At 33.8% G+C, this 144,179-nt stretch overlaps 9 protein-coding genes and 2 long non-coding RNA genes across 11 annotated transcripts; 3 read left to right on the top strand and 8 right to left on the bottom strand.

Moving 5' to 3' along the window:
* Positions 1-26,053: 26,053 nt before the first annotated feature.
* LOC106100683 (insulin-like growth factor-binding protein complex acid labile subunit) lies at positions 26,054-83,498 on the bottom strand. The gene is made up of 3 exons (XM_013279654.1): positions 83,214-83,498; positions 43,559-43,633; positions 26,054-28,747 (listed from the first exon to the last, which is right to left on the bottom strand). The coding sequence occupies exon 3, from the start codon at positions 28,717-28,719 to the stop codon at positions 26,989-26,991; it is 1,731 nt and encodes a 576-aa protein (XP_013135108.1). The 5' UTR covers positions 28,720-28,747; positions 43,559-43,633; positions 83,214-83,498; the 3' UTR covers positions 26,054-26,988.
* A 6,281-nt stretch (positions 83,499-89,779) lies between these two features.
* On the top strand, positions 89,780-99,878 carry LOC106100838 (adenylate cyclase type 7-like). The gene is made up of 20 exons (XM_013279896.1): positions 89,780-89,863; positions 91,178-91,360; positions 91,530-91,676; positions 92,378-92,543; positions 92,989-93,191; positions 93,293-93,442; positions 94,397-94,515; positions 94,904-95,048; positions 95,362-95,498; positions 95,585-95,734; positions 95,936-96,080; positions 96,194-96,271; positions 96,368-96,501; positions 97,035-97,205; positions 97,389-97,704; positions 97,777-98,140; positions 98,245-98,423; positions 98,574-98,841; positions 98,914-99,038; positions 99,116-99,878. The coding sequence occupies exons 1-20, from the start codon at positions 89,861-89,863 to the stop codon at positions 99,608-99,610; spliced, it is 3,678 nt and encodes a 1,225-aa protein (XP_013135350.1). The 5' UTR covers positions 89,780-89,860; the 3' UTR covers positions 99,611-99,878.
* A 1,216-nt stretch (positions 99,879-101,094) lies between these two features.
* Positions 101,095-101,678, bottom strand: LOC106100316. Its single transcript, XM_013279138.1, has 2 exons — positions 101,658-101,678; positions 101,095-101,544 (listed from the first exon to the last, which is right to left on the bottom strand). The coding sequence occupies exons 1-2, from the start codon at positions 101,676-101,678 to the stop codon at positions 101,161-101,163; spliced, it is 405 nt and encodes a 134-aa protein (XP_013134592.1). The 3' UTR covers positions 101,095-101,160.
* Positions 101,679-105,130: 3,452 nt separating this feature from the next.
* LOC106100530 lies at positions 105,131-106,537 on the bottom strand. The gene is made up of 2 exons (XR_001225439.1): positions 106,386-106,537; positions 105,131-105,459 (listed from the first exon to the last, which is right to left on the bottom strand). It is a non-coding gene; the product is annotated as an uncharacterized LOC106100530 (long non-coding RNA).
* A 1,036-nt stretch (positions 106,538-107,573) lies between these two features.
* LOC106100532 lies at positions 107,574-108,452 on the bottom strand. Its single transcript, XR_001225440.1, has 2 exons — positions 108,376-108,452; positions 107,574-107,615 (listed from the first exon to the last, which is right to left on the bottom strand). It is a non-coding gene; the product is annotated as an uncharacterized LOC106100532 (long non-coding RNA).
* Positions 108,453-117,175: 8,723 nt separating this feature from the next.
* Positions 117,176-119,480, bottom strand: LOC106100481. The gene is made up of 2 exons (XM_013279346.1): positions 119,418-119,480; positions 117,176-118,692 (listed from the first exon to the last, which is right to left on the bottom strand). The coding sequence occupies exons 1-2, from the start codon at positions 119,436-119,438 to the stop codon at positions 117,805-117,807; spliced, it is 909 nt and encodes a 302-aa protein (XP_013134800.1). The 5' UTR covers positions 119,439-119,480; the 3' UTR covers positions 117,176-117,804.
* Positions 119,481-133,348: 13,868 nt separating this feature from the next.
* On the bottom strand, positions 133,349-134,264 carry LOC106100549. The gene is made up of 2 exons (XM_013279419.1): positions 134,165-134,264; positions 133,349-133,765 (listed from the first exon to the last, which is right to left on the bottom strand). Exons 1-2 carry the CDS (start codon positions 134,222-134,224, stop codon positions 133,406-133,408), a joined length of 420 nt encoding a protein of 139 aa, XP_013134873.1. The 5' UTR covers positions 134,225-134,264; the 3' UTR covers positions 133,349-133,405.
* Positions 134,265-136,415: 2,151 nt separating this feature from the next.
* On the top strand, positions 136,416-136,983 carry LOC106100315. The gene is made up of 2 exons (XM_013279137.1): positions 136,416-136,475; positions 136,624-136,983. Exons 1-2 carry the CDS (start codon positions 136,416-136,418, stop codon positions 136,981-136,983), a joined length of 420 nt encoding a protein of 139 aa, XP_013134591.1.
* Positions 136,984-139,386: 2,403 nt separating this feature from the next.
* On the top strand, positions 139,387-140,569 carry LOC106100551. Its single transcript, XM_013279420.1, has 2 exons — positions 139,387-139,450; positions 140,210-140,569. The coding sequence occupies exons 1-2, from the start codon at positions 139,391-139,393 to the stop codon at positions 140,567-140,569; spliced, it is 420 nt and encodes a 139-aa protein (XP_013134874.1). The 5' UTR covers positions 139,387-139,390.
* A 575-nt stretch (positions 140,570-141,144) lies between these two features.
* LOC106100524 lies at positions 141,145-142,457 on the bottom strand. The gene is made up of 2 exons (XM_013279392.1): positions 142,037-142,457; positions 141,145-141,534 (listed from the first exon to the last, which is right to left on the bottom strand). Exons 1-2 carry the CDS (start codon positions 142,118-142,120, stop codon positions 141,160-141,162), a joined length of 459 nt encoding a protein of 152 aa, XP_013134846.1. The 5' UTR covers positions 142,121-142,457; the 3' UTR covers positions 141,145-141,159.
* Positions 142,458-142,613: 156 nt separating this feature from the next.
* LOC106100313 lies at positions 142,614-143,450 on the bottom strand. Its single transcript, XM_013279136.1, has 2 exons — positions 143,391-143,450; positions 142,614-142,988 (listed from the first exon to the last, which is right to left on the bottom strand). The coding sequence occupies exons 1-2, from the start codon at positions 143,448-143,450 to the stop codon at positions 142,614-142,616; spliced, it is 435 nt and encodes a 144-aa protein (XP_013134590.1).
* Between the last annotated feature and the right edge of the window lie 729 nt (positions 143,451-144,179).

Raw genomic sequence — 144,179 nt, 5'->3', positions numbered from 1 at the left:
CGAAATCAACCAAGAAACTTCATAGCAAGCGTAAGTAAAATGTCTCGTAAAAGCGCAGTACAAAATGGATATACATTTTATGCTGTTAACTTAAAGACATTGATATCAATAAAACGGAATATAAGGAGTGTTTAGCAACCTTTAAAACGACTATTCTAGTGAAACAGCTTACGCGAGTTTATCACAAAAAGGACTTTAACTTAATGTAAAACCTAGTCTTAATGTAAAATCTACAGTTTACTAGCTTTCGCCCGCGACTCCGTCCAGACTATCCTTTCTATCTATGCCAAATTTCACATTTATAATATTAGTATGATTATCACAGTCACCTAATGTAGTTTAGTTAGTAAAATCAAAACCAAATTAAATAAATTAATAAATAAATCCTTTATTATTTCACTTTAAAAATATACACATTTCATGAGAGCCTTGGCTCCTGCACTAGGTTCCTCTGTGCTGCAGGAGCCAATCCCTTTCCCCATTTGTGAAGAGCAATACATATTCATATGTGTCTAAACATAAAATACAAAGAAAAACATTAAATTTACTTATTATAAAAATGACGAATAAATACGAATAATAATAATTAAAGTAACGATTCTAAACATGGAATCTCTCGGACGATGTTGTAACCATTATCAATACAATATTAATAAATGTTTTATCATAGATATTTTAATGCAAATTAAACCTGTATCGCCATAGTAATAACTGTATATTAACAGTGTCAGCTCGCAGCAAGGTTAGTTAGTAATAACTATTATAATTTGAGCAATCTAACGTCTACGACTAACATCACTTTGATCCGTCACGCGTACCGCACAAATGTAATTAAGAACATCGATTGTGCTATAGTTGGGAGTTGGGAGGTCAAGATCATTTTCATATTCTAGTTCATACGTAACACATACATGTGCCTAATGGTAAGTATGTATCCATTGGTACTTATTTGGTGATATTACATTTTGAGGTTATAACAACTGAAGATATTTAATTTGTGTTGATGATGTAAAAGCTTAAAATATTTTTTTTTGCACAAAAATTACAATACATATATTTAAAGAATACTAATAGATTCGGGCAAGAGCGGCCTTATTTTTATCAGCAATCTCTTACATGTTACTCTAAAATGCCATATCTTGTCCAAAAGTATAGTTCCCGTTATGGGCGTTGTTAGCTGATTAGCTAGGTCTGGGGATATCTATTTACCTATTATATGATCTATTGTATGACTACCAATTTTATGATATTATTCGCAGTAGTTTTTATTTCTATTTTACAACTTTACAAAGGAGAAGCCCCCCTCTCGTGGTGACGCCCATAAGTTCCTCGAAATCTATACTCTGGATACTACTATCTTTTGTTACGGAATGTACCATTTACGTATGTTGAAAATTTAATAGAACAACAGGTTGTTACGACTTCCTGAAGTCGGAATAATTTACAAGATCATTGATAATCAGTTTTATGGTAGTAAATTAAGTAATTGCAAACCTCAATCAATTAGCGGTTGACAGCCCTGGATGTTGGTAACGCGTAAACACAAGTCGCTAACGAACCGAAGCAGCCCCTGCAAATTTGCAATTTCGATTGGCGCTGTTTGCGTGTGCCGCTTGCATTGTGCCTCTCCCCTTTATAATATTGTTACTGGTATGTAAAAATGGCGATAACTCAACTAACGCAATTAAATGCTGGTGTCTTTTTTGTGGAAAATAGAGTAATATTTACACGGATACGCAACTCAAAAACAGACGAAAAACTGTTTTTCATTGTTTATAGTTTTACGTTTTATATTTATTAATACAGAATGGAACTTTGGGAGACTTTTTTATTTTAAAAACAAGAATGTGGATAAACTTAAAAATGTTATTTTTTAACAATTTTGTTTTTTACATTTTGTCATGCCAGGTTTTTTTACTTTAAATATTTACCACAACAATTTACTAACAATAATTGGACTTAACACTAAAATTTTAAATTAAAACTAAAGCATAAATGTTTTTTTTAAATTTATGTTTGGTTTGTATAATAATAAAAAGATAAAAGTACACTTCACGAGTATAAGCTAAAATGTATACATACATATATAAGTACATTTACTAAAAAACATTTGAAAATCGTAAAAAATATAAAAAAAAAACATTTTATTTTTATTTGTGATTTATGAAATATGATATTATTCTACATATTCTATTAAATTGAAAAGTTTACGATCTTTCTTTCACTAGTAAAAAACTAGATAAAACTTTATACTAAAAGTCACTTTGAATCATCTTATAAGTTTCTTGAACCTTCAGAACCACAAATATTGAACTAAAACAATGCAGATAATATGTAAATTGTTTTGAATTTGTAAGACATTGACTAAATTGTTTCGTTGTAAAATTATACATACGAACAGCTGCGTTTGCAACAATTGTCGTCTCGACGCGTGATTTACAAACAACCCAGTGCAGACGTATTGACATTGGAATGCTTATTTGAAACACAAATAACACGCCTTTAATAGAAAATTGATTCTTGGAAAATTGCTTGGTTAAATTTACTTATTTATCAATCTAGAAAATTAATTGTGCTTCTGACAGAAGTGTAACTAAATTATTAGTTCCATAAATAAATAATAAAATAATTTCATCTAGAATTAACTAATTGATAAAATACATTTAATAGAAAGTTTATAAAATCATTTCGAATGGTATTATATAGTAGATTTACTTCTGTTTTTTTTAATTCCACAAGGACGGAATCGCTGGCGAAAGCTAGTTAAATATAAATGTCATCGTTACATTATCAAATCGTGATCACGAACGTGAATAGCTCACGATATTGGAAGTATTGCATACTTATTTCATCACTGTTATTCTAGTTACGCCTACAAAATGGTATCATAAATGTTTTTTTTTATTATCATTACTTTATTATAAAAAAATGTTTAACATATCCCACGCGAAATTGGTAAATAACGATCCATTTATGGCCTACATCTACATCTTTACAAGGTAAACATCGATAACAATAGCATATACAAAAGTAGATAGTAAAAAACCTACGACTATGTATGAATTAACTTATAAGCAGGTATAGTCAGCTGAATAAATATGTTAACAACTTTCAAATCTTTACATTTGTACATACGTAAGGAAACCTGCTGTAAATCGGGTAAAGTAGCTTGAAAAAAATACATTATCATTGTCAAAATTGTTCTAAAAAGCAATTTTCTATTAACACCAGCAACGAAAATTGGGTAAATTGAATTTTTTACGATGTTAAATTTTTATGTTCTAGCAACGTATAATTTCGCCATAAATTATTCACAATCACTTTTATGTGCATTTTATTCATAAACAACAGCTTTCGATGTACGCGGTGTGACAGAATCGTAAAATCATCTTTATGTAATCTGTGGAACGTCTCTGCTCCCAAAGGATTTTTGTCACAATGTTGTTTTACGAGCCAAATGTAAAATAGACTGCAGGTGCGCTCGGGTTATTTCCCCGCTTACCTATACGGCTATAACAACGGTGATTGAGATATTTTGATTTATGAGGTAGACAAGAGTTACTTAAATAGTCAAGTATGTGTGCATTGTTCTTGTAGCTTTAATAGTTTTAAGTTAGGTTTAATGTAATAATTTTTGAAAATAAATATGTAATAGATACATTTTTGCTTAATCTTTTTATGAAAGTAATCATTTTTTATAACGTTATAAAGGTATAGCGTTCTATGACGCTTAGTGACGTTTATGTCTAATCAAACTTAAAAGAGAAGCATCGATGATATTACAACTCTGTCTACACCAGGTCTATTTACGTCCAATTTAATTTGGAATAAAACAGTTTAAACGATACTCCAGTGTGCTATTGATTGCATTGAAAGATTGCAGGAAGATACAGTATATAAATGGTAGCTATAAAATTGGCAGTTTCGCTTTGCAGGATGCTAACCACTCAGTCGCTTTGCAAGTTTAACAATATTTCAGTCCGCCATCACACGAACAAACCCGTTTCGTTTTATAGCCGGTGCACGATGGACCCGAGTCGTTTTATTTCCCATAACGCCATTTCGAACGTTCGAACATTTTAAATAAAAGATTTTTGTTAAATCAGTAAAATATTCACGCGTCAGTTTCGAAAACATTTGCAATAGAGTGAACAAAAACACGCCGCAAACTGTAACAAAAGGCAACGATTACCACATAACAGTTTTGTTATACATAACTCGAAAATGCACCTTTATGTACTTTACACCTTATCATGTAATTTTAATTGGTTAGGATAACTTTCTCTTTCGGAATTGTATCCCTAGAGTATACGATCCGTCCGCTTATCTCATAAGAAATGCGGGCAAACTTTGTATATTTGAAACTTTAGATAGTTTGCTAGAAGTTAGTAAATAATTAACATATTAGTAAACAAAACGGATTAATTACTTTTATATTTATCGTTGTCATTTCGACATCAAATCAATTCAACATTTCAAAATGTATAATCGGAAGGTTTACTGTCACGGTAATTACATTTGGACTGCAATTAATTGTACCTAATTATTCATAAATTAATATCGAATGTTATAAACCAAACTAACCGCCAAACCGACGTCATCGGTGCGCAGTCCATCGATTAGTCGACGAAGCTCCTAGTGCGATACACTTAATTAAAATTCAATATTGTCTAACCAAAATTGATTACTAGGAACCACGCTCGCTCGTTGACGAGTTTAATCTGCCTTCACGGTACCAAAGACTTTAGAGGCACTTGTTTATTAAATTGTTATTTGTTGTTACATATTACATACCACTTAATCTTAACTTAACAATCTTTATAGTGTACAAGTTATAATTTTACTTGTACAATATTTTTTTTAAAGTCTGTTTAATTGGTTTTAAATTTAAATACTGGCTTTAATCGTTTGAAATAAACAAAACATTACATGTGTTACAGTCGCAGACTGAGGTATTTCAAATCAGTTTGATGTTCTGTTCTTGAAAAGGGACGCGTGCGTATTATGGAATGAGTTAAAAAAGAAACAATTTGGCTCTTGTATTTAATAAATGTAACACTAATGTTCAATACCTTACACAATTTAATTAAGTTGTATATCAATAAAACTTACTATTTCACTAGTTAACTTTATTACACAAAATATTTATGTCATAAACATGTTAAGTTCCATCAAAAATAATTAGAATTTACCCAGTAAGTGGTAAACCCGTTTGTTTATTTTCAAGCAATATACCCTTTTAATAACTCAATTATAACTCATAGAATGGTCACTTGGAGTCGGCATTTATAATGAATAATGATCAATAAAATCCAGTGAAATGCGAGCATTGCTACTAAGCCACGAGTAGGTTTAATAATAACGCTCGGCCGACATGACATGATTCCATTTCGCTTTCTTTGATAAATATTACTCGGCGTGAGTTATACGTGTGTTTGATCTCGGTTATTTAGTCCCCTTGACTTGAAATAATATTTAGCGAAATGGTCTCGCAGAGATGAGGGGACCGTAATTAATTAAATTAAGTTCGGAATACGTTAGAAACAAAGTTGGAGCGGCTAGTACGGATTTGTTAATAGTGTAGGGAGATGATCCCAGTATCGGCGGCCGTGTGTCCTGTTCCCTAGGGACAGTGCTACTCCTCCGACGTGCATGCTAATAACCAATCATATTCTGTTTACATTCCATCATGGAGTATGAATAATTTGTTATTGTGTGCAAACATGGCGCGGCCCTGTGTCACGGTCAGCATTGTCTCCCGGATTAATTTGCGTCCGGCGCGGGCACGCAATCGGCACAGATATTCAATAGCAGAGAAATCAAAGAACCGTTCCCGGGGCCCTCTGTTAGTAAAAGATTAATACAAAATGGGAAATTGAATTTCGTTATTATTTTCCGGTCTTTCATAATTTGAAAAGATTTTTTGTAACAACACAAAGGTATGTGAATTTAATTCAGTAACATTTTCTGCTCTTTTATTGTAAACCTTCTGTGCAAACAGAACTTCTGTGTAACAGAACCTCTTCTGTGTGCGTACATTTTCAACACAAATTAGCTACCTTTAGGCTAGAACTAAAGCACGAAGTATAAATAGTGTACTCAGAATAAAACAAAAGAAAAGAAATCTTGTAAGAGCTTTAATTAATTCCATAATGAATATTGATAAGCCTTATTCAAAAGTCAATTCGATGCATTTTAGTTCCTCTGCGTAATTTAGTTAATACAATTACGTTAACGAACCAATGTTGCACAAATTTGCAATTTTGATTACAGAACCATTAGCATTTATGTTAAAAATAGCAGCTTGTTTGTTAAAGAATAAACTAATTATCAACTAATGAATATTAAAATATATTTTAATGGTTTTACAAACACAAACAACTGGAATTTTATCTTGATTAGAGATTTGGATTTTTTTTACATTCGTTAAAATAACGTTTTAATCATGATGATCTTTGCTAATAAGATGAAGCTTTGGACCTGGTATCTTTTGGTCTTGAGACCTGATATATTGGAGCCTGTGGATTAGTCTTCCGTTGTTAATCATCCAAAAAATCATGGAGAAGGTTATCCGACAACTGAAGAGATGGACTTTACAAATAACTCTGGTAGCTGTAACAGAACCTCTTGGTGCTTTTTTACAGAATACTCATGACTTTTGCTTTTTCAAAATATTGCGAACTTCTATGTAAGCTTACGGGCGTAGCGGTCAAAAGGGTTTTGGGTCTTTGCTTCCAATACGTGATATCATCAACGTCCCCTGTTCTACGCCATCGACTGCCAGTTGATCGCTTCTAACAATGAGTCGTTCTGTCTTAACTAATTAACAGTTAGTTAAAAGTTATTGAAAATAATGGTATTGCTTTGTAACGAAATCATTTGCTTAACCAGGTCAATCGACACTGATCCATTGTGGTCTTTGTCTGTTCGATTTATTTTATTGCTCGTAAACAGGCCAGTAACTTCTGTCGCTCTCGTTCGACGCTTTATGGTAAATAAGATTTTACAGAAAGGTGAACACGCGAGTGTTTTATTATTTTTAAAATACTTAAATGTAAATTGTTAGATTCCTTACATCTGTCTTCTATTTCAATGTTTTTTTTATTTTTTTATTTATCAAAAACAACATGTACCTGTATGTTTATAATGAAGTAAATGTTTTGAATATTTTTCCTATATAAACGTCTTTCTATAAGATTTTCTTTACTTTTAGCGTTAGTTAAAAAACGTAATCCGTTATACGCGGGGGTTATAACAATTTTTTTAACTACGAACTTCAGATTTTTTAATAACCGTGTTAGCTTGATGTTCAAATTCTAATCGAGTTTTAAATTGCAGCTATTCTTGTCTACTACGCCCGCTCCTCTGGAGTCTGGATAAACTTTCATCTCTCGTCTATGGTCCCATTCCTCGTTAGTTTCTCCTTAAAACTTCGCCAGCGACTTCGATCAAAAAGTTTTTTTTAACTTGAGCACGGCTCGATTCTCGTGATTAATTAATTCGATTTTATGTAAAGTTATTTGCGGCCGCGATCGGTCGCCTTGCTGTCCATTATTCCATGATTTGGGTCGAGGGGCGCTTCTATATTAGGGGTCGTTTTTGCTCGGTCACTGCACGAAACGGTCTTGTTACATTCCAGCTTTTATAATAATTCTCGTTTTTTTTTTTATTTGTAACAGTTCAAAGGCGGTCTGCTTTTTATTGAGAAACTCAATTTGGACGGACTTTTTCTGGCGAAATATTATTTCTCTCATTTTCCTCGTTTGCGTGACAAATTTTAATCTGATAATCACTGCTTAAGAAGTTAAAAGCAAAGGGAATATTTTTTATCGTGGTAATATATCACTGTTAGCTTAATAAACGTCAACAGTCGTTGCTTATTATAAAAAATGATGGATAGAACTGTAGAAATATTTAAATGAGGCGAATTACATTGTATATAGTTACCAAGTTAGAAAATAAATATGTTTATGAAAAATGGAAGTGGAAATATCAATGTTTAAGTTAAATCTAAATTAAAAAAGCCCAGTTTCTATAAAGTAGGAAACTTTATAGCTTGTTCATATACAAAAAAAAATCTTATTACCACAAGAGTTTACTGCTAACAGCTAGTGTTAATTTCGGAAGACTTTTAACTATTTTGTACTTTAATTATGTCAGCAACAACCAACATCTGTCAAAAAAAATCCGGACTACAAATGATATAATTCTAGATTACGTCAAAATTAATAGATAACTATAAAACTCTATAACCATTATTCAGTATCAAAATATAATTAAAAACCTCAAACGATTATTTACTTAAACCAAAACATTAATCACTTAATCAATACACTTACACAAAGAACTTAGAAATATACACAATGTTGAATATTCATAATGTGTTTAACCGGCAATGGAACATAAGTACAGTAACACGGGCCTCAAACAACCTGCGGTTTTCGTAGCACGCGAACTAATTTAATTTAAGCGCGATATAAAACATCGTCGTAGGTGCTACGGTGGAGCTACGGCGCTAAGACGGCTTTAATTCACCGAGCTCTTGATGAACTTCGCGGGATCATTAATGGGAACATTATTCGGATAACGACGCGCGGTTTAATCATTGCGGCTTGACTCCGTCTTCATTTAACTGTTCTGTAATTATTTAAATTTTTTACACGAAGAGTGTGCTACTGAGAAATCAGTATTGTTTTGTTGTACACTGTATCACTGTAATGAAATTGTACGTGCCATTTGGTTCATATTTATGGTATTAGAAATGGTATATACGAATTATCAATTAGAATTTTTTTTAAACCTAGTATTTGTTATTTAACTTAAGGTAATTGAACTTCACTGAAGTTAAATCTAACATCAATAATTATTTTTACATAAAAATACGTAATACCTTCTCAAAAGAATTCGTAGTCTTACTAAGATTACAAATGCGAAAGTCCTGTTGGATGGTGGTTTGTTAGAGTTTGTAGCCAAAACTGTTTAACACATATCAATGAAATATAGTATAGATGTAAAGGATAGCCTGAAGGAACACGTAAGCTACTTACTTTTGTTTTAAATCCACTCGAATACAGGCGAACGCGAAAGCTAGTTTTATAATTAAAAAAAAAAAACATTAATTTGAGCATAGTCTACCAACAAGCGTGTTGGTATACTCTCTTTTCGCACAAGTCTTATAAAATAGAAAGGGTAGTTATTACAGTGTTATCGTAAGTGAAGAGTTTTAATTACACTCGAGCTTACACTGTACAATCATTTCTTACCTACGCTGTTAACCGATTTCTAATTCAAATTGTTCGCTGCGAAGTCGAGGATAAAATTCCTATCCACTCTTTCATTATACTCACTCAGACAAGCAGTGCTTAATGGACTCTTCAAAATATTTTTGTGAATACACATCCGTCAATAGCATTCATCTTTTTAAAAAAACGTTGCTGCACACCTGAGTTCTTTGGTATTTTATTGAATAGAGCCCTTTCGAAAACAACCCCTATCTTTTCTTGAAAAGCCTTATTTAAAATGGCATTTGAAAGAGAATTTATTACTTTGTGAAATGTTGATTAAATGAAACCAATTTACGTTGTTTCAATATATTAATAATGTTTTCAATGCATGTCCTTAATTCAAAATTGATAATTCATAATACAGGCGAATTATTATAGTACCATCTGTTCAATTTAACATAATATTATAACAAGTTTCCACAACTGGAAAACATACCACAAAGTTGAACAAGGTCTATAATGCCCTGTATTTAGAGTAAAAAGGCAGAGAATCCGAGAAGCAAGAATATGAGCCATAGAATTAATGCTGGCGTCAACTTCTTTTGTTTGTGTTTATTTTTTTAGTAACTAAAAGTCATATTTATTTTTATTACGGCCAATTAAACACGTAAAGTCATATCTAAACACTATTACAATAACTTTACAGAACGATGCTAACTTTAACAAAACAATTATCGTAAATATGATAATCTTATCGAATTATCTAGGACTGGAGAGTAAAAACCTTAGCTTTGAATACGCCTCTGGCGAGGACAGTCTGTTATGTCGTTGTATAATCATGTGTTATTATTCTGAACGCAATATCAATAAACATTTTTTGGATGTTAACGCAGTAAATATGTATTTATATTACGTTTGTTATATTTTAAATTAAAATAGAGAGAGAAAGTTATTGTAAAAACAGAATTGCAAATCGAAAACTGTATGGAATCAGATTATATTAATCTGTAAACATTTTCCAACAATCTACTTAATTAAATTATATTTTTATTATTGCAACAATGTTCCACTTTAGAATTCTAACGTCTATTAGACAGAAATGAACTTCAAAATTAATGATTGTTTTAAACAAGTTGACACATCGTGTATCTGTAACCATTACTTTGTCGCCTCTTCTCGCGTGAGGTGTCGCTTGGCACGTTGCCAGTACTACACCCAAATAGATATCTTTTATTCAGTAAACTCAAACTTTTCTCCGCATAAATCCACAACTATAGGGTTCCTTCATGAAAATGTAACGAGGAAGAAGTATTTATTGCTAATCCTTTGAAAATAAACTGCTCGCAGTGTCCGAGTTTCTACGCATGACTACAAGATTGTAAAGTAGTTGTGGCAAAAAGTGATCACGTTAGAAAGGGAAGGGTTAACAAACAATGTTACAAGTGCGAAAGAGATGGACTTGTTAAAATAGATAGACGAATGAGATATACGGTGTAGTAGAATTTTGAATTGCAAATGGGGAAATGAAACTGCCGCCGCCTTGGTCGGTTCCGCCCCAGCCCCGAACCTCTTCCGGCGTCATAATCATCCTTAATAATACGGGAGTGCTTTAATGAATTTATGTTGAGATCAAAGCAAGAAGCTTACTTGATGAAAGAAGAAATGTGTTCTTAGGCTTAAACGATTAAGCTTTTCGCTGTTTAATTAATTTTGATTTGAATTGACAAATGTAAAACGGTTTGCCCGATCATGTATAGTAACGGTAATAATTCCAACAAAGTCCATTTTGCATTTTGGATGCAATTTCAAATCCGAGAAGGTTCTCGAAGATTTCAGTCATATAACTATCATTGGTTTAACAATTTAAACACGAATATCCTTTCTTTAAGCCATTCTGTGCATAGGATACTAAGTTTTAAGTGTTTAAATGAAGGTTATATCTGTAGCAAATTTCTAGCTAGAAAATAGATTTAAAACTGCATCATTACTTCTTATAATGTCCTTTTTTATTTTTACGACGCCACAAACTATTTCATCGCTGGGGACTCAGTTGCGGCGTGCATTTAGATGGGCAAAACTTAATTCGAATATAGAGCATTCCGTTTCAGATTGCATTCCTTTGCGGGCTCAGCGTGAAGGGGCGCGGCCTCGAAAGCTCGGCGTTGATGGAAACTGAAGAGATCTAACTGAAATTTGCCGGAGCTTATCCAAACATGTGTTCACAATTTTTATTTTCATACCATCTGAAGCGATTTACTTTATAAATAAATGTAATTGGAAACTTTATTTATATTGAATAATTATTTTTGTGTTAAAAATATTTTTTCCCAAAGTTGGCGGGGAATGGGAGGCATAAGTAGGGGAAATATCGTTTTTCTGTGCATATCCTCCTTTGTTGATTAAAGGAAGGCAACACATCTGTAAATGTAGATATCTATGGGTAACAGTCGCATCGCTATTTTGGCGAATTTCTCATTTGTCACCTCTTTGGATAGAAGTAATGAAATACTTTAGACAGAATTAAAATTTTATGCCAAGAAATTAATATGTTATTAAAAAAATAAAATTTAACAAAAGAACTGGGGTGTTTCAATAAACAAAAGTCCGGGATAAAAGACAAAAAAATAACATTCGAAAATATTAAGATAGAAGTAATTTAAATGACAAAGCGACAACTATTTTAATGGAGTAAACATACGTATAAATAATGTTCTACGAATTTTGGATGAACGCCAACCGAACAGGTGAGGATTCCGTTATTTCACGGACGTGGCCCTTGTCTGCTTTCGAGTTCTACTACCTCAGCACTCGGCACATATGCTCTGCTCAAATTTTTATAGAATTTAATTTTAAAATAGACATTTGTAGAAGTTTAAACCGTTAGACCTATTTGATTGAATAAAATTGACAATAAAAGTAATGTAAACTAAAAAAAAACATGTACAGAAAATATTACAGAATCAAGGTCAAGAGCTAATTTATTTGTCAACTAGCTTTCGCCTGCGACTCCATCCACATCTAATAAAAAAGCAATAGCAAGAAAGCTATGTGTTCTTTTAGACCATCAATTACACCTAAGCCAAATTTTATCGGGATCTGTTCAGCAAACTTTAACATCCAGCCATCTATCTTAACTTTCACATTTATAATATTAGTAAGATTAGTAAGATGATGACGGATGATAGAGTTAATTTGATGACACCACGGGAGTGGGATTAAGTAGGGGAGATGATTAAGTATGAAGAACGAGTAAAAAATAGACAATAATTAAAATTGTATTTTAATATCTAAAGAATATTTATTTCTTTATTCGTATAAACCTTGATACACAATGTTAACGAACATTCTCCCTCATAAAGCCTCGGCTTTTGTCGCGATGGTGGAGTGGTATCAATTTGCGTACACTCCATTGAAGTGTGCCCGGAGTGTTGTCCCTTTGAAACAATCGTTTTGCCTCTTGACTTTACGTAGATATATATTTGTTTGTATCGATGTTTCGGTTGTTTTGAAGTCTGTTATTTTATGATAAACCAAACTCAATATTATAACCTATGAATATTATCTGATTAGATTCTTAAAAAATGTATAATAATACCAATAAGAGTCATTAAAACACGGAATGCAAACTTCTAAAAATTTACACTTGTTTGTACATCGTAATATCAGATTAAATACTTTTATATGCCCAAAAAGTTTCTCTTATTAATTATGAAATCTACCACTAAGATTGCTGTAAAAATTGTTTTATTTAGCATTAAAACCTAACAGTCTCGCTTTAATTTAACTGGCCAGTGTACCTATTTAGGTAATATTCGGAACGCGTAATGCTTGAAACTATTTCCACGCGGGAATTTAATGTTCACACGAACTAAACATTCAGCCGATCATCAGGCGTGAATATTCGGCGTCAAAACATTCAGCTCGTTGCAATGCCTATATCCGGATATGCAAGTGGAATCGGAACGGGCGGTTATTACGTTGTAACGGTAAATACCGTTTTTTTTTAATATCGCCTCCTTTTCAGAATTCGCCCTTTGATAAGTAAGTACGCTCTATTCCGATTTTATTTGCTATTCATGTGGTGTGAACAGTAGATACTTTGAAGTAGGTGATAAAACCATTATTTTTTTGTAATAGCAACACTGAAATTTAGACAAGAAATTTGTTTTGTTATCATACTTCATATTAATATTATAAATGCGAAATTTTAGATGGATGGTTGTTTATTAGAGTTTGTAGCCTAAACGGCTAATCGGATTTTGATGAAATTTGGTATAGACGTAGAGGATAGTCTGTAAGAACACATAGGCTACTCACATTTGTTTTTTTTTAATCCACGAGGACGGAATCGCGGGCGAAGGCGAGTATTTAAATAAGTAGCCTCTAATCCCTCTTAAAATATTTTTTTATGCTATGACATTGTAATTTAAAAAAGTAATGGAAATTATGTGAGTAATTGTTGCGATTTCATAACTTCCTAACTATATTTATTAACTAGCTTATGCCCGCGACTCCGTCCGCGTGGATGTGTTCTTCCAGATTGTCCTCTACATCTGTACAAAATTTCATCGAAATCCGTTCAGCCGTTTAGGCTACAAACTCTAACAAACATCCATCCATCCATCCATCCATCCATCCATACATCCATCCATCTAAACTTTCGCGCATCTAAAAAAAATAATATTAGTATGATTCAAGTTCTGACTTTTCAAACCAACATAACCATAGCAACCTATTCTATATAACAATCAAAGAGTATCAAAAATCATAAAGTCTGTCATAAATTAAAAAGTTTATTATCAAAGAACATTCTATGTAACACTAGAGCAAAATTCAAATAGAAATATATTCATTTTACTCCTTTATTCTACATCGGATCTCTAAATAGCGAGATCCTATATTACATTTAAATACAAACAACCTAATGTTAAAAAGTGTTTGTATCTTTAAAAGGTTATTTACATTAAAAGTTATTTCACTTGCCTTTTAGACCTAATTTAGAAACTCCGAAGAACTTTAATTTAGCACAACTTCTAACTCCGCAACCTTCAAAAAGTATTTGTTGTCTGAAACTCAGTTTCTGCTCGAAACAAATTAACGAAATACGCGTCCGTGCGAATTGTATAAAGGGATAGTTACTAAAGGTTCACTAAACAAGGTTAGTTTCATTAATTCTTAATTATTGTCTCTAAGTTTTTCTTTAAAAAAATAAATGAAATCGATCCTTGCGATTATATTAACTAATACTTAGGTATCAGATAAACTTGTACTCAAACTTTACATAAAAAATCTTTAGTTTACGTAAAAGAAACATTTGTGGAAGTTTCGAGGTTAATCTTTCAATAGTAATTTGTTTTAAAATATAGGTAATTCAAATTCCCACATTTACAACATCACAACATCAAACTGGAACATATTTAATTGGTAATTATAAATAATGAAATGTACAACAAAAGGAACAAGTTTAGTATATAGGCTCACGTAACACCGGTTAACTCATAACGAAAGGTCGCCCCGGGCGTAGTGGAAAATTAGAGCAAGCTTATTATTTTAGCATAATGCTGATGGAATTTCGTTGTCATAGCCCCTGTCCGCATACAGCGTCCTAGCGGAGCCGACACGTGTGAACTTCTGTATTAACATAACAAAATGCAAACTCATCCAAGATCTAATGTTACACGACTTTGTTACACATTACTTGAGAGTATTAAAAGAGGTGTTAAAGATAAATCTTAGAGCTTAGCACACCTTTGACTAAACCACCCCACAACTGTTTAGTTTCGCTAATTCCTATACGCTTATATGGAGGTATGCACACTACTCAATTTATGCTGTGCAACTAAACAGTTGAATTGAAGACTCTAAAGTTAAGAAAATGTAATGTAAATTGTAAAACGTAAACAAATAAACGGAATGACAAGGTCTCTGACGATCAGGAAGTCAGAGGTGAAATGGGAAAGAAAAAAAAAAAACAGTTGAATTAATCGAAGCGAAATAATCGACAATCGCACAGTTGAGCGATAGTTTAGTCAAAGGTGCCGCCCGCTCTTACAAAGTAAAAGGCGAGATATTTTACTCCAATTACGCCTAATTTTAGTGCACTTCTTCTTGTGCAGATTCTTCGTAAAACAAATGGGAAGGGGAAATATGTTTGGCGGGGTAGGGCAATCCTATTTTTGGGTGTCTTCTCTTCTGTTGATTAAAGGTATAGCATTTGCAAATGCGGTTGTGTGTTACTTTGCTATTTCAGCGAATTCCAATGGCCACATCCTCGTTTATCACCTTAAACTAACAAAATTAGGTAAATTTAAGCAATTAAACTGAATTAAGTTGTTTACTTACCTAAAACAAAAAAAAAACACTAAAAGTGTAGCGCACAGAAAGGACTGGTGCTGTGTAGATAAATTAAAAACATGAACTAGCTAGTCGTACAAGCAATAAAGTTATTAAGTCGCGGTAGTCGGCAAAAAAAGGCAACGTTATTGCGTTGCACAGAACTTTGTAAATGCCGGCCAAAAAACATTAGCGAAATATATCGTCGGTCCGGCAGTGTTGCTTTGTGAAATCGTTTCGCTGCACAGAAGTTAAATTGTATCTCATTGTTGGCGGACGTTAACTACAGATTGTAAATCTTCTCCGCTGTCCTCCATTCCGACTTCTATATTGGCAAAGTACTATTCCGCTCAAACCGACCACAAATTTACTCACATGCTAAACTAAATAACTCACATAATAATTGTGTTTACGTTAAAGTTTTAAACTACTTTCAAATTACAATATTTGATAATAAAACCTAGTTTCTTATTATGTTTCTCCGACTTTAAATCAAGTTTAATTCATTAATAATAACTAGCTTTCGCCCGCGACTCCATCTGCGAGAAATTAAAAAAAAAACAAAAGAAAGCAGCTTATGCGTTCCTCCAGACTATGCTCTACTTCTATGACACATCGATATTCCTTTAGCCGTTTAAGCTACAAACTCTAACAAACATCCATCCAAATTTTTGCATTTACATTTCTTACATTACTAATGTAAAATGAACGTTGTTCCATTACATTAAAGTGAACTCTGTATTACTTATTTTCGGTACAACTTCGTTGATTTAATAAACATACGACAGTAATATGACGTAGTGTAATCTTATTATACGTCTCCTCGAGAGAATTAAAGCTGCTTAACTGGGGCCGGGGCGGGACGATTTAAAATGCATTTCGAATTGTCTAGTTAGTCTCCACGTGGATCTAATGTCAAATGCAATAATGCAGAAAGTTTCCTAATGAGTTTCACCTCGGTTGAGGCCACAAATTGGATTATAATGTTAATATGATTCCGGCTCGCACAGCGGGGAACAATTTCGGTTCTTAAGGCGTCTGAGCGTCTATTATTCTCATTTCAATAAGAAATAAATTACGATTTCTTATTACGTTTTTCATTTCGGGGGAGATTCAGCCGGCGCCGTTTAGAAAATAAACAGCGCGCTGCGAAGATCCTAATAGAAATTTGCACTGTGGAACTCTCATGTCTCGAGATTAACTAAACAAAAAATTATTTTTGTAAACGCGAGAGTTCATTTTATTTTTTACCACAGATTAAGAATAAAAACGACTATACAAAAACATTCGGTATTACAATTAAAAAAATGCTATTTATTGATTTATTTGTAACCTTATCATGTTAATACTATAAATGCGAAAGTTTAGATAGTTGGATGGATATTTATTAGAGCTTGTAGCCTAAACGGCTCAACGGCTTTCGATGAAATTGGGTATGGATGTAGAGGATAATCAGGCGGAACACCTAGGCGCATATTTGTTGTTTTTAATTCCCCGCGGACAATGTCGCGGACGAAAGTCAGTATTTTCATAACATTTTACCTTTAGTACCTATTTTTTTATGTTTTTGTAACCTGTAAAATGTTATGCACAAAGCAGTCGAAAGTCAAAAATCATTGATTAGTCTTTGAATAATAAACTACATTTCGCGTTTGTCTAATTTAAGCCAGTACATAATTAATAGGATCCAATGTCAATAGGGCTGACGTGCTTTTGTTATCAGCCGTTAGATTAGTACAATAATTAGTTACGTCAATTTATCCAGCAATTACTGTTTAACAAAAGACAACAAGCGACACGCTTACTTAACAAGCGTTTGCCAGCGCTCGCACTGAACACTGTTTTATAATTCAAATATTGAAAGTTTAATGAAAATTTTAATTAATGCTTCTTTACATCGATTTAAATATTTATTTTAACAAAATAACTAAAACATTTTGATTTAAATATTCGTTATTCTTACAAGTTTTAATTATATCTTACTTAAGTGATTTTGAGATGTTTTGATCTTAAATCTCTCTGTATAGACTTGTTAAAAACAAGTTTTTAAATAATCTAAAAGCGTGCGTATACTTTTCAACTAAATATGACCATAATGACTTTCAACAAACATTTATTAATTTAAATTTATTATAAGCTTTCAACAGATTTCCACCGTCTTTTAAATAATTGTGTAAATCTGTGCAAAACGGGAAAGAAAACACGTAATTCTTATAATTTTGTTCGTCACAGTAAGTGGATTACAATGTTAATTTTATTGATGCGCCCAGCGGCCACCCCTAGGCACAGACTCTGAGGGCTGCCACCATTAGTATGCTGATGGTAAAAAAAGATAAATTCGTTGTCGGAGCATTTAATTTATGCCATTTTTGGGAGAGTGTATCTACCATTTTTTATCACTTGCATTCGAATGTGTAGCACGTAAGTATTATTTTTGATAAGTTACTGCATTAAAATTCGTTGCATGGATTTTTACTATTTGAATACAATGCTGGCACAAAAGATAGATTTTTAGATTAAAAATTTCATGATATTTTAAAAGCATTTTAAGTGACACTTTTTTTATTTTTATTTTTAGTATAGGTAGAAGATAAACCAATTTACAAACAAAAGAGACAAAAAACTGTAAAATTAAAATGTTTTAATAGATTGTTTGCGATTATTATGTTATTTAAAATCATTGCGTCAATCAAGCATGATCAAACAACTCATAAAAAATGGCGTCCATGAAATTGAAATGTAAGAAATTTTAGTTCAACGATTTTTTAAATAACTATTGTTAGAAACAAGACAATAGAAAGCAAGCATTTCTGAATCCTTTGTAATGAAATATTTAATATTCTATAAACATTGACGTTATCTAATCCTTAAATCAAGGCTCTATCTAGGATCTGACGCTTCTTAACTTTATAGAACGTTTCAATGTTTACTTAATTTTATGCTAGTAAAAGCTTTTTATATTAAAAAAAAAACTAATGCTGAAAAGCAAGTTGGTGTAAACAGAGATTACTCCGTTATTGATTTATTATATTTATAGAACAAGCTTAAGTGGGTGTCAAAAATATCGAATCTTAGACGATAAGCCTGGACATTTTTAAATCGGAACATAGAAAAATCTGTGTACAAAATTGTAAGAACCAACTCTTTGATTACTTTAACGTGGATTCTTCCAAGGAAAATATATTTTACTAATATCATAAATTCGAAAGTTTAGATCGATGTTAGTTAGAATTAAGCCTAAACTGCTGAACGGATCTCAATAAAATTTGGCACAAATGTAGATCATAGTCTGGAAGAACCCATAGGATACTTTTTGCTTTTTTAATTTCGTATAGACGCAGTCGCGGGCGATAACTAGTAGTTTATCAGAAAAGGGCTCAATGTTTAACATTCCTTACTCTCATTTATTCCGCTGTTTATAGTAATGTGAAACAGTTAACTTAGAGAAAATCATAATAAAACTTTATGTTGCATTCTTTTTTTATTCGCGATACACTTAAAACCTGAAGGTCTACGTTTATTGCGATGTTTCTCTTAATATTACGGTCAGTTGCGTTATATGAGATTATTTTAAGGCACTTATACAAACAATAGGCAAGATATAATAAACGTAAGCATTTATTATATCTTAACCTTCTAAATTATAACCTTCAACCTTTCATAATGCACGAGTATAAGTCCATTTTCACTACCTACTTATTAGATTTTAGTGAAATGTTATTTGTCTATCGCCGTCACTAAATCAATAGTTAAGCGTACCTACAATACTAAAGTAAGCAAATAATTGTTTTTTTTATAACATAAGATGGCAAACGAGCAAGCGGCCACACGAATCCGCCAAAATGGCGAAGCCACCGCTGCCCATAGACATCCGCAATTGCAGATGCGTTGCCTACCCTTATCCGACGGAGGAGAAGACGCACATAAAGAGGATATTTCCCCTTCCTATACATCTCGTCCACTGTCAAATCCACTTCCCCTTCCCATCCTCTCCTTATGAGAAAAGGGTGGTAAGGAGTAAGGGACTTAAATTAGGCCTCCGGTACCACATTCATCAGACGAAACACGGAATTACTTTCACTTCTCGCCTGTCTTCTGTGTGGTCGTAGTATTACACTAGGCGTGCCGGCCCATTCGTGCTAAGATGTTAAATCGGACACTACCACTGTAAGCATTTTAAGTACTGTACAATTTTAATTTATCCTTTAATTACTATTAAGCCATTCTTTTCTCGCAGCGTACTTATTAAAAGGACGTCGCGTCGTGCTTCTTGTACAAGTTTTGTGACAAGTAAGAGTTGACCCTAATGAGGTGAAGTGAAGGACTCTTGACTCTCGACCACTCGATACCGTCAACGTGGAGGCATCTCATGTCAGGTTTACATTGGATTAGATAATTTACGCTTTTATAAACATCAAATTAAACAAAGAAATACGGTGTTCAACTTCTAAGTTTGACATCATATGCTTGCCTCATTTCTATTGCTGAAATACTTGCCCTCCAAGAAAGTAGTACTCGATAAGCCATATCGTAAATGAACAAGTAAAAATGTATGGACAAAAACATTCGTAAGGCACGTAATTGTGACGTATTTATTCCTGTATGTTTAGACATATTTTATCGATCTACTAGCGATATTGTTTGTCTAAAGATACTTTTTCTAGGAGGGCTGTTGCATTACTATCTACTATCTATTTGCTTTCACTTATAAAGAGTGAGAGAGTTAAAATGTTTTTGTACCTTTTCAGTTATTTATACACCTCTATATGTTTTGATTAATGCATCTACATATTTATTTATGTGTTTTTAATATATCAAATGAGCGGCAGTAACATAGTCAGCTCCCTCTGCCTAACACCAGTGTCATTAGGGGGCTGCTACTCGTAAAGCATTGGTAATGGGTTTTATCTTGGACTATAAAATTTATTTACACTCCTACTATTGCATTATCGGAACCTCATTTCCTAATGTGAGTGAGTAACTTAGTATAAAATCGTCAAAGCGTATTTACGCACTTTCTACAAATATATGTACTAATAGAAACCTCCAACTTGCTTTGCGACATAATCATAGCGGCATGAAACCATTCCTAAACTTACCCCAGTTGTTAACATGAAATTTTGCAAGAAAATATTAGCATCATTGACTAACTTAACTTATATAATGCCCGATATACGATACGCTGTGCAAATCTAATACAAATTTTGTCGATGACGTTACGATTTTCTTTTTTTGAAAATTTTCATGTTATTCTAAAAACTTTTGCTACAGAAACAAGATCTAAGGGTGAGTTGCATCAAATCGCCGGTTATCGTAAAAGTTATAGTTATAGTTAATAGGGTTACAAGTGCAAAAACATATTCTCACAGAGGTTTTATGTGTTTTTCGTTTTTACAATGGAAACATTTAAACCTGAATGTCACTAAAGTGTCAAGTTGGTGTCAAGAATGACATTTACGTAAATTAAAATGTTTGGAAATTCATGTTTCGCCGTATATATTTATGTATCATACGCATGGTATTTTATAGTGACATAAACTTTTTGCCCACGGAGATGGAGAAAATGGCAAACTCTTGTGAAAATAAACTAGTTTGGGCCATTATTGAAACTGTATTTACTTTACTACTCAAATATGTAGCAAAAATGAAACAATAAAATTATACAAATATAAATGCATCTTATTTATTTTCCATATTATAAATTGTCCTCTCAATGCATATTATAAATTGTCCTTTTATGGAGGACATTTTTTTTAAATAAGAGAAAAGGGACAAGCGCTGTTGCTATGGCCTTAGACACTCGAAATTTGTCCAAACTGAATGATTGGCCAAATTTCGAGTTCCATCTTGGAAATCCATTATTCCCGAGCACGCAAGACTTTATTCTTCTGGATTACGTATAGGATAATAGTAGAGATTTTCTTTTTCCATTACTTTTTCCATTATTTGTACTTTTGAAGATAAGAGCTTGTGACAGTTGACACTACCGAACTGACACTAACCGTAACGCTAATTATAACCGCCCAAAATCGGGCGGTTATGATTAGTGTCATATATGACGTCATTTTGACCAGCGCAAAACTGGTGTAGCGAATATCATGAACATCCGTAGACGTAACTATCGTGAATGTGCTGGTTAAGGTTTATAGTTAGTTAATGTAACTCACCCTTAGTAAATTTTAAGGTTATTCCAAATATTACCGTTACAAATAATTTTAACTTTAACGGTAACCGGCGATATGGTGCAACTCACCCTTAATGTTTCTACTATATTATTAAGTAGTAATTACAAATGGCGTATTAAATTATGAGAATAACATATTAATTAATGTTTTAATAGGATTAAACGTTCAAGCTTTTGACCTTTTAGTAACAAACAAAGACACTAATTAACGAAAACATTAAATTATAATGCTATTAACTTCTAAAGAAAAATGTACTTATGTTTTTGCCTTCCATTCAGACGAATGTTAGTAGACTACTAATGTTAAAATAAATTAGAGACAATATACAAAAAGAAAATATAAACGTCTTTACATTATTCAGAGTAATTACAATTAACATTAAAAATATGTAAATAAATATGAAACATCTGTTACAACATTAAAAGAAATCATTTCATCATAATCACAGTTTTTAACAATTCTTCGTGGTGTTGACAATATTTTTCATCAGCGCCACTAATCCCAATTCCCTCGCACAATCACAAAGAAAATGAGTCGGTCGACTGATCTGCGGTTACACAACGGGAAATAACTTCTCTCCCCACTCGCTGCAGGCTGCATTCCTGTCCCTTCGGTACTATAACGAGTCCTGTCGTGAAATAAATCTCGCCACCCCAGCTGAAACGCCGTCGCAGCCTCTTTCAGGGCACGGGATAAAAGGTCTTTATTTTTTCACGTTAAAGCCTTTTTATGTGATGTAGTTTCATTGCGAAGTTTTATAGGCAGTTGATTGCCGTACTGAAGGTTGGCTTCTGATATCTTACTTAACGCTTGGATAGAGTTAAATAAGGACCCTAGGTATTTTTTTTTTTAATTTGTGCCACAAATGGCAGCAAGTTGAATGAAAAATATGTATCAATAACTATAAAGTTTATTTTTATAAACTTTTCTTTAAATTAGTCATTTATGATTAAGAAAAAATATTATTACTATTGGACATGGTAAAATAAAACAATGAATGTTTGTCAATATATAAGTATCCAGCAAATTTAGTTAAAAAGTTTTTTTTATAATTGACCGATGTTTTCGGACAAATAAATTAAAGCCTGTGTCAGACCGAAGCGTGTATCCAAAAATTGGAAAGGCCTCTAAAATGTGTGCATCAGGTCTGTTCCTTTACAAAGACCATTAAAACTGTCCGTCCATCCGTTTGCAGATTTAAAACCGAACGATCGGCCGTCACGACTGTAAAAAACATTTATCACTCTCGATTTTCCGCCCATAGCCGTAGGCAGGGGCTAGTAGTATATTATTCTTCGATATACCATTAAAGAGGGTTATATTGGCATCTTTATGTCCCGTACGGGATTTGAAGTTAGGTTTTTGGTATTTTATGATTGGACTAGCTGTTCCTGTGCGGCTTCATCTGTAAATTACAATAACATTATTTTATTGTTTACATTTGTCTTAAATTCTTAATTGCAAATGGAAAATTTCCGTTACCATAATAACCTTCATGTTGGCATCTTGTAGTTTATGGTCCCTTTGCCATATGAAGTTTTTTTTTCAATTTATTTGCACCCTTTTATTTATAGCCTAAAGCGTGTCGTAAGTGTAGGGCTAAGTTAGGAATGCTGAATCCTACACCACGAAGTAGTTTGTGTTAACGCTTTATTATATTAGTATATATATATACTCGTAGATAATAATAAGAGTTAAAAGAAGTATGACAACCAATCAAAACACGAAAATTACCAAACTGTTTTCATAGTTAATTTGAACAAATGAATGTATCCTTTTAAACAAAAACTAATTGTTAAATAAATGCCCTACACGCTTACTCCATTATACGGGAATTACTCGTGAAATTTTACTTTTGGACAGCGTTGGCAACACGGCGAGTGTGGTACTGACAATCATTTATCTCAATTTCAGTTCTACATAGACGAAGTTGTCCCTATAGACAACATGCAGAGTAAGCTGAGGGGAATATGCTTAATACTTAAGCATATCTAGCTCCTTGGTAAGATTATTCAGGTATACAATTATTCACACACACGCATAGTAACATTTGAATTTACAAACAACTGCAGGGTTAGACAGTAAAAAACGTGAACGAAACGAAAGCGATTATCGTTCGATTGTGATTGGTTGAGACACTGACGTCTGACGTCACGCGTTAAAATCTTAGACAGTGACACGCACGAAGGTCGCTTTCGTCTTTCGTCTGTCGTTTTTCGACTATTTATGTGAGCACTTGAAGAGGAGGCAGCAGAGACATCACGGCGATTTGTTCGCTGCTCGCGTTTTTACTCATTTTTATTAAATTTTAAACTCCAACACACTTCACTAACTTTTGAAATTCAACTGTATTTTTGACGTGAACATTTTACATTTTTTATTCGTCAAATTCAGATGACACAACAGTCATCGTCAGCAGAGACAATAATTAGTTTTTTTTGACGATTCACCTTCGTCTGCACGAAAGTGACTATCGTCTGTTACTGTCTAGCTTTCTCAGGAAAACGAGAGACGCTATCGCTTAGACGAAACGATGGAACGTTTCGTTTTTTTGTTTTTTACTGTCTAACCCCGCTGATCTTTTTTACTGTATGTCCTAAAAACTATCACTAAGCCGGAAGAACCCTGACTCTCACAAGGCGGGCCTAGAGCCTAGTGTAGGAACCAGGTGCTAGACCATAATTGTGTTAAAACAAATTTTGTAACTTTATATAGAGTTATATAAATAAATCTTATATTTTCTATGCAGATGCCTGATAGAAGCAGTTTTTTAAAGGAAAATTTTTGTACATGTTTAAAGCAGAATTTAATTTTATTCTTCTATATGAAACTCGAACGTTTTGTTTGCTTTAATACTTAATATCATGGCTAATACATTCTAGATGTTTACTAATTTAAATCCAACAGTACAATGCTGTTCAAGGAACGTTATGAAAAAAATTTTTGCATTGGATCATTTTGTCTTAAAGTCATGTGTGTTTTTAATTTAATTAATACATTTACGTGTATATCCTTTTGTTACGCTTGTCGTGGATCAAAATGTATTGAATTTTCCCTCGCCAATCGTTGAAAGGGGGTTTAAATTTTTCATTCACGCTGCCATTGAACGTCCACTACCCTCGCCCGATAGCAGCTGGACAAATCAATTTAACGTAATCAACTTGTTGCAGCTCCGAATTGGAAATCATTAGCGTGTATTCATTTACGTCCAGGGTGTGAAGTTTGTATCTGGCTATTTTAAGTATGATTACATTGCTTGTCTAAAGATAAAATTATGTTTATAGACTTGTTGTGACGAGCAAGACTACCCTTTTTTATAGGATCATCCTCAGAGCACAGCACAACTGTTTAATTTCGTATTGATTCTTATGAGCTTATATGGGTGTGCGCACACTACTCGATTGTGCAATAAAACAGTTGAATTGGCTACGATACAATCGACAATCGCACAACAATTGTAAGATAGTTTAGTCAAAAGTGTGCGCCCGCTCTAAGGAATGAATCCGTTTGAAATTAATCTTATTAACTTTACCATTTTTACCACGTATAGACATATCTTGGTTTATGTCTCAAATAGATAGGTTTGAGGTGCGATTATTTTCTATATCTATCTATACTATTATAATAAAGCGTAAACACACACTTCTTTGTTGCCTAAGTTCTCAGTAATTAAAGCATATTTTTGAATAATTCTTTTTTTAATAAAAAGCACTTACGCCACGCTTTAGGCTATATATATTCACGCCATTAAACTTAGGGGGTAAATATTTTGGATATAAACCCTGATGGTTGAAAGAGACCATAAGTTGCTGCCAACATCAAGGTAGTAAGATTGCTAAGGTTTGTCATGTTATGTCACTTTAATATTTTCCATTGATAATTTGACACGTGTAAACAATAAAATAAAATTTTATAATTTTATGCGGTTGAAGTCGCATGGGAACAGTTAGTTTAATAAATAAAATAACTTTAAATGTTTAAATTGTTTATTTGTTGTTCGTTTTAATGTATTATATATTTAAATAAGTTTCATAACAAAATTTTTAAAGTATGTATAAATATTCTTACGCTACATTTATGTCTGTAGGTATTATCGACTTAATAGGTTTAAATGCGGTTGACTATGAAGTATACATAAGTTTAAGAAATCTATGTAATACATAATGAATATAGCATACTGCAAGGTTAAATTCATTCAGCTAGTAATATTGAAAGCAACTGGGCAAAGTTTATAAAATAATATAAGTTTAAAGTTTTTGTTTAATTACATAAATAAAAACTTGCATAATTCAGTTATTTTGTTAGCTTAAGTTTTTTTCGTTTGTATTTCAATGACACCTTAGCCCAGTAACTTTAAAATCACAAAATTGTCATATTGTACATATTCACTAAGTATAAAAATATTAATTTCATATTATCTCAACATAACACCACAAAACGATCGCAATGAAATCAATTTATAAAAATAGCTGATAAATAATATATCATCTCATTTGTACCCCTTCCCATCAGAGCAACTGGATAACGTATAACCTTTTATGTATTCTAGCTACGAGTATGTACTGTCTACCGTTCTAATCACGTAAATATTGATTGTACCAATATGTATTAATGACATCAGATTTCATGCTAAATAACTTTAACCGCTATAACAACGCTTCAAATAAAACTAACATACTTCAATTTAGTTACTATATATTGCTCATATTTGTACAATGTTTTCGTTATTGGTGTTACATTTAAAAATATATAGATATTCAACTACTATGCAATTACATGAGTATTTTGTAACATTAAATTATACTTAAAAGTTTATCAGAAATTTACATTATCGGATTACCCATACTATTTGAGGAACTATAAAATAAACAATATGAAAATCCTACACAATTTACAATGCAAAACTTTAGGATCTAAAGTGAAGCTATCATCCGCAGAGCCGTACAATGTCTACGAACAACAAAACGTATAATTAATAATGGACCTTCATTTTACAAGATAAAAATTATAAATACAATTAACAACTACAACAAGATGAAATTTATACATAGTTTAAAATTATAATTATGCATAAATGTAATGTCTTTATCTGCAAAAATTATTTACAAATCTATATACAAAGCTATCACATTACAAATTTATTCGTATCACTATATACATTATTGCATTATTACGTCCGTCTATAGATTAATATCAAAGAACGAAGCCAATTTATGGTTGCAATTGTCTTTTGTTTAAAACCTTTGTTAAACGTACACTATGTGTGGCTTCTCCGGAGTTCGGTGGTGAGGGATAGTTTCATAAGCAAACTGTTGATAAATATGTTCCTCACTATCCTCCTGGTAGTAAGGATTTTTGTCAACACTGTGCCAAGGAGGATTCAGCGAATGAAAGTTATTAGTTACGGAAGACCCTATCATCAAATATCGATCAACTTCTCTCTTATTATCTTGCTCTCTACTTCGTGTTGAATAACCTAATCCGTTGCCCAATTTTGATACGTCACTGTTTAACATTACACTCGTCATCACCTGTTTAGATTTATCACCTTTACATTTCTTTAAAGGTCCCATGAAATATAATCCACCGCCTACAAGACTAATTATTATACTCACAGTCATTACAACAACTGCTACAATGACCCAACCATTCGAACATCCGAATTCCGATTCTGGAATTGGCACTAGTAAGACGTCTTTTAAATGCTCCGGTGCAGCACATTTTACTTCTTCGTAGTCTATCTTTAGTATGGTACTTGCGTTATCAGATCGCTTTATATTCATTTCACATTCTCTTCCCAATTTCCACAGCCAAAGTAACGAGCAATTGCATACGAATGGATTACCCGATATTTCCAATTCTTGCAGTCTATCAATAGGAAAGTGTGCAGCTTCTAGCGTTTCTAACGCATTGTTTTTCATATAAATGTGAGTTAATTTTGGATTTCCATGGAACAATCTCGGTGGTACTTCTCTCACTTTAATGTTTTCATTCATCCAAATCTTTTGCAGATTGATATTGTCGACGAAAGCTCGAGAATCAATCTTTTCAAGTTCGAAAAGTCGACTCAAATGCAAATGTCTTAAATGGAATAAACTTTGGAAAGACAGTGCCGTTACGTTTTGAAAAAAGTTTCCACTTAAGTATAAATGAGATAAGTTTGATAGTTTCGAAAGAGCAGACGTGGGAATTGAAGTCATATTATTGTCGCTGAGATCTAAATGGCGCAGCGAAGGCAGATTTTGAAATCCGAGTTGATCAACACTCTCAATGATATTGTTATTAAGATCAACATGTTTAAGTTCTTTTAAGTACGGGATGCCTTGTTTCGAAACTTGTTGAATTAAATTCTCAGATAAATCCAAAAACTCTAGGTGAATTAGATATACAAAATTAGATGAAGGTATGTCCAGGATAGAATTATTCTTCAATGATAGTATTTTTAAGGATGATAAAGGCTCGAACGTTTCAACTTCGAAACTCACTAATTTATTGCTTGACAAATCGAGTCTTTCTAAAACTGCCAAATCTTTAAAGCTCTGTACGTGGATGTCGGTTATCTGATTGTTAGATAAATCTAAATCAACGAGTCTTTTCAATCCAACGAATGTGCCGACGTCCAATCGTTTTAAGAAATTATCACTCAAGTTAAGATGTGTCATTTCGATATTATTTTCAAAATTCTTACTACCTAAATCTTGAATTTTGTTGTGAGAGATATCGAGAACAGTCAATTGCGTGTAAAACGGAAAGGTGTACAGGAGATTGCTGATTGAATTCTGTGTTAGGTTGATGTGAGTGGCTTCCGGATTGAGCTGGATGGGTACAATTTCGAGGCCGGCGTTTGCACAGGAGGCGGCTCGCAGGGCATCGTCGCAGGAGCAGCGTGCTGGGCACAGCGTGCGAGCAGCCGCGCCGCACCACCACGCCGCCACCACAAACCACCATCGCCATTTTGCTACGCCTTGTGAACCCATACCATCTCATGTATACGCCAACAAGGATCTGAAAAGAAGAAAAGTGGTAATGAATATTTGTTAAAATAAACTAAAAAAAAGTTTTAAATGCACATGTGTTCATGCACATTTGGTACATAAAATTTCTAGCAAGACGTTTACTATTAACGGCAAGATAAAATCTTATTGCTGCAGATGGAATTCAGTTTGTTTTACTGCTAATTTATTTTTGCAATAAAGTACCGACGCTCCCTGTGGCTACGCCCTATTCTACGATAGCAGAAAACAAAAATATACAACATTATCACGACAAGATCTTAATATAATTTCTACCGAAAACTGCAGATAACGAATGTGCCCTCCGTAATTCGTAGGGTGCGAGGCGGGGAATGGAATTGTTTGATTCAAATTAACCTGATAAGCATGATATTAAGGTAGCTACAGCGAAAAAGAATTTACGTTTTTTTTTTCGATAGATAGATAAAATGTGTTTTAAGATTACGACAAATTTGTGACACTAATTGAAGACATTTTCTAAGTCTATATATATACTATAGTGTAGTTATTATATTTTTCAATTTATAATTTCTCTGAAGAAAGCCAATTTTCGCAGACGGGAGCCACTTCACATTTTTCTAATCCTTTGATTCTCGGGGGACTAAACCGTTTAACAAAGGCGCTGTCGGTACTTTAAATTAAATGTTGGGCTTTACAATTCGACGGAATGTATAATGAATGGCACCGTAACATCTGTTAACGAAGGCGAATGATCTCGAAAGTTTTCACGCGCGGGAATAACTAATTGCGAAGGTTCGGAATTCAATTTATGGCTTCTAGTACGCCTCCCGGGATATCACGCTATGCTAAAGTATTAATAATGCAAAACAGTGTCACGGAAAGTTTTTGATTCCGAATGTAAATTGAATTAGAAAACGTCGTTTGCTTTGTCCCTAACATAGCAAGACATTATCATATTGTTGAACAGTTTAAAACGATTTTATTATTTACTTAATAGAATCACATTCAGTAAAAGTACATCAAGAAGGATACGTGTTTCGTAACAATATTTGAATGTCGTGAGAAGTATTTCGTGTTTCCGTCTCAGACACGAGAAGTCGGGGCGCGCCTCCCCCGGCAATTCGATATCACCCTACACGAATGGATTACACGAGCCCGCCTGAATTACGGAAACCATACGTACACGCACACTCGATACTCATTAGATACACCCGTATTAGACTGGATTAATGCTAATATACTCCAAATGTATTCTAGATCACGTAAATTATATCAAAATCTTATAAGACGTTTTAAACTCATGTTAATATTCAAGAGCTATCTATATTCCTCATATATGTTAAGTTGGAGCGTCGGTGGCTCAGTGGTTTGAACACTTGACTTGTAATCCACAGGTCTTGGGTTCGAATCCCGCCGCCGTGTACCAATGTGATTTTCGATTTTTCGAATTTTCATATGTACATAATTAACCCGACGTTTCTTACGGTGAAGGAAATCATCGTGATGCAACCTGCACATATCGGCGAAGAAATTCAAAGATATGTGTGAAGTCAACCAACCCGCACTTGGCCAGCGTGGTTGACTATGGCCTAGTCACCCCTTATTAGGGTAGGCTCCGAGCCCCTCGGTGGGGACGTATAGTGAGCTGGTGATGATGATGATGATATGTTAAGTAAATTAAATTTTAAATTAATTATCTCTGATCAAATCTTAAAAGTAGATTATAGTTACAGAATCTGGCAGTTATAGTTGTGCTCTAACGAGTATGGTTATAATAGCTATTTGGTAAGGCTTGGAGTGTCAGAATAAATAAGTAAAGCCTCATTAATTAGCGTAAGTTAACATAAAGTAGAGGTGGCCGCGGCTTCGCGTCTGCAATGAAAATAAGCGAAAGGGGCGCGCCCTCCATTTCCGAGCCTAAACTGCTCGGGCCGGCACTCTTTTGTCTTTTAATTTCCTGTCCGCCAGAGCGCGCTGCTATCGTGAATTTCGCTTTCGTGAGCTTCGTTAACTTGTATCAGCCTTTGTTGTTGCCTATTGAACTTTTCCATTACCGACTTCATCGATTGAAACCGCTAAATTTGTTGGAAAATTCATGTCGCCGAAATCGACTTGGCCTCTCTCTCCAAATTATTTTAATACTTCCGTTAAATTCAATTGTCTTTGTTTATCTTTTAGATCTACATAAAATTGTATATGGGTCGTAAAGTTACATACATATGAAAAGGCATACTAAAATGTATTATTGACGTTAACTACTCTCTTTTTTTTAAATTCAATCAATTTTTTTAGTCTATGTTGCAATAATTTCTTGATTTAAGTTTTAAGTGTTAATAAAAACATAATGAAGTAAATTATGATTATTTAACTTCTTCAACAATCAATTTAATATAGCGTTTGAACTCCCTCTTGGGTGTTTAACAATAATTTACCGTTCCAAAGTTTCGGAACGCATTTAGCCAATTTAATTTCAAAGGGTGTCTCTAATAGCCATATTATTAATAACGACAAGCAACATCAGACCATTTAAATTATCGAAACTATCCGCTTAGATCGGTTTAATTGCGGCCGTCGAAGTAATCAGGCGCGGGCCGAACGGTTCCCGCTAAAGTTATCACGGTGTTAATACAACTTAAGACATTACTAACACAAAGGGAGCTTTACGAGGGTCCTCGGGACAATAAAACTAGTGTCAATGTCGGGCAAACGGTCTCTATCTCCTATCTTCGAGCCGCTACTGCATTTAAATCTTTGTGCCTACGATCTCATTTTGTCTGGGTACAGCATACGATTTGTAGTTCAATTAAAATTTGCTACTGTTCTCATTCTGAACAAAATGAAATAAACATTACTCAACAATAAATTTTTAATACGCATAAAATGTTGTGGAGTTTTTTTTATTGCAAGCGATGTTTTTAATATATTTTCAATAATGTCGCGTGTAATGTCGAAAATTTGATATTTAATTTATTTATGATATGGAAAATAATTTCTACTTTATAAGCATGAAAGTTCGTCAAGGACCATACGCTAATGTGTTTTACTTTGTAAAGGAATCACGTGAAGTAACTCTACGTCCGTCAAAGTGCGTACGTGCTTCATGGTTTGATCGCAAGTAATAGTTTGAATGGCGTCGGGCACTAACGGCCGTAATGAGAAAACTTGGCCGGCAACCGGAGGAGCCTTCAATGGTCGTGAGGCGAGGCTCATGTTGATCTAACTGCACTTCTAAACTCCCCTTAACTTTTAATTTCGTAGATTACGTTTTATCATCCTCAATAAGATTTGCATAATATTCTTTAAAATACTTTAGATAAAGATTACATCAAAGAGATTGAATTAAAGACAACTTTGTATTATTTGAAGACTTTGTTTGTATTATTGAAGACAACTTTGTATTATTTGAAGACGATTACTCGTAGAAATCGCGTGGAATTAAAAGGGTTTAAGATTTTAAGACATTAGACTAGAACGATCTAAAACTGACTTATTCAAGTTGACGAAATTGTGTTGTTCATTTGAAATAAACCTTCACAATTAAATGTATTGACACAATCAATATAGCTAGATAGTTCAAAATTAGATATACTCGTAGAAAAATATTTTATGCCACTATAAGAATAAATTCGAATAATAATCCAATAAACGTTTTGACACTTTAATTCCTCGTAGGCTATTTGCAGATCTATTTTAATAATGGATCAGATATAAATGGAATAAACGATGATAAAGTGTCCGCACCCTTATCCGAGGTGGCCGACAAATTTTAATATAACGGCAGCGCACCTGCTGATAGTTACGCGCGGCTGCTATTGATTTAGAGCAATCAATGCCAGATTAGAAACCTCCACCTCCTAACCCTATTATTGCAAATAGATTTATTAATTTCTAAATTGTAATCTGTTCAGCCAAGTATTCAATAAACTTTGACCATGAATGAACTCAAATAATATCGAATGTTACAGTTTATATGTGCATTCCAAATGTTATTGGACTTATTTAAATCATGTTGTTGGTTTATTGATATCGTATTAAGCGGATAGTTTTTTATATTATAGATATAGTTATTCTTATTTTAAAATACATCATAAAATGTCCATAAATACGTAACCTAAATTAGAATTTTAGATTTAAATAATGAGCAGACAAACAAAACGAGTACACTTAAACATAGTTGCTTAATTGAAATGGTCTGTAACAACGAAAAGAAAATTAAATTCTTAACAGAGAACCTTGTACAAAGTATCTGTAGTTACCACCCCACAACACGAGCTCGAAGCTTTAAGAATAAAAAGAACTTTATGGCGAACAAACCGTCTACACAATTCCATTTTCTCTTTCATGGTAACGGAGCGAGTCTTAGTGAATCAGCTCGCTCTATGGGCGCCTTTATAAACGCAATAATGAGGAGTGGCAAGCCGGCATTCACCCGTGTGCCCTAACGAGTGCCGTCGTTGAATCGACCATGAAACGGCCGCAAAACTTGACACGCGTTTCGATTATAGGGGTCCCGAATACGCAGTTTTTTCCAAGATTACGATATTGTCTAAAAAAATCCAAGTGCCTCAAATGATAACAAAACAAAATAGAAATATAAAGCATAGATCTTTCTAGAAACTTGTTTAAAATCATTGTATGTTAAGGTTTAACAATATTTTAAACAAACAAATAACATTTTTAACGCCTAAAAAGAATAGCCAACCGTAAACTATCCCGTCGGGGCGGAGCTATAACGCCAAGGGGCTTTCAATGTACACAAACTTGCTTTTGCTTTGACTTTCATCACGGCCGTGGATTAGGCTTACCTCACCTCGATTGAATACGGCCTATGGGTGAATAGTCAATGAACGAATCTAGACTAAACGTACGGTGCAGTTCAAAAGCTTGCAAAATCTAACTCGATTTATGAAGCTTTCTACTCGTGAATGCTTCGTTTAGAACGGTATGAATAACGGTTGTTTCACGATTAAAGCTGGCAGTTTTTAGATTGTGCTTTTTGATTGTGTTTGTCTTTTTAAAATTGGTTAAACAAAGGCTTTCTTTTTTGTTAAATTTTGAGTTACCCTAGAAATGGCTTATAAAGATATTACACGTCAATTTTACCACGTGCTTTATATTTATGAAAGAGAATAATACTAAATGAAAATTCTTTTCCTTGTTCAGTCGGCATCAGAGTAACTTTCGCAACAAGTTTACGTTAGACATTTTCGATCTTACTTTTCCATCGTTGCGAACTTAGTTCATTACTCGAGCGTAACAACAACAACTGCCATGAATTATTTTTCAGTTATTAAGTACGCCGCTCACCGAAATGAGATCTGTAATAAAATTAAAAGTTATCGTTTGCATTATCATAAGTCGTCGGCATTATTACGCGGTAAGAGGCCGACCTATTTAAAGGTGTCGTCTCAGGTAAGTTGAAACGACTCGCTTGCGTAGCTGATATCGAGCGGATCTCGCACTAAGCCCGCCAAATGGTCCCGAACCCAAATGAAGACGCCGCGAAACGCCCATCGCACGGTATACTGCAAAATTAGTCAATCCTATCGCGAATATCTCGAACGAACTCGTCGGGGTTGAATAATGAAATAGCTCATTGAATCGCACTCTATCGGGTGGTGCCGCGATCGAACCCACGCGAAAATCCCAAGGATTCCATGTGAGATATTGAGCTCCTTTGGGCATATTAAATGGAGTGGTTTTAGGCAAATGGGCTGAAGCGCATTCATTGCTTTAAGGGCGAAAATTCATGTTTTTCGATAAATAAAGTACAGCCATAAAATAAATTAGCTCCGTGCTCTATCTTCATTGTAGTTAGTTTCCGTTTATCCGAACGCTTTTACAGATAGAAATCAGTAAGTACTATTGGAAAGAAAAGATTTTCTAAGAAATATCTTATAAGTTATTGGAAATTTAAGATTTGGGTTTATAATTAAATAGTATACGCAGAGAATTATTAAAAAAATGAGTTTTAATACTTTTTTATTCGTCTTAAGTAATTTTAATTCAATATTTAACAAAGATACCTTGATTCAGTATGGAATTTCAGCAAAAATATTTAATAAATTATAATTAGGTTAATTGCTTCACCTGATTTTAATAAAAAAATAGTTTGACGTATAATTAAAAAGAGAGAGCACTGTGCATAGTTACTTAGCGATATTAAAGTAAAATATAATTTGTAATTTTACTTAAAAGCAATGGAAACTACTGCGCTAGTAAAATGTCTAGCGTAGTTGAAAAAGGAAAAGCTTTTATACAGCACGTACGCTACGAATTAGACAACGGAAGTGAAACGTTTCTGCACCTGTTATTTCTAATTTTCATTTTCAACGCTAGCGGTTTAATAACGAAATTTTCAATTATAACTTCTTCGTCGTATGTTCGTTTACATAACTTCTTGTTATGGACATTAAACAATTTTGTTTTACGTTATTTAAATAGTAACACAAAGGTATAGAATTGTCAATATCATAATTGATTTATTAATTGCAAGAAACTGCTCAACTAAAAAAGCATCTTTATATTATACATTGGTATAGCTAATTGACAATACAACTAAGTAAATTGCAGTATTTTAACGTAGAATATCTTGAATAGAGATTTTTAGTATTAAATATTATCTGCAATATCCAATAAAATTTCCAGCTAATACAATTCTTTCAATTTAAGTTAGAGGTTCACGAATCGTCCGATACCGGCGGCGCAAAGCTCGCACGCCCGCACGGGGCTTAGTTCGCTACCTACTGCAAGCGTAACTTGCAACAAAATCCGACGTTTACGTTTCTATTCCATATTGCATACGAGAGATTGCCCGTAACGTATTCCGAGTTTCCGAGACGTGTAGGTGTAGGGTGCGCGGTGGCGACAGTAATGCCTTTTATGAATGAACGAATGAATGGAAGGATTTCAATTCCAACTAACCATGGGTCTGAGCAAAAGCGCAACTCAGCGTGCCGTAATTCTATGGGATTTCGCGCAGACTTTTTAAAACGAAAAAGGGCTTGGTTTACCGACGATAAATTTAGACTAGCAGTTTGCTCATTTTATATTCTTATTGCTGAAACAAAATGCTCTTACTTTAAACATCTCTTGTAAGTTTGTTAATTGAATTATTTTTACCGCGCTTTACATTTAAAATAGTTAAGATAGACTAATTAGCGATTTATTATTTATGTTCTGAATAATTTTAGCTATTAATAGAGTAAAGATTTTTAATGTACGAATTTCACTTAATACGATTACACATACATAGTAAGTTCATACGTTTGTAAATTTAAAGAATTCAGAAGTATTCAACTTGTTTAGAAATTCAATTAGCTTCGGTCACTTCAAGAAAATTTTCACATAATGAGTAATTGAAATAGATAAGACGCAGGTCACGTTTATGAAAGTTCTTTGTATAAAGATATTAACGTCGTTTAATATTTTATGGGTGATACAACGGAAACCAAACGCGTGGATTGTTTTATCGATGCTTAATTAAAACAAAACACTGATTAAAAATAATTGCTTATATGATAACTGTTGGTTATCATTTTTGAATGACATATCTGTTTAATAAGTTTGTTTTTAAATAAAATTGCAATAAACCAGGCATGAAGACATTAAACCCTCGCTGTTATTAATTAAGCGAATAAATAGAATAGTTTTGTAACTAATAGTTACCATTCACTTTCAATAAAGAGTTTCATAATTGACAATTACGATCGGTATTGTATGTCACGAGCTATCCAATTTCGCGTCGGTCGATTAATATTTTAAGCCCATTACGATAATTAAATAGTCTTATTCTGAACTGAAACAGTCCGCAATACCTGTGGGAGTTTTTCTAATCATTCAATTTACGAGACCTTCACAAGGTATTTATTAATCAATATGTCTCCAAATTGTTGGCAACGCTCAAAGGCCATATCGAGCTGATTAATTCGATTTACCCTTTGGACGCTGATTGCGATATCGAGACCCCAAACAGCTTTCCACTTACATAACGTGTTAATCAAACCGTTTGCTATCACCTTGGGAAAAGAAAATACGGAGATACTATCTTGTATTTTAGCTAGAAAGAGGGAAACTAGGGAGGTCAATTCATCTAGTTTGGCTAGTTGAACAAGTTATCAAATCATTAGTATTTTAACGTAATTTTTTAGGAGATAATGCAAATAACTAGTTAAAACATTACATATGTCAATGAAAGAAATTTTATGTTTTCTTTTGGCAACGCCGATACCTCCGCTGGCTGACAATTTAAATCATACTTTCTCTTTAATTAAACATCAAAGTGAAATATACACAACTAATAAATAAAGAACAATACCTGATTCGACATTGTTATCTTTTAATTACGACTTAAACATTATTCATTATATTAATATCACAATAAACGAGCGAATAAATAAAACGCAATGGAATTGCAGAAAGTTCAATTCACGCAACTCGTATCACTGGAACGATGCAAAGTAAAAACGAATAAAAAGAAAACTGTAACAAGTCTTTGAAATTCTATAGCGGGTACGCATCCTGCCTTCCATTGCCCATTGGAGTAGAAATGATTGTAAAAACGTGAATGCGTTGTAAGTACCGTAACGTCGCCTGCGCTTGCATGCAACCTGGTTGAAGCACATCAGCTGCTTCCTTTCATAGAGATCATCGGCCAATAAAGACAAAGCAAGCTGAGATTTCATACAACTTTTTATACTTAACTAACTGTATTTAAATATTGACTTAATATCAACTTTGAATACATATTAAATATTTAAATAAAGCTTTTTGTGTAATTATTTACTTTTATTTCAAATTTAACTTTATCGAAAAAAGTTCAATTACATTCTGTATACAATTTTTTAATTAACTAAAACTAGACAAGGATGTTCACCCCGCTATAAATTTATCGAGGATTCTAGAAAAAAGATGTCTGAAACTGGAAAACGAAAATCAATCCAATACAAATGGCATGGCCTACTACAAATTTATTGAGTGTACTAGCTTTTGCCCGCGACTCCGTCCGCGTGAAATAAAAAAAAACAATACTAAGTAGCCTATGTGTTCTTCCACACTATGCTCTACATCTATGCGAAATTTCATCGAGATCCGTTCAGCAGTTTAGGGTACAAACTCTAACAAACATCCATTCATCCATTTAAACTTTCGCATTAATAATGTTACTAAGATTATATAATAAAAGGCGAGGAATAAAGTCGATGTAAACGAGGCAAATGATATGAAGCGTATCCGAAGATCTCCCACGAGGCTTTCCCAGCTACCACAGTAACAGCAGCCCCGTTATCCGATGATGATACCATGTTATACGAGTCGACAGCCCTGTATCGAATGTCGCATGGTTTGTCTCCTTTTATATAAAAAGTCAACGCCTTTATTCCAACACGTTGCGTATTTACTGCGTGAGAACTTGGTACAATATATCATGTGTTATTTGGGTAATTGTTCAATAGCTTATCTGCATTAAATAATTCTTAGCAAAAACTTTCATCCTTTACTTAAGACCGATACTACGTTATGTAGTTCTTACGCAACCGCTACGCTTGTTTGTATTTTAAATTGTACTATGGCTTTATAAACTGCACTTAAAATAAAAAGTGTGCTAAATCTTTAATGCTAGCAAATATTTCACACTTGATTTTCGTTCTAAATCTGAGATATTACATTCTCAATGTAATAAAAAACAAAACTAAGATTACGATAACCGACTAGAAAAAAGTGTAATGTGGTTAAAAAAACCATCAAGAGATTCATTCGGATCAAATATAGATTAAACGAAATTTGTAACGTTCCCACCGTTTCGCTTCACCGCCCGTGAATATAACATTACAAAACTTCCACAATAATCTCTCTCGACAACCAATACAACAATTATAACATTCGTCACGACCTCTACAGCGATTCAGTCCAGTAAAGTAACATGCGGCGAAGTTATTCGTAACATTGTTATGAATTTGACTCGCAATCTTAACGGAATCAAAACAAAAACATTTAATTTTACGTTACATAAACACCCAACAATACAAAATCTGATTTGAGTACGAGATTTAAAATAGACAAGTAATAAATAACATCTGAATCCTACCAAGGCACATAAATTATCAAGATTAAATTTGAAAACTTTTATATTTTTTATAACGAGCGCTGTATCTAACTTCCGCAAGATTCTTAGGAACGCCATTGTCACGATCCACCGTACCTTTTGTTTGTTTCTCATTTATAAATTCAAAGAGCAGGATACATACGTAGTGGGTACATTCGCCCGGGTTGTGTTCTCTTTAGACTAACATATTCTGGTGTACTTTATGCGGTACCGGTACCGCTAGGTGAACAGTGTATTTACAAAACATTATTCGTTCGGAGCGCAACAACGCAAAACATTCTCATACCACGTTCGAGTAGACCCTATAATACAGTTCAGCGGTGCAAATGTTCGCCGCGAGTTCGTATCTACACATGATGTAACAATTTAACAAAGAAACTATATCGTACGCGAGACCAAGGTACAAATAGTCCGCCCCATTCGAATTCACGACGAGTCAACGTATTTGTAATTCAACACGGAGTCCCCGTGCGGCTACGTATTGTTTCATCTACGACCGCTTAAGGGGAAGCTCTTTGTTCTTCGAAACATTTATAAGTCGCGAATAATTTATTAGTATCGCATGGCGCTAACAAAATTAGTAGACCGCGATATCATACGATTCACGTATACCCTTAGCTCTTGTACAGGTATTTTGATGTTAACATTTTCGTCTGCATGTGCATGCGCTTTTCAGTTCACGGCTCATATGTATGCAACGCTCGCCTCAGACTAGTTAAAGTGAATGCACGTTATTTGCATTCCAACAATCGCGAAACAAAGACGAATAATGAGAATAAAACTGGAAGTGGCACCGATCGCCGTTTAACTTTAAATTGAAGTCGCAACCGTAGTCTAGACGCGAACGCAATTCTGCATCAAATGTACTCAATTTGTTACTTTTTTATTTTCTTTATCTGTTGACTACACGTTATCCCTTGTTGGATAATCCAATAAAGCGAATTAGAAAATGGCAACTTTAGACAAATAAATTCTAGAACTACTTAATACCGTAAGTATATTTACGATATTAAATAAATAAATCGCTTAGTTTAAAATGTAGTTCTTTGGCCTTAGGCAATCAGAGTATGTCGTACGTAAACCAATTTAGGCAGGAGTGTAATTCCAAGCAGTATGGGACAGTAAACCGCTGTTGAGATGACGTACGTGGGCTCTGGACGAGGAGATGCTCTTCGTTAGGGCAGCGGGGCAGCGGTGTAGAGGGGGAGCGGGTCTGAGCGATGGCTTTATGGGACAATTTGCATTTACACGAGCCGGAGCACAGATTACGCCCGCACTTATCCGCCTGCCGAAATGACTCGCACACCTCCCCGCGGCGAACGCGACCGAACAAGCCTTTGTTTATATTTCCGACGAATTTTTCACCCGCCATTTATTTTGACGGGCCATTTCTAAAACATGATGGCTCTTAAAACGGAAACACTGTGGTGTTTTATTTTATATTCGTTTGAGAATTTTATCTGACCGATTGCTTAATAACGTAGTGGTTTGGACTTCGACATTCAAGACAACTGGACTAATGCTGCCGAATTGTTTAAAACTAAACATTTTAAAAATGTATTTAGCAATGAAATATTATATATGAATTCTTTTAAGAAACATCAGATACGTTCAATCTGAAAAAAAAATGTAAAATTTCGAACAAAATAAAACACCTCATACACTCAAAAATAAAGGATGAATAAAGAAGTACACTGGAGAGGTACGTATAACTAACGTGAATGGGCCATTTATAAATCCCTGCTGACCCACTTTTAGATAACCACCTTTGAATCGCTCTGACAAAAGCATGTCGATCGAGGAACATAATGTCTGACCGGCCGTCTGAGCCTCAATTTAGAGCCCGCATGAGCCTATCGAAATCAGAACATCGAACAATGAAAAATGTGATATGACTGAATGGTGAATTTAAAAAAAAAAACTTCCAAGTATTAAAATTAAAATTCTTTTAAAACTTGTGACTTTTGTAGCCTCTCTACCTTTAATTTTTTAGTAAAACATTTTAGAAATTCCTGTAAAATTTTTCATATCCCAGAGAACAATTTGTACTAATTATCGTTTACTCCTTATGTTTACAGCATAAATTATATAAATAATATTATTTAGTTAAAGGATGTCTAATCGAGTTCATTTACTTTATGATAATGTTTGTAAAATTAAATGCCATATCCCAATTTTGTAACTCCACGTGTAAATTCATTGTCGAGTCCGGGATCGGCTATTTGCCGCGCTGTCGCCACTGAATATAGGTGCACGACACGATACCCTTAATCAGGGCAACTGATACGTGATACAGCCAAACTTTAATTTGTATTATAATTAAATGAACACCCTTTATGTAAACAACTACATTATTTTGTACTATAAATATAAAGTCGAATAAGAAAATAAAAACACTCTGTACACAATTTGAATTGAATGTTTCTTTTCATGCAACATTTCTCGAAGTATGCGTGCGCAGTCTATTATAATAATAGGATGATTTAACGATATGTTATTACCACTATTATAACCTTATATGAATTAATCAAAAGCGTGTTTTAACAATGTTATTTTACATCTTAGACATCAGCCGCATCACATTAAATTAAAAACGACTATAATTAAAAATAAACAGCCATAAAGAGAAGAAGGTTTATTTTTAAAAACATAACGACTTAAAAAAAAACTCGAGCACGTTGCTCTCAACAATGTTAAACACACATCGTTCAAATATGTCCCTTTAAATTATACGTAGGGGAGATGCTGTGAGGAATGATCGGTCATATATCGTGTTTAAAACAAGTTGACAATACGTTTCTGTTTCTGTAAGAACAATCAAACGAGATCCATCTTAAATGGGGGCTATTTATTTCCTTAAAACCTTTAATAAATTACGTTTAACATTCATCGATCACAATAATAGTTTTGTTAACAATAAGATAAGTTCTTGTTCACGGTACTTGGATTTATTTGAATTCAACGAAATATTGCATTGGGAGAACATCAGTTTACGGGCGTACGCCTTGAGTTTTATTGTATACGAGCATACGGCAATTTGAAGAGGTGATTTACAATGTGAGAGACCGTGAAATACGACATAACAAAGAATCTTAAATGTACGATACTAAACATCTTCTATAGACTTCTCTAATATTTACAACTAAGCTTTAGTTAAGTAATAAAATTCTCAAGACCACTCAGGTACCTTGGCCATTTAAGCAAATCCTTAGCGGAAAAATTAACCTTAAAGCTTACATAAACCAAATTCACCATAGAAGCATAAGTATAAGAATAAAAGCGACCTTTGTATAAAATTTGTCATTTTTACTAATTTCACAAATACAAATAAAATAATAACAGTCCATTTTAATTACAAAAGTTACACCCATTTCAAGTCTGTTTTGGGAGTGACATTGAGACGCCACATTTTTATCTCCGGGGGCGTAATGTGTCACAGTAAATACCAAAGCGCTCAATGTAAACGCATAACAAATTCGACGAAGTGGATTTACAGTAAGCGAACTAAACATGGCTGCATAAAACAAATAACAAAACATTTTGAACTTTGTCACAGTTCTGTTGAAGAGCTCAAGAATGCGAAATGTTTTACATGTGTGTTAAATCCAATAAGTAAATTAGAAATAACCAAGGATTCTAAGAATAACTTGTACATTCGTAACACTGCAAAAACTTATTTTTACGTGAATTCAGTAAAAATATTCGTTACAACTAAACATAATGTCATTTTAGTAAATACTGCAGCGTTGGCAAGACTTTGTATGTCAACTAAATATTCACGAATAAAATAGATTATTTGTATTTATCCAGAGGTTTGTTTTTCACTTAGTAACATGCGCACGAGTGTTAGACGGTTACAACTCTACAAGAAATGCTGGTAAAGGCTAAACAACCGGCAACTGTCCACCGTAATTACGTCGAAGGTATTGACGTCCAGGGAATGTGGTCGTGCAATCTTCCAAGATTGGACACGCTTACCATCTCAGTGCACCTTGCACCGTATCCTTTACAAATCAGACACATATAATCAGAGTCACCTAGCAATTTCTAGCATAAATTGACTACGTTCTATTCCAGACTTCACATTACATAATATTACACTAATTATAAGCAGATGTTTTTTTGTTATTGTTTGTTAAAATGTGACTGACAATTTTGCAAATGATTAAAAAAACGTAAAAAAAAAAACAAACATTTATAAAGTAAAAAACGTGGCAAAAATAAAATAAGAATAGAAAGCGTGCAACCAAATAGTTGGTAGTTGTTGTGCGGAACAGTTTTTCAATCTGGCAACAAATGGTTGTACATTCACAGAGGTTACGGCGCACAGAACATTGTACAAATGACTGGAGCAGGTGTTGCTTTATTGAAAAAACAGATACAAATTACCCCTTCTTCTACCTCCTTGGATAGAAGCTCATTTGGAGTAAGGGTAAGAAAACACGAGTAGCGTTGTACTTAGTATTTAATTATTAAGTATGTAGGAGTCCTTACTAACCTAATCGAACTATTTCGATTTAAGTAGACATTTAAAAATGTACAAAGGTCTTGGTTAAAATATTCTTTTATCTAGCTACTAGATTTCCTAACCTAAAACGAGATCGTATATTTCTAGAGAACGGCCAGTGTGTATCGTACAAATATTGGCATCGGCTTTGAACCAATTTCGGTAGACGAGTCCTGTGAGCCGGGTGTAGTACCCACAGGGCGGGCGTTATATGCAAACTTAATTTCACTCACCTAAGATGTGGCCGGTTATTCGATGTTATAACATTCCGTTACACAAAGTCATAAGCGTGATACAGCTTTCATATCCTGGAACAAATTGAAGCGAATTAGTATAAATATTTCTATGAGACATACTAATAATTATCTTCAACAATGTGGCATTAATAAAATTTATAAATACGTAAAAGTACTGTCCTATATATGTAATGGACTTAACCCATCTTTATTACCTCTTTGGATAACCGTTACCACCATTATTCAGTGCCGATAAAGAGAGAATCTACCCTTAAATGCCTATAAAAGTAGACCTTCATAAACAAGCAATATCTCTTTTACACATCATAATAAAATAATTTTCTTTATTATTTCACAAAAAAAAAAAACGCTTGGTTGTTACTCCGTTAGCAAATTCTCGTAATGTCAAATATTTCAAAATGAAAACTGAATGCACCAGTTGGACGGAAGGAAATAAAATATTTTATATTAAAATACAATTGCGATTTCAGTGAGGTAAAGTCAAACGGCGCCCGCATCGCTCGGATGTTGCGCGATAAAACTTCGCCGGCGGATCGCGTCGAATTGTGAAACAAAGCGTTGAGGGAAGTCGGCATTGAGGCGAGGCGAGGGCTGCACAGGTGTGCCGGCCGATTCGCGCCTCCTCTAATCAACCGGAAATGTTTGCTCCGACGACCCGACGGTTCTAACACATACTCCTAACAACACAGACCGGTCCGCGCGCCGACACCCGTCCATTCAACCGAATGTCACCCGCGACGGAATTTGAAACGACATCGCAATCGGTCAATACCAACTGGACTGCGACAGACCTGTCTATTTATCCGCTTGACTCCCCACACAAAAGGCTTTCCATCTCGACTTTAGCTCTTTTATAATGTCGAAGCTCGCCTCCTCTCATGATAAGACGAAAAAGAAACAACGAGCCGCGATAAAACAAGAATGAATAAGTACTCCCGCATTCAATTTAACAATCTCCAAAGTTACATCACGGGTTCGAGTTAATGTAGTCGGTCAAACAAAGCGTTGGGTCTTTAAGCTTATCTAGGAGAGAGCGAGTCGTGTTGCGTGCGGCGGGCGTCGGCGTTGGCGGCGGCGGGCGAGGTGCAAAACACGCGCCGATGTGCAGATAGCGCTCAGCATTCTTTTGTTTCGCGGAGGGATGAGCGCCGCTCGTTAGTGCTCGGATCTGTGTAAACCTTTTGACACTTTGCTAAAGGGTTCATTTCGTCTGATTAATGTTGTAATTCCTTCAGTTGCGCGAACAAAAAAGACGCTCGGAGCATTTATACTGTGACGGCTCGTGAGCGGAAGAAAAATGAGGAGAATTTATCGTAGCTGTATATCGTAACCGAGCGGACGACGGGTCGCTGTTAGTATAAACGAAACGTAGTTAAAGTTGAGAATAAACGTGGACTAGAATAATTCTTAGATTCTACATTTCTATTTTTCCACCCGTTCGAACGTAAGCAACGTTTTAGTGAGATAACATATAATACTTATCACTCTTTGTAGCTGATGAAGATAGGTAACACGAAAGATCGCGTGAAGCGTTGCCTCGGGAGGATCCTAAATGCAACACCCGACAGGCAACAACACGCTTGCTCATTAATAGATAATAACATTTCAACTACAGTTATATTTCGTTTGTATAAAATAATTTACTCTATCTAAAAATAAATCAACTGTATTTATTTTACTGCATTAACAACGTAATTATTAAATATACTATTTGATATTAACTTTTAGTCATTCAAAAATAAACAATATTTTCATGTCATTATCTTTTAAATAAAATTATTCGTCAAGCATATACTCGACAGTGTATTTCAAGTGGGTATACTTGTTAAAATATTCATTTAATATTATTAAAAATTACTGCAACACTTGCCACAAAGGCCGTCACCTAACAATCTAGCTCATTACTGAGAATACCTTTGCGTAATTGGAAAAAAAAAATCTTAATTCCGGGTATGACTCCGTAAATGCGTTAACGAGGTAACTCTACGGATGAATATAACAAAGTTATAAGCAACTAGTTTAGGTAAAGCGCTTTCAAGCGGTGCCGTCTCCGGCTTCTTAATTTTCTTTGCAAGCTCTTTTAAATTTTCCATCGCTTTTAAGATTTGCTACTTCAAAACGCTGCGCCCGTAACGAATTATGTAGTTGCTATGCTGTGTTATTTGTAGCGAGCATTCTATCATTTGAACGGAATTAAATTAATGACATACATTTTTAATGCGAAGTTAGTTAAAAGATTATGACGTATGACCTCGTGCCCTGTAACCTAGTTTAATATAGAAATATAGACAAATGCCTATGTCATCTATTAAAAAAACAGAGCTTATTCATTTACTACATTCCAAATGGAGATTATATTCTATATAAAGCGGCTTTACTTAAACATCAGATTATAACAAAATATGATAGTAATAATGTTTAAAATCCTTATAAAATTTAACTACAATAGGCTATTGAAATGATTATAGCTTCGATCTGTATGATGTTAATATTTGTATGTCTTGTGGTTTACTTTTATTGCGCTATATTTTCAACGATTTGTCCTTACTGAAGTTATGGCGTGAAACGTGGGCCGGCAACTAAATGTAGGCGGTTTTATTTACAAAGGGAAATATCCGTTGCACTTGTAAAGAAACTGGTTTCAGTGTATCGATCGGATCGTTTCAAAGATATATAAATAGTTTAGTCGTCGTGTTCTTTAGTGAATCGGCAGGTTAATATGTAAATGAGATAAGCTTGTTCGTATCTATGAATTCATTTCATGTATCTCAGTCATTCGCAACGGATTCGATATCATTATCTTTTATGCTTTATGACTTAGCTTGGGACAATTTATCATTATTGATATGTGAGATAAAAGCGACATTTCCTTAATCATTATGTCTTGTTGCAAGATAATGATGTAATTTTCTTGTTAAGTTGTTCAATTAAGTATCTAATAGTTGCTACACGTTCAGACATCACGGGTCCGACTGCATATTGCTATCAGTAATGTTTCAAACTATCTACATAATTCATTGCTGTGATAAAACAGATTTAGTCTCTGTCGACGAACTCGTTGCGTGTCGATTTAATTACATGTCCATTCGATTTATCTAACTTTACTTCGAACTGTAATAAATTTACAAATATTCATTAGCATAGGAAATTGTTAAAAAGTAATTTACCAGTCACCTTCTTATTTGGAAAGCATTCTAATAAGCCAAGATGATATAAAACTGCATTTGAAATTCCAACTATAAAATCTCAATGTAGATGTTTATGATTGTTTTTAATAAGATTACATTTAAGATGCATTGTTTAAGTAATAAAAAAACTATATATAAGTGTCTTATGGTTGCTTGAATTTGTGATTGATATTGACTGAAACGATATTTAAACATTTACACCAAATTCCCTTAAAATTTCGATTGCCTTTCATATTGTAACCGGTGCTTACGAAGCGAAGTGTTTTAAATTTCCATCATTCGGCCGTTAATTGATTATTAGAGAGATAAATTGTACAGAACTTTATTCAATTATTTTTAATATAATTAGCTATCAACCTTGTTTTCCACTTAACACTGTCAATGTGCTCCGAAGGCATTCTAGTTTCGTTATAAAAAGACGAGATGTACTTACAGAATAAGTCAACCTGTCAAAACATCAGAATTAATTCTAAGAAAATGCTCGTACAAGCCGTCTCAGAGCACTCGACGTCTGCCATGTTAATAACAACTTGTGAAACTTCAACGCAACATAATTATATACCTGAGTTATTAATAAAAAGAATTGCAGACCTCTTATACAATTAATACAATAACTTTCTACAGCGTTTCTTTAATTATTAGAATTAGTTGTTATTATTTTTAAAGTTAATAAATGCTGAGATTAATACTACACATATTTATGTAGTAAATCAATGTAAAATATAAATTGACACTGAAAGAAGTGCATAGAAAACGTTTATTACGATTTCGACTATGCATATTGTCAAGTGCCATTTTCACAAACTTAAGGAAAATTGTAAATAACTGTAGGTACAAACGCTTATCTCTTTACGCACAATATGCACAGTAGAGTAATAACGATGTAATGTGATGTAGACAAGTGATATGGCGCGGCGCGACGCGGCCGGCCCACCCCGCGCCGACACGCGAGGGGTGACGTCCTGTAATGGCGAGTAGACAAGTCCTACCATATTCTTGGAAATACATTTCGAAAGTGACTGTAAAATTAGCTTTTAATATTCACCGTTGTAAAACAATGTCAGTCTAGCTTTTAGATAACTGTCAATATTAAAAAAAATCTGATTTAATGCGCTTAAATTCATTGATGAGAGATTTTAAACAATAAAAATTTTGAGTTTTTCTTAGTTACGATTGCTGTTATTACACCATAAATATATTACGTTCAATAATTAAATCAAGTCGGCAATATCACGAGATACTTTTCTTATTAGGTTTTCAATATTCTAGTTGGGAGTTTTATCCTTGAATTTATGTGTTCGATGTTACACGGTCGTATATTATATTAATAATAATTATAACAGCCGGGCGAAGGCATGCGATGTGAACTGCGGGTGAAAAAATGCAAAATACACATTTAATTTCAACCCCTGTATGGGGTGGGGGAACCCTAATTAATTAGATAGCCACCTGCCCGGTAACACCCTGCTCTGGTGGTAGCCTGTTAAAAATTTGTTATAATTTGCGAACAGACAGCCATAGGGGCGTATTGTGATCAATTCAAACTAACTAAACGGGTTATAAATGTTTCATTTTTAATTTTAAATTATTGTATAAGCTTAAGCAATTACAGTCAATTACATAAATAACTCAATTACAATATAAGAGGGCTAACTAAATGATAACACTCGTTTAAAGCATTTTTTTTTTATTTAATTAAATCAATTGTGATTCTAGTCTTTTACTTTTAACTTGCGAAGATATCAAATTTTCTATTTCACTGTATTAAGTTAGCAAATAAAACTTAGATGTAGCAAGTACACAATAAAGCTTATTTGCGTAGCATCCACTTCGGTGCTTGAGGTTTATTTTGAAGAAAAATTACCGCAGCGCCACCGCGCCGTCAGCCGGCGAATTTGTAAGTAATATTTATGAGATCGCGAGCCGGAATAATGATATGTATATTATTTGGGTCTCGGTGGGAAGTGGAGTGCTCCGGGAGTCGATGGCGTTTGTCAAAGCCCAAGCAGGTGGGCGGCCGATTCAATGCTATTATTAGTTTACTTTTTTATTTGAATATTTAGTGTGTTTGGAATTTAGTGGCCAATGTAACGCATTCATTCGGGCATTTTTATTATTATTGGCCGTTTGTTTTGTAAACTTTGTGTGAATTCGTAATGCTTTGGTTCTATATCTTGCTAGAGGCAATTTAATAAAATTTTCTTGTTGTAATTTCAGCTTTCTTTTTGTTAAAAAGTTTGTTTCAAGCAACTTTTAAAACTATATTTTTACAATTTTGATAAAATAACTTCTATAAGTAATAATAAGATCTAGTGAAACAATAAACACGTAAAATATTAGTCGCATAACAATATTAAAAGCATTGTATCTGTTCCATAATCCCCGGCAGTCATTGACCGGATCATAACCTAAAATCTTCAGTAAGTCAGAACAGCGCCAAGTGAAAAACGACCTCCATTAAGGAAGTGAATACATTTAAAATAATCGGCTTAGTCGTCCGACGTTGACGTATATTCGTACTTATCTCACGAAGATACCGGCACAGATATCCACCGACTAATCCCTAACACAAACATCTGAAAAAGACCCGGCGCGCCTCGTAAGGTCCGAGTAATTGAATGGCCGGCGAGCATCGCCGCGTATTGAACAAAAGTATCTAATAATTTATGCCTATAATCTGACGCCGACGCCCTCGGTCCACCTTTATTCGTTTTTTGAAATCGGTACAAACATTCCCTCTTTGTTGGATACAGATATTAACTCGACAATAGCGGCGACAGTCACAATAACCATGCGAGTTCTTTACACAATTCTTTATTCGCTGTCGAGGCTGCGGGCGATATTTATACAGCGCTGGATTAACGCGCCACGTAAACCGGAATTCATGCTTCAGACATTCAAAATGTAAAGTTATGAAGATTAAATCGTAAACTTGTCTTGGAATATAAAAATAAGCGCATAGTGACATATACAGCCGTGGCGGTGTCGGGGGAATGTACCTAATCAGGAAGTTCTCATTAATTTTTTTAAGGGCCAACTTTGAAGCGAGGCATCGCCGTGTTTACTTTAACAACAGAGGCAACTTTTAATGGATTTACAATTCGATGAGCATAAAAATAAAACATGAAATGTTGGCGGAGGATCGGTTTTAGAGCTTAGATAAGATGAACTTTTAATTAAAGGATGCCTTCATTAATGGTAAAAACAAACTCGGTTATCTAAAAGAGGCTTGATATCTTCGTTTAATATTAACTAAGGGAATAATCTTAGGTTTTGATTTCGTATCTTGTTGAAAGTCGTTACCAAATAAAAGATTAACTATATGGCAATGATTTCTTATTTCGATAGGAAAAAGAGTTGGGACTACGAACATAAAAATAGTATGTATGTAAATACAAACACAGTAAAGCGAGGACCACATCATTACGGTACTAAAGACATCCTTACAAACAAGCCTCAATGGAGAATAATTGCCATAATGTATCGCTTGGCTTCCTTAATATAAAAGTTTCCTAAAAAGCATATTGTTGCTTATTCTTCACGTAATTTATTACCTCATTCTTCCCACACAACCCTCAAGGGGCAAGCTAGGGTGATGGAATTATTCCACCCGTACCATTATACAATACGGTAAAACGCTTAGTGGTTGTAATTGTTGATCAGTAAATGTTTTAATGCTGAATATACAAGGATTTAAAAAGATTTTCATCCAGACATGTTGATAGCGTTGAATTTATACATCTAAACGAGACAGAGACTTTATAAAGTTTCGTAATTATTTAGCACGTTACTAATACAGTAGTAGATTTATTCAACGTTGTTTAATTACCACTGTATCATAGACCTTTAACATTGGTAATAAATATTACTAGAATGAAAAAGGTTCACATTAATTCTAAGCCATTTAATTAACAACACCGTAAGCACTTTGGAATTCCTTAAATACCTCCACGTACTAAGAAGAGGATCCGTTGAGTATTCCCTGGTTGTTTAATCAAACAAGACTTATCGAAAGCCGAAATCATTCTACTTTAGAGTGGTCGCACACCTTTGACTAAACTATCGCTAAACTGTTGTGAGTTTGTCGATTGTTTTGCAGCCCATCCAACTTTTTAGTTGCATAACTAACATAACTAGTATGCTCACCTTCATATAAGCTCATAGAAATTAAAGCAAGTTGTGAGACAGTTTAGTTTTAGGTGTGTACACAGTCTTAACTCCCGTAACTATACCTTTAACACAAAACTATTGTTTACTTGGCGCTAACTTTTTTATTTATAGGGTTAAATTATTAAAATAAAGTAGAGGTGATTTCTAGTGACACTTACAAGCAGTAGAGTGGCATCAACATTGAAGCGCTGCGCTGTAAATTATAGGAGAAACAGTAAGTAAATTTGAAGTAGCGCTTTAAAGCAGACAACGCTGAGAGCGTTAAAGATAAACACAATGACGTTACTCAACATGATGACAAGTCATTCGTGGGAATTAAAATATGACCAGGAGTATTTACCCGGAACTTGATTACTCATCTTAACCTTTAGTTTATTTTTTTAATTTTAAATTCAAGTATCTTCAAGTGAAAAAAATGTTTAGGATTCATTTTAATTGACTTGGATATTGCAGTTACCATGACAGAATTACTTAAAGTATATGGATGCCATTACTGTAAAATAGGAATTGAAAATATAACTGGAGAGTTGGAAAAGTCACGTAAAATCTTTAGTATAAAACACATCTCCGCGGTATTCTTAGTTCATAGTTAATTTGGAAACGACAGCTTAGTGACACTCCCGCGCATTAACCGTTACATTCGGCGTGAGCACATGCAGCGGCTTTAGAAGCCGTCTTCCGCACCGACTCTGACGAATTAAGTTATTAACGCTTTAGAACAGCTGCTCAACACAAATCAAAGTATCGCCGAGCACTCTGAACACACGCTCCCCGCGACTCATTTACGGCCGTTTTATGAGTCCCTTTCATATTCAACTCAACTCACTTTCGAGCTTTTCGGAACGATTGTTTCTAGTGTACAAAATAAATTAATACAGGCGACTCGTAAACGTGTTTATTTTACGCCGCCGAGTCCTGGCCGTGTCCACGGTTATTGCTCTTTGATGCGAGGAAACGTTATGGTTTTACGAACCTTTGATGTATCCTCATCCTTAAGCAGTGACGCGTTATGAATGCATTTATTTAATTGCCCGCTTAAACTAAAATTATTTCATTAAGTGCTTCGTTGAAATGTTTTTTTTTTTCTATGGTTAATTTACTTTTTAGTGACATTTATCTATTTTTAAAAAAGCTTAACTTTGTGGTGAGTTATGGTGCATGATAATCCAAGTTGAATAGTGAGTTATCAACCACAACCTTATCTGTGGAATACCGCATACTAATTAAGCTATTGACGCTTGAATCGATAATAATTGCTTGATTGCCGCAATCTGGTATTAGTCGATTATCAGGAAGCGTATCGCCCTAATTGTTAGCTTCACATAAAACCTAACCAGAAAATGATTCTTGTGTGACATTTGTTATACCGAGTGCAACACATTTGTCGTTTGTACTGTGAAGTTTATAAATATGTTAATAATTGTACTTAATCTTGACAAGCAATTACCACTGAGGGTCTATCACGCAAATGCGTGACAGTTGCGAGATCATAGCCATAATGTCATCGACGGCGAGTTTTGTCGAATTCGTTCGCACGAATATTTTGATGAGCCCTCTGAACGCTATATTTCGGTAAGTTATATGCCAGCGACCCTGCGAGCCGACTTGTCATCGCGCAGTGTTACACACAGTAAAGCGGACGGTTATAAATTATTTACAGTTAGCACGTGAACGCCGAGTATTTGTCACCCAGGGACCAAGGTGGGGTATTAAGATATTGCTGCGTATTCCTGCGGGTCTCATTACGGGGCGGGGCCAGCACCCGATTCCTGTAATATTTCATCTTAACCTTGGAACAAGAATCCACTTTACGAAATAAGTTTGCAAAAAATAGACTCAATGCTGCTTTTTTTAAATTCCTTGAAGCTTTTTAGCGAACTCATCAAGGATTAATGTTTTTGCTCTTAATTTCATTAGAAGTAAACGCACCGTGGGAAAGTCTCGAGGAGTCATTCGCTAAAAAGGTTGTTTTGATGGTACTTACATTAAGGTAATTGGTGTACGGCTGCGAAACATTTTTATGGCCCATCGGGTCGGCCGTTTGAGGCTGCTCTAGGCCAATCATCGTCAGTCTTAGCCGCGGCCCGAAATTAATATGGGTTGTTGTTAATGGAACGAATCTTACTACCTACGGGTAGAATGGTTCCGAAGATTTATGATACGAAAATACGTTGGATATATATTTTTACACTTATTTTCTTTACTTCTACGATATAAAATACGTCATAATATTTTAATTTGATAACACGTGTTCGAAGAAAATAATACATACCAAATAACTTCTAGATTTTGTCGGGTTATGGATAATTGATGATCGAAACCTGGACTATTTGATGCCCTTTTATTCATAAATAACACGTTCAAGTTTTAAAGTATATATTAATAAACCTTGTATGAGATATTTCAGTTAATAATAACTCATTAACGTCGCTTCGACTATCAAACTGACTTTAGCGTGTAACAAAAAGAGAATCGTCATTGTACGCCGCGCAGCTTTCGTGCCCGCACCCGACGTACAGTTCAATTTATTCTCACAATGCTTTTTAATATAATAAAATCATCACAGCCTACTGGATGGGGGCAATAATTTTCATTATATGAGTATTAAAGAATTCTGTCGATGCTATCTCGAGCATGAGTCGCGAGCGCGGGAGGAAATGGAGACGCGACATTATTAAAAAAGCACATGTGGCCCGAGATGGGTATCGCAGCGTGCGTTAATTACTTTTGACACGCAGCATATGATTCAATTATCGTATGATTTATACGTAGCGATGGGTCTGACAGGGAGGCTGTAGTCTCGACGGTTTATTTAAGCGTTAACTAGCGCATTAATTTCAACGCCGGTTCGCTTCACCGGCATGTGGCGGGCAAATTCTCACAACGATGGTTGTCCACAGTTTCATACGATCGACTTTTACGTCAGCTATATGTGTGGTCTCCGTTCACTTGTTTTTTGTTTTTAATTTTCAAAGAACTTAATGACTTATATTATTTACCTATGAAATTATTTCCGAACGGTAGGAATGTAGGGAATTAAAAGCTTTATATTACTTCTTAAATAAATCAAATTGCTATATACAATAATATATTTAATCAACAGCACAATATTGTTGACCATTGTCTATTATCCTTTTGATTACACCAATGTACAAAATTTATAGAGTCATAAAAACCGCCTTCCTTTGAACTCGTATTTCGTTGAAATATTAAACCATAAATTTGTACTCTATCGCTAACCGCATCTAAGAAGCCGACATTATTTACATAGAAAAAGAAAAACATTTTTAATTGCTCAAGTCGACTATCCTGAGCTAACATAATTCACAAGTCCGCTTTCACACTAACTCCCGTCCTCATATTCCTCGGGCGCGGAGAACTAGTTAGTAATAAATATCAATTACAAGTAAAATTGTAATGATAACATCGCGACAAAAATTCCATCCATTAAGAAGCTGCGACCGCTTACATGGAAAAACGCTCTTTACCATACACGGTAAATCTTCCGTGACGCGCAACGCTCTTAAAGGTTTATTTATCGCCGCTCGTTTCGAGTGAACCATTTAATAAATATTATCACACTTTAAGTCGTCAACAAACGTGAGAAGATAGCCGTTGACCCGGTTCGTGATATTTGTCTCATTTTGGGGATTAAAAGTTATTGATGTCGACGTCGATGTCTTCTGTTTGTTGAATCTGTTCTTATTGTAAATAGGGAGGCCGATTCAATGATCTCGCGCCTTACACGACACGCCATCTTATGATAATTACATCGCTCCTTGCTCCTCGACTTCGAGTATGCTTATACGACAATGGAGGTTTTAATGCCCGCGTAAAATGGTGATCCACTTTTTCTTTATGTGTGTGAATAGTATTTACGAGTTACACTCCAGAAAATGAAGGTTTATGAATCATGAAGGAATTGTTTCGCTTTCTCTTGTTTTTCTTGTTCCACGACATTGACAAGTTTCCGACTGACAGATGTAGAAGTACTACCTAATATTGATTAATTTACTAAATTACATACACATTTCGATGTAAGCCCAAAAAATCTTAGACGACAAAAAGCTGTTTTTGTGTAAATTGACCGATCAAACTATAAAGTACTTAACATTTATTCCTGTTTATTTTTTATACATTCCGTAATACGAGATAGGCATCGTGCTCTCATAAAAGCCAAGCTGTATAAAGAGATTTAAATGGAATACGAACATTGTAGCTACACAACAATGAAGTAACAAAGTCATTTGGTAGGGCAACGTCTTGGCGGGGTTCCCACATTTGCCACCACATGGCTTGCATTTGAACACATCTATATAGCAGTCTACTTTCAATAAATCCGGATTACTTCGTCACTGATATATCTTGTAAGGATAGAAAAATAGAAACATGATTTAAAAATTCAAATATACTCCTTAATTTAATTTCAATAAGGTATAGAGTTGGGTAGTGTGTGTTCGCGATAGGATAATGCCGTTCATAAGCTTGGAGGAAGTGCGTGTTGTTGCAGCTTATATTTCGACGTAGCCCGCTGCGACATTCGAGGCACCCGTCCGCTTTTTTGTGACAGACCAAGCGAGTGCCATAAATAATAGCTAGGGGTGCCTGAACTATGCGAGCATTGTAATAAATTTGATGCTCTTTCTCGTACGAAAGAATCGGGCCATCCTCGATTGAATTATGGGGATGCATTAAGCCACCGAACGCGATCGGAATCCCAATTTTTTTATCCGTTTTACAGTAAGTTTGCTCTACGGAATTTTGTACAACGTAGTCTAAATAGAAACTAATTGAAAGGACATAATACGAATACTTTACAGTTGATCGCGCGTCATCGAAATTTGCTCGCATCCTAATAAATCAGACAATTTAACAATTTAATTTAATGCTTTAGTAAAAGAAGACAAAATTACCAAACATTAAAAGTATACGTGAACCGACAATAGAATTCATCAATTTATTAAAACGCATTGACTATTATCAAAGCAAATAACACGTTCTAAATAAATTGAATAAACAAGCAAATGATTTACTGCAACATTCATTTCCTGAGCGGATTTATTATTTAAACGTTACTATTAAAATTGTATACAAAACAATTAATTCCATTTCCTCGTTACAAACGTTCATCCTGCACAGAGTATCGTATCGTGTTACACAGTGCATTCCGTCCATTCGCCAGAGAGAACATACAGATGGTACATCCGTATTGCTTTTCTCTTAAAACAGACTACTTTTAAATCACAAAAGAACGTCGATATTTCCTTCCTTTGTTAAACAAAAGAGTCTATCCTGTTAGGTTCTGTTGGAAAGCTGAAGTAAGATCGATTAGCGGCCGCTGTGGACGACGCGCCAGAAAAGAGTTTGCGTACAACGTTAAAAAGAAATTCTTTTTCGAGAACAAGAACGTAGACTCATTCAACGGATAATTTTACAGTGCATAGTTCATTAAAAACATATTCAAGACTCAGCACAATATTTAATAAAACATTTATTGAACACGACATCCGATAGACTAAAATGGTTAACCAATTTTAAAATCATCCCTTTTATATTCCTCTCCGAAATTATTATTCCTACTATTTTCATATAACACAGTTTATTTCTAAATACGTGATAACATCACATATTATTCAGAAAGGACATAACTGTGGTTGATCATAATTTTAAATCTGTAGAATTTCGAAATCAAGCAAACAAGTTTCGTGGAAAGTTTAAAGGTCCTTTATTTTCCCACCTGTCACCGTCCGGCGCGGAACGGCACGCCTAGTATAAGGTTACCTTTGGATGCGACGCGGAGCTGCCTGACTGCAGAGCGGCCGCTCACGTCATGAGTACCTCTCAAATTACCCCCGGATAAGTCAATCATTGGACACGTCCACATTTACCCGAAATAAACCACTGTTCGAATGTTGCGTGTGGCGCTCCCAACATAATGCGTTGCGACAGCCGACATGTTTTGTGCGAGAAAATAAAATTGATGGCACACACAGGGACCGCTTCAGACTTAAATAGCTCACTATTCCGTGTTGCAGCTAAACGCTTACGTCTATTTTATAACTGGCATCACTCCCCACCAGAGCGCCTCTTTTGTTTTTGTTTCAATTTTAGTCGTAACGTATTAGTTTTTGCGACGGGAATTCATGTCAGTCGGAAAGAGCCCTGTCACAAACGAGCGACGTTTAAACGGTTGCCCTTTATTAAAAGGATTGTCGCTTCGAATTGTTTAACAGTTAAACTGTCGAAAAGGAAGTAATTGGACAAGTGTTGGCGCAGTCGAAACCGGCGGCGGGCTCCAATTTCCTGCTCCGACTTCGGTCTTCGACGAGCAAATAGCTCTTTGCAAATCAAACAAGGGACCGTCTGGCAAGTCCACATATCAACTTCGTATTGTTTCCCTCTCATCATTCGGGGCTAACCAGAGGCGTTTTCGATTATCCGACCTCCGCAGAACAAAGCCTGTGACCGCAGAACCGAGTCAATTACATAGTTCAACAACTCAGACCTTATAACTTTCATGAGCCACCGCTGGAATACGGAGAAGGGTATTCGTTTTCAATACAGTGCGAGTGCGATACGATTGACCCTTTCGAGTGTCCGCATTGACTTTTAAATTACTAATCCCGCGGGAGCAAACAAAAAGAGAGGCTTCGGGCGCGTGTGTTTACTCGGTCGAGTGCACTCGCGCATGTTCATTAGCTGTTGTAGGCGGCGCGGCGGTACGCGGGCAACGGTCGCTTGCTCAGCTCTCGTGTGGCCATTTCGAACAAGGGGTTAAGAGTTGAGCTATCTGGAACTACTTGACACATTTCCTTTCCTGCCTTGCCTTGATTAAATACTCGATTTTATGCATCAGTAATATTTCACTTCCAATTGAATCAGGTTGCTCAAAAATATTACACAAAATAAATCCTACTTTACTAAAAAAATGGCTCTGGTACTATAATTATTGAACATCCTGTAAATATATGTAACAAAAGCTCATGTTTAATTAATTAAGCTAACAATGAAACTCCCGGAGCATAAAATCCGGAAACATTTATAGGCGAACGTTATTGTTGAAGCATATTAGATAAGGGCAGTTTATCTAAACATCGGAATAAGAATGCGTCGGACAGGGCAGAGTGAACGTAGCAGAATTGAGGGGGACGCACCCGAGCATGGCTATTTCGACTGATGGCTTTATACCGAAGCTTTTTTCTATGTCAGATACAAACAATCCACCCTTTCGGACCGAATGAATTGCTTAATTTTTCTACGTTACGCACAGACACACGACCGGAAAATGAAAGATATTAATCGTTGAAATGAATACATTTAGCCAAATTGTTTTAACATTTGTTTTACGAATTTTGTTACCAACATAAAAATGTTAGTTAAGTTAGTGTAAATATACATAAAAATTAAAATTATCGGACTACAATATCTTCAGGTTTGAGAATAAATTCTTGAGACGTTATTCAAATGTATTAGAATTATGTTGAGTTCATTTTTAATTATAAAAACATTTTTAACAATCTTAACACAATCATAAAAATCCTGTTAGCGTTGTTATAAAACTGTATCATTCCATTTAAGTGTGTTAATGGATATCGGAATAGTTTTGTATTTTATTTAGCTGTTCGATTTTTAAAATATCTATTGTATTTATTAGCTAACTGTAATTAAATAACACCTACAATTAACGTAAAAAATCTGTACTATGTTAATTTAACAATTTTAAACCCAATGGAAAATTTTGCTTTTATCAAATAACAACATTTACTACGCCCTATCCCACCACTGGCTGATAGTCGCTCAGATAGCTTAAAGTAACGTCACTGTCGGATAGAGTACCAAAATCCGATATTTCAATCACATATTTTATACTTGGATTTTTATCTGACAATTTAAAAGAATTGTGGGACAGTCCCTAATAGTCCTAGAATAGAAACATGTTTTGTAAATATATGCATACGTTATGCAACTAAAATACCTAAATACAAATAAAATATTTGTTTTATTCTAATTTTATACACGTTATGTCGATTAAATATCGATATTATCCAGAGCGGCGTTGTCCGCTTGTTCGTGCTTCAGAAATAAATACATTAAATTTTATTAAGGCGGATGTTGCCATTCAAAATGACGCCGGCAACATTTTATTCGTAAAAGCATTCCCTTTCGCTCTACTGATTATTAATGAGATGAAATTGTTATTAACGACTATAGATGTAGGGAATAATACCTATTAGGAATGTTAAACTGCCGTAACCGATTGGAACCCGGTGTGGATTCGGGCCCTCTATTGTGCTTCTAATAATAAAAGTGTTTGTTTGGGTTGAAGATTTTTTTCACTATTGTAGAGAAATACAATAATTTAACGTTTACCTGCGCGAATCATCCATCATAGCGAGAAATTATTATCCTTTATTGCTCGTATATATAAAATAGAGGCTGACGTCTTTATTTGCAAACATTGTGAGCATTGAATTAATGGTAGTAATAAATAGAAGTGTCAACTGTCGAAATCACAAAAGGCTACTCCGAACCCCAATATATTTTTATAAATGCTAAGAACTTAATAATCAAAACTAAAATACGTCTCAGTTGAAGAGAACTTTACTATGACTTCAATGGCAATAAATTCACGACTGTCAACTTTTTTTATTCAGAAAATAACCTAGAATAATATTACCTCCGTTAACAATTTAATTCTAAAAGTACAAACATATTAAACTTACTATTGTCATTTTACTATTGTTTTGATTTCTGGAAAATTTCATTTGTTTTTAAAGTAGTTGTTGAATAATGGAATTAAAGATATTTTACTCTTAAACGGCTTTTATTTTAATTTCATTTATTATGTTTGTTCATTTGATATGCAGATTAGATATTGTAAGCTTGTAGACGGCATAGCACGACAAAGTAAATGCACGTAGTGTCGACAACGGAAATGAATATTTTGCATTAAAACAATACTTATTGTTTTCTTGCGAATGTTAAGTAGTCATGACTGTATAGATAAGTAAAGAAAACATATTCAAAATTTACTTGTAATTATTATTAAGCTTTACATAACTGTGAAAAAATAAACTGAAAAACATTTTGAAAAAAGAATGAAACAAGCACATTGTATAGAATTTTAAATACATATTTTTTAAATTAATAAACTTTTATTTCGTTATAACGTTACATCATTTAATGTTAAACTAAAATACACGCTAAAGTTCCTTAGCTTTTCATGAAAAATGTAGACGATACAATCTTTAAGAGTAGAAACACGATCCCCGTAGGCATTGCGCCAAGATACATTATAATTTAGGTAAAGTTTCGTGCTTTGATAATTTAAATTATTCAATCCGACGCACACATACTTAGATTCGTTCGATGCTTCAAGTATCTAAATAAATGTGCATATCATTAGCCTCACAAAAGGGACCAGGCGAGCGGGTGTGTGGTCCCAATCCGATTCAACGGATATTTCTTTTTTCGACTAACAGAAACACTTTTTATTCGTAACAATTAATGACTTACAATCCGAATGCTTGTAAACAGTTTAAGCCGTTTAGATCATTAGTGGAGTCCTCGAAATATGTAATGTTGCATGTAATTAATTATTAACTATTAACTAAATTACAGTCAATTATACATCCACTTTAAGAGCTAATATACCACACGTGTGATAGGATACAAATATATTCCACTAGCTTTCGCCCGCGACTCTGTTTACGTATAAAAAACAAAAGCGAGTAGATCACGTGTTCTTCCAGACTAACCTCTACGTCGATGCCAAATTTCATCGAGATCCGCTCAACCGTTTAAGCTATAAAAGAAACATCTATGCATCCATTCATCTAAAATTTACCGTTTATAACATTAGTAATATTGATAAACAGTTATAAAAAAAAAAACGAAATAATCCATTATAAACTCCTAGAATTTTTATTAGTCAGACAGTGTCAGACCCCGTTAATTTCTTCAACGTAAAGGAAACGTTCCTTACCAAAATATACATAGTCTTACGTGCTCCTACGCACTGTAAGCCCTAGAGGCAACGGGATCTTTTTTTTTAGATAAAATGTACTCATACGAACAACATCATTGTTATAAAATGAACAATAGAAAGGCTGTTCGTATAAAATGCCCATTGTTTGTTCATTCCGACATTACATATAAGTATTTGATGTAACGGGACATAGTCATTATCATAATAATGGTCAGTATTTAATATTTGCCTTGTCGTTTTTATAATGTGATGATTAACGAAAATTAAAATTCAATGTATTACTAATTAGATGATTACAAAACAAATTTAATGATTTACTGCTATGATCGAATGTCTAAATCATGTGACTAAATATAACCCCTGCTGTATTTATCGCGTTATTCCACAGTTCAAATGAGCACACTTCTTCCGGTGTTTCCTAGAACTACGAAATATAAAATACTATACGACAGTCAGTATAATCATTTTGCAATAGTTTTGAATCTAATAAAGTTTTAAATGACTTGTAACTATGCAATCAGTAGTGATTTTGTACAAGCCAAATTAAAAAGTTTAAAACACCCTATATATGTGTTCTTCCATACATTGTTCTACATCTTTAACAAATCCATCTGTTCTGAAGCAATCTTGTTACATACATACATAAATCTAAACGCATTTATAACATTAGTTATAATATTATCTGTGGTCTATCAAAACTACAGCATTTTTCAAATTTGTTGACTTAATAAACGTATCAAAAATTTATTATGCGATAAAATATAGTTCAAAACATTCGATATAGTCCACGCTAATGTCTTATTCAATAGCATTCCACTAACCTTTACACGTAACGACCTTTTAAAATGGACTCATTATGCAAAACCATCAACCAAACTATTGGAAAGTTCTCAACGTTCGAGCGCACACGACTGGAAACATACGGTAACTTTAAACAACTCAACAACGGACTTACCATTACAAGCAACAAAGTATGCTAATGCTAGTATAATGGACGAAGAAACAATACACTCAGTGATAGGTAATAGAATTCATAAGTAATATTATGCGGGGCGCATCAATCAAGCGAGACATAGGATATGATCTTATCTGAAATGAAACTCATCATTTACAGATCTGTCTGAGACCGAATATTATTAATAGATTTCTATCTGGTCATCAACTGAATCTGTTAACGGTATCGTCAGTCGTTTTGTAAGTCCGACCGTATCGGTAGCTCGACAAATTATACATTTCGATGATCCAATGATACATGTTGAGCAAGAAATGCCTCTAGCACCAATTGGAAAAGTATTACGACAGCTGAGTCAATTAATCTTGTAGAGATTGAAATCGTATGTTTTATTTTTTAAACCATTTTGTAGTGAAAGATGAATTTCCTAAAGCCTTTTACCCTTTTTCGGATGAATTACCGATAAATATTTAAATTCAAAAACTCGTTTCAAACAGCTTCGAATTTAAACGGGCTAATTAGACCTAATAAATGAATTGAATGGAAATTTCTTAGTTAAACTTAATTGCTTTCCAATAATGACTTACCGATTTCGACATAATTAATTCACAGTAGCTTCTGAATCGCTTTAAAATACGAAACATGAATGCGAAAATGTAATGAAAACTTTATCAGAATCCCCGAATAAAACTTGAAAATAATTAAAACAATTATTTTTAACAAAACAAATAACTTCACTAGTAAATTAAGGATCGGTTTCCCAGCTACATTTAACCATTCGTTAGTGTTTTTTGTTCGATAAATTCTTGAAATGCTTTTCGAAGTACGTAACTTGAGTTTCACTACTTTAAAATTTAGTTTGATCTAATACTAATAATTCACTAGATAATGTTAAAATCAATGGAAAGTTCAGAAACACAGCTAAACTCCTTATATTGTCATTTGAAAACGATATAACAAAAGAAAGACATACATAACTAACAGATTAGCGTAACTATACAGATTAATAAACGTTAATTATTAAAAAAAAACTAAACTCTTTTCGTATTTTAACACAATTATTCCATATGATTTAATAACCCATTTGGTACCACAACCTCGGTAATATGAGCTCCTTGAACATCATTGCTATTAACTTCAAAAATACTAAAACCTTACGACTCATTAACGGCTAATAATTTCTTGAGTGACGATTACAAAATGTCAATCCTCGGTACATTTGTACATACATTCTGTTAGATGTAAGATTAGTACTGACAGCGACGATAACTTAAAAACTTTTTTCTTGTTGAACGATAATCGTACTGGCGAGTGGACGACCGACAGATACGATCCGGCGATAATAAAAACCTAGCCAGCATCATTATAGTAATACCGACCTGAGTTACTCTTACTTAACAAGATTGTGGGCTTCATTGCTAGATAATGATTGTATTTTATTACGAGTGTATGTCGAACAAAAATGTTTCGTGTTTCTTATTCTGTCGAGCAAACGGCCTCTACAAACACACAACAAAATCTTTGTCGATTTAACGGCGTAAAGCGAAAGCTTTGTTAATTGTGTTTAGTCATTATTTGCTATTGTGTAACAACAAACATTAATTTTACGGGCATTGTCGTAATTAATGAAACCTCGAACTTAGCGAATTTCGTGAATAAGTTATTATGCATCAACAGTGTGTACATCTACTTAAGTTAAGTCTTTATAAATGACTGTTCAATTGTGTTAAGTTTAGAATAATTCAATGTAAACTTTTGTTTATATTTTAGTAGAATTTCTTATAGATACGTGTTTATGTATAGTGACAGCAAAGTTAGTCGATCCGTATTGCAGCTGGGGAGCGGGTAAGAACTCATGTGTCTCTCGAGAATGCTCAGGTCATGCGTGCCATGTTTAACTTTTCTTAACTTGGCTCGCGCTAGCAATCGTCAATACAACTGGGACTTGTGTTAGTGAACGTACTGCTTCTGTTTGTAATTCAAAGTTTTTGAAAATTTTCATATAACCATAGCTACAATAAACTTGATTTACGAATGAATTATTTTGGCATCGTTAAAATACAAGTAGACGATAATTAAGTACTCTTCATTCCTAATTAGTTTTACATAAAAAGGTAATGTATTGCATTTTTAGAGCGTGCGCACACCTGGAACTAAACAATCGCACTGTCATGCGATTGTCGATTGTTTCGCGGTCAATTCAACTGCCAAACCAAAGTAAGTAAAAACAACACCAGAGTTTTTTTTTTAAAATACAGTAGGTTTATAAATAAAAATTGTTATAAATATGAACAAATGCTTCATGCAAATAATTGTATTACTTAATAAGCCGGTACTCAGGATATGTTTAAACCAACTCAAGAGGGAGTAAGACAAAAACTAGAGTTGATGAACAAACCTCAACAACGCAAACAAAGGGGACGTTATATTTACCTCTTGTAACGAACCCTACAGCAAATAATCCATTTCGAGGAAAATTAATTTTGAAAATCAAATTTAAATATTTCTTTACTTGTAACGAAACCCTACAACTGTTTTCAAATAAAAATTAGGTTCCTATAAAATTTTACTAATCGTTTACACGTGAGAATAGTATGTACGGAACTCTTTATTGATCTCGACTGAGAAGTTACTCTTTTAAGTCGTGTTCAAATAATGAGGTATGTTTAATCATTGATTAACATAACACCTCGGCCCATCATTCAGGTGCGTTCATATTAATAGGTTTACATAGTCAAGTGCCCTCGGCTGAGCGTTCTCAAACACGTCTGGTGGACTAACATGTACAAATATATTCAGCAGGTGTCCAAGTATTTACATACAATTTCCAGAGGCATACACGATAACTCCCGCTTTAGTATTAGTATCCGGTGTGATCGCTTTCATAAACACTCTCTATACAAAGGGAACTGTGTTAATGTTAAATTTATTTAAATTCAATACGATATTTAAATATGATTTAGAGACCTTCTAACGTTTAACTGTTTCTTAATAACTAATTTATAATATATTATTTTGAAATAAAACGGACCGTTCATTAAAAATGTTTACGGAATATTTTACATTAGAATATGTTTTTAATTTGACGTTTAATAGGTGTAGATATTAAAGTAACGATTTGTTTCAAAATTTACATAACGTTAAATATTACATAGAAATCGTACAACACAAGTGGTTAACAGGTACATATTCCTTTCAAATTTATACTAGTTACTTTCATAGCATAATTTATAAGGACAATGCCTCAGCAACATTTATCCACGTTACGTAATCTAATTGCTATTTTTTAACACAACAATATTCCTATAAGCAATAGACTTAAGACATCTTAAGTTGGGGAAAGTACAATCCACTGTAACTGGCCACCTTACAGTTTATGTACAATTTTGATATTTGTACTGTGGTATTAACCTTTCAAAGCGGACTTCGCGAAACAGGAAATGTTGAGCAAACAAAGCGCATTAGTGAATTGTAGGCCACCCTCAGGCCGCGGGGCTGCGCGCCCACGCTCGTGACGAGCACTGCCTACTGCATCGCCAGGGTGTGCACATGGTCCACGCGGAAGAGGAAGCGGGAGCGAGTTTGTAAATTAACGCGCGTAAAAAAACATAATCATTTATTACCAAAAACTTCACATAGAAACAAAAGAAAATAGAATATTTTTATCCAAAAGTTTTATATCGATGGGGTTTATTCAATTTTTATCTAGATAGCGTTATACCTAAGTTCAAAATGTGACTTTTGATCTTTTAAGAAACTGCAAAATTTACCATTTTTTGTAACAAATGTAGATAATTAAAGTCGATAAAATTAAAAAAAGGCTAATAATTACGTAATAAAATCTTGGCTTTATGTCTATCTCTTTATTACTATGGTCACAGTCTATAATACTTAATTTTATACCCGTCGATGCCTCGCGCGATGCGTTGAGAATGTCAATGGAAGGCCGAATGACAAATGAAAACTGGCAATAAATGCGAAGCTATTTTTTCTTTGAGAATTTTCTTATGAATTACGTTGTCCGCGAATGAACGAAATATATATAAATATAATAAACGAAAGAAATATTTATTTATTAACGATAGTTAGACTTTAATGTTTCAATGTTAACTGTTTATTAAAAACAATGTACAAAAATTCAATACATTTTTTTTAAATAAGCGCCGTCTATTGATTTTTTTTTGTTACATTTTCTTATACTCTTACGTTGTAACTTATCAGAAGAGAAATTAATTTCAAATCGAAGCCCATATTTATTAGTGATGCAATTACACAAACAAATCTCCGTACATTACGTATGTATCGTTACTTAGTGCTTTTATACGGCTTAATCGTGATTTACGAGTTTGCTTTGTACTTATCTAAGATAAATTGGCAACACCGAGATACTAGAATATCTGGAATTACCAGTACATGTCTTGTTTATAGGATATTGATAATTGAATTTCTAAGGTGTAAATATACAATGATTAATGTTTTCTGTATTGTAATTCAAAAGATAGTTATGTAGTTAACTCTATCTGTTTTAACGAATTTACTACTAATATTTTTAAAGTCAATTGTCATACCCACCCACACTTCGCTACTGTGGTACAAGACCTAGTCACCCTAAGTTGGATAGGCGCCGTGCCTCTCTGTGGCGACATAATTGAGATGACGCCTCACTCATTCTTCCAAGAGGATTTCAGTGTAAAAGTGTATTTACGTAAACGGCATGCAAATTACCTGTCAACAAAGAATAGCAAATTAGTTATCTTACTATTAATATTATAAATGTGCAAGTTTAGATGGATGTTTGTAGCCTGAACGGCTCAACGAATTTCGACGAAATTTGCTATAGATGTAGAGGATATTCTGAAAGATCACAAAGGTTACGCACTTTAGTTTTATTTAATTCCACACGGACGGAATCGGGGGTGAAAGCTAGTCATAATGTTTTCCATAACCAACTAAAAGTCTTTTTCTTAATGTTATCACAACGCTGTCAAAAGATTTCATTGCCGTGTTATAAGGTGTATTTGTTAAGGGAACGACTTTTATTGTGCTGTAAATATTTTAGACGGCGATAAGCAGCCCTTCACAGATAAAGCAAATTGATCGGGACGTGGAGAGTGGAGTTAGGAAAGGTTTATGCGTTACGTGGGTGGGTTTAATTGAAACGATGAGATTGCGACAGCGATCCTGTATTAATATTTAAAACCACTAGTTAGTACAACGTGATAAGAGATCGTAAATCATTTCACGCGTATACAAATCTTCGAAACTGCGTTATAAATTAACTTTCACTGCAACACGATCTTATATGATGGATTTATATTAGATCTACGTAAGATATAATTTAGTATCTGTACCAGTTATGCATTCAAGTCACATAAGAAAACAAAGCATTTTATATTTTATGCAACAACTAGCTGTTCTCGTGCGGCTTCGTCGGCATCAAATTATGAAAACTTAATTTTATTGTTTACATTTGACAAATGTCAAAATTCTAATGACAACGAATGCGTTTGACATATAATGACATAACCTTGCCTGCTTAATGTTGGCCTCTTGTAATTTATGGTCCTATTCCCACATGTAGGTTTTTTTTCAATTTATTTACCCCTCAGTTAAATAGCGCGATAATATATAGTCTAAAGCGTGTCGTAAATGTAGGGCTTTTTATTAAAGAAAGGATTATTCAAAAATATGTTATGATTGCTGACACTTACGCCACAAAGTAGTGTATGTTTACGCTTTATTATATTAGTATAGAAGTACTGATTATTTGATATTTTGACAACAAATACAACTGTACATAGCTGTTGTGTTTGTTTGTTTGAATATAATTTATCTATCCGACATGGATAATCATTATAAAAATATTATTTCACATTTTAAAATGTGTAATTATTAGTTAAGTGATTCAGATTTATAAGGTATAATGTCAACTACAGGCGTATCGTAGTATGACGCAACGCCCTCATTAATATGTAGATATAACTCGTACAATATGTATGTTGACATATGATCCGTCTAAACATCTAAGAGCAAACAGCGTCAAGCATGTAATATTGTATTAAACATATTACAAGCGTAAAGCTGCAAGATCAATATAATTATACTCGAGTAAGTGAAACGGAACGTAATTTCGTCGGATTTGCCTTTCCGTCAGTCTTATTGGAACTTAGCCGAAAGCTATGCCCTTTAAATAGTACGATCGTGCATAGCCCGGCTTTTGAATTAAGACGTGTAATCAAAATAGTCATGTAACAATTAAAATTAATTCAATGTGGGAGAGATATGCTTTAAAATGTATAATGTATAAATGGAACTAGCAGTTCCTGTAATAAGACCTAACTACTGTAACTTTGGAGTCAAGATTTTAGGAGCCTAGAAGACTTTTAGGTATGGTACATCTAAAGGTCTTGTCTTTTAAGGGCTTGTTTCATTAAACATTACATAAATATCCACCATCAAATCACATCCCATTCATTCGATTGTAGAAAGTAATAAAAGACAAACATTATGAATTCCCCTATTCATGATCTCATAGGGTTGTGCTTAGACGTCTTTTTATTAGGATTTAATTAAGTGTTTGTCGGAAGCTCGGAGCATTAAGCGCGTGCAGCGAGGGGGTTACGAAATCGCGTGGCCTTGCATTGTTCCATCATAGAAGACTGTATTAAATGCGCCTTAACCCTAACATTGTGCGATATCGAGCACCTTATGTATTATTCAGTTCAGAGATTCAGAGATTAACAATGGGCGCCTAACGCGTGCTGGGACTTTTATTAACATTAATATTAATAACGCACATTAATAGTAAAGGAAAAAATAATGGCATTCAACATAATTAAAAGAATACATTCATAAGTTCCTTGAATTTACCAAAGACGTAACAACTTCCTATAATAGCAATGCTACAACTTCTTCACTGAAAGCGACACAAAACAAGAATGGGAAATAAAAGCAAATCCAAGAAACATCAACAGTTAACTAAAATGTAAGTGTTTACAGTTTACTAGAAACTGTGCATAAAGAAGTTGTTGCGAAGTTAAAGAAATGTGGACTAATTTAAAACATAAGTAATTTTTTACTGAGAAAATATTACTTATTTAAAAAGTATTACCTATAATAACATTGATTCAATATATTTAAAATGTTTTAAATTACCAAATTCACTAATTGTAACTTTATATGTAAAACAAATAAAGTTAAAAAAAATTCTCAGTCCGTAAGTTAAACGTTCTAAAAATTAACATGTCAATAAAATTATTATCAGTATTTAAACTAGATAGTTAAATTATTACTAGTACTAATTTATCTAATGGGTTGCTTCTAAACTTATTAATGTTGAAAACAAATTAAAAATAATGACTGTCGGTTAACATTTTTCTGGAAGTGGGCTTTACAAAAAGGCGAGTGCGAGCAGTGCGGTGGGGCACGAATCGATGGCCGTTTGACGGGCAGCTGCAGAATAAAGTTATGAGCATTTTTATTCCACGACTCGACGGCCCCGATCGGCCGAATGCACCTGCCCTCGTCGGCCGCAACGATTGACACCTTTCCCATTATGAACAAACCAACGTGGATACGCTGCACAAAAAATACAACAATAGTATGCACGCAGCCCTTATTATTGGCCCTTTTACAATATGAACCTTTCATCTTAACATCTTCATACAATCCCAGCCATTAGTAGAGGCGTGTGGGCAGTGGGCTCGAAGCTAAATAAAACTATTGTTAGAATAACAAAACATCCAAGTGAACATCTTCATGAAATGACATCTCAGTCCCGGACCTATTGTTATGTGCCTCGTGGACTTCGCCGGAACAATATTTCCGAACGAAATTTATTGCCAATTCCACATAATGTTTACCGAAAAGTGAGCGAATGGTAGGCGAGTGAATCACTTATTGTAATAATATAAAGGACGCCAGATTGAAAGCGTCCGATGAAAGCCGACTCGGCTCGAAGGAGCATCGTTTGACGGTAATGATTTATGGCAACGGAACGATGTAATTTTAGCGCGTTAATGTTAGAAAGATAAATGCTATGGGACGTTTTTGTCAATTTTGCAAAACAAAAAAATACAAATTTTAAAACATAACATTAACAGTGGTAATCTAAATATTTCTTGATTGGCCAGAAATAATAGGGTTCGAAAAAAAAGTTGCGTGTTTTTCCAGTTCCATAACTGGTGTAGACCGCAGGCGCGAATAAAAACCATCAACCGCAGAAATACCGAGCGAACCGCACGCTCGTCGGAGACGCAGTCATCTCGCTACATTTTATTCTATATTTAGTCAAACCAAACTGGATTAGCAATCGTGCAAGGTGCAAGTTGTCCATCTCCGAGCCACGCGCCTGCGACACTTTACACTACTTATTGGAACTATAAAAACTTGAACAATGTTCAGCTTCTTCGCGGTAAAATTGTTGCTAATGTATTCTAAAAATTGTAGATGCTGTTTAACCGATTTACTTGTCCAACAGAAGTTAGAAGTACAAAATTAAATGTAGCCATCGAATCTTATTCTGCTAACAATATAGCGTTAATGATAGCGGTCGCTATATTCGGAGGCGAAACTGAGCCTTCCAGTTATGAGACTCGTCTGGAAAACCTACTTCGTTAACCGCCGCTCCTGTAATGACTCGCTTAATTCGAGATAATTACGCTCCCAGCGAAAGCAAACGTTGGCCCAGGAATTTATCGGATCTCGTCAAGCGAAACGTTCTACACGCTAAAGCTTTTTGAATCATCTTCTTTGCCGAAAGTTACAAAGTGTATACAATTACATTTAATAAGTTGTTGGGTAAATAAATTTGAATCTATAAATACAGGCGTTTTCGTATTTAAATGTATGACCTAATTTGTATGCGGCGTGTGTGCGGTCCCTTCCCATCACGAACTTACAATATCCGTCCGAATTAATAAATAACAACTTTATTATACTGTATCACGTGCGCGTCACTCGTTCTATCGAAAATCGTTTCGTTTTAATCAAGAATGAATCAAGTTAATATTCGCGATCCCCGAATGCGGTCCGACTTTGGAAACATTCCCAGAGCCCATTTTAATATTCAACGTCGAACAAAGGCCACTTTTTATTTGAAGCTTCCTCTTCAGATGCTTACTTATTGTTTTTTCGGAGTGTCGCTTAGACATTCCGTCAGTCGGTTTGAAATAATTCAAATTAAATATACCTCCCGCGCGGTGCGGCCGCGGCTCCGTGAATGTTAAGAGGCGCCGCTGCACACTCCCTTGCCGGAATTGGAAATGAGTGCGGTTGATGTTTTGTTTTAATAAACCCACATATTTGCCTTCAAAGTAAAAGCTTTTTATTTGATTTGTTCCCGGGCAAACGAGTTCCCTTTAAGCGACCATTAGGGTTGCGACTTTGATACGTATGTCTAGGGATATCTCGACGGTATTTGGTTTATTCCACGAACATGAAGAATGTGTCCTATCCTTTGATATTTTTGCACGTGAAAATTCGTAACTAACAAAGTTACGTATATTTTGCTTTGAACATCCAAATAACGTCATGATACAGACATATAATTGATTTAACCATATAGGACTTATTTGCAGCATTAGAAAGATAAATAAAAATTTAGAGGGATAGGACAAAAACTCTTTATAACTCAATTCTCCCCACGCATCTATATCTAGCGCTAGTTTTAGAGACTTACAAATACACTGTTTCAAAGCCATAACTCGAAACAGCAACTAATAAAACATCATTAAGCTACACGATGTAACACGCAAATGTGACAATCGCATAAGACACGGTGCAGGAATTGAAAATTATGTACATTGTCTGTTACTATTATAGTACCTGTTAGAATTATAACGTCTAGACGAGCAGGAACGTCGCAAGAACAAAACGAATGCAAAGCGTTAGCGATGCCACTGAGCTTGCGGACCAGCCTATTGTTGGAAATATACCTAAGTCAAACGAAGGTGTGTCTGTTTTATAGTATGAAAGTGGTGAAGCGAAACTGATACATACTAATTTAATTAACCACAATCTTACCATAAGTTCAACTTTTTACGTGAAATCAACTGTGGCACTGAAAATGGTAAAATTTTCTCGTAGTTCATATTTCTGGTAAAAAATTTAGAAAGAGCACAGTTATTGTTTTCTTACTAATATTATTTAATTATAGTTTGTAGTCTATACGGCTGAACGGAGCTCGATGAAATTAAGCATCGATAGAGTTTGGAAGAACATATAGCCCACTTTGTTTTTTTTTTAATTATGCATGTAGACGCGGGCGAAAGTTAGTTTTTATAAAAACTACCATTAATTTGAGGACGAAATGTTAAATATTTATAAGTTTGACCGTGTAAACTTTAAAGGCTATAATTTGTAAGCATATCGTTTTAAATATTGGTTTATCAACGTTTAAAATTGCAAGTATCACGGTGTCGACCACGCTTGTTCGTGACAGAAGAGAATTATTTTTTCGCTACAACCGCACAATCACACGCCTTGCCAGCGGAAAATCCACAGCGGCTTTAGTAACATATTTTTAAATATAATATACTTACCACAACAGATCTTACTAAAAGAGTGTCGGTGGCTCAGTGGTTTGAACACTCGACTTGTAATCTACAGGTCTTGGGTTCGAATCCCGCCGTACCAATGTGATTTTTAGATTTTTAACTGCGGAGGGGCGGGCGGTTTATGCCGCCGCCTTTACAACAGTGTGGTGCGCTCTAAGGCGCTCTACGGAGCGCCCATATGGGCGACGAGGCCCCTGAGCAGGGAGAACATGGTCCTGCTACGACGTGCGCAGCGGACCATGGCTCAGAGGGCCTCCAGGGCGTACCGCACCGTTTCATACGAGGCGGCCTGCCTTATCTCCGGAAGCCTCCCCTGGGACCTCGAAGCCGGGGTACTGGCGGAGGTTTACCGGAGAAGAGCCCTGATGCGGCAAAGGGACGAAGAACCCCTCCCGGAAGAGATTGTACGCTGGAGGAGGGAAGGTCGCGACGATCTCTTCCGGCGATGGGAGCAGAGATTGGCGGGCGTCTCGGCGAGCAAGCGGCTTGTCGAGGCTGTCCGCCCCGTCCTGCGCCAGTGGGTGGAGGCGAGGCACCGGGAGCCGACTTACTACCTGACGCAGCTACTCACAGGGCACGGCTGTTTCGGCCGTTACCTGTGCGTGGTTGTGGGAATTGAGTCGGATCCCGGGTGCCGACATTGCGCGTCAGGCGAAGTGGACACAGCCGAGCACACGCTCGCTGTGTGCACGGGCTGGGATGCTCAACGCGCCACGCTCACTGGCGCAATCGGACGGGATCTGTCGCTGCCGGCCGTCGTACGATCGATGGTCGGCAGTGAAGTGAGCTGGGCCGCCGTCGCCTCGTTTGCACGCGAGGTGATGGTGGCCAAAAGAGAGGCCCTGCGGGTACGAGAACGTGCCGGCGAAACGCTGCCGCCCCGCAGGGCTCCAGCGAGGGGCCGCCGGCGTGCGAGATACGCCGCGGCCCTGCAGATGAACTGAGAGGGCCACGCGCGACGGGTCGGGGGACCTGTCGCGCCGAATGTGGCGGATGTGCCCCCTCTTGTGTTCCGAGGGGGCCATCATCGTAGGGTGATGGGAGGGGTTTAACATCTCACCCCTCCCTACACGTGTCGAGCCCCTACCAAGGGGCTCCCCCTAGCCGGGTCGTGGATAAACTAACGTAGATGCCACGGCCCGGTTGGGCGAAGGAGAACACCGCGGGGTTTAGTGGGTAGTCCGGCCGGGATTAAGGCCGGGAGTCCCACACGAAACTGTCCCTGCTGCCTCCGCAGCATGGACGGTGAAGTGCGTAAATGCATTCCCCGCGACAACAAAAAAAAAAAAAAAAAAAAAAAAAAAAAAAAAAAAAAAAAAAAAAAAAAAAAAACAGATCTTACTAATATTATAAATGCGAAAGTTAAGATGGGTGGATGGATGTTTGTTAGAGTTTGTAGCGTAAATGGCTGAACCGATTTCGATGAATTTTGGTATACATGTAGAGGATCGTCTGGAACAACACACAGGCTACTGACTTTTGTTTATTTTTTATCCCAAGCGGACGCAGTTGCGGGCGAAAGCTAATAAAGCTATAAATTTTTTTTAATGCTGCCTTCAGAAGACTTTCTTCATAACGAAATCCTATTTTGACGTTACTAATGCTTTGTTTCTTTAGTGTTTCTTTATTAGTATTTTAACAATATTATAGCAGTAGTATAAATTATTCACAATATATATATCGTGTACACGTGCAATCTTCTCTTCATGCCTTCTTAGCTGTCAACTGTCACTGTCACTGTCACTGTGTTACAGTATCTACTTTATAAGAAGTAAAACTTAGCATGATACATACAATCTTTAACTTCTTTTATGTCTTTGAAATTCAATAATCTGACCATTGTAGTTTTTTATTTTTAAAATCAAAACATACTAATTGATAGCTGCTGTAATTTAGAGCAATAATTCTACCAAGTGTAGTCGTTTATTAGTCATTAAAAATATCGAACGATACATTTTCGATACCAATTCGGTATCTTGAGGTGTGGTCCCAATATTGATCAAACGTCTTGCGGCGAGGTTCGTAATTAAATAATTATATGGAATTTATGCCGCTATGTGTCTGACGGAGAGGGTTTTAATTAAGACGTATTGTTCAACGAACCGTGGCGTGACTTCTAAAAACTTTGCCTTCACCGTTTCGAATCCTTCCATTACGGATGTACATTGAAGTTCCTGTTTAAATCGTGCGGTAAAATTTTAATAAAAAACTAGTTAGTCACTTTTGTCGACTATTTAAAATTCTTTAATCGATTTCTTTTGTTTTTTATAGGACACAGGATAATGTTTTAGTGTTGCAAGAAACTATGAGATAAATACAATTAAATGAAAACTTGACTTCAACCAATTTAAAGTACAAAGTATTAATTTCGAATAAATAAAAGTATGAACAAACGCTCCTTAACGTTTAAGCATCAGACTTAACTAGAACTATCGTTGACTTTTCATCAACTATCGAAGTGAAATAACAAAACCGAAAGTACACTCCTAAGTAAACGGGCGCTGTCCCGAGACCGGCACTAGACGACAGAAAAATAAACTCAACGGGTATTATTAACATTGAGTACAATCTCGTGAAAAATCAAACTCTTTTTAAAAAAAACGTCATGGGAAAAAGTTAAAAACACACCTGTCCGAATACAAAGCTGGGATATTGTTTTAAATAACCCTCGCGGGTGATTACAGCTAACCCAGACTTCAAATTCCGATACGTTTTTGCGTCGATAAAAACTGATATTCCATTCGGCCGCGCTCCGTATATTGAGTTAATGTCGGTCGTGATTGTGCTTCTATCTCTGTCGTTTGGTAGTGTTAGAGAGAGATGGACATTGTGGTCGGGGTAGGTTGGAATCGCATTTTATGGTAAGTCGGGTCGGCAGGTGCAGCGCGCACCTGCGTCGCGGTCGGACACCGCGAGATGCGAGGCGGGATGATCAGGACAACGAACTTGTACCACAACCAATATCTAGGAATAATATTATCACTATCAAGATACACAATAAAGTAATTGAATTCCAAGATACATACGGACTGGAAGAAAGACAATAACTAACCATTGGTAGTCTGGATCTTATTTTAAACAAATTAAGATATGATCTTTTGGGAAGTTGGTTAAAAAGCTAATGAGATTAAATTCGGCTCTCGTACCAATTTAGACATAAAAAGACACTCTCTACTTTCCTTAAGGATACCAATACGATAATTGAATCATACCGAAAAATATAAATGAGGAAATTCTGATCAATTTTTTAATCAAAATACCAACAACAGAATTACGCATTTCCCAAATTACGAACCATTACGAGGAGAAAATTGCAAGCTTACACCTTATTAAAATTGAAATTAAATTTTCATATTAATGAATCAATCAAGGACATAATCCCTTTAAATCCGTCAGTAAAAGGGATTAAGTAGCAATTCGCTTTGGTTATAGTGTGAGAGCCATCAGTTACCTTTACTTAAATTACAAAAGCAATTCAGTACAGCCGTTATTAATGAAAATATCAATTACTTGTACTAATGATATTCTCTTCAAGTTTAGAATAAACTTAGACCGCTCGATTGTTTTAGGGATTATTCCCAACCGTCACACCGCTCTGTCCCTTCGTGGAGACAGATTAGAATAAAAAGCTTCATCCGTCCCACCTTTTGCGACGAGGAGACCGTTGGAACTTGTTTTATTTCATAACGGCTCCATCTGTCACCTTATTGGTGAAAAGAGAAAATTTTTATTCTCACGTAGGGACAGAGCGGAATGACGGTTGGAAATAATGCAGTTTTAGACTCCTTTTTCACTAGTATAACAGCGCGACTGCAAATTTCATCACCGCAGTTTAAAGTGCTGAAATCGAAGTCGTGCAGCTAGTTGCGTAGTGAAAAGCGGGTCTTAACGAAGACAGCGCATCAACGTAATTAAGTTCCAAATGCAGGATAAATTAGCTAATGATGTGTGAGGCGGAGTGCTTCAGAAGCGGTTTGTCTTAACTGTTACTAGTTCTGGTACGTTGATCGAAGTAATGAAATCACTGTACTCAAGCGAGTGCTCACGAGCCGAGTTTAACATGAGTTTTGTAATTGATTGCTAAGTACTAACGTATAAACTTAGTCTATGATGGTGATGTTTATATGACAAACTTTATATGGAATCTATAATGTATGAAGGTACTGTTAATTACAAGATTGGAATTATGATTCAAGTGACTAGTAATTTCGTACAAAAAGCGAGCGTTATTATTCAAGATGTTGTCTTACGTTATTTTTAATACTCTATAGTTATACATTCTATAGGTAACCAAGCATTCCATAGCAGGCATCTAGCAATTCAGGGTCAAAGGGATTGTTTAAATACCCGAAGCCTCATAGGACTGGTTTTCTTATCGATACGGCTATTAAATACGTAACGTAACTTACGAAGGATGGTTATTGTTTGAGTATGTATTGTTTTTATATGACGATATTTTCAGGACCTAAATAAATTACATAATCCACTTCTGCGCTAAATAACTCCGATGATAAAGGCGCAAAAATAAATCGAATCTTTAGAACAAATTTCATCTGTCACTAAATTCCTTCACATTTTTTAGTCTGTAAAGTTCTAACTTTAGTTAATAATGTTCGCTGCTTTGTAATTTAATTTAATAATAAAGAAACAATTGGTGTAGTTTAGTATTTGAGGTTACGTAAACAACCATTGGCACACTCCGCGCATGTAATTTATTTAGGTTCGTGTTAAATGCTCCAGTAAATCTTTAGTTAAAGCGGATTTACGTTCTATATTATAGTCGTTATTTAACAATTCGTTTGTTTTTATAACTATTATTTAATAATAACACGGACGAATCCGGATCATAAAGTAGTCTATCCGGAATATCCGGAGATCGGAAGAGGCGAATTCTGTTCGGATATTGAATATTGATCGCACACCCTTAACCCTGATGTATCGGCGGTCGTTACCGGCTTTCTAGGGACGATAAAGGGATGTTTACCGATTATTCAATTGTTCTCTCCAAAAACACACCATCGTTTGATCAGGAAAAATCAAAATAACTAAAACTATATTTGACACGTCTTTATACGTGTTAAAATTTTACTGGACGTATGTTTGTTAGAGTTTGTAGCCTAAACGGCTAAACGGATATCGATGAAATTTGGCATAGACGTAGAGAATAGTCTGCAAGACATTTACATTACATTTCTTTTTTTTTAACTTCACGCGGATGGAGTCGCGGGTGGAAGGTAGTCATTCATATTTTGGCATCGCATCTCTTTATAAATTTGTATTCAGTTTTATTGATTTTGCTAAATTTAGAAATGAAAATTAATCACGTGAATCTTTACTGAGATTTTGATATATGGTTTTAAAGCAAAGAGTAATTAAGATAATTTAGTAAATGATATTGTTGTTGCTTGTTTTTGCTCTTAGGAAGGTGTATCTTAAAATAAACAAGCTTCTACAACTACATTATGAACAAGGTTTCCTTTGATTCAACGCTAATGAGCTTTAAATATACTTGTGGTTTACGTGCGAAATTTTCATAATGAACTGATAAGTTGGATGCTTAATATCTTTTATATTTATGAGATATTTTTTTTTTATTTAAGTGGCATTAAAATTTTAATTGTCTTGTGTCTTATATTCAAGTAAATATTTGTTTTTAATAATAGCATTTTAATGTTCAAATCGCGCAAATTATTCAAACCAAATTTGATTTGCTTAAGCTAATTTCATGGCATTGTTACGCCCGTTCTTTTTCAAACTACATTTTAAATGAATGATTTAATTCCATTGAACGCTGTTAACGAATAATAAATGCACGTAGTGAACGTCCATTAAAGTGCAGTGAACTAATTCGTTAAGCTACAGTGTAAAGATCTGTGGAAAACATCTAATTTTTACCGTGGGAACTTTTGTTGTGAACACCGGCTATGTGTGGTTTGGACGTAGACTAAATTATTATAACAGGTATAGACAGCTTACAGCTCCGAAGCCTATGAAGCGAATAGACCTGCGCTAGGGTCACCAACAGATTTGACATTTTGTTGCAGACATATTTACAATGTTATCAATTTCAGTGAAGTAGAGTTTAAAATTTGAATTTTTCGTACAAAGTTTCTTTTCTAATTGTTTCATTCACGTTTTATAAAACTATTAATATTATTAATAAGTACATTGTCACCTTTACGTGTGTGATAACTGATAACCTACGATAAGAAATCGCTGACAACTCACTAACGAATTTCAAAATAATTTAATATATACCGTAATAATGATTATTTAACTGGACATTTAGTTATTATTATTATTTAATTTTAATAAAACTTATTAATTTAAATACGTATTAATAATTTAACTTAATAATTTCATATGGGGTCTAATAAAATCATTTTTACTAGCTGTTGCTCGCCAATTCATCCACGTGAATTTAAATAGAGGCTCAGTAGTTCTTGAGTTTTTTCAATACATACAAAATACAAATATCTTTATAATATTAGTATAGATTAAACGATGAATGATATTTGTAAAATTAACAATGGCAGCCCTGTTGCGGCGGTTGCAAATAACTTATTCATACGATCCGTATCCACGTTCGTATGAACGCACATTCATTAATGCCAATAATAGACGTGCTAAGTTTTTCTTTCACCCCATATATTTACAACGAGCGGTAGCAATATTTATAATTCAATTCTCAAACGATGGCTACTAATTTCATTCTTCTTTAACATGTTCTGGGTAAAAATTATAGACCAATTGTGTCAGGTTGAAGTGACTCATTTGCTTTGGTTTTTTCTGAGTACCATATTTGTATTGTCTACTCTTTAAAGTTTACTTGTAATCATACATGCTTGACTTATAACTCGCTTATTAATTGGCATTTTTATATTTAAAAATGATGTTACATTGATGCAATGTTATGTTGATTGTATCATACTTATATTACAAATACGAAAGTTTAGATGGATGGATAGATATTAGAGTTTGTAGCCTAAACGGCTGAACGGATTTCAAACAAATTTGGTATAGATGTAGAAGCTAGTTTCACAATGATACAACGACTGTTACTTTTTTTACGACTGTTACTTACTACTGGCAATTAATAATTTTGAGTACTGGCTGAAAGTTCATCCTGCAAGATGCCATGGCGACGATCGAATACTGATGACCGTTGTCATTGAATGGTGGAATGATGCCCATTGTTATTGATAAAGTCAATTGGTTAACCTCTGTAATTGTTTGCAAATCCGATTAGATTGTGCTGTGTTAAGATGGTGTTTCTAATATTACGCGACTGTTATTTCATTGTCTCCAACATACGCACGGCCACAATTGGGGATAGTTACCGTATATTGATCTGCCTTCCTTTAATTCTGGAAACCGCTCGTCACTCCGACATATTAAACTTGAACAAATAATACAATTATCATAAATAAATACTTGACTCGATTAATTTATTCCAATTCTTTGTAATACGGATTACAAAAGGAACAAACATCAGTTTGCGAATGCGACTGACGCCTACAACAAAACTACTCCAGCCGTGTATCTTTATGTCCAGTTGATGTGCTGCAAATGTAATTTGCAACAGTAGGGATAACATCAAAAGAAATAGAATATTTAAAATTGATTATATTCTAGCGTCTTGCGAGTATTATTTAACTAAATAATTTGGTAATAAACAAGGCTTCAGTTTTTTGTACGAAGCGAATGTCTAAAGATCAGTGGTTGATGACGAAGTGATGTCTTCTAATGGCTGTCTTCATTCTTACTCATTTCCAAAGTCAGCATCTCGATACACGAGCCATTTAACTATGTAAACAAAGAGCTATCAAATGTTTTAGATGTACAGACTATCTCTGATTGGATCTATATGAAAAACGTATTTTAATTCGATCGTATTTTAATCATAACACTTTTAGTGGACATAAACATGATATAGAAGCGTCTAGAGGTTACAACTGGCAATTAAGTTTTAATTTTCTCACTAATTATATGAAAAAAGCCTTTCCGTGTTCGTTTAAGTGGATACAAGATACCTATTTATAGCCAACTTTTCTATAATACGATATTTTTATATCGATTTTATCGACTACTTTCTAATAACGTATAATGTTACAAAATACGCAATCAATCGATAAGGTTTTATAGATCTTCTAATAGTCTATGGAAAGGCTATTAAAAAGTTAGTAATAGACAAAAAATACTTTATAATGTCTCATGGTAAAATCTAATTCTCGGCATTTTTAATACTTCTCCAAGAAAAAAATTGAGATTAATTTTTGGCAACAAAAACATTAATTTTCCATAAATCTCGAGAAGTATTCAATGAATTCGAAATGGAATATTTGTATAATGTAAAAAAAACTTTTAAGTTGAAAGGTAAACTTCTAACGCCTTTTGTCGAACGAGGATTACACGGGAACTGCGTTAGGTCAGCCGCTGCCAGCTACCGATAATGGAATAAAATCGTGATTCTCTCACCATCTCGAACATTATAAGGTATTACTTTTGCCAATAAGCTCTTGACTGCCATGTTTTAAGGAAAACTTAACGAAGATTGTAAAGTTAATTGTATTATTCATAAAATCTACATTCTATACTGGCTTCAAATAAAAGGCAAACCAGCAGTAAGCCGGCCTGGTGGACTGGCCTTGTCACTGCTAACTTAGGGTAAGCTCCGAGCTCCTCAATGGGGATATATAGTGAACTGTGGATGATGATTTTGTTTCTTAGGTCCGAACCTACTACCTCAATATGCGATCGTTAGTCTTAACTATTGGGCTATTGGCGATAAAATTTCTGAGAACAAAGCGTCTACTACAGTTGTCGTACCATTTTCCTTTTACAATTATTCATTTGTAAATCACATCGCAGATACGATATTAATATCAAATTGTCAACATGATCTGTATCTATTAATTAAGAGTAAATAAACTTTATCGATCTAAGATGTTACAAACGGTCACACAAATCAATCTAGATGCGGTGAGATCAGATGGGCCGGACTCGGGACTCGGGGCGGTCCGGTTGGATCAATTTTCTGTTTACAGCCGCCGGCTATCAAAGAACACCGCCCTGAATCTACTAATTGGTGGTAATAGTAGACCGAACCAGCAACAACCAACTATTAAATTTAAGGCGAAATTGTCTACAAAATTTCTATAACAGTTTGATTGTTTCATAAAGGTTTGAACGTACATCCCGTGGGAAACCTTAAGCTCTACATCAAGGCTTAAAATCTTTTTATAGTTTTTTTTTTTTACTTTTTAAAGCACAAATATAGTTTTAAAAAAATCTTTTGGGAATGTTAAAATACATATTATGTTAACCTAAATACTACACCGGATTTAAAATTTGATTTTCTAATTAATTTACAACAAAAATTGTACTTTCGAAACGTTAAGTTAAAATAGATGAAGTGTCTAAAGTGTCATATAGGGCACGTGTTCTAAAAAAGGAGATAATACAGAGCACTTCTAACGATTTTTTGCTCGAAAAACTCTTATGAAAGAAACTCGACACAGTAATTTATAAAACAAGACGTCGCTCTGAGTACGAGATGATTGTTCCAGCACGGTTCAATGGACGCGTTACTCGTTAAGGAATAACGAAAAATGATACACTGAAAATAAATTACATACTAAGTTTTTATTACCTTCGAAAGCTTTATTAAAGAGCTTAACTTTCACTTCAACTTTACATTGTACATTAATGCTGCAGCATTGTTTGGATAACTTAATTTAGTAATCATTGTAAACATTTTTCTAATTTCTAACTATACAAGTTATAATTTAACACAAAGTGAATAAGTTCTGTATAATAACTTAACGATAATTGTAAGTTATTTACCACAAAATGTGATTCCAAACCAAAACACATATATCGCAAAAAGCATTATTGATAAAAGTAATATACATCATGAATGCAATAAACATAACATGGAAACATTTTACAGTAAATTAAATTAATAAAACGTTTAATAAACGACTGAACATTATTTCTCATAATACAAAATTGAAAATCGATTATGGCTAGAAGTCGTTAGCAAATTGAAAAACGTGCGAGTAAGAAAATACCAAGGCGTTTTTATTTTCTACTTAGAATTCCAGAGCATAGAATATTGCGCCCCAGAGTGTTTTCTTCAAGGTTCTTTAACGTAGTAACGTATAAAGACGAATTCTCATGTCAAGCAATGTCCGTAATGTGGAAATTCCATACGCTACACTTCACCGGACACGCTCACTGACCGGGAATCTAATGTTTCAACGTAAAAACGATACGCCAATAAATATTTCACCCGTCAAACAACCCGTATACTCAGCTCAATAATGTCCGATAAATCAAACGCCACGTATCTAACATTCTATTTGAATAATAACCTAACTTTCCCGATATCGGGTGTCGTAGCATCTTTACTAATTTATGAATAAGCGTACTGAATTCTTAAATAGTTGGAAACAGCAGTAAACTTTTCCCTCGAACTCCGTTACAAACGGTAAAGACAAATACCACTTAGCGACAACCAGGAAAGTGACTTGTGAAGACAAATAAAAAACTCGTAGCGTCTACTACTTTAAAATTCATGAAGGAGTTCAAATGTTTATTGCATTATTGTTGTTTATTTTCAAACACGTGACATTATCGAAGGAAGCGAGCAGCGATAACATTTATGAATTGACCTTTACAACACAAACAAAAGATAATAAACTCGTCTTGTCATACATATTATAAAACGGATTTGATTTATTATAGTGGTCTAATTAATTTATCCCCTACGTACCTTTTAAGCTCGTAGAAATAACGGCAGTTTTCTAAAGTCCGTCAACTTAAATTAAAAGTAAATAATTTGTAAATTCTAATTCGACAGTCACTAAAACAAGCGATTAGTTCGACATATTACGTCCACACTGCAGCACAGGCACAGTCAGATCCAGTTCATAGCACTCAACACGCGTGTAGTTCCGTATTAATTATTTTCTATTTATGATAATCACGAGATCGGACGTAATATACGATCCGGGATGAGGCAACGGGACACATGCGCTTCGCTCGCGCGCCAGGCGTATACTGACGATCTCCAGCGTTAAGCTTTTCTAAATATACACCCCCCGACATTTTCCCGCGCACCCTTCGAGCGCAACGCGTGTTCCATGCAATTTTCTATAAATTTTCGCATAAGCTCCAAAGCCATCCTGTCAAAAGCTGTTTTTGCCTGAGCTCATTCGGGAGCTGCTTTAGGTGCATTGTTGTTATTGAATTAAGCGACCTTAACCGAAACTCGTTAAACTGTTTGATAGCACAATATTGTGATAATAATGTAAGATGTTTTTTATTTAATTCAATTTGAAATAATGTTATTTCCATGTTTATTATTTGACATTCGAAAAAGTTTTAAAAACTCAAATAAAATCAGTTGGGTTGATTGCGTTATTTATTTTATGTTTCCTATTTTATTGTAATATCAACAAAATTGTGTAACATAATGAGCTTTTGTGCCTTTACACAAATAAGATAAATAATTAATATATATTTCAAATAAACCAGAACTTAAATTCAGTTTGTAATATGCGGAGCGAAATGTGCAAATTGTTTACCTGCTGATTCAAACGGCGAAATTTCTATAATGTGCGACAAATATAAAAAATGCAGCTGCTTCTATCCTTTTCCTAAAAACATTTGAGATGTAATTAAAAAAGGGGCTGAATAGGAATAGGTCTTCCGGTTAGTTTCAACAAACGAAACGCCAAAATAATATAGTTTTTGAAAATATAATTTTTGAATTACAAAAGAGAATTTAAAATTTGGTCTTTAATACCAATATATCTATTGTTATTGTTAAGAATCTTTATTCCAACATAGGGAATCTGTGACTAACCGTGAGACTAGATATGTATATTTAGCAGCATTTAGCAGTAAATACTATATATCTTCTGGTACAAAACTCGATGACAATCACTGAGTTTTCCGAACAATACGAACAGTGATTTAGTATTTGACAGTGGCAATTTATTGTAAAGCATTTGCCTGTTGCCTCACTTTAAGTTTACACACCTGGTGTCTGACAAGGGCATAAATAACTCTTATAAACTCTATTACAACTACCATAAATATCAGTTTCCTTTGTAACCGCTTAATTTTTCGATAGTCTACAGACTTGATTTGTAAATCAAATTATACTAACTTTAAAATCACATAAAGTATCTGCAATAGTTCACAGTATAGTATAGTTACCTCAAAGGCCGGCAACGCATCTGTAGTTCCTCTGGTGTTGCAGATGTCCATGGGCGTCGTTGACCACCTTTGTGTTCCCGCCGCTCGTTTGCCCCCTTCTCTTATAAAAAAAAAAAAAGTATAAAGAACCTGGCAATCACATTATCATCGTGTCTTATTCGACCTTTAGTCACTACCATTGTCTACGTGCTAACTAGAAGTTAAAATATAACTTTTAATAACAATAAAAACCTAACCTTAAAACTTGTGATAAGAAACTTGAACGTAGAAGCGTCGATGTTATTCAAATTTCGAACGATACTGAAACTAAACTTACGAATTACTTGACAAGTTCAAATTATATCTAGTTTCGTAGTAGAAGTAGCTTCGTACCGTGACTTCATCCGTATGGAAATAAAAAAAAAACTTAGTAAGTAGCTTATATGTTCTTTTAGACTGCGTTCTACATTTGTACTAAATTTTATCGAGATCCGTTAATCATTTTGGAGTTATCTATACTACCTATCTTACTAATATTATAAAGAGAAAACATTTGTATTTTTATATTTATTAAAAAAACTCAAAAACGAATAAGTCGATTTTAACAATTCCTTTGCCTTTAAAAAGCTACGTTATCAACGAGAAACATAGGTTTTTTGTTATTTTTTTTTATTAATTTGACGCGAACAAAGTCGCGAGCAACGGTTAGTTTGAAAGTATAATCAAGTATTATCTACCTTAATTCGAAAACAGATATCTCTATCACTATGTGTATTAACTATTAATCCCAGTGACACAATGAACTTACAATAGTCACGATTCTTAATGGAATCCCGATTCAGCCCATCCACAGTCAATATAACGAATTTCCGCAGATATCGAGTGGCCTGCAATAAATTACCTGGCGGCCACGGTAAATCAGGAATGGTAGACGATACGAGATTTCTTAGCTTACGCCCGCCCCGTACCCACATAAATAAAAAACGATCACCCCGCCGCAACTACTTAGGGCTCTTTACTACAATCATTTTATTTATGTAAGAACATAAATAAAATATCCAATGCATTGTTATCGTTTTTTGGATTAGATTTATTACTTATTTCTTAGACTCTGTTCTTTATATTAAACTAGCTTTCGCCCGCAACTGCGACCGAGAGTTATAAAAAAATATTGTATGTATTCTTCCAGACTATTTTCTACTTCTATACCTAAATTGTTCTATACCTAAATCTGTTGATGCCTTGTAGAGATACATTCTAACAAACATGCATCAATATGATCTAAACTATAGCATTTATAATATTAATAAGGTTATTTATTTCTATAACTTCAGTAACTCTTTGTTTCAATCTCATATTGTCAATCTCGTGTTCGCTTAAATGGCGGAACGCTCGAATGTAAATAAAGCTTACTTCATCGATCACCTGCCAAACCGCGCAATATATGGCCCGATATTTTATCCAAAGCGCGGACACTTTGAGCAACTGACAAACTGTAACACTTTACAATAACTATGCAAATTTAATCTACGTACTAGCATCAACATAATGGTGACACTCGTTCTAACAACCTCGGAGGTAAATTCCCTCTATAGTAGACACTTCGTTGGGAATAAATTTGCTTCAATATTGGTTCTTGAAAAGCGTGCCATTACACATCATCATCATCACCAGCTCACTATATGTCCCCACCGAAGGGCTCGGAGCCTACCCTAAAGTTAGAGTGACTAGGCCATAGTCAACTACGCTGGCCAAGTGTGGGTTGGTTGACTTCACACATATCTTTGAATTTCTTCGCCGATATGTGCAGGTTGCATCACGATGTTTTCCTTCACCGTAAGCACATATGAAAATTCGAAAAATCGAAAATCACATTGGTACATGGCGGCGGGATTCGAACCCAAGACCTCTAGATTACAAGTCAAGTGCTTAAACCACTGAGCCACCGACGCTATTACACATAAACACCAGAAACTAAGAGCGCCCACACATCTTTGACTAAATTATCGCACAACAGTTTGGTCGCGCTTTGATTCCTATGATCTTAAATGGTGCGCACAGTGCTCGATTTTTAGTTGTGCTACTAAGCATTTGATTGAGCTGCGAAACAATAGACAATCGCACACAGTTGTGCGATTGTTCAGTCAAAGATGTGCACCCGCTCTAATAGTAATATAGTTTATATATTAATATGAAAATACTAGCTTTTGCCTGCGGCTCCGCCCGCGTAGAACTAAAAAAAGTGAGTAGCCTATGTGTTCTTCCAGACTATCCTCTACATATATATACCAAATGTCATCGAATTCCGTTTAGTCGTTTAGGCTAAAAACTCTAACAAACATCCATCCATCCATCCATCTAAACTTTCGCATTAATAATATAAGTATGATTCAATTAGTTCTGCCGATACGAACAACTATAGTTTACTTTGTACTTGACTTTCTCTCTCCTTCTTTGGCTTACTATTTTCTGCCCTACAATCATTAATCCTACATTTAGTTCAACAACTGTTTTTTTACCAAAATAAACCGAATAATCTACAATAGATATTTTAAAAATATTGACTAGTTATTGTCACCTTTAATTTCATAAATTAGGCAACGTATAGTCTGAAGCAATAATTTTATTACATTAGGGCGCACCTACACAAAATCCAACAATAAGGACCTAGCACAGCGAAGTTTCGGGAATGGTAAAGACATCTTTGTTGTTCCAGGTGTGCTGTGGCAAGCGAAAGCATGCCCAGATACAGCATTATATGACTTATACCAATGAAATAAGGTTTAAATTTGAAACACAAAATCCTAGCATTCGCAACTCTACAGCATTTTAAAGTAATCCTCACTTACAATCAAGAGTAAGAACATTTCTGTATCGATACTTGAAAGTTAATTCAAAAGTAATAATCTAGTTATACTGATATTATAAATAGGAAGGAGTTGTATTTTTGTCACCGATGTCAAATATTCTTTCACCGTTAGAAAAGTAATTTATCTGTGAGTGTCATAGGCTATTTTTTTTTATTTCACGCGTGCGAAGTCGCGAGCAATAGCTATATTAAACAAATTAAGCCTGCTAAATAAGCTAACTTATTTCCTTTTCCCACTTTCCGTCTAAAAAGTATCACATTTGAAACTCGACTGTTTATTCTTTTTAAAAATTGTTAACGATCATCCTTATACATAGTTTTAAATACATGATGACGATGACAGACAAAGAAAAATCGATTGTACTACGAATATTACAAATGCCAAATTTTAGATATGAACGGATTTCGATAATTTAGCATAGATGTAGAGAATAGTTTGGAAGAACAGATAGGCCGCTTACTTTTGTATTTTTTTTTAAATTCCACGCAGACGGAGTCGCGGACGAAAGCAAGTTCCAACAGGTAACAAGGAATGGACATACAAAACATATGCCAGACACATTACATTCCTGTCACTCCGGTAAGAATTACAAAGTTATAAAAGCACTTAGAGAAATTAAATTTGTATTTCCCGTAGTGGGATAACAGCAACAATGTGAATACGGCAGCATGAGTACGAAAGTCTCGACGTGTAACTCGAGAGCGTTATTGAGTTGGTACTTTAGCGACAGTAGTGTAGGAATGTCTTCGAGAATTCCACTCGAGACATGCTATTGCACTAACAATAACACAATTAACTGGCTGTTGTATTTGAACAACTTATTATTTATTTTATTAGTTTACTAACTGACGCATGTATCGTAGTACTATCTATAGTCATAATAACATTACCTATCTGTCTTACCAAAGGGTAAAACCAAATCTCTCAAATAATATTGTAGTTTAAGAGCCAGAAAGGTAATAAATAATATACAATATACGAACATACGTATTCAGAATTATTTTACACTGGTAAAATTAAAAATAATGTTTCGGATCTGTTCTATTTTGTTCAAAAGATTTCGTATTCATTGGATTAGAATTCCAAACTCCGAAAGAGAAAAAGAATTTTGATGTCATAAAAAACTACATCGTATTATTTTTTAATACGTCGTGGAACATATTTAAATGCGTTACCTATTGGCAAAATATAGAATCTACCACAAATATTTGTAATCATGTTTGAATTCTAGTGCGACAGCTTACAACTAGATGGCGCTAAAAACAAACTACAAATCCCTAATTACCACAATTTGCAAAATTGGTCATTAGATAGTTTCAAATTATGTTTTTATTGGCAGCCGTGTAAATTTGGGAACCAATTAGAATAAGCTTAACAATTTTCGAGTGTTAAGGAACTAGGTAGCAATTATTAAGGTGAGTTTCCCCTAACAAAACACATATTTAAAATCAAATGACTGTCATAAATATCGTCAATATGATTTGCTACTGGAAAGTAGACAAATAGAAGAATAACGAACAAAGCAAACAATATTTTCACTTGTATTTTTATGTTAAATACGTATTAATATACAAAAACATAACCCAACATTGAGTTTTTTTATAATACTTAACGCAAAATTTAATGAAATTCATGACCACCATTAAAGCCTTGAAGCAATAAATTAATCAGATATGATATTATTAGTCACTAATAAAAATTAAATTCATGACATAATAAGTAAAGGTCGTTATCAAGGTATCAACGTACGAAATTATTAAAATTTAGTAAGGTAGTTAAAAAAATTTTGACCATCCTGGTGAGTATTATTTCAGTAAGGTATAGAAGTAAAATTTAAATGGACATTTTGAAATTAATATGTTAATGTTATAAACTAGAAGCAGCCACATGAATTCGCCGAAATAGCGAAACGACCGCAACTCTCAAACAATGCACCGTCAACCTATAATCGAAGGAAGAAACGCACAGTAAGTAGATATTTAGTTCAATGTACCATTGTTAAATTCGTACAAAAGATTGTATCACTGTTTCCAAAAATAATTTGAGAGATAATAACATATTTTTTTTGGAATAAAAAGTTTTTTAATTCAACTTTCTATTACTAAATTAATTGGTATAAATCTAATTCATGAAAACGTTTGATAGAAGCACATTTTAAATGGTTATCACTATCATAATCTGCTAAAATATCGATGTCCAGTGAGTGGGTTTTATCAGTTTTAATCGCTGAACAAGTAGTACAGTTCTCCTTCAGTTATAATTGATTGGCGTTACAGTGCAGACGATAGTGTTTGTGTTGTGAATTGTATTTACAAGTGTCAGTTATGCGTCCAAGCATCTGATAAAGATGGTATGTACACATGAGATTTGATTCCTCGAAATTCAGTACCTTTTTGATAAGATTTCGTTTTACTAATCATTGTTAGTTACAAACGGTATCGTGTGTTTATTTTGGATTTATAGTTTACTCTCCGGAATAAATCAATCATACTTAATACTAATATTATAAATGGAAAAGTTTAGATGTATGAATGGAGTTTGTAGCCTAAACGGCTCAACGTATTTTAATGAAATTTGATATAGACATAGAGGTTAGTATGGAAGAACGCATAGGCTACCCAATTTTCTTCTTTTTTATTTCCTCTGGGACGGTGTCGCGGGTGAAAGCTAGTTTTATAAGACAATAAATACCTGAAATGCTTAATTCATACAAAAACTTCTTAAAATCAAGATTTATGAGTCATTTTTCAGTGTTCTATATCGTAAATTATTACTTGTAAAACATTTAAAATGTGTTTACAGAACAAATGCGAAGGAAAATCAGTTTTGTTGTTTTATATTTTACTAGCTTTCGCCCGCGACTCCGTCCGCGTGGTATTAAAAAAAACAAGTAGCCTATGTGTTCTTCCAGACTGTCACCTACATCTATACCAAATTTTATTGAGATCCGTTCAGCAGTTTTGGCTACAAATTCTAATAAACATCCATCCATTTAAACTTTCACATTTATAATATTAGTATGAAAGTATGATTTTGGACTATTCTGCCCTTCCACCATTAAAAACAGGCACTCATTATAGTTAATATAAATTTAAAATGTGCTAATAAATGCAATAAAGCTACTTGAATTACAATTCTCAAAGAGTTTAACCTTTTTTATCCACAAATAAAACAAGTACTGATTTTTTATCAGCAAAATACTTTTACAAGTAATCATTAGAATAATTGCCAGTAGATATTCGCATATACACACAAAGTATTATCAGTGAGATAGTATTTCTTAACATTTCCTTGCCTGGGTTTTTATAACATTTTATATGTAGTCAATTTTATACCAATAGATAGAGAAATTATAGAGACAAAAAATATTGATCGTCTCTATCAAAATCCTCATACACTAACTCATAAATAATTAAATTCAGAGTTGTATAGAGGTCATAAGATAGACTACTATTCATTAACACTGCGTAGGACTCTCCAAAGTGTATGCACATAACATAATTATTCGTGCATTTCTTCAATTAGAAACTCTTCATCAATGTGTTATGGAATTAATCTCTCAATATCCAGGTTCAACAACATAAATAAATCTCCTGTAATTTAAACGGTTTTATAGTCATTAAATTAGTGCCAATGTATTCAGTAGCATGTATTAATTTACCAGGATGATCGCACGCTATCTCGGACCACAGGGTCCGTGGTGCTTCAAGTGGGTGCTCTGGAGCTATTGGCCAGATACTCTATGAACTCAAACAGGGCGACCAGCATGTTGTCATCTTTACATGAATTTAGAACACAAGAAGTCGAACAATCAGGCGGTAAACAGTGGAATTGGAAGTATTTAAGGGTACTTTACAAACATTTAAAGCTTTTTGAACACCAGGACTGCTTCTAGAATTTCGTCTTTAATTCATTTGTGATACGGTTTATTATCTCTCATCATTTTATTGCTTGGGTATAGTTTTATCCATTCTGAAGAATCTATCTAATATTGTGTTATGTGTACCAACTTACAGGATCAATTCTTCCAAAAAGATTTGGAAGGTCTATACCGAAAATATGATGATAAACTAAGAGAATCATTAATATACATTTACGTTACTCTGCTTACCCTCTTCTCTACGGCTCACATCATTCTAGTCATTGTCAGTACGTATAATGAGGTTAGTAATTAATTAGCTATTTTTTTATTCAATCGATGTGTATTAACAATATTTAAGCACATAGATATACCATTTTTCTCAAAGTTACATCGATTTAAATGTAAAAACATCGATTTAATATATCGATTTCCAGTTTGTTTAAGATTAACTCATCGACTGTCTTAGACATGATACATATGTTCGACACGACAGATAACAAGTTTGATAACAAAAAATTCCCCCACTCATTGTTAGGGACACATTGTTTAATGATTAGAAGTAATTTATAGTGCGCATTAAGAGCGGTCGCACACCTTTGACTAAACTATCGCACAACAGTGTGCGATTGTTGATTGTTTCGCAGTCCATTCAACAGTTTAGTTGCACAAATAAAATCGAGAAGTATGCGCCTCCATATAAGTTCATAGGAATCAAAGCGATATATAATCAGTTGACAAGCGTGTGCGCTCGCTCGAAATCGATCTTCGTAAAGCATCCTTTTTACCCTTACCATCTCTTTTAATGTCCTTTTATTTCTTCAATATCGTAAGGAAAGGGACCAAGAGTATAAGGGAATAGAGCAAGAAAAAGAAGTAAGAGTTTTAAAATGTAGATGTTCAGATTCAAATTCATGATAGTATTCTGTAAAGCCATAGTTCTAAGTTTCAGGTAATAAACTGTTTTACTTCTACTAATGTATTCTTGTTATATATTTGTTCCAGCAAGTACAGTGGAAATCGACATACCTGTCTATGGGAATGTACATATTAAGAATAGCGGTTCCTGTGGTTTCTTTGTGGAAATGTTTCTACAAACCATTGAAGAGGAGATGGTTTTGGATGCCAATTTTCATCACGTTCATAATAACCGCTGATCTTGTTGCTTCAGGTTTGTAAATGTTGGATTTTGTTATTGTTCATTGAAACAATAGATCTCATGAATGACTTCTGATTTCAATTTATTTCTGTTTAACCTTGTGAATCAGGATGGATGTTAGAGTTTGTAGCCTAAACGGTTGAACGAAGATCGATGAAATTTGGCATAGATGTAGAGGATAGTCTGGAAGAATACATAGGCTACTTGGATTTGTTTTTTTTTTTTAATTCTGCGAGGACGGAGTCGCGGGCGAAAGCTTGTTATAAATAAAATATTAAAAGCTGAATCGTAATTTGTAATTTTTAAGGAAAATTGATCGTGAAATTCTACAATTTGGCCTTGCATTCCTGTAACATTCAATTTAAACACACCTCATTAAATGATTCAATAATCGGAAGCGATTACAGCTAAATGTTTAATAAATTTGATAATCCAAACATGAATTTTATTATTACAGATATATCAGTAGCAATATACAGTTATCACGAAGGTATATCTCTAAGACCGGCGTATGATTCAATGGCGCTTCTATCCATTTATATATTTCTACCGATGAGGAATAATATTTTAGTCATAGTGCTCGGTGTAATAGTTAGCGTTGTCTACATTCTCGTCTTCGCATTCTTCACGTACTACGGCGATACTTATATTGAAGTCGTGGTAAGTTGTCACCATAGTTACAACTGGTAACCACAAGGACAAAAGTATATCGTATTTTTTGCTTGAAATAAGTGTTAATGATTTTTCATTTTTAATTCAAGGTGGCATCAGATACAATTTTTCTGATCGGAGTCAATTTAATGGGGATATATTTTAGATTGATGAACGAAATTGTAACAAGACGATCCTTCTTGGATAGAAGAGCTTGTGTTGAAAGTACACTGCGACTTAAGTTTGTGAAAGACCAAGAGGTAATGATCATTTAATAACTGTCCATATAAATGTACAACAAAATAATTGTAACAATTCCTTATATTAGACTACGTAACTCAGTAATTGAAGTTGATGTTACGAAAAAGCTTCGTCGAATTTGATTCCAAAAATTCTTAGAGCCTATCCCACCACTGGTTGATAGAGGCTCAGATAGCTTAAAAATGACGTCACTGTTAGATAGGGAGCAAAATCCGATAATACCATCACATATTTTACACGTTGGAATGTTACCAGATAATTTGCAATTTGGTAGGACAGGCCCTAAAACTCTAATGTAGTTTACTTAGAAAACATTTCAGATATGGATCTTTTTGAATTTCTCTCTTTTTTCTTTTTCTTCTTTCCTTTTCCTTTTAAATTCAACATTAATTTTCAAAATTTACTTTTCATTTCTTTTCGATTTGTGTCAAAATACTCAATTAATACATACCACATTGTTAAAACTTTCGTCTTTTGTATATCCATCAATATTTTTTGACTAAAGATCTAGATAATCATAATTGATAAGCCTTCACTGATTTTATCTGTTCATAAACATGTGTTCCATTCATGTAACATTTGGTTTGGACAAATTATTGTGTTAGGACAAATAAATTGATTAGCTAACAATTTATGACAGCAATTACGTATCTAATTGTTTTGAATAATTTTAAAATTACTTGTTTTTTTTACTGTTGATATCGAATACTGCACTAAACAAGAATGATATTAAATATCATTCATCAGCCTTTATCTGCCCACTGCTAGCACAAGTCTTCCACAAAATACGGTCCTCTGCTTTTCGCGATTTCGATAATGAGCTTCATAAACTTTAAAATTTACCCAAATAAAAAACTATAGTTTCAGTTAACAATTTATTATCACTAATACAAGATTATCTAGTAATTTGAGTTTTATTTTATGAGTACAATTATGACATTTCTGTATTACAGGAACGTCTGATGTTAAGTATATTACCGGAGCACATCGTATCCAAAGTGCGTCAAGACATACGGACAATGTTTCTTGACATCCAATCACAGAGCCACACTCACAACATGAAATCATTCAAGTACGTAATCAACAAATGTTTATTTTTATAAGCATTTTTATCAGATTAAAATAGAAATTTTAATCCTCAACTCATCAATCAAGTTTTTTGTTTTTTTCTATTATCTAATATTCTACCTCCATGTTTGTACTTTGTCTTGTACTTTAGACTTTATTTTAGAGTGGTAGAGCCCGCTTTAATATCTTAGAATGGGTCAGGTCGCTTAGTGAAATACCACGACTCAGGTGGTACACTCAGGGTACACGATTCAGGAGGCCGCTTGCTCGTTTGTCGCCTTATTATATAAAAGAAAAAATGTTCACGATGACTTCGTTATTTTTTAAAGTTGTGATTTTTAATATCCAGAAATAGAGATGTTTCTAACATAATTATAAATTTAATATTGTAGCCAATTATATGTAGAAGAGCATAAGAATGTAAGCATTTTGTATGCTGATGTGGTTAACTACACCAAGATATCAACGACTTTGTCTCCAATGCGGATGGTGGAACTATTAAATGAACTCTTTGGACGATTTGATGAAGCTTCTGAGGTACGAATTTGTGTATTATTTTGATTTTTATTAACTATCTAGCTTTCACCCGTGACTTCGTCCGCGTGAAATTAAAATAAAACAAAAGTAAATCAGCCTATGTGTCCTTCCAGAATATGCTCTACATCTATGCCAAATTTTATCAAGATCCTTTAGACCGTGTAGGCAACAAACTCTAACAAAAATCCATTCGTTCATCTATCCATCTAAACTTTCGCATTTATAATATCAGTAAGAAGTAAGATTGATCACAGGAAATATTTCATTTATTATCTAATTATTCAATTGACTGTAAAAGTAAGCTTTCTTCCAGGAGTACGATGTTCTAAGGATTAAATTTTTAGGCGATTGCTATTACTGTGTCAGCGGTGTGCCCAAACCGAGCGTGTTACATGCGAAAAATTGTGTTGACCTTGGATTAGAAATGATCAACATTATTAAAGATGTTAGGTTAGTTTATTCATTTAAAAATTAACAGACAAAATTGATTTTGATGTTATTTTAGAATCTGTTAATGTTTCTTTTTTAATTTTCAGAGAAAAGCGTGCGTTGAATATAGACATGAGAATAGGTGTACATTCTGGAAAGATTCTTAGTGGACTTATAGGTATTCGGAAATGGCAATATGATATATGGTCCAGAGACGTAACGATTGCCAGTAAAATGGAATCAACGGGAAAAGCGGGGTAAGCATAAGCAAACTCTTTTAAATCAGGATAAATTTAGACATACCTTGATAACTAAGAAAAAGAATTAAGTTATATTTTTAGGTGAATTTATCGTAATATTATAATAAACGGAAAGGAATTGAATAAATTATTGCAAAGTTAATACATATACCTACAAAAATTAGGAACATAATTAAACCAATATTTCATATATTTCAGTAAAGTTCACATAACGAAGCAAACATTAGAACTAATTTTAGACTTTGCTCGAGACTACATAATTGAGCCAAATTTCGAATCTCAAAATCATCCTTTCATGAAGAAAAACAAATTGGAAACTTATTTATTATCCAGACCTCAAAGGGTAAGTAAAATCACACTAAAATTTTACCCATGGTTAGTACTGGAATAATCAAAATTCAAATAAAACACTCCGATAATACTTAAGGTGTAAAAAATTATGTGACTTTTTTCCAGCCATTTTCCGAATACAAACCATTCAGGAGAGCGTCAGTTGGATTTAATAAAATAATTAATTCAAGATCACGCAATAGAGTAAGTTTATATTTGAATAATATTATTAAAGATAAATAAGTAATAGTGATAATAGGTTAAATGCATGATTCTGTTATGCATCTTTGTTTCTAGTAGCGATCGGAAAATAGGAATTCGTCAAATTTCCGACGTACAACTTTCATGGATGAAAACTTAGTGGAGTATCAGCAAATGTTAAAGGCAGCGGACGCACAAATGGCTAAAGAAATTGAGGATATGACAAATGGGAAGTAAGTTCGTACACCTTTCTTTACTTCTCTTCCTAATATTTAACCTTTTCCCATTTTTTTATGTTAATATTTGTCCACAAAGAACAGGCGCACACTGTTGGTTAAACTATCGCACAACTGTTGTCCGATTGTCGATTGTTTCGAAGCCAATTCAATTGTTTAGTAGCACAACTAAAAACCGAGTAGTGCGCACACCTCCGTACCAGCTCAGAGGAATCAAAGCGTGACTAAACTGTATAATATAATAAAAGTAAATAATGTAATAAATTAGTCAAATGTGCGCGCGCTCTAAATGTGCATCCTAAAAATAAATGTAAAATTTTAAAGGTTACCCGTTCATTACACTTAAATGATAGCATAGTTTTGAAATATCAATTTATTTGAAAAAGAAATAATCGCAGATTAGCAATGAAACTTAGGCTTAAGATTACTGGACAAAATCACTCAATTTCACAAAAACAAATCATGCATATGACAGTGTATTTTTATCTTTAAATTTGATATGATTTATTTGATTTACTTTTATATTTCAGGGAGCATTTTAGAAAGGAATCGAGCCTAAACAGGATTACTTTAATGTATAAAAATTTCAAACTCGAGAAATCTTTCCTTCAACTACCCGATCCATTGTTCAAATATTACATAACTTGCTGCCTCATTATTTTACTTCTGATCCTACTAATTAATGGATTCACAACGAACTGGTGAGCTTTTATTACTATAGAAAAAAAAATCCACGTTTCTTTTTTTTACACAAAGAATCCTTAATTACTTTATTTTGACTCTTCATTGAAAAAAGTTTAAACTAAAATTGTATACGAGGATACTGTAATACATATTTTATTACTAGTAACATCTTTAGTTATTAAAACTAATTTACGTTCCAGGTTTAGGGGATTTAAGTGGTTTACATGCGGTATTTTTGGTATATTAATAATAACATTAGTGATTCTCCAACCATTAACATGGTTTCAATTCCTATGGACGAAGTATAAAGGTATTGACGAACCAAGAAATAAATGTCTTCGTTTCATTTACGATTTATCAGTGAAAATTATAAAATCTGCTAAAATACGAACGGGGATTTATTTACTAATAAGTGTTGGACTCGCAGCTACGTCTGTGGTTAATGTTATCGCTTGCTCCGAAGTCGATGTGGAACCTTCAACAGAAACCGTTCTATCGAATTGTGTTTCGTCGTGGGTAATCATATTTTTCATTTAAATTGTGTCTTTTATTTCATTAGTCATCTTCTTACTGTATTCTTTGTTGCAGCACGTAACACAATGCTGGAGTTTAGCTTTGCTCCTGAATTTCCTCTTCAGCAGAGTTTTCTTTATATTTAAATGGATAGTTGCAGGCGCCATGACAACGTTTTACTTATGGGTTGTTTGGGATTTAAAGTCATCTCTATTCTCTATCGATCTGACTTGGAACGTTGGATTAGATTCGAGAATTTCCCATACACTCTCTGTTGTCTTTATTACTGTTACATTGTATTGGATCGACCGCACGACTGAATATAGAAATCGACTGGATCATTTGTGGCAGATACAGTTGAGTGATGAACAAACTGAAGCAGAAACAATGTTAAGAGTTAATAACATGCTCTTAGAAAATATATTGCCTGCACATGTTGGTATGTAACAGTTAAAAAAAAGGAATTACCTAAGCGTTACTATTATATATTATCATTCAAATTAGGAAAATAATTGATGATAAAAAATTGTTTTTTTGTTTTAGTTCAAGTTTATTTGGATCTAAATAGACCAATAGATGAATTGTACTACGAGAAATATGACAATGTGGCTGTTATGTTTGCATCGTTAACTGATTATAAGCTTGGAGTTGAAGACGACAGTGATCTGAGCGATAAGTTTGTTTTACGAATATTGGACGAAGTTATTTCTGATTTCGACAGGGTAATCTTTCAATTTATTTATAAAGTCACTAGATAAACACAAATTTCGTTGGAAATATGAAAGGAAGCTTCAGCGTTATGAAGCTTGGAATCATTTTTGTTCAAGGTAACATTTATTTTACTTCATAAATATATAATCTTAAATTTTTAGCTGCTACTCACTGGAGCGTCAATTTATAAAGTAGAAAAAATAAAAATGGCCGACTGGACATACATGGCTGCATGTGGTTTAGATCCGAACAGACGGGAGTCATTGGATTCTTCAACATTCGAGTCTGCTGTTGATAGAAGGCAAAATAGTCCCTATAACCGCGCATTAGTACTGACTATGGTCGAATTCGCAGCAGCAATGATGAAGCAACTGAAAAATTTTAACCGTGGATCATTTCAAAGTTTTGAAGGACTTAATTTAAGGATCGGTGCGTATAATGCCAATGTTCTCTTAAACAAATTTTGTACCCTCCTTTTAAGGAATATCATTAAATCTACAGGCATTTCCAATGGAGAAGTAGCAGCTGGAGTAGTCGGTTCCCTTAAACCATTGTACGACATTTGGGGCAATGCTGTTAATATGGCCTCTAGAATGGACTCCACTGGTGAAGCGGGAAGAATTCAAGTATATTTTTTATCTTATTTTATATGTAAAATTCTTCAGATCTAAGAGCTCACAGTTACAATAATTTTTTCTTCTAGGTAACTGAGAATACTGCACTTTTGTTGGACGCATGTGGCGTGCTAACATTATACCGAGGTGAAACTTTTGTAAAAGGCCCAGGATACATCAAAACCTATTTTGTGCCATTGGATGAAAACTTCAATCTGATTAAAAAGGAACACAGCTCAGAATACTACAATAGCTTGTCAGATAGGAAACGTTATTACAGCGTTCGAGATGATTCCAGTGACGTGTCTTACGAAACTGTACCTAACGCCACACAATTTACAGTTCACAATAGAAGTTATTTTGTACCAGAATCGACACAAGTCCATGATGATAAATATTCTGAGGTTTCTGAAGATGAAACACTAGACGATGAAACTCATGGTGATGATCAAAGTGATAGTGATGAAGTATTTATAGAAGATTGTGATGTGTCAGATGTTAGTAGCTTAAGTACTGTCACTTCTGATTCCAGTGAGTCATCTGACACTACATCTGAACCAAAAATAATTGAAACAAAATGTTAAGAAAACCTAGACATTATATCAAATTACTAGATATATTACGTAATACTCATAACAGACTGTAGTCTTACCTTTTTCTGAATTTGTAACAGAAATGGAAAGCAAGCCTGTGACTTTCTAATGTCGATTTCAAATTTTGAAACTACCCATTTTAGATTTTGTAAATCTTTGAAGATTGGGTTTTGCCTATATCGATTGAGTTGACTTCTATATTTGAATGTCTACATTATAATAAGAAATTGGTCCTTTTGTAGTAATGAATGTTTTTAAAGTTTGATTGTTTAGTAAATAAGTAAATACCGTATGTTATCGATTTATCTACTATAAACTGATTATTTCGTTTCCTCTAAAATTATGATTTTAGAGGAAACGAAATTGCTATGCCAATTGTGTGTCAAGACGCAACATTGTTGAAATTTTGAATTTCTCTAAGTCACCTAACTGTATTCAATTCTGCTTCAAATATTTATAAAAATCAAATTTATAGTAGTAAATATTTCTAGTTTTTCAGAAAATTTATGTTATTAAGTTTGAAAGCAATAAATTCTGAAGTGCTAGCTGTTAGATTTGGATAGACGCTTGATCTGAATTTTTTTTATTATTTATTCATTTCAAATAATTTTTATAGTAATTGAAATTGTTGAATTAAAAAAATCATAATCTTCTCGGCTTATTAGTTATATAAATATAGATGCCTACTTTTTTAATATGTTATAATCATAGTGCACATATCGGTGAAGAAATTCAAAGATATGTGTGAAGTCAACCAACCCGCACTGGGCCAGAGTGGTTGACTTTGGCCTAGTCACCCTAACTTAGGGTAGGCTCCGAGCCCCTCGGTGGGACATATAGTGAGCTGGTGATGATGATGATGATAATCATAGTTTTATGCGTTAAAAATACTTTTAATACTTATATGTTGTAAGCTAATTAAACAGTTAAAAATCATCATAAAATCTATTATTTTTCCAAATAATTACAGTGATTAAGTTGAGGACATTCAATAAATTGCCATATCTCGTGTAATTACAAACTGGTTTCAAAATAATTGTAGCATTAAACGACACCTCGCAGGACCAGTTCCTTCGTAAATCCATAACCTACATAGAACTTAACTATAGATGAATTTTAAAAGGCCGCGCACAACTTTGACTAAACTATCGCCCAACTGCTTAGTCGGGATTTCATTACTATGAGCTAATATAGAGGTGCGCACACTACTTGGTCTTTAGTTGTGCAACTAAACAGTTGGATTGGCTGCGAAACAATCGAGAATCACACAATAATTGTGCGATAGTCTACCCAAAGGTGTGCGCGCGCTGTAATGTTTTAATTTGTAATTATTACATTAAAAAAATAAAGTGAAATGGCAATCCAAAAAATGACTTGGAGTATCACTTTAATGTAAATATCCACAGTGGGGCCTCTCAGAAGTAAAGTAAACAATCTGATTTTAAATAAATATCTATTTATTAACAAAACCTTTGTAACATTGATCTAGTAACTACTTCACAACAACCGATTACATCCAGTGGTACTGAACAGTTGGCATTTTAATCCAACTTAACTTCGAGCAAAACTGGAGTTTTATCGAAAAAGCAGAGAATAACTTTGTACATCGTCTCCAAGGGATTCTTCTCAGATATTTTCTCACATGCATTAACAGCTGCTTTGATTTGTTCCTTTTTGTCACTCTTTTCATACAAAGCTAATATTTTATCCTTATGGAAGTGTCCAGTTTCGTCACTGAAGCCGGCTTTCTTGAACAGACAGAAGGAGAACTTCTTGCTAGTCTTGTTGTTGTCGAACTGCCATTGGAAGATACGCTGTAGGATGTTGATGTCAGCTCCAGTTTCGGCGATACATTCTACGGACTTCTCCGTTATCAGGCCAACGATATCAGATGGAACACCGATCGTCGCCTGTAAAGTGCGGAATTAAACATTCGTACAGAGAAATTAATGTTTTAGGGCCTGCCGCACTGAATTTTAAATTATCTGATAACGTGATATCGTGTAAAACATGTGATGGAAATATCAGATTTTGTTACTATATCTGACGGTAGCGTCATTTTTACGCTATCTAAACCTCTATCAGCCAGTGGTGGGACAGGCTCTTAGTAAAGTATTTTTACACAAAACCCGTAAATAAGTCCATGTTTCCTTTTAATATTAAAAATAATGTAGTTAACATTTGACACAAATATATAGAAATTAACAAGATACTAATTATTACATTTTGTTATATTGATACCCCAAGTTTTGCCCAATTTTCTAGTTTTTGTACTGTAATTTTTTTTTTCGTTTAAAAAAAATCAAATATAGACTTTAAAAAATAATACAAACATATAATTTTTAAACAACACTTTCAAGCTTTTACATTTTACCAAAAAATTAAAAACCTTACCTTTTTAGCACTTGTTATTCCAACCAGAACAGTGCACAAGAATAATAAAGTGGATGTTTTGAACAACATTTTGGTTTACAAATAATTATTTTACTATGATGTGTTCCACTAGTGCTTATTGCTGGTTACTGAGTACTGATCAATACTGCCAACCATTTTTATATACCCTGTTCACTTTAGCGTCATAATATTAAAATTACTTGTCATAAATTACCCTATGTTTTTTTTATAAAAATCACGTTTTATCATTATCTAGTGAAATTACAAATGACCATGTATGAATAATATCATTCGTTACAACGATGCATAATTGTAAGCTATCTTTACATTTTACCTTCCTTAAAATTTAATCTATGATATTTAAATAATACATTTAAACATTAATGAAAAACCTAAAGTTGTCTAGAAGTAAACTATCTAAACTGTCTGGGTTTATTCTAATAAGAACTTACAACCTTATTTGTATATCATAATTTCATTGCAAGACTAAACCCTAAGGGCCTGTCCCACCACTGACTGATAGATTCTCACATAGCTTAAAATGACGTCACTGACAGATAAGGGAACAAAATCCGATATTTTCATCAATTTCTTTTTATTCAACTAATATTTACATTTAAAAAACTCATCATCATATGTCCGCACTAAGGTGCACGGAGCCTAAACAAGTTGGTTGACTAGGCTCGACCACGCTGACCCGGTTAGTTAACTTTACACATATTAACTATATTTTAATTTCCTTGCAGATGTGAACCAAGAGCGGATAAAGCTTTGGCGCCAGGGGGGAGTCACATAGTCGTGGTCAAGTCAAAAGCTTGACAAAATATGTAAATTTATTTTGTCAAGCTCTTGGCCAACCAGCTCAGGAAACGCCCCCGGTCATGCCCTCCATGAAGTAACGACGTCTGATAAATGTACATATGAAATTCAAAATCGAAAAAAAATTGTAGTAGGCAGGGATCAAACCATGTAGATTATTATCCTATTTATTACGCCATGCTCTCACGAAAACAAAGTTTAGAAAATAAAAAAAAAAAAACCTATAGACGAATTGAGTACCTCCTTCTTTTGCGAAGGCGGTCAAAGAGTAAAAACCCTATCGGGTATATATAGTACCCAATGTAGTAGCCTAAACGATTTGTATATTATTGCATGAACAATCCTGCTTCTTAGTTTAATTATTTTGAATTAATAAGTACTTGACATCGTCGGTGGCTCAGTGGTGTAAGCACTTGACTTGTAATCTACACAGGACTTGAGTTCGAATCCCGCAATTTACTAATGTGATTTTCGGTTTTTTCGTATTTCCATAAGTACATAATTTACACGATGTTCACACGGTGAAGATAACATAGTGATGCAACCTGCACGTATCAGCAAATAATTCAAAGATATAAAGTCAATCAACCCGCACTTGGCCAGCGTGGTTGACTATGGCCTAGTCACCCTCGGTGGGGACATATAGTAAGCTAACTAGTAATAGCTGATTTTAGTAAGTACTTGATAAAACACCTAGAATTACTTTTTTCTCTTTTAACAAAAATGTGTAATGACGTAATAATATTCAAGGTTAACGGTCCATCCTAACATAATAAATTTTAATGATCGCGAATATATTGTAACAAATGATTAATGAACACTCACTTCACGTGTATCAATACAATAAAACCTGTTTACCTTGTATTAGAATTACGTTTTCCTTCTCCATCTAAGGATCAACTTTTATTTTTAATATTTTCGTTTTTCTAAATATTAATAAACAGAATAATTTTCGTTCTCCCAATTACTATCAGCTATAGCTTAGCTAGTGATAATCCCTCGCCATTTTGCAAATAACTATGGAACTAATTTCATTTGCGTGCATTAGAATTGAATGTAATAAAAGAAACATACAGTCGAATTGAGTACTTCCATCTTTTGGGAAGTCGGTAAAAAAAACCCTTAAAGCGCCCCATGACAGGATATTTTCTGTCTACCTCGTTTCATGTCAAAGCTCCTTCCCTTTTTGAACCTTTACAATGTTGAAAAAAGTTTCTACCTGAATTATACTGCCTATTGAAATAAGAAGGTAAGCTATTTTTTTTTAATTATGGAAGATAAGTATTAAAAGATATTAATTAAGAATAGTGCCATCTATGTAAAAATATAGAAATCGCGGATCAGAATGTAATCTTAAATTCAAGATTGTATTCGCGCTATAAGTATAGATGTCTATTTCTCAATTGTTATAAGGAAAATTTTTTACAGCTTTCACAAACGTTATTTTAGCTCCAACAACTCTATTTTTTTTGTTGTCTTTATTTTATCTGTCTGTGAGAATACTATAAAAATCCATAGATCTACATACATATTTATTAAAGGTTAATTTTTACAGTTTAATTTCAAGTCCAGCCGTAGGTTCTATTTTTCTTAATATTACATCTCTTGTACAGATCTTTCGGCGGTGGATCACAGTAATGATGCTATTTACTAACAGGAAAGACTAGTCTACTTTTAAACTATCGCACACCTATTGTGCGATTGTCGATTGTTTCGCAGCCATTTCAACTGTTTATTTGAATAATTAAAAATCGAGTAGTGTGCACCTCCATATAAACTTATAGGAATGAAAGCGAGACTAAACAGTTGTGCTATAGTAATACGTGTTCACGCACTTTTTTGGCGAAATTTCATTTATCGAAAAGTCGGCTGTTATATATTAGATATATTCACGCGTCCTTAGATTTCGAATACCAAAGAAAAACAAACGAAATATAACAAATTGCATTTATTTGTATTAAAGTATTATGAGGATTGTACTATATGTGCTTTTAAAACAGCATTTGCATTATAATAAGTGAAGTGTTTTAACATTTTATTTATTATTAATATAATTACTTTTGATTGAATGTGGATGGCTACAAAGGAAGAGGAAGACCGAAGAAAGTATGGATGGATTGTGTGAAAGGGGATATGCTTAAGAAAAGAGTGGATTCAGATATGACGGCTGATAGAGATGTATGGAAGAGCAGCACATACTGTGCCGACCCTCCGTAAGGGATAAGGGCAAGTGGATGTTGATGAATGTAATTTCTTTTCTACAACCTAACTTGTACCAAAACGGGTGTATTTTTGAAAAAGCATTGGATACCTTGATGCATTTTGTTTAAAGGATTTTTGTTCTCGATACTATTACATTCCTTAGCGACCTTTGCTATCTCGTCCTTTTTAATACTATTTCTGTATAATGAATTAATAATTTGATTCTCATCGAATCGTCCACTGTCGTCAACTAAGCCGCAGTTTCTGAATAGACAAAATGCAAACTTTTTACTGGTTTTATCATTGTCGAATTGCCATTGCAAGACTCGCTGTAAAATGTTGATATCGGCGCCAGTTTCTGCGATACATCCTACCGATTTCTCAGTAAGCAATCCAACAACGTCTGATGGCAGATCAGTATATGTCTGGAATTAAAAAAAAATCGAAAAATTTTCAAGCAAAATAAATGAGTTACGCTTAAAAAAAATACAAGGAAAATCTGATATATAAATGCATTGTACCGAATCTTATACAGAACAAATTCGTTTTCGTAGAACAAAATAATATGTTTATGAAGTTTGTGTTAGTGCATAAGTAAATATTATCTAGGTTTAGCGCTTATACGCTAATATGTGACGAGCTGTCACTTTTGCATCCTTCTACCAAAAATGATTTACAATGATGACATCTAATTTCATTCATTGTGTAAAAAAATGCCCGAGTATTTATCAAATGTATATAGCCCTCTCAGAGCTAATCGAATTGTACTTGTAAGACAAAAAAAAACATATTCATACTGATTAAGAGCCCGACTGTACTATCATCGGATAAAGTATGTAGTCTAAGGGGTTTTTAAAGCGGGTGTACACCTTTGAATAAACTATCGCACAATTTTTGTGCGATTGTCTATTGTCAATTGTCAATTATTTCAAAATCTATTCGACTGTTTAGTTGCACAACTAAAAATCGAGTAGTGTGCGCGCCTCGAAATAACCTCATAGAAATTAAAGCGCGACTAAAATGTGCGATAGATGAGTAAAAGGTCTGCGCGCGCTCTTAAAGTGATAACACATGTTAAATTCCTACAACCAGAAAGATTTAAACTATTGATGTCACAATGAAAAGTATATTGGCGTCACCAGAGGGAAAGAAGGATACTGTCAGGCAATCGGAAAAATTAAAAATAAAGATAAAGTCTACTTAGAATAAGACCGTATTATTAGAAACAGCCCACCTCTAGATGTAACCTAGGTCGTCGGCTGGCGACGCCAGTGAAAACAGATAATAAACTTAATTAAAAAATAAAGCATGACTAAAACACTGTATTATAATGAGTTTAAAAACTTGTTACCTGTTTAGCACTAGTTAAGGTCACGGCTGACAAAGCGCAAAATAAAATAAAATACATTTTGTTTAACAAAAAGTACCGAAGATGTTTCAATGTTCAACAGCAATATGTTATGTGAATTTTAATTCGCAAAACTTCCTTTTATACTTGGTACGTTTTTTGTCACATACGGATCATACTTTTTTTATAACTTTGCCATGTCTGACATTAAGTTAGCTACAAAACTACATTTGGATTTTAATTTGGACAGGATGTTTCCTGTTTCACATAAAACTGACTTTTCTGGTAACTGTTTCATCATAAAAATCTTTGAACATAAGAAAACAAATATGTAAATTGTTCTTTTAAAAATGTCATCCTACCGTACATAAAGATAGTAGTTAACAGTTTATTGTATTTTTAAATATATGAGTAAAAATATTTATAACTAGTTTTCGCCTGCGACTCCATCCGCATGGAATTAATAAAACAAAAATGAGTAGCCTATGTGTTCTTCCATACTATCGACTTCCAGTCTATGCCAAATTTCATCGAGTTCCGCTCAGCCGTTTAGGCTCCAACTCTAACAAACATCCATCTAAACTTTCCGATTAATAATAAAGTAAGAGTAAGATTATTAAATTAAAAATAAAATATTTTGGGTGCGATGATTTTACCGGTTAGAAAAAATTTAATCTCTAAAATCGAATTTTTAATTAAAAGATTATAATTATATATATTTAAAAGATTCATATGTAAATTCCAATACGGTGCAAGTAAAAAAAAACGTCAAAATTCTTAATTCAGTATCAAGTAAATAAAATGTTTATAACTACGGCATTACTTACATTAAATTAATATTAAAAAGCTATTTTATGTTATATATTATTCTTAATTGACACTCAATGCGATTGGAGAATTTCGAAGGTAGCATTGGATACCGAGATACATCCTATTTGCAGGCGTGTCTGCCTCAATCTTGTTACATTCTTCGACAATATTCACTATCTGCTCCTTTCTATTGCTTTCTCTGAAGACATCAATCACTTGGTCTATATAAAATTTACCAGCATCATCACTTAAACCTGAATTCTTGAAGAGGCAGAAATAAAAACTTTTGCTGGATTCACTATCTTCAAAGCGACGTTGCAAGACATCGTGCAGTATGTCAGAGTTAGCACCTGTTTCTGTGATACATTCTAATGAATTTTCCTTAAATGTATCAATTATATCGTCTGGTAGGAGCAACTTTATCTAAAAAAAAGTTATAAAAACACTTGAACTTTTTATGAAAAAAAAAAATCTTTATACAAATATTAACATGTACATAATAACCACAATAAGAACATACAGAATAGGTACACGCCTGTGTGCGAAGAGAGCCCCTTACTATCTCATAATCTTTACACTTTTTAGTACATTTTACTCTTTCATAACAGTTTTTTTCTAGATGTACAAATTTAAAGAAAAACATGCTTTTATAGCCTAAAAAACATAGTATTTCTGACGTCAACTATTAGAAAATTATAAAACCAAAAATGCATGTTATACATTATACCATATCAAATTATATTTATTTTTGATGACTTCATAGAAATTATTAAAAGGTAGAATTCTTTGCGAGTCCTCGTAAATGCATCGCTTTTAGCTAATCTATATAAATAGGGTGGTTAGAAGGAAACGAAACATGCAGGTACATACTTATTGCATTACAAAGTGCTAAATAATCTAAAGTGAAGAACAAACGTGACGTGATGCCACAGTATTTTGATGTATCTGCCAAAATCAGTATCCGGATTAGAACAATTTTCGGTAAAGCATACCATTATATCAATTTCATTAAATTGAACCAAAGAGCGTAAAAGCAATTATAAACCAGGCAACTAAGCCAAAGAAAAGCTTTATAATAAGTTTCTTGCTTAGTTACTGAAATAATTTTCAGATCGATCTCAGGATCGCCCACTGAATTAGTTAGTTAAAAGAAAATAGATTAAAAAGTAAACTACAATCTCACCTGTCTACCAATAAAAGCATTTGAAATAGATAAAGCACAAAATATTAAAAAATACAACATAATTTTGAATGAATGAAGACCACGGATTCACAGCTTGTTTCTATCTAGGTTTCCAAAGATTTCGTTTTATATACCCTCCGATCTCAGTATCGCCGTAAAATTTTTTTTCAATAAAGAAAAAAAAAGTTGATTTGAAATCAAATTAAGTCTTTAATTTTTTTAATTTTTTTTAAACTTTTTTTAAATTTTTTTAATCGTATAAACTTTGTATTTACAACTAATGGAATAAATTAATAAAGACTGTTTTTGAATAATTTAAGACATAAAAATAAATAATCGCTGTTACTGACTAGATCTGAGATAAAAGATAAGCAAAAAAACTGATTCGTGACTTTGATCTCCGTGGCATATAAAAAGTATACAAAGATGTTTAGAACGCTTCATAATATTAGTATAGAAGTAATCTATACTTCTCTTTTTATCTAGATATAGATGATCAAAAGCTTAACCAAAGACTATGATATAACCTTTATTTTATTATAGACATGTTATAGTAATAAAATATGTGTAAACATGGTTTAACGTGTTAATTAAGAGTTTAATGCAAAAAATGAAGTCAATAAACGTGTTTTGTTCCGCGAAATATTGAAACTCATCGAATTAAATAGTCGCTACCGGTAGTCATTGACGGTAGGCATACGGGTAGGTAGAATATGGACTTAAATTCAGTTGATAAGGTCTTTTATACACACGTGTTACATAATGTTAAAAAGCCAACAACTTAATATGTAAGCATCTACATGCGCTATTCAAAACGATCTGACCAAATAAATACAATGTTTTTAAATTTAAAATTCAATATTGCCAGATTAACATCAAAAATACAAATAAACTAAATACAAAGATCATATATTTTTATTTTTCCGTGTTATCATTTTATTATGATTTTTTGTTAATTGTTTCTGTATATTCTGTACCCATACCAAGAATCCCAATCAAAACATTTTGCAAAATCATAAAATAAACAAAAAACAAATAGAAATATGGACCTTATTAATTTTTCACTGTGAATGCAGAAATGAAATTTGCTATTTACATTTTTTTAACACACGTGATGGTCTTAATTCTGGATTGTGCTGATTAGTAGGCTGAGAAAATATCTCATCAAAATGAATAACAAACTATTAAACTACTTTAAACAAGTCAATAACAAACTAGGTCAACAAAGAATGAACTAACTTTACAACAAACCCCTAATAAAATGTTTCAGCGCCTACCAATTTATATTAGCAAGACTCGTGACTAAACATTAACCTTTTGTTTGATAGAAGGTTTCAAATTCGAATTCAATCATGGCTTTTTGACTAAGAAGACCCACCCTAAAGTAATTTTTGTCCTATCAACTGTCGCATTTGTTATTGCTAAACTGGTATCGACCTTCGCTAAGTTTAGTAATATTTAATATAGTTACCTACTTACTTAAATTTAAGCAATGTTACCTACTTAAGTTCTTCACATGATTTAAATTGTTTTTATTTGAGATTACGATTTAAGAATTGTAGTTTGTTCCCGAAAACATTTAATAAAACTTAATTAAAACAATTCAAAACAACGATATGATATTTATAATTTGGATAAATAGGCCTATAACTTGTAATCTTCACTAGTGTTATAAAGAGTAAAGACTTGTGTTTTTGTATTTATTAAAATAACTCAAAAACTACTAGGCCGGATTAAAAAATTCTTTCACCAATAAAAAGCTAAGTAATCACTTCAGGGACCTAAGCCATATTTATTAAAAAACATTTCAACGCAAACGAAGACGCAACCAACGGCGAGTCAGATATGTAGTTGATATTATTTTTAATAACATTCGACTGAATGCTTGTATAGCGTGTTGTGACACCAACCGAGTACCGACTTGACACAAAAGTGAAATTAGACAATGATGGATGGACATTCGCACATGTCTACATTCAAATACAAATTACTCTTTGGACCATGACACAGTAAAGATTACTATCACGGAGCAGATAATATATCTCGTTTGGATAAAAGCCTTTTTCTAATATGCCATCAATCTTAACTAAAACCATCGATAACTAATTTAAAAACTAATAAGTCAGAGTAACTATATTAATTGTGAAATAAAAAAAAAATCAGTAAAAAATGCAACCATACTTACTGATAACGTAGATTTTGTTTTGTGAAAGAATTTTTAAAATCGGCCCGGTAGTATTTAAGTTATTTCCATACTCAAACACAAATCTGTCCTGTTTATTTATTACATTCAAATATTCAATATTAACTATAGCACGTTGTTTTCTCACTCGCATTTCAAACTAAACCGATCAAGCACATTGTAGCTATTAAAGTTCAGATAGGCATACAGCCTGGCAAAATTTCATCTAACAAGATACACTATTGCTATTCTCTTTAACTCTTCATGTGTGTCTCAATAACACATATAATAGAGTAATGTGACACTGCTGAAAGTCAATGAACTTGCCTATTAAAAATAATATATTCAACAATAAATGCGGCCGTACACATTTAAATGAATGATCGTACAACGATTGTCGTTTGTTTCGCAGCCTGCAACTGTTTAGTTGCACAACTAAAAAATAGTAGTGTTTGCACCTCGATATATGTAAGCTCATAGAAATCAAAGCGACACTAAATAGTTGTTCGACGGTTTAATTTCGGGTCTGCGCACACTCTAATACAGGAATATTACAAACGAAAAACCTGTACCATGATTCTTATGAGTCACATTTGCATTGCATTTAAAGTAGTACATCGTACAGAGTCGTCATTAGTGAGGACAACATAAGAAAAGGCGTGGCTCTTGACCGTAATTATTGCTAATTGCGAAATGTTACACGCACCGTTTGTGACGCAAGAAAAGTTCAAAAAGTCGAAAGAAACGCAATGTAACGATGACCATGCAGTTAGAGGTAAGTGAGTTCACCATACTTTGATTTAAAATAAGAGTGTGTCAATATAACATATTGAATAATACTAATATTTCGACATCTAAGTAACTAAACCTCTTTTCCTTAATCAGTTTTGAAAGAAACCTCAAGACTTTTCTTGAATGAGAAATTTATAACCGGCACACTGTAATTGGATACTTGTTATCGATCTCTACATCTTGTTTTACTAATATTATAAATGCGAAAGTTTAGATGGATCGGTGGATGTTTGATAGAGTTTATAGCCTAAACTGATGACCAGATATCGATAAAACTAGGCATAGATGTAGAGGATAGTCTGGAAGATCATATAGGTTACAACACTTTTGATTTTGTAATTCCAAGCGGACGAAGTCGCGGGCGAAAGCTATAAAATGTGTCTATTTTGTTTCTTTATTCAAAAAAGTATTATTAACTAATCTAATTTTCTACGTTTGTTTAAAACTGAACTGAACACACTTCTTGCTACACAATACGTGCAACCACTTTCCACTTAGAAATGTTATTATCGTCATTGTGGTACATAATTGAAATGTTCAAACAAGGCAACAGTGAGGCGAACGAATCAGGATGCACACAAATTCGTCTGCCCAACTTAGAAACAATAGTATGGAGTAACAATGCCTTGACTATTACGGTGTACATCTCAATTACACAATGTTTTGTTAGAATAGATATTAACATATATATTTGTAGTTCATTGTATTGAGGTGTAAATGAATTCTAATTAGACATCAATTTTAAATCTTGCAAATTCGTTCAGTAAATTAAAAAATATCAGGTTATTTCCTTTGATTCAATTGTTTAATTTGGTTATATACAGAAAATTAGAGTATATTGTTACATTAGGACATCCAGACAATATTAAACAATTATGCATATTTTTATATACTTTTTTGGCAATCAAAGCAAAAACAATTGGATCATTTCGGACGCGTAAAACCTGCGCTGCAAGGCGACTTGAATGGGCAAGTCCACTCAAAGCTCGACGGCATTTGAGCCATCATCAATCGTAAGCCACAATATGACAGGATAGAGCTTTAACCATTATTATGACTAATGACTAATCTATATTAATATTATAAAAAGGAGAGATTTGTATTTTTGTATCTATTGAAATAACTCAGAAACAAGGGATCCAATTTTAAAAATTCTTTCACTGTTATAAAGGTAATTTATCTGTGAGTAACATAGGCTACGTTTTTTTTATATTTCAATATTTCATGCTGACGATGTCGCGAGCAACAGCTAGTGACTAATAAAGCCGTATTTAACAATTATTTTAGGCTTATTCATCAATATTAAAATTTCTCTTGATATATAGACGAATCTCTATGGTAAGCCACTAACGTAACACTCAATTACCTTTTCGATTCGTTGTATTATCGGTCACACAAACAGGTATGTAGATTTACAGGTACTTTACGATGGGCATGCGTCGCCATTTGCAAGGCGCTTGTCTTACGTAACCGGAACTGCGTTATATCACTATAAAGTTGGATTGAGCTCCTCGGCATTTCAACTATCAAGTATATGATCATAATCTGCAAACGAGCCACGCGCAAACAGTTATCTTAATACGGATTACCGAATTCAATTCAACGGAGAACCGAATTCAGTACAATCGCTTTCCCTCGTAAATAAACAGAACCATACAAATGCGTAAATTACTCCAGTTTTTGTATCCTCGCACTGTAACTACAAAAACATTGAATTTGTTTAAAAAAAAACGTCGTTGACCACCGCGGTGTTCCCGCCGCTCGTTTGCCCCTTAATTATAAAAAAAAAAACACATTTACATATAATTTAATTCTCTCTACTTTCGTCGTCCCTTATAGATATCATGGATTAACGTTTGATTTGTTAATTATTCATTTAATTAGAAGGTAACAGTATACAGAAGAATTTGGTATTTCCGACTTTACAAATCCTATCCACCAGGACTTGATCCTGCAAGTTCCAGTCCTAAAATGACCTTAGACCTTAGGCTAGAGACCGTAGAGTCAAATAGGGCTTTAGTATCCAAAGAATTTTATATCAGAGAAATTAAGATATCCTTAAACTTAAAGATTAAAATGTGTAAGAATTTCTAAAATGCAAAAGGTATTTTATGTGGATTTGCACGTAAGCTGGCGACGGCTAGATGCATTTGTAAACAGAGTTTACATAACCGTGGTCATCGTGAGTGCAGTGCTTGTGGGTCATGTTGTGATACATAAATTACATGATATTACGTCACAAGACGTGACTACGAAGCCGTCCTTATTTACGCACCTATGTCTTAATGAAAGTAGGCGTAACTTTCGGTTTTTCTATTCTTGCATTAAATCTGTAATTCATACTATTATCTCGCTTAATTGCTATTTTGTTAAATAGGCGCCGCAGAGCCTCTTATATCCCTAACATGAGGATCAGGGACGTTTCCTTTTTTATTCAGTTTTTAATTATTTACTTCTCTATTTAAAATTCATAATTTAAAAACATTATTATTTAATACTAACATTCAAAGTATTTACAAAGGTTTTACATAATTACTATTGCATAACTACATCTATTCCTATTTATCACTATTTTACAATACCCTACAAATTTATCTCTACTTTCTTTATTTCGTATCAGACTACTTAAAGGTTTATTACTATTTAAATGGTTTATGTATGATCGATTTCAATAGAAAAATGCGCATACTAACAGTCCTCACCATTCTAACCATTCTCACTAAGTTTAAGCTTGCGACAGCCAATGGGTCACGATATTAGTGAAATGGCGGATTCGACCTGTGACATTATTAACCGCACGTGACTTAACCATTAAAATATTGGAGCTTTTTATTACTTTTAGAAATACCATAGCGTGTATAAGGATATTTCATACATACTTTATTATGATTTTCGCATTAAATATGTACTTACAAACACCTATCCTAGTAACAGTTATGGGCATCGCCAGATGGATAGAGATTGTCCACAAAGCCTCCGCTTAGCTGACTACGCCCATTGTAAACGTCAAACTCTGGTTTAGTATAACCTAAATTTAGATGATTGTAATTAACAATTACAAAATATAATCTGGTAAGTCACACTATTAAATTACTTTTCTCGCAGTGCATAATAACCGCCTTCCACTTTCGCCTAACGCAGGCCCACCAACTATCATAATGGAGATTTCATTCAACTCGTATTCACACAATTTCTACACAGCGGGCGACGAACTACAAAAGGTGTACTCGTCAACACAAGTTAATTCACTCTAACGATGCATCTTCTTGTAATCTCTTGCTTGTTATAAAAAAAAAACTTTCACTTACATTGTAGATCATTAAGGCGATGGAACATTATGCGTAAAATGCGTAACCACTTAGATAAAGAGACGTGGGAGTTAAATAACTTTGAGTATTATGCAATACCTTAATCTTAACACTAGACAAAGAAAGAAAAATATATGCACTCTTCTAGCGCCGCTTCGTAAATTTGGCACAGCATTTGCTCAATAACATTAATGGCCTATAAATATATACGCCTATTCTGACCAAGATATTATGTAATTATAGATTCGAATACAATGATAACCTTACAAACACGTCTATTTTCACATTCCGAACTATAGATTATTATCATAAACTAGCAGGTCGGGCCTGACGTCACACGTATCAATTTTAAAATTCAGATTAAAAAATGTAGTCTAACACCGTATCACATTTTTTAAATACAATGGAGAAATCTTAATTCTAAATTATGATTCTTTACCCTCTTACGATTACAATTTTGGCGATGATTATACACATAGGTGGTTTAATCACACAGGTTTGTTCTAGCTGGTCCCATCTTGCGTCACCTGACTTCACCTTTAGCCTCCCATCACTTCCGTACGTATACATCCAGACAGAAGTTAATGTTAGATTTCCTGTAAATCTTCTTCACAGTTAACACATATTATGTAAATGATTTCTACACTACACGCAAAATTATAGGATTCTAAAAATTTGAATTTCTAAGCCACAAGTTCGAAAAAAAATTTTCTTAATACCAGTTAGGCTCTATAATGAGTTGTAGATATTGTTTGCACGCTTTTTTTTTAAGTTATATACATACACTAACGGATGTAGATTTATATCTTTTGGACACGAATCTTTTTGTTGTTACAGTAAACTGTACGTATTAGATTTTGCGAACTACCATTTTTGGAATGCCTCAAGGATCCTATTTAGGTTCTAACTTATGTTAACAAAGAGAATGGTAACACATTCAGCTACATAACATAGATAATTACAAAAAAAAATCATAAAACCCTATTCAAAGGAAAAACTTCGATGAAAAAAAATTCATTCGCAGCCGATTTTGTTTAAAAATTCAAAATTATTTTCAGAATACGAGACATAGAATACAAAAGGATTTTTTCAAGCTAAATTAGACCAAACTATACCAAATTACGGCTGTTATTTCAATGCAATTTTAAGACAATGAAGCAAGGTAATTCTTTGGCTTCCTGCGTTTTAATGGACAATGATTTCCTCCTTAACCAGAGAGTTAATATTTAAATTCCGCCTATCGAAACTTATTTTTAATGATTGCATTGTTCTCTACATTTATTACCTTATCGTATTGTATTTAAAATGTTTATAGTATTAAAATAAAATTATCTCTTATCTTTAAATATTTCTATCATTATAAATATCTAATTACGCAATTACATATTAAAATTAACAATTTTCAACTGTATTTGTTAGTAAAATATCATGATACACTTAAGGGGCAGCTTAAAGGACAAATAAAAAACTCTACGTGGCTTTTACACTCAGGTATTAATAAAAAAAAAACAGAGCGTCGGTGGCTCAGTGGTTTGAACACTTGACTTGTAATCTACAGGTCTTGGGTTCTCGAATCCCGCTGTACCAATGTGATGTTCGATTTTTCGAATTTTCATATGTACATAATTTACCCGACGTTCTTACGGTGAAAGAAAACATCGTGATGCAACCTGCACATATCGGCGAAGAAATTCAAAGATATGTGTGAAGTCAACCAACCCGCACTTGGCCTGCGTGGTTGACTATGGCCTAGTCACCCCATATTAGGGTAGACTCCGAGCCCCTCGGTGGGGACGTATAGTGATGACTATACATAGACTGGTGATGATGATGATGATGATGACTAACAAATACCATTAATATTGACGAAAAATCAATCACAAACTATATTGCAGCAAATCTCAAATGTATTCATCAACTTAAAAGAGAAAGTGTCTCTATATGACATTCTGAAGTTGATAATAATCAAGTATTGACGCATCTAGGTTTTCTATTTAAGCGCTAAACGCGGTATTAATATTTATGCAATGTAAATAAACCAACCGATGAGACAGCAGTCAAAGTAGTTATGCAAGGACCTAGAAATTTTTTGTTAGCTTTGCACGACCTCTAAGTTCTGTTGCTTATTATTTGTTTTATTATAACCCTGAATACTCAAATACATTAAAATGTGTTAATTTTAAATAATATGTGCACGAAAATTATGAAATAATTAGCGGTTTATGTTGAACAATAAAGTAGGAACAAACCGCTAATTACAATATCTAGTTATGATCATTTGTTTTGTTGTTTGAAGTTTAAACTTATAATGTTCAATAGTAATTAAAAAAAACCTCTTTTGGGTTTTACTAAAAAAAATCTACGTTTTATAGTATTGCAATTCATCGACATGATTAATTCATTTGGAGAAATGAAATAACATAAAAAATCGCGATAAAAGCAAGTGCGTTAGGTTTAAGTTATAAGTAATTTCATAGGACTGTCATAAGTTAGTAATAAGTAAAAAAATAGACGTTCATTATTTTAACACGTGTATTATTATATAAAACATAAATTGTACTACATCTCTGTACTTTAGACTTGAATTCCTCAATGTATCGATAAAACATTAATTTATAAATTATAACAATATAAAAATAAAACAATATTATTTGGTAACTTAAACTTTTCAAGCCTCTGATGGTTCATCATCATGAATGTACTTATTTATATTTAGTCTTAAAATGTTTGCCAAATTTTATATAAAAATATCAAGGTACTATGTTGAACACATTTGTAACGGTTACTGGATTAAAAAACATCGTGTTGAACTTAATAATAACTAATAACACTTAATAAAATAAAGTCGTATTTTCAATATAACTATACAATGGTAACTTTGCCAACCACGTTCAGTTCAAATGCGAACATTTTAGAAAAAATTAAATATTGACAATTTCTTTAAGCCAAATAAAGAATTCATTTTCACGTACGCTACAGATTATGGTGATATGCTTACATACCAGCACCACGTGTATTTTTGTGTATATATTTACAAAAGTAAAATATTTGAAGTCTTCTGGTTACGATTAATTATTTATCAAAATGACTAAGTTGGAAAAAAATATTTCTATATGTACAACATGTCGTCATGGCTCCTTATTGCTATTAATCCCATCCGTGGTGTTCGTGATGAACTGGCACCCAAACCTTCTCCCATACTGGCTTCCAAACCTTCTTCCACGCTGGCACTTCAATGGTTTTCCATACAGGCACCTGGATTTGCTTCCATTTCTCTACCCACACCTTCTTTTGTACTGGTACCCAGATTTCTTTCTTTATTGTCTTCCAAACTTGTACTTTCTCTTCAACCCAGTCTTGTTTTTTCTCTGTTACCCAGGCTTGCTTCTTTTCAGTTCTCCAAATCTGCTTCCACTCTTCTTTCCATTCCAACTTTTTCTCAGTTACCCATTCCTGCTTCTGCACTGTTTTCCAAACTTTCTTCCATATTGGCTTCCAGATCATTTTCTTCCTCCACAAGTCATGGCTTGTATATTCCCAACCGTGGTTATCTTTACCTAAGAATTTCTCACCAGGAATACCTTCTTTAACCCATTCTGGAACATAGGATTGTTTCCATTCAGGCACCTGAACATCTTTAGTGATAGGCACTTGTATTTCCTTCCACACCGGTTTCCATACCTTTTTCGAATCTGGAACTTGAACCTCCTTCCAAATAGGCACTTGGACTTCTTTCCAAATTGGCTTTTGAACTACTTTCCAATCTGGAACTTGCTCTTCTTTCCATTGCTGGACTTGTTCAGTTTTCCAAGCTGGTACCTTTTCTTTCTTCCATTCTGTTTTCCAGATCAGTTTCTTTTCCGTTTTCCAGATTTGCTTCCAATCTTCTTTCCAAACGAGTTTCTTTTTCCAAACTCCTTCAGGCTCCGAATGCCATCCACTCGGTGAGCGTTTGTCCCTGGCTGCTTCAGGGTCGTTAGCGACGTCCTTGACAGGAACGGCAAGAGAAGCCGCGAGTGCGAGCACCAACCATAACTGTAAGGAAAATTATTGTTAAGAATATCACAATTTTTAAACAATTTGATAAGCTCTATAGACATGAAAGCACTTTATATTTGTGTAAATTATCCTAAAAAGGAAAAATCTGGGCTATTTATTTTAATTTTTGAAATCGATTGGTAGTGCAAGGTTCAAACAACGGCCGGATTCGATCCAGAGTTTTGGAGTCCATAAAAATTTATAATTTTGTAATAACTATTAAATACGAAATAGCAGAACCGTAATTTGTCCTAATGTAATTATAAATCAATCAAATGAACCTAACTACAACTACTACAATTTGTTTTTTTTAATATACTTAACAGCGGTATACTAAGTCAAATATTTTTAAATGTTGAGTACTTTATAGGTCTCGTCATCAGATAACTATGATCACAATTTCTAAATTAAAATCTAATAAAATATGATTTAACACAGATTCTATTTTGCCCATTATGTTATAGAAGAACATAAAGAAGGCAAAACATATCCAGATATAAGGAAACTTTCTTTTATTTCTATATAATCTGTTGGATAATATTTCGGTTTTCTAAACCAGTAACACTTGCACTTCAATTAAATTTCAAACGTAAAACCCTTATATCTATTTTTTTTTAATTTTTCGAACAACACTACAGACAGAAATATTATTAAAAAACATAAAAATAAATTTCACTATTAAACGACATGTAAAATAACACAGCACTTCACTATCCACCCACCGTGATCGCTAGCGTCCTCATTTTGTTACCGAGGTGACCGCCGTCGCGACTGCCTCCAGTCAGCTTGCGCTTGTGTATTTATCAAACAGCCCCTCTCTAGTACACCCGAGGTTCAACTCCTGCGCAGGATCGTGACGTTTTCTCGAACGTGTTAGAGATGGAACGGTCAATGTTCGTACTTGAGTTTAATTGGTTGCCATTAAATGTTTGTTTATAAAATCAATGAACTTTTAAAATTAAATTGGATATTAATATATCGTTCTGAAGGTCTGAATGTTATGTTTCTTTATTTTTGATCTAGGATTTAAGCATTATTATTTTGATTGTGACTGTCATCACCCGCTTTCTAAATAACAGATATGAATTGTTTGTTATCACGGTGTTATAAACATTAGTAGGATTTTTTTTATTTCATATGTTGAAAGTTAACTAAACAAAAATCAGAAAAACTCATTAATCCTTAACTAGTTAGAATGTGGTCCATTTTTAATCTTCAAAACCTGTGTTGCGTCTACTTGTGGCTACCATTTTCTCATTGAAAGTTTTCGAGTAAATTTGTTATTAAGCTTCCTCCTATCTGTAATACCGTGAATCTATATTATTACTGAACTTTATGGTGTTTTTTACCATTAGAGGCTATCTAAATTCCTATCCAGGCTCTGCTATGGGGAATCTAAATTGCCTAAGTTATACTGAGATTTTAAATCGTTTATTTCTATACCCCACATAGAATATTAGGTCAAGTTCACACGTCCACATAGAAGCACCATGCATTGAATACCTATGTTACATATTTCGTTCAATTTATTCATGGTAAGAAACCTTACGCAATGAACGAACGTAGTTGGATTTTACAGACCGCTTGGACGGTGACTTACAATAACTAATCCGAATATACCTACAATAAGTTATTGTTGTTCTCTTTCTTCTAAAGCCTCTCTATTACTGGAGGTTGGCCGTCAACTCATCGAATCTCTGCCTCTCCTGTGCTAAGCGAAAAAGTTGTTCGACGCTGGCGATACTACTCCACTCCCGGATGTTATTATCCCGAGTTATACTCGATGCGTGCCTGCGTCTCGAAATCCGTAATAAACTAAATCGACGAAGAACTAACGTCATATCCCAAGCAACTAGCACAATTAAATTGTTTAAACTTTCTTAAAACATTATCATAACTAATTATTCGGTAGGTCGCACCATCATCAGTGCAAGACGCGACGCGACGCGACCTCGAAGAAAGTCCATTTACACTCGCCCTGAAAATGGGCCCCCGATGGGTTCGTAACTATGTGGAGCCGCACTCGAAAGAATACATAGATGTAAGCGCTAGCCGTTTAAGAGCTAGCAGAAATTAGTATTTCATGCTGATAGAAATGGGCCGGACACATTATCGAACCAGTGACGTCACATGCGTGAGGAAAGTCTACATACGTGCCACTGAGTAACCTAACACTGAGAAATGCGCCTCGCATTGATCTTTCTAACGAAAAAGGAAATGACAAAAAAATTAAAAAGAAATCTGCATTCTTATCTTTTTCTATATCGGTACATCTCTGTTATGCGTGTTCTAACATAGATAATTATGTGGGCCAAATTATCAAATTACTTTAGTAAAATTAATTAACATTTAAGAACACGGAAAAGAATCTTTGGTTCTGTTTGTAAATTCACGCTTTCGTACAAAAATAATATCACAAAAATTACACGGACTATTCCAATTATGCAATCTTCATCATATTCAAATTAACCCACCAATAACAATTTCTAGACCAAAGAATAGCAATTATGTTGACGCAATGCCGATTAGTTACGATATTTTACGTATATTATGAAATCTAGTGAAATTGTGTTAGTAGTATTCGCGATCCGTACGGAAAACAAACAATCACAGCATTCCAGCAGAGTTCATTGTTTTTGCAACTTTTTATCGATGTAGAGAACATAACTTTAGAATAAGATAAGAGATACCTTACACTAAATGGCCAGTTGGCTTAGTATTTCATATTGAAAGAAAAAATAAAAACATTTTATTGGATAATAGAAGTAAATCTCAAGGATATATCGATTAAAATTAAAAGTAATCGATATTGGACGCAAACAGAAAATTAAAGATAGACTAGAACACTGCGTGGGCTTGTAACCTATGATCGCAAGGTCAATACTTCGAATTTAAATGCCTGTAACGATGAATTTGCATTTTTTAAAAATATAGTAACCGTTATGTGACAATTACTGTATTCCATTATTTAGCATTGGTTTAGTCAGGAATAAGGACACTTATCATCGATGTTAAAATGTAAACCATGACTTTCCAGTGTATTTCATCTAAGCATTTATTATCAAAATTACTTTTAAACCATATATTTGTAATATTTTGTTATCAAACATAATAATTTAACGTTTATTTTATACGATTTAGACATAATTCTCTCGCTTTCAACACAAAGCTACGCCCACACATCGATCGTTTACGAATTTTTTAAATGGTTCAAAATCACTAAATCACCATGTATTATCGGCTCTTTATCGCTCATTAAATAACACATTATACAGCTATAAAGTTAATGCACGTCCACGAACTTTACAACAAAACAAATATCACAGTCATTGAAACCAGTTTAAACCTGTCACCGGCAAATCGTGTAAGCCGTCCGTTTATAATCTATCCCGGCAAAAAGGACTCGACGAATTGCATATTGAAGTATTCATTTCTTCTTTTAAAACGTTTTCGGTAAATTGTAAAGGCGATATTTCATAGGTCTAGGAGCTCTAATTCGAATTTTTCTTCTATTTCCCTTCCTATTTTTATCTTTTATGGAAGGGTTAGGAAGGGAAAATGGATTTTACCAAGTTGGGGACACATTGGAAAGGAAAGTAACCTATTACTGTGCGTAGATTTTGAATTAGACAGCCGATCTGCCTTTGCTGATGTTTTTGGACAGAGTCTAAAATTTTCCAGGATAAATTACAAGAGGACGATATACGCGATTTACAGGTGACATATCTAAGTTACATAAGTTACGGCGGCGCGGCATACTTTGCCCACCAGCGCTCATTGTTATTTGTGTAGCGCATACTTAACAAAGTTTGCCACAAACTTAACCTGTAAATGGCTTGTTACTTGCACCCGATTGTAGCTGTTATGATTGTTAATGAGCTCTGACATAGTTTAATTAGAAACTATTCTTTCCTTGTAGTTTATTTAAATTTCAAAGCAACATAGGCTAAGCACCCATGTTAAATTTTTTATTAATTTTTTATATTACAATTAGACGTAACAAAAGTTTAAACACTAAGCTAAAAATTGCTAATATTTTATTAGAAAATGATATTAAAATATGTTAACATGTTGAATTTGTTTGGATCTTGGTTAAATTAGAATTATCAATTATGGATCAAATTTCACGTGATCGATGTGGTCTGGTTTTCCTCGTTATTAACTTCCATAATATGTATGTCATACACGTAACACAAAATAATATAGTACGTCCATTGTATTTTAATAATTTGTTTATTATACAAGGCAAAATTTTTAATATTTGAGTTTATATACACAATTTTGTACTTGCAAGTCCTTGGTTAAATTCTGATCAAGAAAAATTTTGTAACGGTAATTTCGAATCGTCACCTTGCGTTATGTCCTTGACTCCTTGACATTGAGCGAGGAAGGTCATTTCTCCGATACATTGCGTATGTCCATACATGCTAAGAATAATAATTCCCATAAGTAGTTACTTCATAAAAATGCCTTTTCTAAATTTTGTTGTTTATTTCGTTATGCAAAATGATTGACATTCAAGATCAAATTTTAAAGAACGATTCTTACAAAGGTACTGTTAAACTTGATTCTGTATCAGTCTAGTTAATAAATTATTTTTTCCTATATTATTTGCAACAGTTACCACAAATATACTTGTAAAATGATTAAATGAATTATTCATGATATGCTTATTACTACACGAAGACGATTCTATCGCCATGTTTCTTAGTTAATAGAGATAGTGACAGCTATTGTGGTCAGGTTACGAAATGCAATCGACTGGCGCCACCGGGTTTTTGTCTAAGATCACGCAAACTATATTAATGTTTTAACAAATCACATTTGGTATCTGATCTTTAAAAGATAACTACCCTGTCCTGACTATCTTATCTAGAGAGTAAGTGGGTCAGGGGTTTGAGCACTTGACTTGTAATCCAAGGGTCTTAGTCCCATATCTCGCCATATATGCCAATGTGATTTTCCATTTTTCTAATTTCTTATGTATATAATTTACCCGACGTTCTTACGGTGAAGGAAGACACCGTGATACAACCTGCACATATTGGCGGAGAAATTCAAAGACATGTGTGAAGTCAACCAACCTGAACTGGGGCAGCCTGATTGCCCTCGAAGCCCCTCAGTAGGAACGTATAGTGAGCTGGTGATGACTCTGTCTTGAGTGTGCCTTTTACTAAAAACCTCCTCTGTGGACATAAAAAGTGAGACTGGATAGGAACCCGAAGGTTTAAGTTCTAATCGCTTGGCAGCCTCACAACCGGAGTTGTTCGGGTCACTGCTTTATCTGTAATTAACCTAATAGAAGTAAATTACCACCCAAATTGTCCACGAATTGACCTGGCATGAGCACACGTTTATCTAAAATGTGTGATGAGGTCGTAGGCCGTTGATTAGTGAAAGTGGTTGCGTGGTTCACACCACACTTCCCTGATGCAATAAATGTGTTTCTTCACGTACTGACGGACTGACATACGTACAAAGTGATTCCATCACTCACTTTTTACCTCCACACTTATTATACCCTGCGTCGTAAATTACTGTAATTCAATGAGCTTCGCAGAATGACTTTTCGATAACAAAAACATATCATAAAATTGTTACGTATGACAAAGGAAATTTTCGATTCCCATATAAATCGAGATTATCATTTCATTAGTTACCATTGCCGAAACATTTTTATAAAAACTTGTTGAGTCTGTTCAGTGAGAATCCATGCTTACAAACAAAATTCAGATTACCAATAGAAAAATAACAAAAGTGCTACTTGTAATTATAACCCATCAATCTAAAAACTATTACGTATATTTGATTCTTTAAACGGAGGTCATAGTAATTGGCTTATGCGTATTGGTAACCGCAACAAATCTTGTAATCATCGGAGGACGTTGCCGCCAATCACCAAAAATTTTCCGATAGATTGATTTTAATATTCCCTTCGGTATTTTTTTCTAAATGTATTTAAACGCTTTAATTAATTACAAATGTTTGTGGTTTATAAATCTTAGGTGCGACAGGAATTAATTACATCAAATCTCCGTCTCAGAAGACCGTGCGCACACCTGAAAAAAAAAACTATCGCACAACTGTTTAGTTACATTTAGATTCCTACAAGCTTATATGGAGGCGTACACACTACCCGATTTTTAATTTTGCAACTTAATAGTTTAATCGCCTGCGAAACAATCCACAATCGCACAACAGTTGTGCGATAGTTTAGTCAGAGTTGTGCGCCCGCTCTAAGCCACGCCTCTGCCAAATTAGGCGATAGTCTGATTTGCGCAAGAATTCGCCAGCACTGAATACTACCTGTATGCAAGTTATTCTTAAGTAAATACGAGAGTGAATACCTTCTTGGAACGTCGCGTGAGAACTCCTAAGTACGGTTAAGTGTAACTTAACAGTTTCGTAACCGTACGTAAGCAGTCCACGTGTGTTAGGTTTTGTGAGCACGGATGTTGAATTATCGTGCAGGAGTGCACTCCAAGTAACACCGGTTACCTCACAACACCTTTGTACACTTGTCCTCATTTTAATTAGACAAAGAATTATTTGCTTTTCATAGTGTTCAGAATTTTAAAAAGGAGTGTCAAGAGATTGAATATTTGTCTCTAACTATTTTAATTATAGTTTTGAAATTCATGTCATCATCACCATCACGAGCTCACTGTATGTCCCCACCGAATGGCTCATAGCCTACCCTAAGTAAGGGTGACTAGGCCATAGTCAACCACGATGGCCAAGTGCGGGTTGGTTGACTTCACACATATCTTTGAATTTCTTATCCGACTTATGCAGGTTGCATCACGACGTTTTCCTTCACCTATGAAATTCATGTATAAATTGTTAATGTGAACGTAACTTGTACTAATTTTATTAATTTAAATCTTATATCATTTGCGATACTTTGCATATTTTCTATAAGAGTGCGACGGACTGTAAAGCGGAAAAACTGCATATAAGGATCGGATACTGTTAGAAAAGAACATTAGAATGTCTAAAACTAAATTAAAGGTTTTTAAATGAATGTAAATTTAAATGTATTGAAATAAATATGTAGGAATTATTTTTACGATAATTGATTGAAATTCCAAAGTATTTTTACATCTTATTTTTTATTAATTTATGAATGCATCGATTTCAATGTTATATTATCCAAATCGTTGATGAAGGTTATCGTATAAACGTATACTAATCTGCATTTTTCTCTTGTAAATTAAAATGTTTAATATTAACCAATATATAATTACAGAATGCAGTCTTGCAAAATCGTCTGCAAATTTTAAATAATTTATGCAATTGTCAAAAACATATATTTCAAGTAGTCTTGCGAAATAACATTTAAAAATATGAACGTCTCTTTTAAATGTTATGATAACATCGATTATGAATGTAATTATAGATTTACTAGCTTTAACACGCAACTCTGTCCGCGTGGAATTAAATAAAAAGGTACCCTATGTGTTTGTAAAAAAGTCCATGAAATATGGTATAGATGTAGAGCATAGTCTGGTAAGACTATACCATATTTCATCAAGGTCCGTTCAGCCTAGGCAGCAAACTCTAACAAACACACATCTAAACTTACACATTTATAAGATTAGTAAGATATAAAAGAAAACACAACAAAGTTTAGACTCAAGAGGTAGTTGAGCTAAGTTTATTGGATTATTCACACAAAAAGCTATTTGTATGCATTTTAAAAATAACTAAAACAATGCGATGATTTTTGACAGATAACCTGCGTTAAGTTTTTAATTTTAATTGAGTTTTAAACATCCATATTATCTTAACAACTGATTAATTGGCGAATTAATTGTGAAAAACGGTAAAATACAGTATCCGCCATAAGCTTTAGATTGCTCAATAATTCCCAGTATTTTACCCAAGACCTTCGTAGTATGTTAACCCTATAATGCTAAGTGACATTGGCATGAAGCAAAAATAGTATAAAATTGCATGTTACGTAAAGTGTTATATCTTTCACTATTCCGTATGATAATTAGATGTGAATTATGGCTTCAAACGGTATTTTTATTTGGTTAAAGGTATTTAATAACATGTACCACTTGTCGTAGTAAATGATTTAAAAACGACCCTGCTATTATTTGCTTTTTTTTTTTTTTTTTTTTTTTATTTTTTTTTTATTTGCTTTTATTTGCTTTTTGGCCCCTTTAATCCATTGTACTCAAATTTATGTATTTAAATCTAATAAATGATACCTTTTCTTGATAAGCCCACGGTTTCCAATTTGTTATTGGCCGATTGCAGTGAGACACAAATTAATGTCTCGTATACGAAAAAAAGTTCTGAAGAGAGAACATCTTGGCTTAAAACTCCTCGCAAAAGACACCAGCTCTCTTTACGTTCCCACTGAAGGCTTCGGAGCATACCCTAAGTTAGGGTCACAACAAAAGTAAGCATTATATATTTCGAGCTGTGTCCATAGTCCATGGTTTAAGTAGCTAGGATGTTTGCCAATCTTCTTTAAGATGGCACCAAAAGAAGTTACCTATTTTTTTTATAATTCACGCTGTTCATCGATTTTAGCTCAATTAACTCTTGACTCCGCGTTGAGTAATTTTTACATATTTCGTTTGATATAAATAAATAATTACATTCATACATAATCTATGTCTTCATAAAATTCAAGAGACTTGCATATTTATAACTGTTTTCGCAAGATTTTGTGAAATAAATAAAACTCAATTATATGTATGATTTAATGTTTGTTGTCAGTGTTGCAATGCCGCGCTCCCAAATTTTATATTTAAGTAATTATTTACCGTAGCGATTTTGCATGATTTTAATAAATTTTCACAATTTAATACCATATCTTATATAACTTTTATGTCACATTTATTACTGGATCATACTCTTCATTAAAGTAATATCTTTAATTAAAAAAAAAAAACTTCAACCGGATGCCAATGTTTTAAGGGCGATTACAAGTACCAAGAGCCTTACCATAAAAATTTAGACAGTGTTTATAATACATTTAAGCTTAAATACATGTCAAACTTTTTTATACCGTCACTAATAATGTACCTAGTCGTATATACAAAGCAGTTAAGTTAGTGTAGTTTATGGTAAAACAAAACCACGTTGAATTCTATGATATAAATCAGCGGTTAAGGTGTCAAAACATGTGTGTAACTAAATAGTGTAAATACTTTTAGGTTAGTACAGTTTTTAAACTCACCTTTTATTAAATTTCTTGCAAGTAAAATTATAGTATGTGTGTGATTTTAATGACTTTGTTAACGTAAACATATTTGCATAAGAGGAAGTATGCGTTAATAAGTTTAAACAAAATGCATTTAAAATGTATTTGTAGAAAACACTGTTAAACAAAACATGCACATGCAAACCGTAAAATAAAGTTAAAAAAATATTTATTTCAAGTAAACTTTTACTCTCGATTTTCAATATTCCATATGATTTTAAATCTTACTAATATTTTAAATGTGAAAGTTTAGATGGATGCTTGTTAGAGTTTGCAGCCTAATCGGCTGAACGGATCTGGATAAAATCTGGCATATACGAGTATAGAGCAGAGTCTAGAAGAATACATAGGCTGCTTACTTTTGATTTTTTTATTCAACGCGGACGGAATCTCATGCGAAAACTAGTAGTATATTTTTTTGAAGATAAAGACCTGTTGTTATTTACTTTTGTTTCACAACTTACGTTTGTGTACACTATTTCGTATGTGAACTTTTTGAGTCATATTTCTCACTATTCGGCGAAAAACATTCTAATTAGACGCAGTGCGTAAATGTCAAATACACTACGCATCTCCTACACAATCACCTTTTTACAATCTAATATTAGTACGAGTTATAAATCGATTGTATTTAATCTAGCTGTTGCTCGCGACTTTGTCCACGTTCATTTAAAATATAACCTATGTTACTCAGCGATAACGCAGCTTTTTAAATGTGAAAGAATTTTTGAAATCAGCCCAGTAGTTTATTTGGTAATTAAAAACAAAAATAAAAAATTACTGATGTTTCCTCATAAAAATGTTAGTATAGAAAACTGATACATAAGTTTACATAAAATGAATAAGTGTGTCGAAATTAATTTAATTGATTTACGATTAAAAAAAGGTCGTAATAAAAGTTTGCTGGCACTAATATTACCAAATTTAATCTGATAAATGAATTTTGTAATAGCGTAGTGATTTTTTTCTGTCCTTCATCGCATACTTGATGTATTTCGAAGTATACCGATAATCCCCTCGATCCTTTCTCATAAAAACGTACGCAGTTTTAATAAACGTCACTGAATATTGGTAAATTTAGTATTATTTTATATTTAGTATTTAGTTAAATACATACGTTCTTTGTAAGTGCCGTGACGTGTTGACATGTACAGTTGACCAACTATTCCTTGCAAAGATCCACGTCACTTGCTTACCTTATTACTATAGTGCTGAATAATGTTCTTGCGAAAATGTCACTAGAAAAATAGCGCACGAAATTGAGTAAAGGACTCAAGTAAAATTATTTACAAGCTGTTGTCTACGACTTCGTCCATGCAATATTAGATAAAAAAGTAGCCTATAATATGCCCGTCTATGTCAGCTACCCTTCAGTGAAAGTCCAGTAGTAATCGATTTTGGAGATTACTCAGAACAAACGCGGTTTGCGAACAGACAGACAGAGAGTATAAAAATGACTATCAGCAACGCAAATACATCATCCTCCCGAAATCTGGAATTTTTCTTTTGATTTTACAAACAGACACTTTAACTTTTTTATATGTATAGACTAGATGATTACACATTAGTTACAATACCACAACAAAAATAATAATTAATGCAATTGTTATGTAAAACTGTTATTTACTTTAGGTCGTTTGAATTGTCTACCGCATCGACAATTTGAAAGCATAACAAAGCTAACGTTCAATGGATTTTCCGGACAATTAATCGTACAATATACGTTATGTATGCGACCTCCGTATGCAATGTGAGAGTAAATCCGTCGCAAAGTGATGTAAGGCTATTATTCTAACGATTTCTCTGCATAACTTTTAACTGGATTTGTTACATCTTCTGCAGTATTTGTACACGTAGATAAACTAATGTTACAGACAGAGAATCTTAAGTAATAATTCTAATTCAGGGCTTCCTAAACTCTGCATCGCGAGTTTTAACGTTGGTGAGAAGCCTCCCAGCGTTGTCCCATAATTTTCCGAACTGAAGTCCTGTTTTGAGTAGATATGGTCAGATATACAAGCATATTCTTTCTTTTAGTAGCCGGAAAATATTAAACTAAAGACCTCGTTTCATGTTTATCTTAAGACTAGCTGTTACCGTGCGACTTCATTCGCATAAAATTATAAAAAAATTATTGTGTTGTTTACATGTGTCAAATTATCAATTGCAAATGTCAAAGTGACTTGACATTATACATACCATGGCAACCTTGCTTCCTTGATGTTGGCAGCAACTTATGGTATCTTTCCCACATTAGGGTTTTTACCCAAAATATTTACCCCCTAAGTTTAATGGCGTGAAAATATATAGCCTAAAGCGTGACGTAAGTGTAGGGCTTTTTATTAAAATAAAAATTATTCAAAAATTTGCTGTAATTGCTGACATCTTAGGCAATAAAGAAGTGTGTGTTTACGCTTTATTATAATGGTATAGATTTAGTTTTTCTTTCTAATGAAAAAAAATGCCCTACTATATGATGTTTATTATTAGACTATTAGTCTAGTATTAAAATTTGTAAAGTAAGTTTTTCTGGAGGTTCCATTAAATATAACACTTTCTGAAAGGTACATATTACAAATAAGATTAGGGAGGCCTGCTCTAGTCTTTATTTAAATAGACAAGGTAAACACAAATGCAATTAAACGCGAAGGAATTCTCGACCTTCAACTGTTTCCATATGACCGTCCTCTCAACGACGTCGGACGTTTAGTATTCCACGATAGTAAAGAATTAAGTAAGATACGACTAAGTATTCTACGTGATTGTGGATTTAGCGGTATTGATTGTATATCGTTAAGAGTACATTCTTACAACAATTTCGATTGTAAACATGAAAAAAATTATTCAGACTGCGAATAACTTTATACACTGTAATGTTTTTTAAAACACATCGTCTCTTAAAAATACGTGGTTTCTTGTACACTTCAGAATTAAAATTTCCTTCTACTTTCTAAAAATTCTAATCCCCAATCGAAGTAATCATTTAAATGTCTATGGCATTTTTACTATCTGTACTTCTATACTCTATACTATAATAATAAAGCGTAAACACACATTTCATTGTTGCCTACGATGTCAGCAATTACCGCATATTTTTGAATAATTCTGTTTGTAATAAAAAGTCCTTTACTTACGTCACGCTTTAGGCTATATATTTTCACGCCATTAAACTTAGTAAGTAAATATTTTGGATAAAAACCCTAATGTGAGAAAAAGGCCATAAGTTGCTGCCAACATTAAGGAGGCAAGGTTGTCATGGTTTGTCATCATTTCATGTCATTTTGACATTTGCAATTGATAATTTGACGCATGTAAACAATAAAATGAAATTTTCTTAATTTTATGCGGATGAAGTCGCATGGCACGGGAACAGCTAGTTGTTTTATAAAAGTTTATTTTAAAAGACGGGCCAAGGCAAAGGTGTCAGATTTTTTACGTAGTAGTAAGGTGTTTAGTTAAACAAGTTTTTGCTTTACGATTATGTTCTTTAAGACATACGGCTAAGGTCTACATGTAACTTTGTGTTTAATTAACAATTAATAGTGTGTTTTATGTGTACACAAACAAATACGTTTGCTGTTAATATTGAATGTTTGTTGAAGCTACTGCAAGCTTACACATTGTCTATTTGCATAGAGTACTAAACGCAACCAAAAAAACTTGTAATTTGTCTTTTGAAGGCTATTTCTTGATAATAGAAACAAAAACAAATCTTTCCTCTTTATAATATTGGTACAGGTAAGGGTCCGCACTGTTTTTTTATCGTAAATAAAAAAGGGCATTCATCAACAATTTTTGTTATTATTTTAAAACAAAATATTTTAACCATGAACAGAGAACACGACATAATACTCAACAATATTTTTAACAGGAAAGATTCTAGAATTACGATATTTTTTGATATCCGTCAACTGCGCCATCTCCTTACTGCTCAGGGAACTAGATAAATCGCGTCACCAATTCGTCGATTTCATAGTTTACGTATTCACCACCAGATGGCAAGCAATACTGTGAAAATTTTATATTTTACACATCAACCACTAGATGGCAGACAAGTAAAGCAAAAAAAAATTCAGTCAATCATGGATTTTTTTATTTCATTTGCAAAGAAATTAAGTAGTTTCGATCCCACCAATATTTTTATAAAAATGTCCAGCAATTCTACAAATCACAATTTCTCAGTAACTACATGAAAAAAGCGCCCGTACTTTTACTTCGAGCAATATATGCAAACATGCACTTCGACTGAATATTTTAAAACACAAGGTGTTCTGTTGGACATTTAAAAAAAACATACAGACGAATTGAGTACCTCCTTCTCTTGGAAAGTCGGTCAAAAACAGTGATGTATCGAGTTCGAGTTAAATAAAACGTACTTACCTATCATATGCGATCATTACCAAGTAAGACTAATTTGGATACAAACTTTCCAGCTATTGAAAAATACCTCTTCTATACTATTATTATAAAGAGGAAAGGTTTATATTTTTGTATGTATTGAAATAACTCAAAAACTACAGGACCGATTTTGAAAATATTTAACCATAAAGAAGCTACATTATCAGTGAGTAACATGGCCTATGCTATTTGTAAATTTTTAATTTCACCCGGACAAAGTCGCGAGCAACAGCTATCGTTAAATAAAACTAAATGTGGATATAAGGAAAATGTATTTGTTACAACAGGCTTACGCTGAGTATGTTAAGCATAAAATAGTCATTGCAAGTCCTGTCAACGGAAATGTAAATATACATATTAATATATTACCCTTTCTAACAACAGTCTAAACTTGTTCTAGGGCATGGTTAACGACAAAAGGCATATGGGTTATTTTAATCCATATATTTTCACACTATAATGAGGAAAACAAATTTATATCTTATAGATGTCTTGAATAGTTAATGCAGTATTCTTAATGAAACTCTACAATAAAAGTGTCGTACTTTTTTAACCTTGTAATAGATATGTTAATTTTTTTTTGTGGTCTCTGACCTAGAAAGATTTTTATTGTGTTGTAGAAATTGTATCACTAATTAAATAAAAAACTTTGAAAGTATAGACATCGAGTAGAACAATATTTATTACTTGTAGAGAATTATGACATGACTAACTTTCGCCCAAGAGTGGATTTAATAAAAGCAAGTAATCTATGTTGTTATCCAGACTATGTTCTACATCTATACCAAATTTCATCGAGACCCGTTCAGCCGTTTATGCTACAAACTCTAACAAACATCCATCTAAACTTTCGCATTTATAATATTAATTCCACTGCATTATTTGAACAATATCGAGATTGGACTAAAGCTGCACATTATATGCAAAGTGTTATCTCTGATGATGATCATTTTCAAGTTATATTTTGAGATATAATTGGGTACAAGTACTAAAATTTAGTAAAAGACAAACTTTTAATATACTATCGTTTATTCCGGAACTATATAATGTAAGAAAAGAAAACAGAGTAGAATATTTTTCTAACAAAAATTAAACAGCCAAGTGAACGGGGGTGTTCTTGTAGAAGCATTCGACAGTTTTATGCATTGTGTCAATCTTATTTGATTCTTGGTTTTTGTTGCAAGTTTCCATGACCTTAGCGACCCCGTCCTTGTGTTCGCTGCCTTCGAACAAAGTGAGGAGAGCTTCGTTCAGGTGTCCATCTTCATCGGCGTAGTTGGTCTTGCGCGCCACACAGTACAGGAAGCTCTTGCTGTCGGGATCAGTGCCAAATTTGAGTTTAAAGAAATTATCGGACACCTCTTGACTGGCTCCGGTTTCTGTCAAGCAGGTAGAGGCCGCCTCCTTAGCCACGTTGACGACGATAGCCGGCAATTGGATGGAGGGTTTCTGTGAAAGGGAGTTCAGAAATATTTAAAAAAATATATTTACAAGACTAAGGTTTATGTCGAAGATGACAGAAAACTGTCTGTCTGTTTAGGAGTATTTATTATATTTACTTTTCATTTGAACTTTTCCAGATGTTCTGTTGAGCTTTGAGTAACACTGATCTTCTAAAGAATAATAATGTTAACAGAAACAATACTGGTTAAATAAACTTTATAATTAAAATAGGCTTATGGGCCCGATAGCACTTTTCTCTTGAATATTTATAGTACACATCGCCCAAATTTAGTATGAAAGTGGAATATTATGAAGTTTCATGCAACACTATAACATGGTAATCTAAAAATGTTCTCCTAAGAGATTATTTTTCTAAAACGAATTAATGATAGTAAATGTACTTACAGAACCCTCGCCGAGGGCGACCATAGACATGAGGGACAGGACAACCACAAAGTACAGCATGGTGATTGAAGGTATTCACTTGAGGTCTTACTGACTTCAATTGTTACAACTGAATGATGCTTACCTCTTGGTTCAAGTAGTATTTATATCAAGAAACACATATTATAATGACTCAAGCTTGCAATCAAGAAAACCTAATGATTCGAAAAAAAATTGTAACCATAAATTTCGATTTTCCATTTACTGCAACCAAAAAAAAAAAACAATTTATTTAATGCGTTCTTTCCATTGTGAATGGTAATTTATGCCTATATTGACGTAAGTGAAACTTGCGTTATACTTTTTCAGTGGTTTTTTTACGAAATTGGTACTCTGAACCATTTTTTCCAATGTGGGTAAACAGTGTAGTGGTAATGTTATGACGGTGATATCCGTATCTAGTACAGTTTTATTTTTTCATTTCTAAACGGCACCGAATCGCAATTCTGAGGCAATTTGATTGACCACCTTCAGCAATAGACAAATCAAAAACATCATCATTATCAGCCTTAGGTCGTCCACTGCTAAACGTAGGCCTCCGCTATTAATTGCCACGATACCCGGTCCTGTGCCGCCCGCATCCAGTGCAGTCCCACAACCTTTACCAACAATATTACGAATATAATAGTGATGTTAAGGTTATTAGAGGCAAAAATCCTATTAATCCTAAAGTAGTTTCTTTGACATCATAATAAACGGCATTGGAAGATCCATGTGTGTCGCCAAGGGTTCAGGGAAAGGGCAATCAAGATGCCTCCTAGATCTAGCCTAGATAATCGGTTGGCGACGCCTATGCAAAAACTTCTATTTATATTTAAGAAACTGTGCAGTTCAGTGTATTTTTTTAAAGAAATGCCATAAAAGTGCAATAAAATAGAGTTTTTCTTTTTCCATGTTAAAAAACTAAGTTTAAATTTTTATTTGATATTAATTAGTTTTTAAAATAACCTAAAAGATTGTTACCCTACATGTTAAGCATTGTTCTTATCTTACTATCAATAATTATTATGTTAGATTTTTTTGTGTAAATAAGTGCGTTTTGCAATGTTAAATAAAACATCAGCCTTTAATTAATGAAATAATTGTGCATAGTTCAACATGTATGGTAATATAATTAACGAGAAAAAAATAGCATTCCTAGTTAAAATATATTATATGTTGTATAGTGAACAAATTGATTAGATACAATAAGATAAAATAAAGAAACTATGCAGCATCTAACTTCATTTTTCACTTGTTTCTTTTAATTACACTTTTAGTGTATTATTTCTACTTAATATTATATAGATACAGTTCGAAGTTCAACTTTCAACGTAATCTAATAGTAAATAGCTATTGTTCGACATCAATGAAGGCCAAGAACGAAGTAATTATGCAAACACTGAAAACATTTCCTGAAGCGTAATCGTTATGGATGTATCAATAAATACAACCATGAGAAAAAAAGATATATTACAAAAAAAAAAAATTTTCTGTTAATCCTAATTAGAATTTTTGAACAACGAAGATGCGGTTTAATATTCCGACATCTAATACCGATGTTGCAATTATATGAATACCTACCCTTATAACAGTTTCTTGATGTAACTACAGAAAAACTTAAAACTGAACTTGCAACTACTAACGCCATCTATTGTCGATTGATGAAATTCTAACATGTTTGGGGCCTATTTCGTTTCCATTTGAAATCATAGATGTCGCTTTTTTTTAAAAAATCTTTTTTTTACTTACTAAAATTAATAAAAATCGAATTGATTTTCATATAACATAATTTTAAATTTCATTGTTTCGCTTCATTTTGTAAATTGTTTGTTTCATATCTGTCCGCATTTTTTTATTTTACTACAATACAATTAATTATTAAAATTGATGAAGATAAACGACTGCCTTGAAATTGGGACTTTAAAGCCAAGTAGCTAATAATTTTGACCATAAAATGCTATTTCATAGACACTATTTTTGTTAGAAAACTAAGACCAAACCATAGAGATCACAAATTGCAAACACTTCTGCAGTGACTAGCATATCGAATCAACTAAGAATATATGTGTAAAAGGTAAAAAAAAAATCTTTTTTGCAGATTAGTAATTTTTTTAAGAGTATTGCTGATTTTTTGCGTGAGTTGAAAGCAATATAAAAATCAAACTAGACATCTGTTGTTCTATCATTCAATATCCAGTGCTAGAACCGTACAATACAAATTAATTCAAAAATGAATTACACAATTCTCCTTATAACCGCACTTTGTGTAATAGCCACAAATGCTTCACCGGTAAGTTCTCAATAATGTAATATTATATTTTTTGCATACTGAAAAACATGAAGCACATATAACTGGAGATTACTTTCCAATGATGAAGGGAAAAAAGTTTGAGTTTAAGTTCCTTTTTAGGCTAAAAAAAACATTTTTTTTCTTCCAGGCGCCTTTTAAGCTGCCGACACAGTTGGTTCAGAAAGTAAAGCGCGTAGGAAATCAGTGTATTAAAGAAACTGGTGCTCCGGCCGACTCCCTCACAAACACCATCCCTTGGAATCTCGCTGAAAACGAAATAAACAACAAATTCTTGTTTTGTCTTTGCAAAGAAAACAATTTAATTAACGATCAAGGTGACTTTAATTCTGAAAAGGTTATGAACGTTTTCTCCAACAGCGACAAAAAAGATGACATCGCTAAAGTATTTACAGAATGTAATGCGCTAAAAGCCAAAGATAAATATGACACTGTGTACAAGATAACGGATTGTTTCTTTGGAAAAGCACCTATAAGTTTGTCTTTGTAAATTTCCGCGTCATCAAAAATAAATGTTGAATTTTGTACTTCAATATTTATGTGAAAGAAAATGAACGTTATTAATAACACCTTGTTACTTTGTTGATTATAGAATGATTATAAACTATGACAGTTTTTTATTGCAGCCCAATTGAATCCGTGTGTGAAATTGAGTCTATGTCCCAATACTGTCAATCTTGAAAAATAATTGCCTTAACATCTCCATGTTACACCAATCTTTAACACTAAAATACTATAATACTCGTGTTCAGAATCCGTATTATCGGGACATCTGGAGGTGTTCCATTTATCTCAATAACGTTTGGATATAATCAATTTCCCGGATTTTCTGGCCTCTTACAATTAAGAACATGAAGTATGTTAGTGTTTTATACATTTGTTTGTTGAACTATAAGCAAGATCTAACTTTCGTTTTCTCGTAATTACACTATTAGTGTACTATTTCCATTTATTATTATATAGATATAGTTTGAAGTTTATAACTTACAACTTAATCTAATAGCTAGATAGCTCTTGTTCAATCAATGAAGGCCAAGAACGAAATAATTAGCAAACATTGAAAATATTTCCTGAAGCGTAAATCGTGGATGTATCAATAAATAATGCCATATGGAAAAAAACACGACATTAAAACAATGTTTTTTCTCTAAATCCTAACTCATGGACATGGTTTCATTTCCGACATTTATCATCAGTGTTGCAATTACCTACTCTTACAACAGTTTCTTGAACATCCAAATACAGAAAATCATGATAACTTGGAACTACTAGCGCCATCTTTTACCAATTTACAAAATTCTTACATGGCTATTTTAGTTTGGTTTTAAATCATTATATGTCACTTAAAAATTTTAAAATTTTTTTTTTCTTTATTAAATCGATGGGAATTGAAATGATTTCAAATCGTTTTTAATTTTATGAATTCTTTTTACTTACTTAATTAATTAATTTTACGTCTGTGTGCAGTTTATTATGAAAATTGCACATGCAATTTTATCATTCCCCATTCCTGTTCTGGTAATACTTACATAATTACTAGAACATGAATGAGTCCTTGTCGCAAAATTGAAGTCGAGCGAGACCTCAATAATTGTCCCATTTATCCTTCTATGGTGATGGTAACTATGTTGGACTTAAGGACAACATTTATGAAAAATCTTGTTTTTGTTGTCTGACGTCAGCAGATTATTGCTTCAGATGGATTTCAATGTATTATTGTTATCGTAAATGTATTTACCAAAAACAATACAACATACATAATTCTATATCAGACATTGCTAAATAAAACAATCTTGTGAAGTAAATGCCGCAAATCTAGCTTATTCCTTATACGAGTACATATCTTAAACCTGAAATTAAAACAAAGTTATTTTAATAGAGAATGGAATTCAATTATTTATTTGATCTTGAACTTGGATTGGATAGTCCTCACCGTAATTCTTCACCAACAATTTATGTTTAAAACTTTTACCTGTTATATATTGTGTTACTTTTACCTGTGAAAATGTAAACACTTTATTTTATTGTTTATATTTTTCAAATTCTCAACTACAAATTTCAAAATACCATAATAAACTTGCTTTCTTAATGTTGAAAGCTTGTAGTTTATGGTTCCTTTCCCACGTGAAGGTTTTATTCCAATGTATTTACTCCCCAAGTTTAATGCGGTGAAAATATAAAGACTCAAGCGTGTTGTAAGTGAATGGCTTTTTATTAAAGAAAGATTTTTCAAAAATATGCTGTGATTGCCGACATCTTACGCCACAAAGTTGTGTGTGTTTACGCATTATTACATTAGTATAGAATATAGATTTTCAAAAATATCACGAAATCAAAGAAAACTGCCATTAACATCCGAGTCGGAATGTCATGTGGGGTTATCAGTCAATTTTTTTTTTACTTCATTACATTACACTATTTTTCTACAAACAAGGAAATGATTGATATCTGGCTACTCTGGGTCACTGTTAGAAAGAGACACAGGGGACAGTTTTAGCCCTCTCATTCGGCTTCAATTTTATTTGCGTGTAACAAGACTCTTATGCTCTTTACATAAGGTTTATTGTCTTTATTTTAACTGCAAGATGATAGATAGAACTCATTCCTGTTGCATGTAGTACTTATTACTTCCATAATAGCGTCAGTAAGGATCAAGTGAAAAATGTCTAATAATGGAATTGTCGACTATGATTCATCTAATTATTTTTTGAATCTTTTTTTCACCACCGCACTGATTCAACTTACCTTGATTTTGCAGATTAGTTATTTTTTCTAGGGCATTGCAAATTTTTTGGCTTCAGTTGAAAATAATATATAAATGTGAGCTAGATATCTATTGTTTTATCATTCAATGTCCAGTACTGGAACAGTAGAATTGGAGTGAAATTAATTCAATAATGAATTACTCAGTTCTCCTTATCACCACACTTTATGCATTAACCACTAATGCTTCACTGGTAAGTTCTTAAAAATGTAATTCTTATATTATTTTTGGGACATTAGTGGTTATATCAGGAGTGCAGGTGACATAAGGCATATAAAACTGGAGGCTAAAAAGAGCTAAATGCAGATTAATATGTTTTTGTAGAGTAAGCCCACCACCACCCATGGCCCCACCGACCCTCGGGTCATACGGGCCGAATCGCGGGAGGGGCGCGCGGTTTGGCCAGTTTCGGCTCCGCACGCACCTTCTTGAGTCCCTACATGTTATTTCGTCCATTCCTTGGTGTTGAGTCACTCTCCCCCTAATGGGCATGACGAAACATGAACACCATCGCCGTCGGACATCCACTCCAGCGCCTATTCTAGCCTGCATCATCGATGATGCCATCGATGCGCGAACTCACGCAGCCTAGCATAGTTCGCCCCGTTGTTGACAAGATCCAGATTATAAATCGGACCCGGATACCGCCGAGTAATCCCGTCCATCATCTTCTTTCTCAGGTTTGCATACCGAGGACACTCCCACAGAACGTGATGAGCATCCTCCTCATCCTCACCGCACTCACACATACTCGATTCAACCAGAGTCATATCGTACAGCCTCTTTCTAAAACATCCATGGCCGCTGAGAATCTGCGAGACTTGGTAGTCGGGTGCGACCCAGGTGGCCCTGAGTCGAGCCCTTGCGTCCGGGAAAAAGCGAAACAGCTCCCGACCTTTTGTGTCATTTGTCCATCTTTTCTGCCACTCACACAGATTAATATGTTTTGCAGGCATCTCTCAAGCTCCCAACGCACATGGCTGAGAAAATAAAACTCGTAGGAAGTCAATGCATTAAAGAAACTGGGGCTCCCGCCGACTCACTTACCAACGCCATCCCCTGGAATCTAGATGAAAATGATATCAACAAAAAGTTCTTGTTTTGTCTGTTTAAAGGAAAGAATTTAATAAACGACCAAGGTTACTTCGATCATGAACAAACTATGGCAGTTTTCGCCGCCAGTGACAAAAAAGATGATATAACTAAAGTGTTTAAAGAATGTAATGCGCTAAAAGCCAAAGATCAATATGACACTGTATACAAGAAAACAGATTGTTTCTTTGGAAAAGCACCTATAAGTTTGTCTTTGTAAAGTTTCTTGACACCAATTAAAATGTTGAGTTTTGTACTTCAATATTTATGTGAAAACAATTAACTTTTTAAAACGTCTTGTTACTTTCTTGATTATAGAATTATTAAAATTATCATAGCTTTTATTGTAACCCAATTAATTTGTCTATGTCCCAATATAATCAATGTTGTAAGTGTAATAAGAAGTGCTTTAACATCTCCATGTTAGGTCAATCTCTACGATATTGCTATAACTACTCGAGTTCAGGATCTTTATTATCGGGGAATCTGGAGGTGTTCCACTTTTAAATCTATATTCGTTTGAACGTTTTGTTCGCATTGAAACGAAGACACGGAATAATCAACAATAGGATAAATTTTCAATGTCTGCATAAACAAAGAACGAACGGCATTTTTTTAATACATTACCATCGTTTACGAAAATCAATAAACCTATTTGGAAGAAGCGGTGCTCATTCCATTGCAAAAAAAGGCAATTTGTCTCTAAATAGAACACTTCTAAAGGCTTTGACTGTACAATACACCTGTTTTGTATTCGTTTATATACTTGGGATTTTAAAAATAAAACACGATCGATGAAAATTTGTTATTTTAATATCGTATTAAAGGAGGTCCTAAAATAACTGGTGAATTTTTATGAAAACATTTGACAACTTCATACAGCGTCTGAGTTGATTTTCTTGTTCTAATTTTATTACACGATTCGAACACTTTTCTAACTTCCTCCTCTTGATCACAGCCGTCGAAAAGGCCCAGCATTACTTCGGTCAAGTGGCCGTCTTCATGCGCCAGGTACAACGTGTAACAAACGCAGAACAGAAACTGTTTGGTCAATTCGTCATCCGGGAACTTGAGTTCGTAGATGTTTTTTATCGCAACACTTGTGGTTTGAAAAAGTAACATACAGTTGTATGTCGTGCTAGCCATGTGATCACCAAACTCTTTTGGTACGTGGACTACAGGTCTCTGAAATTGAAAATTTTTTACTTTTAAATTGACTAATCAAATTTCATATATATTATTAAATATTATAAATGTAAAAGTTTAGCTGAATGGATGGATGTTTATTAGAGTTTGTAGCCTAAACGGCTGAACGGTTTTCGATAAAATTTGGCAGAGATGTAGTGGATAGCCTGGAAGAACACATAGGCTACACAATTTTGTTTTTTTCTCATTCCACGCGGACGGAGTCGTGGACAAAAGCTAGTTACTTAATAATTTAGACAGCAATCAATCAGGAACTGTATACAATGAGTAAAAATACATAATATAAACAAATTAAAGACGGCTCAACTCACGTTTGATATTCCAGTGTCGGCACCGACTAGTTTCGGACCGATGTATTCTTTATCAGGGCGACTATTATGATAAGATCAAACGTAAGTTGACCTGTCTTTAATTCGTTTAAGATAATCTCTCGCGAATTTAATATATGTAGTATTTGAAAATTCAATTCAAAACAACTCACCTTATCAATTTGTGCAAGCGCTGCGGGTAACATTATGTACAACGTTAAAAAGCAAATCATTGTGATGAATTTTATCGCGAACATGCGGTAGCTCTGTGTTAATACAGCTTCTGGTTATTCAATAAATGCCGTGAGATTCAAAACAGTTCGTTTGTTATGGCGATCTTCGTCCACTGAATGTTATGAAACTGATTCAGAACAAGGTACAAGTACGTAAGCAACACACTCATATTGCACTATAAATCAAATATAAATTATTCTTAACCCTTTGTAGCTAAGCAAAAGATCTTCATATTTTAATGCACTGATCTATATAGATGGATAGGCATTTGCTTGGATATAACAGCTTTTGATTCATTACGACTTAAGCGCGTTTGTTGATGATTAACTGTCATTAAGTTAATTCTATTATTAGTTCCGACCATCAATAGCAATAAAGCCTGTCCATTTATAGAGATCAGTGATTTAATGTCAAAAAGATGAACATCTAACAAATATTAAAATATATAATTACTATAAAACAATCCTCAACCTTATTAATTAAATAGTAATATGATACTAACAATTCACATATATATTAATATCGAACTAAATCCGGACCTAAAACGACTGGTGAATTTTTATAAAAACAGTTGGCCACTTCGAAAATTGTCCGAACAGGTGACTTGGTCTTAATTTTGTTGCAAGATTCGAACACCTTTTGAACTTCCTCTGCATGTTCGCTTCCATCGAAAAGTCTCAGCAGCGCTTCGGACATGTGGCCGTCTTCATCGGCCAGATACGTCTCGTAACTGACGCAGTAAAGAAACTTTTTGCTAGCTTCATTATCTGGGAGTTGAAATTCGAAGAAGCGTTTTACCATAATACTTGAGGTTTGCAACTTTATCATGCAATTGAAGGCAGTTTTCGTCATGAAGTCACTAAGGTCCTTTGGTATGTGGACTACTGGTCTCTGAAAATGAAAATGATACCCAGGAAACATTACTATTTTTTGAACAAGGGCAATATTCATATGTCTAATATTGTGATTTTTGGCCGAATCCTGAAACGAACCCCAAACTTTTGCTTCGTAAGCGCCACTTACAATTTTTCAGATGTTAACATTTTAGTGGAATTTGGAGTTTACGCTTGCCCTTATCATTTAAAACTCTGTTAAACATTTAAATGTCGTTTCAATATTTGGCCGTGAATCGTTGTTGTCATTGTCATGTTTTTAAACGGGCAAAGTCAGTCAGGCTTGTTGGTTTTTAAACTAACGAAACAATTTAGCGATGACGGTGATTAGATTAGTTTATGCAAAAAGGTAAAACGGAATTTCTCTTTTTTTTTAAAACATTAATCCAAGATCACTCACCGTATCGAGTTCCACGAGCGGTATCGGTAAAATTAAATACACCATTAACAACCAAATCATCGTAAAAAAATTATCGCAAAACATGTGGATAATCCCGGTATGGCCATTCAACGAATGATATACGAATCAAAACAGTTAATCCCTTCCGGCGACATTCTTCTACATAATGTTATGAAACTAACAGACAACAAGGAATTAACACTTACACTGCGTTTACTTAATCTACAAACATTTTGTCATAACTATACTTTCTTAATATAGCAAAGTATGTAGTAGATCAACGATGAGTCCCACTCTAAAAAAAAATTACCCCCTTTTTGGTGTCGGGGGAAAAAATCTTCCAAAGATACACTGTGGTAAAAGAAGTTTTTAGACCTAACTTCAGGTTTATTCTAGACTTATTAGTTTTATGGATAAAGCATGATACCATCGAAATAACTAGAAAGTATGCTCGCATCTTACTTAAATACACACAGGACGAAGTCTTTTATACTTACAAAGTAATTTAAATCGATGTAGATATAGGCAATTGTGAGCATTTTAGCTGTAACACTGAGAATTATTATAAAATCCATTGACTGTTGTCAAATTATTCTTATTACTTGAAAAACTAAAACAAGAACGAAGGATATTTACATATCGACATAGTTGAGTCGATTAATACACGCCAGTTGGTCCAACCTCCACTTTGTATACGACACTTTTATCGCTTGGAACTTGAGTGTTATGTGAGTGCACTATTTTTAAACTATTTTTTGTATAGTATGTATTTTTTTTTTTTTTTTTTTT

Source organism: Papilio polytes, unplaced genomic scaffold (assembly GCF_000836215.1).
Source record: "Papilio polytes unplaced genomic scaffold, Ppol_1.0 DF824047.1, whole genome shotgun sequence".
Classification (NCBI taxonomy): Eukaryota; Metazoa; Arthropoda; class Insecta; order Lepidoptera; family Papilionidae; genus Papilio; species Papilio polytes.
This window is presented reverse-complemented; position numbering and strand designations above follow the sequence as displayed.

What these genes read in the sequence shown, in the direction of transcription:
- LOC106100683 (XM_013279654.1), bottom strand. Translation starts at nt 28,719, where the DNA reads ATGGGTTCACAAGGCGTAGCAAAATGGCGATGGTGGTTTGTGGTGGCG.
- LOC106100838 (XM_013279896.1), top strand. An exon ending in ATACTTATATTGAAGTCGTG is followed by an intron (nt 93,192 to 93,292) that starts GTAAGTTGTCAC and finishes TTTTAATTCAAG; the next exon opens with GTGGCATCAGATACAATTTT. An exon ending in ATTCAAGATCACGCAATAGA is followed by an intron (nt 96,272 to 96,367) that starts GTAAGTTTATAT and finishes TGTTTCTAGTAG; the next exon opens with CGATCGGAAAATAGGAATTC.
- LOC106100316 (XM_013279138.1), bottom strand. Translation starts at nt 101,678, where the DNA reads ATGACGCTACCGTCAGATATA. An exon ending in TGACGCTACCGTCAGATATA is followed by an intron (nt 101,545 to 101,657) that starts GTAACAAAATCT and finishes ACGAATGTTTAA; the next exon opens with TTCCGCACTTTACAGGCGAC.
- LOC106100481 (XM_013279346.1), bottom strand. Translation starts at nt 119,438, where the DNA reads ATGAGGACGCTAGCGATCACG. An exon ending in TGAGGACGCTAGCGATCACG is followed by an intron (nt 118,693 to 119,417) that starts GTGGGTGGATAG and finishes TTTTCCTTACAG; the next exon opens with TTATGGTTGGTGCTCGCACT.
- LOC106100549 (XM_013279419.1), bottom strand. Translation starts at nt 134,224, where the DNA reads ATGCTGTACTTTGTGGTTGTCCTGTCCCTCATGTCTATGGTCGCCCTC. An exon ending in TCGCCCTCGGCGAGGGTTCT is followed by an intron (nt 133,766 to 134,164) that starts GTAAGTACATTT and finishes TCCCTTTCACAG; the next exon opens with AAACCCTCCATCCAATTGCC.
- LOC106100315 (XM_013279137.1), top strand. Translation starts at nt 136,416, where the DNA reads ATGAATTACACAATTCTCCTTATAACCGCACTTTGTGTAATAGCCACA. An exon ending in TAGCCACAAATGCTTCACCG is followed by an intron (nt 136,476 to 136,623) that starts GTAAGTTCTCAA and finishes TTTTTCTTCCAG; the next exon opens with GCGCCTTTTAAGCTGCCGAC.
- LOC106100551 (XM_013279420.1), top strand. Translation starts at nt 139,391, where the DNA reads ATGAATTACTCAGTTCTCCTTATCACCACACTTTATGCATTAACCACT. An exon ending in TAACCACTAATGCTTCACTG is followed by an intron (nt 139,451 to 140,209) that starts GTAAGTTCTTAA and finishes TATGTTTTGCAG; the next exon opens with GCATCTCTCAAGCTCCCAAC.
- LOC106100524 (XM_013279392.1), bottom strand. Translation starts at nt 142,120, where the DNA reads ATGTTCGCGATAAAATTCATCACAATGATTTGCTTTTTAACGTTGTAC. An exon ending in CGCTTGCACAAATTGATAAG is followed by an intron (nt 141,535 to 142,036) that starts GTGAGTTGTTTT and finishes TTTCAATTTCAG; the next exon opens with AGACCTGTAGTCCACGTACC.
- LOC106100313 (XM_013279136.1), bottom strand. Translation starts at nt 143,450, where the DNA reads ATGATTTGGTTGTTAATGGTGTATTTAATTTTACCGATACCGCTCGTG. An exon ending in CGCTCGTGGAACTCGATACG is followed by an intron (nt 142,989 to 143,390) that starts GTGAGTGATCTT and finishes TTTCATTTTCAG; the next exon opens with AGACCAGTAGTCCACATACC.